The 141,976-nt window shown below is 48.8% G+C and overlaps 2 protein-coding genes and 1 pseudogene across 9 annotated transcripts in view; 1 reads left to right on the top strand and 2 right to left on the bottom strand.

Annotated features, from left to right (window-relative positions):
* LOC126950956 (transcription factor NF-E4-like) overlaps positions 1–4,356 on the bottom strand; it is a 7,818-nt pseudogene extending 3,462 nt beyond the window's left edge.
* Positions 4,357–52,648: 48,292 nt separating this feature from the next.
* On the top strand, positions 52,649–121,696 carry PKNOX1 (PBX/knotted 1 homeobox 1). 4 transcript variants are annotated; one of them, XM_050784449.1, is made up of 12 exons: positions 74,025–74,696; positions 79,638–79,755; positions 89,657–89,763; positions 91,905–92,032; positions 94,304–94,475; positions 97,312–97,482; positions 100,692–100,791; positions 101,907–102,004; positions 105,456–105,584; positions 109,226–109,302; positions 113,848–114,020; positions 118,050–121,696. In XM_050784449.1, exons 3-12 carry the CDS (start codon positions 89,713–89,715, stop codon positions 118,259–118,261), a joined length of 1,311 nt encoding a protein of 436 aa, XP_050640406.1. In that variant the 5' UTR covers positions 74,025–74,696; positions 79,638–79,755; positions 89,657–89,712; the 3' UTR covers positions 118,262–121,696. The 4 variants fall into 4 exon arrangements, with proteins under 4 accessions (XP_050640405.1, XP_050640408.1, XP_050640406.1 ...); XM_050784448.1 differs by lacking the exons at positions 74,025–74,696; positions 79,638–79,755 and adding an exon at positions 52,649–52,803; XM_050784451.1 differs by lacking the exons at positions 74,025–74,696; positions 79,638–79,755 and adding an exon at positions 52,679–52,803 and having other exon boundaries at positions 100,695–100,791.
* An 18,916-nt stretch (positions 121,697–140,612) lies between these two features.
* Positions 140,613–141,976, bottom strand: part of CBS (cystathionine beta-synthase) — a 28,199-nt gene continuing 26,835 nt past the window's right edge. For all 5 annotated transcript variants that reach the window (XM_050784440.1, XM_050784439.1, XM_050784443.1 and 2 more), the window contains one exon: positions 140,613–141,418. In XM_050784440.1, coding sequence (XP_050640397.1) covers positions 141,315–141,418 — 104 coding nt within the window. In that variant the 3' untranslated portion in view covers positions 140,613–141,314. The remainder of the gene's footprint in view (positions 141,419–141,976) is intronic.

Below are 141,976 nucleotides of genomic sequence, written 5' to 3'. Positions count from 1 at the left end.
TCCAGCCAGCTCTCTTCCTGCCTCTGCTATCTTGCTACTGGCGCAGGTTTGTGCTTTAGGACTGGCCTGAGGAGGAGCAGTTATTCATTCCCTCAAGCTTTCAGGCCCCAGGGAGAATCTTTCAATCAGGACTTCCTGAGGCAATGTTCCGGGAGCGTGCTGACCTTGGCAAAATAAACTTGTCACGGGTGCGTGCCCAACCTTGGCAAAATAAACTTTCTAAATGTAACAGAGACCTGTCTCAGATTTTCCAGGTTCACACCCAAAATGATCTCAAACTTCTGGCCTCAAGTAATCTATCTGCCTTGGCCTCCCAAAGTGCTGGGATTACAGGTGTGGGCCATTGTGCCTGGCCTCAAGTGGGATTTTTTTTTTTTTTTTAAATTCTGAGAGTCTAACTCTATTGCCCAGGCTGGAGTGCAGTGGTGAAATCTTGGCTCAGTGCAACCTCCATCTCCCGGGTTCAAGTACCTGGGCCTCCCAAGTGCCTGGGACTACATGTGCACACCATTACGCCTAGCTAATTATTATTATTTTTTTTTTGTAGAGATGGGGTTTCGCCATGTTGGCCAGGCTGGTCTCAAACTCCTGACCTCAAATGACCTCAAATGATCCGGCCTGCCTTGGCCTCCCAAAGTGCTGGGATTATAGGCATGAGCCACCACGCCCGCCCGCCCACAAGTGGGTTTGTAAAGGAAAAAAGAGGCACTTACTAAATTGCTCGCCAACAATTTACATTAAAATACAAAAGCGATTTATTGGCTTGTTCTTTGTATCACAAAGTCTACAAATTTAGAAACATGATTGTAATGAGTGAAGCAGGTATTCAGGGATTAAATGACTAAACAATTGCGCTAGGCATGGGTGGAGGGCACGAGTGAAGTCCCCAGATGAGGTCTCTCTGTGCAAGCCTAGCAGAGCACAGAACGTTCTGGGCTATCTTTTCACCCAGGGAATACAGGGGGCAGGACAAATCTAGGGGCATAGACAAGCTGGGGACGGCTGCACCTCGTCGAGTGACTGACACAGGCAGCCAGTGTGTGAGCCCAAAGCATCCCAGACACCTCTCAGCCAATGTGGAAAGTTTATTTTGCCAAGTTTACAGATGAACCTGTGACAGCCTCAGGAGGACCTGAGGACATGTGCCCAAGGTGGTCGGACACTTGCTTTCATACATGTTAGGGAGACATGAGACATCAATTAATATGTGTGAGGGCAGCCATGGTGGCTCACGCCTGTAATCCCAGCACTTTGGGAGGCCGAGGTAGGCGGATCACCTGAGGTCAGGAGTTTGAGACCAGCCTGGCCAACATAGTGAAACCCCATCTCTACTAAAAATAAAAAATTAGCCAGGTGTAGTGTCGGGTGCCTGTAGTCCCAGCTACTTGGGAGGCCAAGGCAGGAGAATCGCTTGAACCCGGGAGGTGGAGGTTGCGGTGAGCCGAGATGGCGCCACTGCACTCCAGCCTGGACAACAGAATGAGACTCCATCTCAAAAAAAAAAAAAAAAAAAAAAGACAAAAGGTTGCATTCTTTTGAGTCCTTGATCAGCCTTCCACTGAATACACAATTGAGTCTGGTTCAGTGAATCTGCATTTTTACATAAACAATAGGGCAGAGGAAGCCATCAGATGTGCATTTGTCTCAGGGGAACCTCAGAGGGATGACTGAGTTGTCTGTCGGTTGTCCACAGGAATTTCCTTATGAGCAAATTGTGAAGGAGATACATATTTTCTTATCTTTGTACCTATTTTATTTAGGAGTAGAATGGAAGGCAGTTTTCCTAACATGGTTCCCAGCTTGACTCTTCCCTTGGCTTAGTGATTTGGGGGTCCCGAGATTTATTTTCCTTTCACAGGTGTCTTGAAACTGCCTTTGAAAAATGGTGACAGTTGGAGAAATCTGACAGAGTAGACTCCACCTTGCTTCTGAATCTCTAGCGGTTCTTGCTCATTCCTGGGTGTAGGCCAAGCTAACCATGGAGGAATTTCTTTTGTAATTCAACTTGAAATCAAGGATGTTAATAGTCCCTTCCTGACACTAACACCCTCCTTGCTCAGGGACCAAAAGTTGCCTTTCAAAGACTAATGAAAGGCCACAAGAATAATATTATGGGACAGGCCTGAATAAATGTAGGTGTAATTTCTTTCTTTCTTTCTTTCTTTTTTTCCTTTTGAGACAAAGTCTCGCTCTGTCACCCAGGCTGGAGCACAGTGGCACTATCTTGGTTCACCACAATCTCCGCCTCCCAGGTTCAAGCTATTCTCCTGCCTCAGCCTCCCAAGTAGCTGGGACTACAGGTGCATGCCACCGTGCCCGGCTAATTTTTGTATTTTTAGTAGTAACGGGGTTTCATTATGTTGGCCAGGCTGGTCTTGAACTCCGGACGTCGTGACTTGCCCGTCTCTGCCTCCCAAAGTACTGGAATTACAGACGTGAGCCACTGTGCCCAGGAATGTAGTTTCTTTCCTTTTCTTTTCTTTTTTTTAAATTTTTTTCAGACAGTGTCTCACTCTGTTGCTTAGGCTGGAGTGCAGTGGTATAAACTTAGCTCACTTGCAACCTCCATCGCCTGAGCTCAGGCGATCCTCCTGCCTCAGCCTCCTAAGTAGCTGGGACCACAGGCGTGTGCCACCACACCCAGCTAAGTTTTTGTATTTTTTATAGGATGGGGATTTCGCCGTGTTGCTCAGGCTGGTCTGGAACTCCTAGGCTCAAAGGATCCTCCCACCTTGGCCTCCCAAAATGTTGGGATTGCAGGCGTGAGCCACTACACTGGGCCTGTAATGCTTTGTTGCCCAGGAACCAGAGGCGGCTGGATTTGTGACTTCCTCAGTTGCTCCAATAGATAACATCACTGTTGTAGAACCTAATGTCATGCACGTCCGTGTGAAGAGACCACCAAACAGGCTTTGTGTGAGCAATAAAGCTTTTTAATCACCTGGGTGCAAGTGGGCTGAGTCCGGAAAGAGAGTCAGCAAAGACAGTCAGGGAAGGGAGATAAGGGTGGGGCCATTTTATAGTATTTGGGTAGGTAAAGGAAAATTACAGTCAAAGGGGGGTTGTTCTCTGGCGGGCAGGAGTGGGGGTCACAAGGTGCTCAGTGGGGGAGCTTTTTGAGCCAGGATGAGCCAGGCACAAGATAATGTCATCGCTTAAGGCAAGGGCCGGCCATTTTCACTTCTTTTGTGGTGGAATGTCATCGGTTAAGGCGGGGCAGGGCATTTTCACTTCTTTTGTGATTATTCAGTTACTTCAGGCCATCTGGTTGTATACGTGCAGTCAGGGGATGCGATGGCTTGGCTTGGGCTCAGAGGCCTGACATTTTTCTTTTTCCCTTTTTTTTTTTTTTTTTTTTTTTTTTTTTTTTTGAGACAGGGGCTGGCTCTGTTCCCCAGGCTGGAGTGCTGGAGTGCAGTGGCACTATCACAGTTCATAGCAGCCTCCAGCTCTGCGGTTCAAGTGATCCTCCCACCTCAGCCTCCCAAGTAGCTAGAACTACAGGCATGTGCCACCATGCCTGGCTAATTGCTTTGTTGTTGTGGTGGTGGTGGTTGTTTTTGAGACGGAGTTTCACTCTTGTTGCCCAGGTTGGAGTGCAGTGGCGTGATCTCGGCTCACTGCAACCTCCACCTCCCGGGTTCAAGCAATTCTCCTGCCTCAGCCTCCCAAATAGCTGGGATTACAGGCATGTGCCACCACACCCGGCTAATTTTGTATTTTAAGTAGAGACAGGGTTTCTCTATGTTGGTCAGCCTGGTCTAGAACTCCCAACCTCAGGTGATCCACCCCGGCCTCCCAAACTGCTGGAATTACAGGTGTGAGCCACTGTGCTCGGCTGTTGTTGTGTTTTTGTTGTTGTTGTTGTTGTTTTTGAGATTGAGTCTCGCTCTGTTGCCCAGGTTGGAGTGCACTGGCATGATCTCGGCTCACTGCAACCTCTGCCTCCTGGGTTCAAGCGATTCTTGTGCCTCAGCACCCCCAGTAGCTGGGATTTACAGGCATGCACCAACATGCCCCGCTAATTTTTATATTTTTAGTAGAGATGGGGTTTCACCATGTTGGCCAGGCTGGTCTCAAACTCTTGACCTCAGTTGATCCACCCACTTCAGCCTCCCAAAGTGCTGGGGTTACAGGCATGAGCCACCATCCTGGCTAATTTTTGTAGACAAGGATTTCACTATGTTGCCCAGACTGGTCTCCAACGCCTGGTCTCAAATGATCCTCCCACCTCAGCCTCCCAAAGAGCTGGGATTGCAAGCATGAGCCACAGTGCCCAGGTGATACCTCTGTCATTTCACCTCCAACCATTTATCTGCACCCATTCCCTAGCTCCATGCCTACCAGATTGTCCATAAAAACGCTAACCTGCAAGCCTTTGGGGAGACTGCTTTGAGTAGGAACTCCACCTCCCATGGGGCTGGCCTCACGTTAGTTAAACTCTTTCCTTACTGCAATACCACAGTCAGTCTCAGTGACCTGATGTTATCTATGCGGCAGGCAGGAAGAACACATCAGGGGATCATAGTCTTGCTGGAAACGTGGGGAGAGTGGCTGACCAGAGGGAAGCGTCTTTGTACTTCTGAGTCAGTCAAGGCCTGACCCGCAGATCCGCATGGCGGGATCCTTCTGGAGGCTCCCCAGGGTCACAGAGCAGCTTCCTGTGCCACCGGGTTGTCTGTTCCCATGATGCCAGCCCAGCGGGGAGCAGGCCCACTGCTCTGAGGGATGAGGGCCTACTGCTCCACACTGGCACCCACTAGTCTTTTTCTTCTATGTTTTTAGAAATGAGGTCTCACCGTGTCGTCCTGGCTGGAGTACAGTCGCAGGATCACAGCTCACTTACAGTCTCAGACTCCTGAGCTCCAGTGATCCTCCTGCCTGTGAAGGGAAGATACATCTTGCCCCTCCCCCCACCCCAAAGCACTAAGCTAAAAGGAAAAGTCAAGCTGGGAACTGCTTAGGGCCAATCTGCCTCCCATTCTATTCAAAGTCACCCCTCTGCTCACTGAGATAGATGCGTATCTGATGGCCTCCTTTGGAAAGGCTAATCAGAAACTCAGAGGAATGCAGCCTCCCCCTCTCACCTACCTGCGACCTGCAAGCCCCCTCCCGCTTCCAGTCTTCCTGCCTTTGCTTCAAGTTGTCCTGCCTTCCAGACCAAACCAGTGTACTTCTTACCTATATTGATTGATGTCTCATGGCCCCCCAAAATGTCTAAAACCAAACTGTGCCCCGACCACCCTGGGCACGTGCCGTCAGGACCTCCTGAAGCTGTGTCGCGGGTGAGTCCTCAACCTTGGAAAAATAAACTTTCTAAATTAACTGAAACCTGCCTCAAATTTTCAGGGTTCACATGCCTTAGCCTCCCGAGTAACTGGGACCATAGGCCCGTGCCATCATGCCCGACTAATTTTGTTGTTGCTGAGACAGAGTCTAGCTGTATTGCCCAGGCTGGTCTCCAACTGCTGGGCTCAAGCAATCTTCCCGCCTCTGCCTCCCGAAGTGCTGGGATTACAATCACGAGCCACCACGCCCGGCCTTCTTTTTCTCTTTCCAGCACTGGCTTTGAAATCTTATGAAATCCAAACGGATGGGAGCCTAGGCTCACAAGTATGTCTTGATGGTTTTAGTTCATCAGAACCCTTGCCAAGACATTTATTTTTAAATGTACGGCTTAAAATATATCATCCTCGGCTCTGAGCCAATGAGAGGAAGCCAAGGTAAAACACTGTCTTCTCTGGGACATATGGAAAGTCGCTGCTGCCAGAGTAAGGGAGAAATTCTGGAAAGGACGTTCTAGTGCAGCAGGCAAAGTTTCATGGCACCAACAGCTATTTTCCAGGAAAAAAATCTTTATGGAGTTTATGGAAAAAAGAAAGGGGGAAAAAACGTTTCTGCAAACTGACCTAAGCCCTGGGAATCTGAAAGTTCCCATCTGAGGAAAGGGAAGGGGGAGTCCAGGGGCCTCTGCAGGACACAAGTGCAATGTTAACCTGCTGCTCTCAGCGAGGCTCCTCTGCATGGAGGAGCCCTTCCTTGGCCTGAGTGGTACTTAGAAGCAGGCCCTTGTCTGTCTTTTTTTTTTTTTTTTTTTTGAGACAGGGTCTCACTCTGTCCCCCAGGCTGGAGTGCAGTGGCATGACCTTGGCTCACTGCAACCTCCACCTCCCAGGTTCAAGCGATTCTCCCACCTCAGCCTCCCAAGTAGATGGGACCACAGGCGTGCACCACCACGCCCAGCTCATTTTTGTATTTGTTGGTAGAGACGGGGTTTCACCATGTTGGCCAGACTGGTCACAAACTCTTGACCACAAGTGATCTTCCCAACTCAGCTTCCCAAAGTGCTGAGATTTCAGGCGTGAGCCACCGCGCCCGGCCAAGGCCCTTGTCTTTCTCATGGCTTTAGTTTCCACCCTTCCTCCCTTTTCCTTGTGCCACCGAGCACTTTAAAAATCCTGATTGTGTCACCAGAGTTGCAAACTAAGGCATCTACTTGCAGAGGTCAGCCTAAGCCAGCTCATGGGGCTTGAAGTTTTTTTGCTTTTTGTTTTTTGTTTTTTGAGACGAAATTTTGCTCTTGTTGCCCAGGTTGGAGTACAATGGCACTCACTGCAACCTCTGCCTCCCGAGTTCAATCAATTCTCCTGCCTCAGCCTCCCGAGTAGCTGGGATTACAGGTATGTGCCACCACGCCCAGCTAATTGTTTTAGTATTTTTAGTAGAGACGGGATTTCTCCATGTTCATCAGGCTGGTGTCGAACTCCCAACCTCAGGTGATCCACCCACCTCGGCCTCCCAAAGTACTGGGATTGCAGGCGTGATCACCGTGCCCGGTCGAAGTATTTTTAAGGTGTATTTTGCAGCATCTTTTGATGCTCTTCATACTTTCTTCAATCTTTCAGTTAGTTAAGTGCATCATTCTCTTTTTTCTTTTTTTTTTTTTTGAGACGGGGTCTCGCTCCATCTCCCAGGCTGGAGTGCAATGCCGCGATCTCGCCTCACTGCAAGCTCCGCCTCCCGGGTTCACGCCATTCTCCTGCCTCAGCCTCCTGAGTAGCTGGGACTACAGGCCCCTGCCACCGTACCTGGCTAATTTTTTGTATTTTTTTTTTTAGTAGAGATGAGATTTCACCATGGTCTGGATCTCCTGATTTCCTAATCTGCCCGCCTCGGCCTCCCAAAGTGCTGGGATTACAGGCGTGAGCCACTGAGCCCAGCCTGGGAAGAGGTTCTTATCCCTGAAGCAGGCAGCCCCTACTGCTGTGTCGTTCCCCTGTTGGCTAGGGTTGGACCTCACCGTCTAAGCGAATTCCAATTGGCTCTTTTAAAGAGAGCAGGGGTACTAGCTGGAGTGGGGGGCTGAGTAGTTTGGCGGGAGGGACGGTTGCAGAACAGGTGACTTAGGATGACTCATGTCAGAGCTGGTGACCAGGGGTGACTCAGGACGGAGCAGGTGATAGAGGATAGGAGGAGATTGTTTACTGAAAGTAGGGGCAAGGAGAGGAAGGGAAAGATGAAGTTAAATTTTAAAATGAAGAACAAAGAATGGGGGAGCTGAACATACTGATACAATGGTTTTTTTTTTTTTTTTTTTTTTTTTTGAGACAGAGTCTCGCTCTATCACCCAGGCTGGAGTGCAGTGGCCGGATCTCAGCTCACTACAAGCTCTGCCTCCCAGGTTTACGCCATTCTCCTGCCTCAGCCTCCCAAATAGCTGGGACTACAGGCGCCCGCCACCTGGCCCGGCTAGTTTTTTGTATTTTTAGTAGAGACGGGGTTTCACCGTGTTAGCCAGGCTGGTCTCGATCTCCTGACCTCGTGATCCGCCCGTCTTGGCCTCCCAAAGTGCTGGGATTACAGGCTTGAGCCACCGTGCCCGGCCACAATGGTTCTTTAGAGAGGGTCTCAGAACTCATTGTACTTAACAACTTACAGGCTAACACCTTTGAAGAGGAATTCATTATATACTATGTTTTGTTTTTGTTTTTGAGACAAGGTCTTGCCCTGTTGCCCAGGCTGGAGTGCAGTAGTGCAATCATGGCTCACTGCAAGTTCCGCCTCCTGGACTCGGTCGATTCTCCCACCTCAGCCTCCAGAGTAGCTGGAATTACAGGCAGGCACCACCATGCCTGGTTAATTTTTAAATTTTTGTAGAGATGGGGTCTCACCATGTTGTACAGGCTGGTCTCAAATGCCTGGGCTCAACGGATCCTCCTGCCTCGACCTTCCACAGTGCTAGGATTATAAGCATGAGCCACCGTGCCTGTGCCTGTCTGGTGCCAGTGTTTACCTGTGACAAAGCCACACCCAGACCCTCTACCTTCTCGCTCTTTGTCTCATGAATGAGTAGTGAAACCATCCAGGCACAGAGATAAACCTCCTGTTTGGCAGACCCGCTGAGATGCCCTGATTGCAAAACAACCATACCTGGAAATTGTCCTACCTATAACTCTGTGTGTGTGTGTGTCTGTGTGTGATGGAGTTTCGCTCTTGATGCCCAGGCTAGAGTGCAATGGTGGGACCTCGGCCCACCACAACCTCCACCTCCTGGGGTCAAGTGATTCTCCTGCTTCAGTCTCCCGAGTAGCTGGGACTACAGGCATGTGCCACCACATTCGGCTAATTTTGTATTTTTTAGTACAGATGGGGTTTCTCCATGTTGGTCAGGCTGGTCTCGAACTCCTGACCTCAGATGATCCGCCTGCCTCGGCCTCCCAAAGTGCTGGGATTACAGGCATGAGCCACCGCGCCCAGCCTTAGCTGGCTTCTTTACTGCAACCTGTTTTATCAGCAAGGTCTTTATGACCTATATCTTGTGCCAGCCTCCTATCTTATCTTGTGACTTAGAATGCCTTAACCGTCTGGGAATGCAGCCCCGGGAAGTCTCAGCCTCACTTTACCCAGCCCCTGTTCAAGATTGAGGTGCTCTGGTTCACACGCCTCTGACACTCAAACACTCTCACACGAGCAGGTGAGCGGCTTTATGACACCCTGGCTGGAGAATTCCCTCTCCAAATCACAGTTCTGTTCTCAGCCTTTTGTGCATAGGCCACTCTGATTTGCTCCCCGACCCCCAACCCCCACCAAGGAAAACAGACTTTGGGCTGGGTGCGGTGGCTCACACATGTCATATCAGCACCTTGGGAGGCCAAGGCAGGTGGATCATCTCAGGTCAGGAGCTTGAGACCAGCCTGGCCAACATGGTGAAATCCTATCTCTACTAAAGGTTGTAGTGGGCACCTGTAATCCCAGCTACTCGGGAGGCTGAGGCAGGAGAATCCCTTGAACCTGGGAGGTGGAAGCTGCAGTGAGCAGGGATCATGCCACTGTACTCCAGCCTGGGTGACAGAGGGAGACTCCGTGTCAAAAAACAAAAACAGGGTTGGGCGTGGCAGCTCACGCCCGTAATCCCAGCACTTTGGGAGGCCAAGGCTGGCAGATCGCCTGAGGTCGGGAGTTCGAGACCAGCCTGACCAACATGGAGAAACCCCATCTCTACTAAAAATACAAAATTAGCCAGGTGTAGTGGCGCACGCCTGTAATCTCAGCTACTCGGGAGCCTGAGGCAGGAGAATCACTTGAAGCCGGGAGGCGGAGGTTGTGGTGAGCCAAGATGGTGCCATTGCACTCCAGCCTGGGCGACAGAATGAAACTCCATCTCAAACAAAAACAAAAACAAGACTTTGTAAATAGAAAGATTTAAAGAAAGGTAAGAATTTTGAGGCCGATAGATTTCACGTGCCCAGGGCCCAGTCTTCTTTCTTCCTGGACTCCTTCCCAATCCGCCTGGATCCTCTTGTCACCATCGCCCCTGCTCACAATGAACGATTTCCTCACTGGGAATATCACAAGGACTGTAGACGCTGCCAGAATTCCTTGGCACAAAACTCCTCTCTGAGTCAGAGCCTAACGCCGTTAGCGAGGGAAGAACAGCTGCAAGGGCCGCACATCTGCGAGTCATTTGAAAATTTTATGATGAATAAAAACTATCCATTACACAGACTCATACATTATATATTAACCTAACATGTCTGCAACTGCACTGCTAACCGTCTCTTTTGGTATTTTTTTCTAATGATACCCCAACTCCAACAATAAATTCAAAAATCTGAAACTTTGACTATCTAGTAGCACTACGTGCCATTTCCTAGTCCTATTCCTTTTTTTTTTTTTTTTTTTTTTTGAGACGGAGTCTCGCTCTGTCACCCAGGCTGGAGTGCTGTGGCCGGATCTCAGCTCACTGCAAGCTCCACCTCCCGGGTTCCCGCCATTCTCCTGCCTCAGCCTCCCGAGTAGCCGGGACTACAGGCGCCCGCCACCTCGCCCGGCTAGTTTTTTTTTGTATTTTTTAGTAGAGACGGGGTTTCACCGTGTTAGCCAGGATGGTCTCGATCTCCTGACCTCGTGATCCGCCCGTCTCGGCCTCCCAAAGTGCTGGGATTACAGGCTTGAGCCACCACGCCCGGCTCCTAGTCCTATTCCTATTCCATCTTTGGAGTAGCCATTCATTCCCTTATTCCTTCACTTTCTTAATAAACTTGGTTTCACTTTACTGACTGGCCCTGAATTTTTTGCGCGAGATCTAAGAACCCTTTCTTGGGGTCTGGATCTGGACCCCTTTCCTGTAATATAAGGGTCCCTTCACCACCCTTGTGGCGTCCCAGGATCACCCTGACCTCTAGGCAGTGTGGCTCAAGCTGGACTGAGTGGAAGAGCCACCCAAGGTGTTCAGTTTTACAAGAAGAATCATCAATAGAGCATTCACCGAAGGGACAGAAGAGAAGTGGAAACCCTCAGGGTGCTGAGAGTGTGAGAGAACGATGCTGCCGGGCGCGGTGGCTGACGCCTGTAATCCCAGCACTTTGGGAGGCCAAGGCGAGCGGATCACGAGGTCAGGAGATCGAGACCATCCTGGCTAACACGGTGAAACCCCGTTATCTTCAGGTTATCTTCAGGCCAGGTCAGGAAATAGGGAACCGCCTGGCTTCTCTCCAATGCTTGCCATGATGTCCCATCACAAAGGTGATTTTTTCTTTTTTTTTTTTTTTAAGACAAGGTCTCATTCTGTTGCCCGGGCTGCGGTGCAGTGGCAAGATCATGACTCACTGCAACCTCTGCCTCCTGGGCTCAAATGATCTGCCCACATCAGCCTCCAGAGTAGCTGGGACCACAGGCATGCGCCATTACGCCCGGCTAATTTTTTTTATTTTTCTATTTTTTTATTTTTATTTTTATTTATTTATTTTTTGAGACGGAGTCTCGCTCTGTCGCCCAGCCTGGAGTGCGGCGGCCGGATCTCAGCTCACTGCAAGCTCCGCCTCCCGGGTTTACACCATTCTTCTGCCTCAGCCTCCCGAGCAGCTGGGACTACAGGCGCCCACCACCTCGCCCGGCTAGTTTTTTTTTTTTTTTGTATTTTTAGTAGAGACAGGGTTTCACCATGTTAGCCAGGATGGTCTCAATCTCTTGACCTCGTGATCCACCCATCTCGGCCTCCCAAAGTGCTGGGATAACAGGCTTGAGCCACCGCACCCAGCCTATTTTTTTATTTTTTCTAGAGACAGGGTTTCGCTATGTTGCCCAGGCTGGTCTTGAACTCCTGGACTCACACAATCTGCCCACCTCAGCCTCCCAAAGTGCTCTCGTTACAGGCATGAGCCACCGCACATGGTTCAGGAGGTTGATTTATTATTTATTATCATTATTATTATTATTATTATACTTTAAGTTCTGGGCTACATGTGCAGAACGTGCAGGTTTGTTACATAGGTATACACGTGCCATGGTGGTCCGCTGCACCCACCAAAAATTAGATATTTCTCCTAATGCTATCCCTCTTCTTGCCCCCCAACCCTGATAGGACCCAGTGTATGATGTTCCCCTGCCTGTGCCCATATGTTCTCGTTGTTCAGCTCCCACTTATGAGTGAGAACATGCGGTGTTTGGTTTTCTGTTCCTGTGTTAGTTTGCTGAGAATGATGGTTTCCAGCTTCATCCATGTCCCTGCAAAGGACATGAACTCATTGTTTTTTATGGCTGCATAGTATTCTACGGTGTATGTATGCCACATTTTCTTTATCCAGTCTATCATTGATGGGCATTTGGGTTGGTTCCAAGTCTTTGCTATTGTGACTAGTGTTGCAATAAACATATGTGTTCATGTGTCTTTATAGTAAAATGATTTATGTATAATCCTTTGGGTATAAGGTTGATATATATATATATATATTTTTTTTTTTTTTTTTTTTTTGAGACAGAGTTTCGCTCTTGTTGCCCAGGCTGGAGTGCAGTGGCGCGATCTCGGCTCATTGCAATCTCTACCTCCCAAGTTCAAGCGATTTTCCTGCCTCAGCCTCCTGAGTAGCTGGGATTACAGGCTTGTGCCACCACACCTGGGTAAGTTTTGCATTTTTAGTAGAGATAGGGGTTCTCCATGTTGGTCAGGCTGGTCTCGAACACCTGACCTCAGGTGATCCACCTGCCTGGGCCTCCCAAAAGTGCTGGGATTACAGGCGTGAGCCATCATGCCTGGCAAGATTGATTTTTAAACTTTGGAGACCTCGGGCCTCTGTGTTCCCCAGGATGTACGTCATGCCAAGGGCCCATGGCGCAGATGGCCTGCCTGGCCAAGGGAACCTCGCCTCTGCCTTCTCTCCTAGGAGACTTCCACTCGCCCTGTCCCCATCCACCTGGCATTAGTCATCTCTGTGACAAGTGTCAATGCTGGGCAGGGGTGGGGCTGCCTCCTGCCCCCTCCCCATTACTGTGGGTTGAGGGGCCAATGGGATACTGAATGTACCTGCAGACCGGTCCCTCGGAGGGCACTTTAGCAAGGCACTGTCTCCAAGCCAGGGCCAAGGGATCTTGCCGGGTCCCTGGGGTTAGCAGCAGCTGGGAGCCCACAAAATGCAGGACCGGGGGAGCAGTTACCCCAACCCAGGATGGTAGGTGAATGGAGGGAGCTGCACCCAGGTAGGCCCAGCATAAATCCCTGGCCTCACTTTCCTGGGAGCCTCCGCCAGGAGGCAGGAGGGGGAGGCAGACATAGAAAGCACCGGCATTGCTTCAGCTTCTCTGGGAACCAGGACAGCTCTGTGAACTCCTCCACAAAACAGGGGCTCTTCTCTAAGAAGTGGGCAGAGGCAGGTGCGGTGGCTCATACTTGTAATCCCAAACTTTGGGAGGCTGAGGCAGGCGGATCATTTGAGGTCGGGAGTTCAAGACCTGCCTGACCAACATGGCAAAACCTGTCTCTATTAAAAATACAGAAAAATTAGCTGGGTGTGGTGACACATGTCTGTAGTTCCAGCTACTTGGGATGCTGAGGCAGTAGAATCACTTGAACTGGGAGGCAGAGGTTGCAGTGAGCCAAGATCATGCTACTTCACTCCAGCCTGCATGACTGAGTGAGACTCCATCTTAAAAAAAAGAGAGTGGACTGCACCCCCTTTCTAGGGGCAGCTGTTGTGTTGCCTCTGAGGACACTAAGGGTATTTTCATTTATTAGCTTCTCTGTTTTTTTGTGTGTGTGTTTTTTTTTTTGAGAGGGAGTCTCACTCTGTTGCCCAGGCTGGAGTACAGTGGTGTATTCTCAGCTCACCGCAACATCTGCCTCCGGGTTCAAGCAGTTCTCCTGCCTCAGCCTCCCGAGTAGCTGGGATTACAAGCATGTATCACCACACCTGGCTAATTTTTTTGTATTTTTAGTAGAGATGGGGTTTCACCATATTGGCCAGGCTGGTCTCGAACTCCTGACCTCAGGTGATCCACCTGCCTTGGCCTCCCAAAGTGCTGGGTTTATAGACATGAGCCACCATTCCCGGCTGCTTCTTTGTTTTTTCTTTATTTGCTTTGTTAAATTAGGTTTAACCTAATGCTGCATTCTTTTTTTTTCTTTTTTTTTTTTGAGACTGAGTTTTGCTCTTGTTGCCCAGGCTGGAGTGCAATGGTGCAATCTCGGCTCACTGCAACCTCCACCTCCCAGGTTCAAGCGATTCTCCTGCCTCAGCCTCCAGAGCAGCTGGGATTACAGGCATGTGCCACCACACCTGGCTAATTTTTTTGAGCCATGGCGCCCAGTCTAATTTTGTATTTTTAGTAGAGATGGGATTTCTCCATGTTGGTCAGGCTGATAATCCACCTGCCTCAGCCTCCGAAAGTGCTGGCATTACAGGCATGAGCCACCACGTCCAGCCAGCTGCATTCTTACATATTTTAAGTTCTCTTTCTTTTTTTTTTTTTTTTTTTTGAGATGGAGTCTCGCCCTGTCACCCAGGCTGAAATGCAGTGGTGTGATCTCGGCTCACTGCAACCTCCGCCTCCCAGGTTCAAGCGATGCTCCTGCCCCAGCCTCCCAAGTAGCTGGGATTACAGGCGCCTGCCACCACACCCAGCTAATGTTTGTATTTTTAATAGAGATGTGGTTTCACTATGTTGGTCAGGCTGGTTTCGAACTCTTGACCTCCTGATCCGCCTGCCTCAGCCTCGCAAAGTCCTGGGATTACAGGCATGAGCCACCATGCCCAGCTACATATTTTTAGTTCTAACTAAAGGTTTCTCCACACACAGTGAACCGTTACCTACCTGATGAGTGTGCAGACTACAACCTACTCTTGCACTGATTACCAAGCCTCAGCCCTCAGCCCTCAGCTGTTCAGCCCTCAGCCCTCAGCTGTTCAAACCGTATTTCAATAAGGCAGATGCCAGTTGTAGCTGTAACCAATTTGGCTCTTTTTTTTTTTTTTTTTTTTTTTTTTTGAGACGGAGTCTCGCTCTGTCGCCCAGGCTGGAGTGCAGTGGCCGGATCTCAGCTCACTGCAAGCTCCGCCTCCCGGGTTTACGCCATTCTCCTGCCTCAGCCTCCCGAGTAGCTGGGACTACAGGCGCCCACCACCTCGCCCGGCTAGTTTTTTGTATTTTTAGTAGAGACGGGGTTTCACCATGTTAGCCAGGATGGTCTCGATCTCCTGACCTTGTGATCTGCCCGTCTCGGCCTCCCAAAGTGCTGGGATTACAGGCTTGAGCCACCGCGCCCAGCCTCTCTTTTTTTTTTTTCTAAGAGGTGGGGGTCTCACTGTGTTGTCCAGGCTCAGCCTCCCATAGTGTTGGGATTCCAGGCATGAGCCACCGCGCCTGGCCTACTGGCTGGTTCTGTGCCTCACTTCTGTTTCCTGTGTGCCACTTTCCTTCCACTTTCCTTCTCTCGTCCACAAATCTTGCCTGACCACACGGCAGCCCTGGAGTCACTCTGAACATGTCCAGTTCTGGGTGCCCCCGATTCTTAACTCAAACTAAATTCTGTTACATTTAACTTTTTTTTTTTTTTTTTTTTTTTTGAGACAGGGTCTCACTCTGTCACCCAGGCTGGAGTGCAGTGGCGCGATCTCAGCTCACTGCAACATCTGCCCCCAGGTTCAACTGATTCTTCTATATCAGCCTCCCAAGTAGCTGGGACTACAAGCGTATGCCACCACGCCCCGTCTTTTTTTTTTTTTTTTTGGCGACAGAATTTCACTCTTTTTGCCCAGGCTGGAGTGAATGGCGCAATCTCGGCTGACCGCAACTCCTGCCTCCTGGGTTCAAGTGATTCTCCTGCCTCAGCCCTCCGAGTAGTTGGGGTTACAGGCATGCACCACCATGCCCAGCTAATTTTGTATTTCTTAGTAGAGACAGGGCTTCTCCATGTTGGCCAAACTGGTCTCAAACTCCCGACCTCAGGTGATCCACCTGCCTTGGCCTCTCAAAGTGCTGGGATTTCAGGTGTGAGTCACTGCGCCTGGCCATTTTTTTTTTTTTTCTTTTTTTTTGTATTTTTAGTAGAGACAGAGTTTCACCATGTTGGCTGTGCTGGTCTTGAACTCAGGACCACAAATGATCCAACCACCTTGGCCTCCCAAGTTACTGGAATTACAGGCATGAGCCACCGAGTCTGGCCTAAGGATTTTATTTTAACAGCTTCTATAGCTGAACTTTTAACAGTGTGTGTTATTTAATAAAATGTAGTACGACTGTTTTAAACATAAATCAATAACAGTGCTAACACAAGGAGATACACTTGGGCTAACAGCCCATCCCTGGCACAGGGACGAGCCTCCTGTCTCTGCTTAAAGACTGGCTTGGGAATTCACACAGCCTGTGTGGCCACAGAGAGAGGACCCGAGGACCCCTGGACACCGTGATGGGAGCTGAGGGTGGCTGTAGGAGTAACAGTCACTGATATGGTTTAGCTGTGACCTCACCCAAATCTCATCTTAAATTGTAACTCCCATGTATTGTGGGAGGGACCTTGAATCCCACAATACATGGGAGTTACAATTTAATACCTCCCATGTATTGTGGGAGGTAATTGAATCGTGGGAGTGGTTCTTTCCCATGTTATTTTCTTGATAATGAATAAGTCTCATAAGATCTGAAGGTTTTGTAAAGGGGAGTTTCCCTGTACAAGCTCTCTTCTCTTGTTTGCCGCCCTGTGGGACATGTCTTCCCCCTTCCACCATGATTGTGAGGCCTCTCAGCCATGTGGAACTGTGAGTCCATTAAACTGTGAGTCAGCATCATGAAAACCTTTTTGTTTTGTAATCCCAGCACTTTGCTCGGTCAGGAGATTGGGTGAAATGTCTTAATACAAAAAACTAGCCGGGCGAGCTGGCGGGCGCCTGTAGTCCCAGCATGCAGGAGAAAACAGGCGGACTGAGAATAGCAGTCGTCCAAAAAAAAAAAAAAAAAAAAAATACAGTCACCAACCAGGAAGCTCATCTATGAGCTGTAGTTTATCGGGGCTCATACCACAACATGATGAATGGAATCACTGGCCACCTGGGTGAACTCAGTCTCCAGCCCCTCCTCTCCTGGGAGGTCAGGAAGTCCGCTGATGTCTTGCGGCTGAAAACATCAGTCCTCCACTGACATAGTGGTTCTTTCCTGCATGACGGGCCCATCATGAACCCCGGAACCGAGGGTCCACCATGAGTCACCTCCTTAGCATCAATGCTGAGTAACAAGGACACTGATCACACCACAGATTCCAAGTATTTAGAGGCTTCCTTCCAGGAACCAGGACAAAGACCAGCGAAATGCTTTGTTATACAGCAGCTTGCCAGTAGCACTACAGAGGACCCAAGACACCCCCAAATCAGTCTTGTCTCCTCTAGGAGCCACTCGGAAAGCCTCACCCCTGAGGGAGCCTGAGGGTGCTGAGGTATCTCCCAATACTCCCCCAACTGCCCAAGGTGCCCCACGCGCAGGCTTGTCGGGAGAAAACCCCAGACATCCAAGGTGTCTTCGTGGGAGACGGTGTTTGCTAAAAATTCTCCTCACAGGAATGTTAGTATTGCCAACAGAATAGCAGCAATGACAAAATGTGTTTTCAGAGTTGCGGCTGACCCAATGTCATGAAACTGACTTTGTAAAAATGAGGAGGTTGAAGAAAGTCTAGCATGGCTAACTCCATCTTGCTTCCTGCCTCATGGGCTGGCTGGCTGTCCTCCCTCATTCCTGGACCAGGCTAACCATGGGAGGAATGTACAGTTTAACTTTGAAGCAAGGACGATAATAGTCCTTCCTTAAATTTAAACCACTCCTTGTTTGGGGCTGAATCCGCCTTTGTAAGACTAATAAAAGGCCACGATGCAGCCATAAAAAAGAACAAGGTGACGGGGCGCAATGACTCACACCCGTAATCCCAGCACTTTGGGAGGCCGAGGCAGGCAGATCACGAGGTCAGGAAATCAAGACCAGCCTGGCCAACATGGTGAAACCTCCTCTCTACTAAAAATACAAAATCAGCCAGTTGTGGCTGGGCGTGGTGGCCCACGCCTGTAATCCGAGCAGGAGGCCGAGACGAGGTCAGGAGATCGAGACCATCCTGGCTAACACAGTGAAACCCCGTCTCTACTAAAAATACAAAGAATTAGCTGGGCATGGTGGCGGGCGCCTATAGTCCCAGCTACTCGGGAGGCCGAGGCAAAAGAATGGCGTGAACCCGGGAGGCGGAGCTTGCAGTGAGCCAAGATCACACCACTGAACTCCAGCCTGAGTGACAGAGCGAGACTCTGTCTCCAAAAAAAAAAAAAAAGAAAGGTGTGTGGCACCTCCCCACTCTCTTGCTTGCTCCCTCTCTCACCATGTGATGTGCCTGCTCCCACTTTATTGCCGTCTGCCATGAGTAAAAACTCCCAGAGGCTTTAACCAGAAGCCGAGCAGGTGCCAGTGCCAAGCTTCCTGTTCAGCCAACAGAACCATGAGCCAATGAAACCTCTGCTCTTTATAAATGACCCAGTCCCAGGTATTCCTTTATGGCAATGCAAGAACACCCAAACACAATGTATATGAAATTTTCCACAATAAAAAGTAAAAGAAATGCCATGCCCTGCCTGCAGTGCAAGAAATGCTGTGACTTTAAGCACTGTCCTTAGGACACCTTTTGCTCCCTGCAGAAGGGTACTGCATCAATATGAGACGCAGTTATTCCTCTGTGGCCCTGAAGTATTGCATCATACCTTGAGGCATTGTTGACAAGGAGCCCGGAAATAGATGAGAACCCAGGGGAAGAATGGCTGTGAAAGATGAAGATAAACCTTCCAAAGCCTGGGATGCTACCTGGAGGATTCATTCTTAGTATGAAAAATGGGAAGCCCATCGATCAAATTGGAGACATAGGAAATACGTTTCCAATATATCAAAAATATGTTGCCCGGTAGCTGGCAATTTATTTGCGGAGTTCCATAGGTGTAACATTTCCAGTCTCATAAATGATAAATAATAAATTCATATTTATAAATCATTGGTTCCCAGAGGCAGATGAGCACACTGAATACAAAGAAGCTCATGCAGAAGCTGGTTAATTTCCACCAGACTGACTCATGTTAACCTATTGTGGTTTGTTGAGTTTAGGGAATTAGTGAGCCAAGAAGAGAATCCAATAAATGTAGGAGACTGTGCTTCCACAGCTCGGACTGTGTGTTGTGAAAAGTGCAGTGTGAGCTATATAGAAGGGTAGAGCATTGAAATATGTTTTGTAATGGAGTGCATGCTATTAAATATTAGAAACAATGCCCAGGCGCGCTGGCTCACGCCTGTAATCCCAGCAGTTTTGTAGGCCAAGGCAGGTGGATCACCAGAGATCAGGAGTTCGAGACTAGCCTGGCCAACTTGGTGAAACCCCGTCTCTACTAAAATTACAAAAATTAGCCGGTTGTAGTGGTGCACGTCTGTCATCCCAGCTATTTGGGAGGCTGAGACAAGAGAATCACTTGAACCCAGGAGACAGAGGGTGCAGTAGCTGAGGTCACGCCACTGCACTCAACCTGGGCGACAGAGCAAGACCCTCTCTCAAAAAAAAAAAAAAAAAAAAAAACAGAAACAACAACCTTGTTCCTACTTTCAAGAAGTATGTTAAAGAATAAATTATTGCTGGCTTCTTTGAATCCCCTGATCTCTCTATAATAGTATAAAGAGAATTATCTGAAGAGTAGTAATGCAGTGCCAGGCTCAGTGGCTCACGCTTGTAATCCTAGCATTTTGGGAGGCTGAGGCCGGGGGATCACAAGGTCAGGAGTTGAAGACCAGCCTGGCCAACATAGTGAAAGCTGGTCTCTACTAAAAATACAAAAATTAGCAGGGTGTGGTGGTGGGCGTCTGTAGTCCCAGCTACTCAGGAGGCTGAGGTGGGAGGATCACATGGTCAGGAGGTGGAGACCAGCCTGGCCAACATAGTGAAACCTCATCTCTACTAAAAATACACAAATTAGCTGGGCATGGTAGCGGGTGCCTGTAGTCCCAAGTCTGAGTGTTTTACAGTAGATACATTACTAGTCTTTTTTTTTTTTTTTTTTTTTTTTTTGAGACAGAGTCTCGCTCTGTTGCCCAGGCTGGAGTGCAATGGCACGATCTCAGCTCACTGCAACCTCCGCCTCCTGGGTTCAAGTAATTCTCCTGTCTCAGCCTCCCAAGTAACTGGGATTACAAGCATGTGCCACGATGCCCAGCTAACATACTGGGATAGGCCAGACCTGGTGGCTCAAGCCTATAATCCCAGCATTTTGGGAGGCCAAGGCAGGCAGATCACCTGAGGTCAAGAGTTGGAGCCGGGCGCGGTGGCTCAAGCCTGTAATCCCAGCACTTTGGGAGGCCGAGACGGGTGGATCACGAGGTCAGGAGATCGAGACCATCCTGGATAACACAGTGAAACCCCATCTCTACTAAGAAATACAAAAAACTAGCCGGGCGAGGTGGCGGGCGCCTGTAGTCCCAGCTACTCGGGAGGCTCAGGCCGGAGAATGGCGTGAACCCGGGAGGCGGAGCTTGCAGTGAGCTGAGATCCGGCCACTGCACTCCAGCCTGGACTACAGAGCGAGACTCCGTCTCAAAAAAAAAAAAAAAAAAAAAAAAAAAAAAAAAAAGAGTTGGAGACCAGCCTGGTCAACATGGTAAAACCCCGTCTCTACTAAAAATACAAAAATTAGCTGGGCGTGGTGGTGCATGCCTATAATCCCAGCTTCTTGGGAGGCTGAGGCAAGAAAATCACCTGAACCCAGGAGGTGGAGGTTGCAGTGAGCTGAGATGGAGCCACTGCCCTCCAGCCCAGGCAAAGAGAGAGACTCTGTCTTTAAAAACAATAAATAAGGCTGGGTGCAGTGGCTCATGACTGTAATCATAGCACTTTGGGAGGCCGAGGTGGGCAGATCACCTGAGGTCAGGAGTTCGAGACCAGCCTGGCCAACATGGCGAAACCCCATCTCTACTAAAATTACAAAAATTAGAAGGGTATGGCGGCAGGGGCCTGTAATCCCAACTACTCAGGAAGCTGAGGCAGAAGAATTGCTTGAACCTGGGAGGTGGAGCTTGCAGTGAGCCGAGATTGAGCCACTGCACTCCAGCCTGGGCAACAAGAGTGAGACTCTGTTTAAAAAAAACAAAAAAGAAACCTTGTCTTTACTAATCACTTGAACCTGGGAGGTGGAGGTTGCAGTGAGCCGAGATTGCGCCACTGCACTCCAGCCTGGGTGACAATGAGGTGCACGCCTGTGATCCCAGCTACTTGGGAGGCTGAGGTAGGAGAATCACTTGAACCTGGGAGGTGGAGGTTGCAGTGAACCAAGATCGTGCCACTGAGCTCTGACCTGGGCAAAAAGAGCAAGACTCCACTTAAAAAATAAATAAATAAATAATAAATAAAGTATGGAATCGTCTTGTAGCAGGACGAGTCGCAGACAAAATCCCTCAGGCACTGAGATAGTGAAGGGAGTGGCTTTAATCAGCTGGGAGCATCGGCACGCTAGCGTCTTCAAATTCCAGCTCATCAGGTGCTTAACTTCTGTCCCTTTTAAGGTCTCACAACTCTAAGGGGGTCCGCGTGAGAGGGTTGTGATCGATTGAGCAAGCAGGGGGTACGTGACAGGGGCTGCGAGCACCGGTGGTCAGAGTGAAACAGAAGAGAACGGGAGGTTTCACAATGTCCTTCCATACAATGTCTGGAATCTATAGATAACATAACCGGTTAGGTCAGGGGTCGATCTTTAACTACCAGGCTTAGATCAGGCAGGCCCAGGCCTGGTTTCAGGTCCGGTTCCTAGGTGCTGGGCTACCTACCTTTTGTTTTGCTTTCCTTTCCTTTATTGGGTATAAAACAATATGAGAGGGTCTGCCTCTCTTCTCTCATTTCCCCCCTTTGAGACTCTCAGTTTTTATTAGTGGGAGTTCTCACTCATATTTTCGCTACTTATGTCTTCTTGTGCAATAGATTGATAGTGATTCATCTAGTACACTTGTGCTGAAGCTTTTGGTGAGCTAATGTAACGATTAAGTTTTTTATCATTTGAAGAAGTACAGGTAGCAAACAAGGGAGCCGTAAGCAGGTTCCTATTACTTTTATAACTCCTAGGATAAGAGTTTTAAAGCCTCCTGGCCGGGCGCGGTGGCTCAAGCCTGTAATCCCAGCACTTTGGGAGGCTGAGACGGGCAGATCACGAGGTCAGGAGATCAATCATCCGCTAACACGGGAAACCCCATCTCTACTAAAAAATACAAAAAACTAGCCAGGAGGTGGTGGGCAACCTGTAGTCCCAGCTATGAGGCAGGAGAATGGCGTGAACCCGGGAGGTGGAGCTTGCAGTGACTGAGATCCGGCCACTGCACTCCAGCCCGACACAGTGAGACTCCACTCAAAAAAAAAAAAAAAAAAAAAAAAGCCGGGCGCAGTGGCTCACGCCTGTAATCCCAGCACTTTGGGTGGCCGAGGCGGGCGGATCACCTGTCAGGAGATCGAGACCAGAAACCCCGTCTCTACTAAAAATACAAAAAATTAGCCGGGCGCGGTTGTGGGCGCCTGTAGTCCCAGCTACTCGGGAGGCTGAGGCAGGAGAATGGTGTGAACCCGGGAGGTGGAGCTTGCAGTGAGCTGAGATCCGGCCACTGCACTCCAGCCTGGGCGACAGAGTGAGACTCCATCTCAAAAAAAAAAAAAAAAGCCTCCTAGTGCTGGGAACCAGCTTCTAAACATGGCTTCAGGGTCGAATTTGTGCTACACTTGTACGGGCACATGTACCAGTATTGTCATATTTCTAACTATGTCTTTAACTATCTATGTGTAGACAGTAATTAGTGAGGTTAAATTTCTTAACACCTCTCTTTCAGCTGCTAGCAAGTAGTCGAGAGCCAATCTATTTTGATAGATAGCATTTCTTGTCTGAGTTTCTTGCCAGGCCAGAATAGTCAAGGCTTGACCGGTTTTATTAGTGATTATTTCTAAAACAGCTTGCAACTGTATGATTCGGTTGAGCATGTACATGGGGGTCCAGTATTCTCATGAACCATCTTGTGCCTAAGTAGCAGGCCTATAATATTGTATGATTCTCTTAGGGGGCCATTCATTATTTTTCAAATTTTTTATAGCTATGCTTTTCTTTTTGCAGGAAGCATAGACAGGGAAGCCCAGGAGCTAGCCTGTCTTTATGGGCAGTAGGAAAAAAGACAGTTTAATCGTGCTAATAACACAACTACCTTTCCGCTGGCCAGGCAGCTTAGCATCATTTCTATGTCCACATATCCAGTATAGCCTAGAGGGGGCCATCCAGTCCCAGTGGGATTCTGGGTGGGCTTAAACGGTCTGCAACTTTGGAAATTTACTGAATGGATTTTTATCTGTGTGGTTTGAACTTCACCATGTAACTGTTTTTGTGGTACCATTATACAGTTTTTGTCCTAGGCAACTAAGTCATCCTACAGAATCAGTGGATTCTTTTCTTTTTCTAGCTATGCAATATTGTCCAATAATTGAGACTTTTAGAACCTAGAAATGATCAGGGTGCTTCTTTAGGGCCAGGAATTCATCAGGAACTGGGTCTGTAGGCACTAATTCTTGGACTTCTTATGGCCATTGATCTCCTATTACAGTTCCTCCACAAACATAACATTTAGAGACTGGGCTATATACCTTGGATAGAATAGAATTATTTTTTTTTTTTTTTTTTAGAGTCCTGGTACACTTATGTCGCCCAGCTATAAAATGCATAGGACTGCTTGCAATCCGCCTTTGCCTACCTCTGCCTGACTTGGTGTAGCTGGGATACAGGGAACAGCCCCTAATTTTTTGTCTGAGGAAGGTTTCACTGTGGTCTCGAAGACCTTACTGCACAAGTCCAAATTTTAAGGAAAATGAGCGCCCTGCAATAGGAATTTACAAACAAGTTTTTTTTTTTTTTTTTTTTGCCGGGACGGAGTCTCGCCTGTCGCCCAGCACTTTGGAGTGCAGACGGCCGGATCACGAGCTCACTGCGAGAGCTCCGCTAACTGAAACCCCGGGTCTTTAAAACGTCAAAAAACTAGCCGGCCTGGCAGCCTCCCGAGTAGGAGGCTGAGGCAGGAGAATGGCGGGAACCCGGGAGGCGGAGCTTGCAGTGAGCTGAGATCGGCCACCGCACTCCAGCCTGGGTGACAGAGCATTTTTTCCGTCTCAAAAAAAAAAAAAAAAAAACGGGAGTTTACACTTATAATAGCTATAAAATAATAGGACTGTTGCAATCTTTTGTCCTGAACTAGTGACTTGACGCCCGTACTGGAAACAGTCCTCAAAGTGCTGAGGAAGGTTACAGGTCCTTACTGCACAAGTCCGAGCCCTGCAATGGGTTTTCTCATGCTTCGGCCATGCATGGACCAGTCAGCCTCCAGGTATGACTGGAGCAGAGCTTGTCGTCTTTTTCAGAGTCACTTTGCAGGCGAAGCTGCTCCCATGTATGTACAGCTCCCAGTCTACTGATGTTTAAGGACGGTCTCGGAGGTTGGGCCCACTAGAATACACTGAGTCCAACACCTCTACACAGTTATGTTTAACTGGGCTCTCTGATACCAGGAGTAAGGTGGCAGAGTTTAGAGTGTTGCAAACTTTAATGGTTATGCGGTGATTTTCACAGAACAAGCTTTGGTATCTAGTTAGTCTAGCATTCATTAGCTAATGGTGTCCTTTGGTATTTATTAAAGTCACCACAGCATGGGGGTACTTTATGTTTAGGTTTTGCCTAAGAGTTAGCTTATCTGCTTCTTGTGCTAATAGGGCCATTGCTGCCAGGGTGTTAGACATGGGGGCCAGCCTTTGGAAACACTGTCTAGTTGTTTTGAGAGACAGGCCACTGGCCTTGGCCTATCTTGGGTTAAAACTCCAACTGCCATTTTTTCTCTTTCTGACACATAGGGTGTAAAGGGTTTTGTCAGGTCAGGTAGCCCCAGGGCTGGGACCAACATGAGTTTTTCTTTTAACTCATGAAAAGCTTGCTGTTGTTGGTTGTAATAGATGTAGTTTATCCAATCTACATTTTTATTAACTGTCACCTATTAAAATATTGACTGAAATCCTGTAACTATTTGATTTTAAGCTTTAAATTGATCTGGTATTCCTTGCAGGGCTCCAATTGCATCTAAATAGATGTGAGAGTTGAAAGACCCATAAGGGGCTTCTCTCGCTTTATGATGTCGTATTTTTTCTCCTTCTGGTTGATGAAATGCCAGGGTGAAAGGGATAGCCAATTGGACTAAAGCAGAAGTGCCCCTCCAGTTATTCGGCAGAGTGCCCAGTAAAGGTCCACCACAACACCACCACACATCCGCTCGGGGATGAACAAGGACTGACTGATTGATAAGCTCTTGAAAATTCTTAAGCTCGGCCAGGCATGGTGGCTCACGCCTGTAATCCCAGCACTTTGGGAGGCCGAGGCGGGCGGATCACAAGGTCAGGAGATCGAGACCACGGTGAAACCCCGTCTCTACTAAAAATACAAAAAATTAGGCCGGGCGTGGTGGCTCAAGCCTGTAATCCCAGCACTTTGGGAGGCCGAGACGGGCGGATCACGAGGTCAGGAGATCGAGACCATCCTGGCTAACACGGTGAAACCCCATCTCTACTAAAAAAATACAAAAAATTAGCTGGGCGAGGTGGCGGGCGCCTGTTGTCCCAGCTACTCGGGAGGCTGAGGCAGGAGAATGGCGTAAATCCGGGAGGCGGAGCTTGCAGTGAGCTGAGATCCGGCCACTGCACTCCAGCCTGGGTGACAGAGCGAGACTCCGTCTCAAAAAAAAAAAAAAAAAAAAAAAATACAAAAAATTAGCCAGGCGCGGTTGTGGGCGCCTGTAGTCCCAGCTACTCGGGAGGCTGAGGCAGGAGAATGGCGTGAACCCAGGAGGCGGAGCTTGCAGTGAGCCGAGATCGCGCCACTGCACTCCAGCCTGGGCGACAGAGCGAGACTCCATCTCAAAAAAAAAAAAAAAAGAAAATTCTTAAGCTCACTGCATCCCTTCAGGTCTCCAAGGAATGCTAAGTTTCCTCCCTGTTCTGAGAGACACAAAGTGAATTTAGTGTTGGGAGACGGAAGCTGGATGGCCCTCGGGGGCTGACCCACAGGGTGCCGGACTTTGGGATATAGCAGAGAGAACCTGGCACGACTTATTACTCCAGACTGTAGAATCCTGGAAAAGAGCTACCATGGAGCCCACGCTTGGTCGACTGGAGGACTACCTTCGTGGAAGGGGGACAATCAGGGCCTCTGGCCTGCCATGTGCACAAGCATAATAAGTGCTTTTGTTTAACGTACAGATGGAACATTTGATCCATTCCAACCAGGCATTTGCATCTTGGTATGCTGTTTTAATTGCCAAAGTTTGTTTTAAGTATTTAACTTCTATGATCCTCTAGTAGAATGAATGTTTCCTTTAGCACCTATTTTTATTAGTTTTTAGACCAAAGAAAGCTAAACACTATTTTATATGTAATAATGATTCTTGTATGATTTTTATAACAGATAAGCTAAATTTCACCTATTAGTGTGCTATTAAGGTTAATCTTAGTTTTTTTTTTTTTTTTTTTTTTTTTTTTTTTTTTTTGAGACGGAGTCTCACGCTGTTGCCCAGGCTGGAGTGCAGTGGCGCGATCTCGGCTCACTGCAAGCTCCGCCTCCCGGGTTCCCGCCATTCTCCTGCCTCAGCCTCCTGAGTAGCTGGGACTACAGGCGCCCGCCACCGCGCCCGGCTAATTTTTTTTTGTATTTTTAGTAGGGATGGGGTTTCACTGTGGTCTCGATCTCCTGACCTTGTGATCCGCCCGCCTCGGCCTCCCAAAGTGCTGGGATTACAGGCTTGAGCCACCGCGCGCGGCCTAATCTTGGTTTTAATAAAACTTTGTATACATATTTATTCAATTTTTAATGTTGGAGTATAAGGTAAGATTTTCATAGACACTTTTTAACCTTTTATAATCTTTGTTAAAGAGCAGGTTAGTGCTTTAAGAAAAACCTGCTGTATTTTTACTTTAATGTCCAGTTCACAGAAAAACTGGATGATACCTTTTTAACTTTAGCTAATATGTTTATACACAGAATTTTTTTTTTACAATTAATGTATTAAAACTTGCTTAAACTTTTAAAACAATAATTCTTTTAAACTTTTAATGTAGGTAAAAATCCACATTCTTATGCCTCTTTATAATCCTTTTACCAAAGATATATTTTACTTTTCTTATACACCTTGCACATAAACTGTTTCTTCGATAGTACCCAGGAGACCTTATTTTATTTTTTTTTTTGAGACAGAGTCTCACTCTGTCGCCCAGGCTGGAGTGCAGTGGCCGGATCTCAGCTCACTGCAAGCTCCGCCTCCTGGGTTTACGCCATTCTCCTGCCTCAGCCTCCCAAGTAGCTGGGACTACAGGTGCCCGCCACCTCGCCCAGCTAATTTTTTGTATTTTTTTAGTAGAGATGGGGTTTCACCGTGTTAGCCAGGATGGTCTCGATCTCCTGACCTCGTGATCCACCCGTCTCGGCCTCCCAAAGTGCTGGGATTACAGGCTTGAGCCACCACAGCCGGTCAAGGAGGCCTTATTACTTTTAAATTGTATAATATTTTTTGCATAAAATTTTTTTATAACATTTTTTCTTTCACGACTTTCACAGACAATTCTTTGACATGTCTTAATTTTCTGACTTATTACAAACATTTCTTTCTTTTTTTTTTTTTTTTTTTTTTTTTTTTGAGATGGAGTCTGCTCTGTCGCCCAGGCTGGAGTGCAGTGGCGTGATCTCGGCTCACTGCAAGCTCCGCCTCCCGGGTTCATGCCATTCTCCTGCCTCAGCCTCCCGAGTAGCTGGGACTACAGGCGCCCCCGCCACCACGCCCCGCTAATTTTTTGTATTTTTTTTTTAGTAGAGACGGGGTTTCACGGTGTTAGCCAGGATGGTCTCGATCTCCTGACCTTGTGATCCGCCCGTCTCGGCCTCCCAAAGTGCTGGGATTACAGGCTTGAGCCACCGCGCCCGGCCAAAACATTTCTTTCTTTAAACAACCAGTTATTTTTTTTCTTTTTTTTTTGAAGACAATCATTTTTTTTTTAAAGTGAACTTTCTTTATGTCTGTGGACTAGACTGTCTAAGACCACAAGATTAGAAGTTACTATAATACATGTTATACTGTTAACTTTTAGCAAACTTTACTTTTGTTGAAAACCTTGTAAGTTTGAGATTTCAATTATCCTTTGCTATTAATAAGACCTTGTGCCGGGCGCGGTGGCTCAAGCCTGTAATCCCAGTACTTTGGGAGGCCGAGACGGGCGGATCACGAGGTCAGGAGATCGAGACCATCCTGGCTGACACAGTGAAACCCCGTCTCTTTTTTGGCGGGCGCCTGTAATCCCAGCTACTCGGGAGGCTGAGGCAGGAGAATGGCGTGAACCCGGGAGGCAGAGCTTGCAGTGAGCCAAGATCACACGCCACTGCACTCCAGCCTGGGCGGCAGAGCAGACTCTGTCTCAAAAAAAAAAAAAAAAAAAAAAAAAAAAAAAAAAAAAAAAAAAAAAAAAAAGACCTTGTTTAGTCTAAATTAACTTAGAATTGGTATAGATGGCCTTTTTTTTTTTTTTTTTTTTTTCTGTTAGCAAAGCAGCTGCCGCTACAGATTGAATGCGTCTGGGCCATCCACGGGTTACTGGGTTAAGGATTTTTAATAGGAAGACCTCAGTGCTTTTGGGATACGCCCTTGTTTACACTGACAACAAAGTGGTATTAGAATGTTACAGGGTTACAGAGAATACCTTTAATTATCAATTATAGGTTTTTAAATTTACCTTGGCTGTTAAAGGAATAGAGTATACTGTTTTTTTCTTAACTACTTGTATATTTCTCTCTTTCTTTTCCTTTCTCTCTTTGACTTTCCTTTTGCCTCTGTCTCTTCCTGTCTTTCTCTCTGTTGGTCTTTCCTTGCCTCTGCCAGCCGCTTATGCTGCTCTTCTCTTAACTACTGTGCAGGGGAAGGCATTCTAAAACCAGCTGTAACTAAGTTTCTATGTATGGAAACTGTTCTGGGTGCCCTGGCTTACAGGTTACCTTGTGCCATACCTTTGAAACAAGGGACCTGTCCAGGCTTCCTTCTGATGGCCAACCCACGTCTAACGCTGGCCAGTCTATTTCACACAAAGTTCTAAGTTCTCCTGGTGTCATAGTAACACCACAATCTCCCTTAAATCCTTTCTTGAAAATTTTCGACATAGTTCCTAGTGGGGTGGGCTTACTTTGTGCCTGACCCATGTCTCCTTGAGACAAAACACCATGCTTACACCACACGCACACCACAAAACAAAGAACGGGTGAAAAGGGTACACACACACACTTTTACAGTTTACGCCAAACCAGAATCAAAACCAAAATCAGAGTATCAAGAAATCCAAGCCAGGTCAAAACCAAAACCAAAGTATCAAGCAATCCAAGTCAAGTCAAAAACAAAAACCAAAGTGCCGGTACAGGCACACTGGGTGATCAGGCCACGCTTCCACTCAAGTGGAATAGGCAAGTTCCCAAGACCAGTCCTGTCAAGCAATTCAAACCAAGTCAAAACCAAAACCAAAGTGCCAATAAAGGCACGCCGTGGCATGCCGTGGGTGATCAGGCCACGCTTCCACTCAAATGGAGTGGGCAAGTTACAAAGACTAGTCTTACCAAGTTTTAGATGTCTGGACTGTAAGTGCAAGTTCCTTGCCAGTGTTCAGCCACTGCGTTGATCCTCCACGGGGGCCTGCCACACACTGCTCTGGGGAGGCGTCCCACCGGGACAAATGCCTACCCAGGAGCGCTCTCAGGATCCGCGTCGCTCGGGCTGGTTGCAGTCCCCCGCAGGGATGTTCCAAAGGGCAGGCTAAAGCCGCCTAAGGAGCTGCCTCGACTGTCTGTTCATCACCTCGCTTCCCGATCAGGGAACCAAGAAATGTAGCAGGACCAGCCGCAGACAAAACCCCTCAGACACCGAGATAGTGAAGGGAGTGGCTTTAATCCGCTGGGAGCATCGGCCTGCTAGCGTCTTCAAATCCGAGCTCGTCAGGTGCTTAACTTCTGTCCCTTTTAAGGGCTCACAACTCTAAGGGGGTCCGCATGAGAGGGTCCTGATCGATTGAGCAAGCCAGGGGGTACGTGACGGGGGCTGCGAGCACTGGTGGTCAGAGTGAAACACAACAGAACGGGAGGTTTCACAATGTCCTTCCATACAATGTCTGGAATCTATAGATAACATAACCGGTTAGGTCAGGGGTCGATCTTTAACTACCAGGCTTAGATCAAGCAGGCCCAGGCCTGGTTTCCAGTCTGGTTCCTTGGCTTCAGGTCTGGTTCCTAGGTGCCCAGCTACCTGCCTTTTGTTTTGCTTTCCTTTCCTTTTTTGAGTATAAAACAATATAAAACAACATGAGAGGGTCTGTCTCTCTTCTCTCAGTCTGGTCCTCTCTTTTTTAAACAACATAAAACATGGGTATACAGAAGTCTTTGGTAATTCAGGAGCACTGATGTTTAAAACAAGAGCGCAGCTGAAGCTTATCTTTGTTTAAAAAACCATTCGGTCTTGGGATAACAAGATGATGTAAGTATGGCTTAAAGGAGAATCATTTCAAAAACAAAGCAAAACAAGGAAATGAAAAATAAAATGTATGGCTGGGTGCGGTGGCTCACGCCTGCAGTCCCAGCATTTTGGGAGGCCAAGGCAGACGGATCACGAGGTCAGGAGTTTGAGAACAGCCTGGCCACCACAGTGAAACCACGTCTCTACTAAAAAAAAAAATGCAGGCTGGGTGTGGTGCCTCATGCCTGTAATTCCAGCACTTTGGGAGGCCAAGGCTGGCAGATCACGAGGTCAGGAGATTTAGATCAGCCTGACCAACATGATGAAACCCCATCTCTGCTAAAAATACAAAAATTAGCCGGGTATGATGGCAGGCCCCTGTAATCCCAGGTACTCGGGAGCCTGAGGCAGGAGAATTGCTTGTACCCGGGAGGCAGAGGTTGCAGTGAGATGAGATTTCTCCACTGCACTCCAGCCTGGGCGACAGACTGAGACTCCATCTCAAAAAAGAAAAAGAACATTTAAAAAATACTTCCGTGTGATGAACTTCAAAAACAGAAAAAGGGTAGAAAATTTAAAAAGAATCTTTGTATAAACAGAAAAAATGATTTTCAGAGGACTTTGAAAACTTTTTTCTAAATTTTATCTTGCTTTTAGAATTATCTTTCCTCATTGAAATTTTTTTTTTTTTAATATAACTAGTGAAACTGTCCCCCAGGGTTAACAAGAATTCACACCTGGTTCTGGACAGAAATATAGTTATAACTGTGAAAAGAAAGTCCATCTCAGGACCCCACGCTGCCTCCGGCAAACCTGCCTCCCCCTTTATTCCTAAGCAAGATTGCTAGGAAGATAACCGGAAGCTACTTACCTTCCTCACCATTTCCCCCACAGGGATGTTCCTTGGGGACCTCAAGATGTTTACTTTAAAATGGTTCTTTTGAATTTTACCTGGCGAGGTAAGTTGGTAGCTCATCTTCACAGGTGTGGGACAAAGGACAGAATTCAAAGTCAGCCCTCTGGTGACCTGTGACAAACATCTATCTGATTGCTTCCTCTGCCCGATTGTTTGTTTATTTATTTATTATTTATTATTTTTGGCTTATCTCTCCAACACAAATGCCCTATTGTTTATGCAAAAATGTAGATTCACTGAGCCAGACTAAGGCACAAGCGACTATTCCTCTACCCACCTCTCACATGTAAATTGTGTATTCAGGGAAAGGCCGATCAAGGACTGAAGAAAATGCAAACTTTTGACCAGGCACAGTAGTTCCTGTCTGCAATCCCAGCAATTTGGGAGGCCCAGGTGGGTGGATCCCTTCAGGCCAGGAGGTCAAGACCAGCCTGGCCAACACGGTGAAACCCTGTCTCTACTAAAAATGCAAAATTAGCCGGGTGTGGTGGCGGCGCCTGTAATCCCAGCCACTGGGGAGACTGAGGCAGGAAAATCCCTTGAACCCAGGAGGCCGAGGTTACAGTGAGCCAAGGTGGTGCCACTGCACTCCAGCCTGGGCAACAGAGAGACTCCATCTTAAAAAAAAAAAAAAAAAAAAGAATACAACCTTGTGTCTCGTTTCCTATGACCTGGAAGCCCCCACTTCGAGTTGTCCTGCCTTTCTAGACCCAACCAATGTACATCTTACACACATTGATTGACGTTTCACGTCTTTCTTTTTCTTTTTTGTTTCTTTTCTATTGTTTCTAACCCTCAGTATTCATATCATGTCTCTCTAAAATGTAAACACCAACCTATGCCATGATCGCGTGGGGCACATATACTCAGGACCTCGTGAGGCCGGGTCTCAGGCATGTCCTTGAATCTTGGCAAAACATCCAGCCTGGACAACATGGTGAAACCTCGTCTCTACTAAAAATACAAACATACAAACATTAGCTGGGCGTGGTGGTGCACACCTGTAATCCTGCCTACTCAGGAGGCTGAGGCCGGAGAATCGCTTGAACTCGAGAGAAGGAGTTTGCAGTGAGCTGAGACGGTGCCACTGCACTCCAGCCTGGGCGACAGAGAGACGCTCCATCTTAAAAATACAAAACAGCAAACCTTGGCAAAATAAACTTTCTAAATTAGTTGAGACCTGACTCAGATACTTTCGGGTTCTTGTAACTAAGCATTAATCAGGCTGCACTTTAGCCCACTTCCTTGTAGCTGAAAGTCCTGTAGCCATAGATACTGACCATTTGCACCCCCATTGTTCCCATAGATAGGATCTCTGACGTTAGAATCATAAAGCTTTGTTTAAGAATTGCTTAAGATGTAGGCCGGGCGTGGTGGCTCATGCCTGTAATCCCAGCACTTTGGGAGAATGAGGCAGGCAGGTCACTTGAGGTGGAGTTTGAGACCAGCCTGGCCAATATGGTGAAAGCTTGTCTCTACTAAAAATGCAAGGTCGGGCGCAGTTGCTCACGCCGGTAATCCCAGCATTTTGAGAGGCTGAGGTGGGCGGATCGCCTGAGGTCAGGAGTTCAAGACCAGCTGACCAACATGGAGAAACCCTGTCTCTACTGAAAATACAAAATTAGCCGGGCGTGGTGGTGCGTGCACGTAATCCTAGCTACTCTGGAGGCTGAGGCAGGAGAATCGATTGAACCTGGGAGGCAGAGGTTGCAGTGAGCTGAGATTGCACCACTGCACTCCAGCCTGGGCAACAAGAGCAAAACCCGTCTCAAAAAAAAAAAAAAAAAAAAAAAGAATTGCTTAAGAAGATGTTTTTCAGATTCTGAATTCCAGCAGAATGGCTGACACTAACTAACCGGTTTAAAGCCCTTCACAGAGGAACCAAGTCAACGTGAGAATCCAGGTGTCTCTCCGTCTCCAACCTGCATTTCTCAACCAATCAGTGATGTCCACACCTTGGTCCACTTCAAACCGCTTAAGATCCCCAGCCCCAGACTTCTGAGGGAAGCAGCTTTAAGGTGTCCTCTCCTGTCTGCATTCCACAGCCTTAGGACCACGCCTTTCTCTCTCTGCTGCAACCCTCGATCGGTGTTTGGACTTGGGCATCAGGCAACAGACCTGTTAAGGTCACACCAGCAAAAGTTGAGCTAATGGTGTTATTTCTTTTTTTTTTTTTTTTTTTTTTTTTTTTGAGACGGAGTCTCACGCTGTTGCCCAGGCTGGAGTGCAGTGGCGCGATCTCGGCTCACTGCAAGCTCCGCCTCCTGGGTTCACGCCATTCTCCTGCCTCAGCCTCCTGAGTAGCTGGGACTACAGGCGCCCACCCCGCGCCCGGCTAATTTTTTGTATTTTTAGTAGAGACGGGGTTTCACTGTGGTCTCGATCTCCTGACCTTGTGATCCGCCCGCCTCGGCCTCCCAAAGTGCTGGGATTACAGGCTTGAGCCACCGCGCCCGGCTAATGGTGTTATTTCTGTCAAGCTATTAAGCCTCTAAATATCTTTATCAGGCAAGACTTCGTTGTCCTGGTTCATACCGAAAGTAGTGCAAGGGTACACCCCTCTGTAGCCGGCCAGAATATGCACTTCAAATGCACCTCTTGGCATAGGATTATTATTATTTATTTATTTATTTATTTTTTGAGATAGAGTCTTGCTCTGTGTGCCTAGGCTGGAGTGCACGCACGATCTCGGCTCACCACAATCTCCACCTCCTGGGTTCAAGTGATTCTCCTGTCTCAGCCTCCCCAGTAGCTGGGATTATAGGCATGCACCACCACGCCTGGCTATTTTGCATTTTTAGTAGAGACAGGGTTTCTCCATGTTGATCAGGCTGGTCTCGAACTCCTGATCTCAGGTGATCCACCTGCCTCTGCCTCCCAAAGTGTTGGGATTACAGGTGTGAGCCACCGCGCCTGGCCTTTTTTTTTTTTTTTTTTTTTTTGAGACAAGAGTCTCATTCTGTCCCTGAGGCTGGAGTGCAGTGGCGTGATCTCGGCTCACTGCAACCTCCGCCATCCAGCTTCAAGCGATCCTCCTGCCTCAGCCTCCCGAGTAGTTGGGATTACAGGTGCCCACCACCATGCCCAGCTAATTTTTGTATTTTTAGTAGACACAGAGTTTCGCCATGTTAGACAGGCTGATAATTTTTGTATTTTTAGTTGAGACGGGGTTTCACCATGTTGGCCAGGCTAGTCTTGAACTCCTGACCTCAAGTGATCTACCCACCTCGGCCTCCCAAAGTGTTGGGATTACAGGCGTGAGCCACTGCGCCTGGCTGGGGATCAGAGTTTTTAAGGATAATTTGGTGGGTAGGGAGCCATGGGTCAGGAGTGCTGATTTGTCGGGTCAGAGATGAAATTACAGGAAGTTGAGGCTTCCTCTTGGGCTGAGTTGGTTCCTGGGAGGAGGTCAGAAGACCCCATGAGGCAGTTTTTTGGTATGAGTGGTGCCAGCTAACCCATTGAGTGCAGGGTCTGCAAAATATCTCAAGCACTGACCTTAGGTTTGACAGTAGTGATATTATTCCCAGGAGCAATCTGGGAGATTTAGAATCTTGCAGCCTCCAGCTGCAAGACTCCTGAACAATAATTTATAATCTTGTGGCTAATTTGTTAGTCCTGCAAAGGCAATCTAGTCCCCAGGTAGGAAGGGGGTTTGTTTTGGGAAAGGGTTCTATCCTCTTTTTTTTTTTTTTTTTTTTTGTTTCAAAGCGAAACCATAAACTAAGTTCCTCCCAGAGTTAGCCTTCGGACCAGGCGCCCGCCACCCTGCCCCGGCTAGTTTTTTGAACAAACAAGGACAGCTTGACCTAGGAGGTTAGAAGCTTGAGCCAGACGGAAACTTAGCCAGAGTTAGTCTTTCACTGTAATGATTGACTCACTTACAATTTTTGCAAAGGTGTTTTCAAAAGGGCTGGGATGACAGGTGTGAGCCAACACTTCCAGCAGAAGCCCAAATTCTATGTCATCTCTTTAAATTGACTCATCCCCGAGTTTCTCCACATATGCCTGAAAGATACATGTTAGTAAACATCCATCTTTCCCCGTTAATTTGTCTTTTTGTTGTTGTTGTTTTTGAGATGGAGTCTTGCTCAGTTACCCAGGCTGGAGTGCAGTGGCGCGATCCCGGCTCACTGCAAGCTCCGCCTCCCAGTTTCACGCCATTCTCCTGCCTCAGCCTCCCGAGTAGCTGGGACTACAGGCGCCCACCAACACGCTCGGCTAATTTTTTTTTTGTATTTTTAGTAGAGATGGGGTTTCACTGTGTTAACCAGGATGGTCTTGATTTCCTGACCTTGTGATCCACCCGCCTCGGCCTCCCAAAGTGCTGGGATTACAGGCGTGAGCCACCGCGTCCGACTAATTTGTCTTTTGTAGCAGGGTCCCCAGTGAGAACCCGGAAGGTAGAAGAAAATGAGCGATTTTCCCTCCCCTACACAGTTAAAAGAGAAGAGCTCTGGCAGGATGAAGACCCGGGCCTGGAGCCCGTCTTCAACATGCCCAGTGGTTTTCTCCCATGTAAAAGGAGCTGGAGAGATTTCTCCCATCTCTAGAATTCTGTGAACACATTCTGTTCCTTTTCCACTGATCCTGACTGATAATTACACATACACAAAAATGTACTTGTAGATGCTACGATATGTGGAGGTAGGGACAGTATTACTCGTATATGTAAGAAAGGTGCAGTCTAGTTACACAGGCGGGAAACAAGAGGGCCCCGTCCAGACCAAGCCCACAAGCTTGCTTTCTTTCTCCTTCCTTCCTTTCTTCCTTCCTTCTTTCCTTCCTTCCTTTTTTTTTTTTTTTTTTTTTTCCGATGGAGTCTCACTCTCCCAGGCTGGAGTACAGTGGCATGATCTCGGCTCACTGCAGCCTCCGCCTCCAGGTTTCAAGCAATTCTCAGCCTCAGCCTCCCGAGTAGCTGGGATTACTGGTGCTCGCCACCACGCCCAACTAATTTTTGTATTTTTAGTAGAGACGGGGTTTTACCATCTTGGCCAGGCTGGTCTCGAACTCCTGACCTCATGATCTGCCTGCCTCGGCCTCCCAAGGTGCTGGGATTACAGGTGTGAGCCACCGTGCTTGGCCCTGCAAGCTTCTTTCTATCCTCATTGAAAATACGTTGTAGGCCGGGCGCGGTGGCTCAAGCCTGTAATCCCAGCACTTTGGGAGGCCGAGGCGGGCGGATCACAAGGTCAGGAGATCGAGACCACAGTGAAACCCCGTCTCTACTAAAAATACAAAAAATTAGCCGGGCGCGGTGGCGGGCGCCTGTAGTCCTAGCTACTCAGGAGGCTGAGGCAGGAGAATGGCGTGAACCCAGGAGGCGGAGCTTGCAGTGAGCCGAGATCGCACCACTGCACTCCAGCCTGGGCAACAGCGTGAGACTCCGTCTCAAAAAAAAAAAAAAAAAAGAAAATACGTTGTAAGAGGGCTGTTTGCAATGGCTCACACCTGTAATCCCAGCACTTTGGGAGGCCGAGGTGGGCGGATCACCTTAGGTCAGGAGTTCAAGAACAGCCTGGCGGCCGGGCGCGGTGGCTCAAGCCTGTAATCCCAGCACTTTGGGAGGCTGAGACGGGCGGATCACGAGGTCAGGAGTTCAAGACCATCCGGGCTAACACGGTGAAACCCCGTCTCTACTAAAAATACAAAAAAAATTAGCCGGGCGTGGTGGCGGGCGCCTGTAGTCCCAGCTACTCGGGAGGCTGAGGCAGGAGAATGGCGTAAACCCAGGAGGCGGAGCTTGCAGTGAGCTGAGATCCGGCCACTGTACTCCAGCCTGGGTGACAGAGCGAGACTCCGTCTCAAAAAAAAAAAAAAAAAAAAAAAAAAAAAAAGAACAGCCTGGCCAACATGGTGAAACCCCGTCTCTACTAAAAATACAAAAATTAGCCAGGTGTGATGGTGCATGCCTGTAATCCTAGCTCTTTGGGATGCTACAGCAGGAGATTGGCTTGAACCCGGGAGGTGGAGGTTGTAGTGAGCAGAGATCAGGACACTGCCTTCCTCCCTGGGTTACACGATCAAAACTCCGTCTTAAAAAAAGAAAAAAAAGAAAGAAAGAAAAGAAAATATGTAGTAGAAACACCAACCGTGTTGGCTCGACACAGTGGCACACACCTGTAATCCTAGCACTTTGGGAGGCTGAGGCAGGCCGATTGCCTGAGCTCAGGAGTTAGAGACTAGCCTGGGCAACATGGCAGAAACTGTCTCTTTTGAAAATAGAAAGGAAAGACCAGCCTAAGCAACATGGTGAAACCCCATCTCTATTAAAAATACAAAAATTGGCCGGGCGCAGTGGCTCAAGCCTGTAATCCCAGCACTTTGGGAGGCCGAGATGGGTGGATCGCGAGGTCAGGAGATCGAGACCATCCTGGCTAACATGGTGAAACCCCGTCTCTACTAAAAAATACGAAAAACTAGCCGGGCGAGGTGGCGGGCGCCTGTAGTCCCAGCTACTCGGGAGGCTGAGACAGGAGAATGGCGTGAACCCAGGAGGCGGAGCTTGCAGTGAGCTGAGATCTGGCCACTGCACTCCAGCCTGGGCGACAGAGCAAGACTCCGTCTCAAAAAAAAAAAAAAAAAATACAAAAATTATCTGGGTGTGGTGGCATGTACCTGTAATCCCAGCTACTCAGGAGGCTGAGACAGAAGAATCGCTTGAACCCAGGAGGCGGAGGTTGCAGTGAGCTGAGACCACGCCCTGTACTCCAACCTGGGTGACTAAGGGAGATTCCATCTCAAAAAAAAAAAAAAGAAAAGAAAGAAAAAAAAGGAACAGTAACTGTGTTCTCAAATACATCACAAGATGGTAAACGTTCGTTTCGCACGATTAGGAAAACAGCCAAGAATGAGAGGGCAAGAAGAGAAAGGAATATTTTCAGCTTGATGCTCCTTTTTGTGCTAACTGTGCGCTGCCCGGGCACAGGATACAGGGCACCAACTCGCCTCCCTTCCCTCTGGGCATTTGTCTGTAGCCTGGAGAGGGGCCCACCATCCCTCCAGTCCCTCCCTCTTCTCTCCCCTACCCCACTCCTCATCCAGGCTGAGATGGGGCACATTCCCTCCAGTGAGTGTCCAGGCCCAGGGGCCTGTGCAGGCAGGAAGGCAACCTGCCCACATAGAACGGCTGTGGGCAGGTAGGAAGAAGGACCGCGGGGATTAGGAAGCACCTTCTCTGTGCCTGATTTTAGCTGCACAGTCCCGCTAGGAAGGGCCAAGGGTGAGAGGTCATTGGGAGCATGGGCCCTCCACGATCGTCCTACAGCAGCCTTGGTGTCCACAGTGGGAAAGCAGGCAATGGTGCCATGTGTGGGTAAATGTCACTAAATCATATGCCATTGTGAGGGCCCCAAGACAAGAATGCGTCCTGCATTAGTCAGGGTCCTCCAGAGAAACCGAACCGATAGGATGGAGATAGATGTACATAGATAGTGAGAGAGGGAGAGATTTATTTTAAGAATTGAGACTGGCAAGTCTGAAATTTGCAGGGCAGGCTGGAAATTCTAGCAAGAGATGATGTTGCGGCGAGTCTCAATTCAAAGGCAGTCTGGAGGCAGAATTCCTTCCTTCTTAGGAAACCTCAGTCTTTTCTCTGAAGGCCTTAAATGGATGCATGAGGCCCACGCACATTATGGAGGGTAACCTGCTTCACTCAAATCTACTTAGTAAAATGTTAATCCCATCTAAAAACATCTTCACAGAGACATCTAGGGTGCTCTGTGACCACTGAGCCGGGCACCATAGCCTAGCCACATTTTTTTTTATTTTATTTTTTTTGTTATTTTTTTTTTTTTGAGACGGAGTCTCGCTCTGTCGCCCAGGCTGGAGTGCAGTGGCCGGATCTCAGCTCACTGCAAGCTCCGCCTCCCGGGTTCACACCATTCTCCTGCCTCAGCCTCCCGAGTAGTTGGGACTACAGGCGCCCGCCACCACGCCCGGCTAGTTTTCTGTATTTTTTAGTAGAGACGGGGTTTCACCGTGTTAGCCAGGATGGTCTCGATCTCCTGACCTCGTGATCCGCCCGTCTCGGCCTCCCAAAGTGCTGGGATTACAGGCTTGAGCCACCGCGCCCGGCCTAGCCACATTGACACATAAAATTAACCAGCCCAGGTCCCAAAGCTCAGAAAGTATCATCTTGTCCCAGGGCAGGTAACCCCATGTCCAGTGCCACCCGCACACACCATGGTATTGGAGTTCCTGCTCATCGAGCTTCCTCGCCTGTCTGAGCACACCTGGCTCAGGTACAGTCGTTGTCCGTCAGGGACCCAGAGCCTTCTCTTGCTCTCCCCATCCAGGCTCCCCAAGGCTTTGTTCTCTTCCATTGGTCACTTGCCCTGTTGAGCTGGGGCTCATCATATTTCTCCATTAAAAAAATTTTTTTTTTAATTTTTTGAGACGGGGTTTCACTCTTGTTGCCTAGGCTGGAGTGCAATGGTGCGATCTTGGCTCACCACAACCTCCACCTCCTGGGTTCAGGCGATTCTCCTGCCTCAGCCTACCGAGTAGCTGGGATTAGAGGCGCCTGCCACCCCACCCGGCTAATTTTTGTGTTTTTAGTAGAGATAGGGTTTCACTATTTGGTCTCAAACTCCTGACCTCAGGTGATCCACCCATCTTGGCCTCCCGAAGTGCTGGGATTACAGGCATGAGCCACCATGCCTGGCAGCATATTTCTCTATTGTTGCTGTAGTTTTTGTGCATGGAATTTTTTTGTTTTTATTTTTGTAGAGCCAGGTCTTACTATGTTGTCCAGGCTGGTCCCAAACTCCTGGCTTCAAGCAGTCCTCCTGCCTTGGCCTACCGAAGTGCTAGGACTACAGGTGTGAGCCATGGAGCCCAACCAGTTAATTGTGTTTCAACTGTTCATTGACCTCATTGAGAAATTAGATATTTGGGCTGGGTGCGGTGGCTCATGCCTGTAATCCCTACACTTTGGGAGGCCAAGGTAGGAGGGTCCCCTGAACCCAGGAGTTCAAGACCAACCTGGGCAACATGGTGAAATCCTGTCTCTACAAAAAAATACAAAAATTAGCTGGGCATGGTGGCACACACCTGTAGTCCCAGCTACTCTGGAGGCTAAGGTGGGAGGATCACCCGAGCATAGGGAGGATGATGCCACTGCACTGCAGTCTGGGCAACAAAGTGAGACACTGTCTCAAAAAAGAAAAAAATATATAATTTCAATTAAAATAAAATTAAAAAGAAGGCCGGGCTCGATGGCTCATGCTTGTAATCCCAGCACTTTGGGAAGCTGAGGCAGGTGGATCATTTGAGGTCAGGAGTTCAAGACCAGCCTGGCCAACATGGTGAAACCCCATCTCTACTAAAAATACAACAATTAGCCCAGTGTAGTGGCATATGCCTGTAATCCCAGGTGCTCGGGAGGCTGAGGCAGGAGAATCATTTGAGCCTGGGAGGCAGAGGTTGAGGTGAGCTGAGATTATGCCACTACACTCCATTCTGGGTGACAGAGTGAGGCCCTATTTCAAAACAAGAAAAAGAAAAGAAAAGAAAAGTAAATTACATCTTTGGGCCGGGCGTGGTGGCTCAAGCCTGTAATCCCAGCACTTTGGGAGGCCGAGACGGGCGGATCACGAGGTTAGGAGATCGAGACCATCCTGGCTAGCACGGTGAAACCCTGTCTCTACTAAAAAATACAAAAAACTAGCCGGGCGAGGTGGCGGGCGCCTGTAGTCCCAGCTACTCCGGAGGCTGAGGCAGGAGAATGGCGTAAACCTGGGAGGTGGAGCTTGCAGTGAGCTGAGATCTGGCCACTGCACTCCAGCCTGGGCGACAGAGACTCCATCTCAAAAAAAAAAAAAAAAATTACATCTTTGAAGAACTGGCTTTGTTTTTTTTGAGACAGGGTCTCAGTTTTTCAGTCTGTCACCCCGGCAGGAGTGCAGTGATGTGATCTGGGTTCACTATAACCTGTGCCCCCCGAGGCTCAAGCAATCCTCCCATCTTAGCCTCCCAAGTAGCTGAGACCACAGGTATGCACCACTACACCCAGCTATTTTTGTTTGTTTGTTTGTTTGTTTTGAGACGGAGTCTGGCTCTGTTGTACAGGCTGGAGTGCAGTGGCCGGATCTCAGCTCACTGCAAGCTCCGCCTCCCGAGTTTACGCCATTCTCCTGCCTCAGCCTCCCAAGTAGCTGGGACCACAGGTGCCCACCATCACGCCCGGCTAGTTTTTTGTATTTTTTTAGTAGAGACGGGGTTTAACCGTGTTAGCCAGGATGGTCTCGATCTCCTGACCTCGTGATCCGTCCGTCTTGGCCTCCCAAAGTGCTGGGATTACAGGCTTGAGCCACGGCGCCCGGCCTCACCCAGCTTTTTTTTTTTAATTTAATTTTGTTTTGTTTTGAGACAGTGTGTCTCTCTGTAACCCAGGCTGGAGTGCAGTGGTGAGATCTTGGCTCACTGCAACCTCTGCCTCCTGGGTTCAAGTAATTTTTCTGCCTTGGCCTCCCCAGTAGCTGGGAATACAGGCACGTGCTACCATACCTGACTAATTTTTTTTTTTTTTTTTGAGATGGAGTCTTGCTTTGTTGCCCAGGCTGGAGTGCAATGGCATGATCTCGGTTCACTACGACCTCCACCTCCCGGGTTCAAGTGATAGTCCTGCCTCAGCCTTCCAAGTAGCTGGGATTACAGGTGTGCACCAACATGCCCAGCTAATTTTTGTTTTTGTTTTTGTTTTTTTGAGACAGAGTCTCACTCTGTTGCCCAGGCTAGAGTGCAGTGGCATGATCTTGGCTCACTGCAGCCTCTGTCTCCCGGGGTCAAGCGATTCTCCTGCCTCAGCCTCCTGAGTAGCGGGGATTACAGGCACGTGCCACCACGCCCAACTAATTTTTATATTTTTACAAACATGGGGTTTCACTCCTGACCTCATGATCTGCCCGCCTCAGCTTCCCAAAGTGCTGGGATTACAGGTGTCAGCCACCGCACCCGGCCAATTTTTGTATTTTTAGTAGAGATGGGGTTTCAACTTGTTGGCCAGGCTGGTCTCGAACTTCCAACCTCAGGTGATCCACCTACCTCAGCCTCCCAAAGTGCTGGGATTACAGGAGTGAGCCACCGTGCCCGGGCCACACCAACTACTTTTTGTAATTTTAGTAAAGACAGGGTTTCACCATGTTGGCCAGGCTGGTCTCAAACGCATCTTCTCAGGTGATCCACCTGGCTCAGCCTCCCAAAGTGCTAGGATTACAGGAGTGAGCCACTGGCCCCAGCCCTAGAATTGGCTTTTATCAGTTAATAAACTGGAGTGATTTGGAGACTAATTAGAGTGCACACTAATATAATATTTGAACAGTTCCGGCTGGGCATGGTGGCTTATGCGTATTTGGGAGGCTGAGGTGGGCGGATCACCTGAGGTCGGGAGTTCAAGACCAGCCTGACCAACATGGAAAACTCCCGTCTCTACTAAAAATACAAGATTACCAGAGTGTAGTAGCACACGCTTGTATTCCCAGCTACTCGGGAGGCTGAGGCAGGAGAATCGCTTGAACCCAGGAGGTGGAGGTTGTGGTGAGCTAAGATGGCGACATTGCACTCCAGCCTGGACAATAAGAGGGAAACTCCGTTTCAAAAAAGAAAAAAGAAATTGAACAGCTCCTGGCATGCGACGTATGAGACATTGGAGCAGTATGTGAGAATGAACTCCATGCAAAATCAAAAGCAGGTGAGGGCCGGGCATGGTGGCTCAGGCCTGTAATCCCCGCAATTTGGGAGGCCGAAGCAGGTGGATCACCTGAGGTCAGTCAGGAGTTCAAGATCAGCCAGGCTAACACGGCGAAACCCCGTCTCTACTAAAAATGCAAAAATTAGCTGGGTGTGGTGGTGAGCATCTGTAATCCCAGCTACTCGGGAGGCGGAGTCAGGAGAATTGCTTGAAGCAGAAGGCAGAGGCTACAGTGAGCTGAGATCAGCTCCCTAGTTTTCAGTAGCTTCTGGTTCATTTTTCTCAGTGAAGCCTCTCAGATCCTAACCATCCTTTAAGAACAACCCGAGCCCTGCCTTCTCCACTTCCTCCAGTGTCATTTTCCAATTCTTGCCCATGTGCCATAGCTCTGGCATGTGCTGTGCCCCACCTGGGTTACTGCCTGCTTTCTTTCCTATACTCCACCAGCCTGGGCCCAAGCCAGGCGCACAGTGAGTGCTGGTCAGTCTGGCTGGCACCATAGCTCCCCTCAGAGTGCCCTGCCCCGCCCACCCACCTCCCCCTGCTGCTCCTTGTCCCCACTGAGTCCAGGCCACACGAAATGTTCATGGCCATCCCTCACTCACCTTCTCTGTGTCACCTGCGGGGTTCATGTGCTGTGTTTTTGTGAGTGCAAAAAGCATTTACTGTGTTTTCCCTCTCCTCTTTTTTTCTTTTCTTTTTTTTTTTTTTTTTTTTTTTTGTTTTTTTTTTTGAGACAGGGTCTCGTTCTGTCACCCAGGCTGGAGTGCAGTGGTGTGATCTCAGCTCACTGCAGCCTCTGCCTCCCAGGTTTAAGTGATTCTCCTGCCTCAGCCTCCCGAGTAGCTGGGATTACTACAGGCACACGCCACCACGTGTGGCTAATTTTTCTATTTTTTTAGTAGAGTTGAGGTGATCTGCCTGCCTCAGCCTTCCAAAGTGTTGGGATTACAGGTGTGAGCCACCACCCCTGGCCTCCTCTCACACCACAACAGTGAACACAGAAAACTTCTGTAGGTTCAAGACGTTCTGTGACCAAATGTTGAGGGCATTTCTCCCCTCCACCAAGCACGTGGTCAGTTCTGCAGTGGCAGACACCAAGTGGGGTCCTCCAGCTTAATTCTGTCACGTCTCCCTGGGGATGGTGTCAGATTCTATATGTGGAGGACTCAGTCCCCAAAACTGCCTCCCCGAACTAATCACAAGTCCAGGCCTCCGGAGTTTCTGACCAGCCAGCTATCAACCCGAGTTCCCAGGCCCCACACTGTGGATCCCATACATTTGCTGGAGCAGGTCACAGAACTCAGGAAAACACGTTCACCAGTTTATTACAAATGCTATTACAGAGGCCGGGTGTGGTGGCTCACCCCTGTGATCCCAGCACTTTGGGAGGCTGAGGCGGGCAGATCACCTGAGGTTGGGAGTTTGAGACCAGCCTGGCCAACATGGCGAAACCCCATCTCTACTAAAAATACAAAAATTAGCTGGGTGTGGTGGGGTATGCCTGTAATCCCAGCTGCTTGGGAGGCTGAGGTAGGAGAATCACTTGAACCCAGGAGATAGAGGCTGCAGTGAGCCGAGATCGCGCCATTTCATTCCAGGCTGGGCAACAAGAGGGAGACTCCGTCTCAAAAATAAAAGAAAAAAACATTAGCTGGGTGTGGTGGCACATGCCTGTAATGATACTTGAAAGGCGGAGGCATGAGAATTGCTTGAACCCAGGAGGCAGAAGATGCAGTGAGCTAAGATTGTGCCACTGCACTCTAGCCTGGGTAATGGAGTGACACTCTGTCTCAAAAAAAAAAAAAAAAAAAAAAAAAAAAAGGTATTACGAAGGATACAGAGAAACTCGAATGGGAAGCCATGTGAGAAGGGGCGCGCGGCTTCACGGCCCTCTCCCAGGATCCTCCACGTGTTCACCTATCCAGAAGCTCTTCAAACCCTTTATTTCTGGGGTTTTATGGGGGCTTTGTTACCTAGGCATGATTAGTTAAACCACTGACCATCGGTGATCAATTTTACTCTCTCTCCCCACTCCCTGGGGACAGAGGCGGTACTGAAAGTCCAAACCGTCTATATCCTGCCTTGCTTTTTTTTTTTTTTTTTGTTAGACAGAGTCTTGCTCTGTTGCCCAAGCTGGAGTGCAGTGGTGCAATCTCAGCTCACTGCAATCTATGCTTCCCAGGTTCAACTGATTTTCCTGCTTCAGCCTCCCTAGTAGCTGGGATTATAGGCACACGCCACCAACCGGTTAATTTTTTTTTTTTTTTTTTTTTTTGAGACAGAGTTTCACTCTTGTTGCATAGGCTGGAGTGCAATGGCGCGATCTTGGCTCACCGCAACCTCCACCTCCCGGGTTCAAGCGATTTTCCTGCCTCAGTCTCCCAAGTAGCTGGGATTACAGGGATGGACCACCATGCCCGGCTAATTTTGTATTTTTAGTAGACACAGAGTTTCTCTATGTTGGTCAGGCTGGTCTCGAACTCCTGACCTCAGGTGATCTGCCCACCTCAGCCTCCCAAAGTGCTGGGATTACAGATGTGAGTCACTGCGCCTAGCCTGCCCAGTTAATTTTTGTATGTTTTGTAGAGACAGGGTTTTGCCAAGCTGGTCTCCAACTCCTGACCTCAGGTGATCTGCCAGCCTCAGCCTCCCAAAGTGCTGGGATTGCAGGCATGAGTCACCGCGCCCAGCATGGTTATTTCTTTTTTTTTTTTTTTTTTTTTTTTTTTGAGACGGAGTCTCGCTCTGCCGCCCAGGCTGGAGTGCAGTGGCCGGATCTCAGCTCACTGCAAGCTCCGCCTCCCGGGTTCACGCCATTCTCCTGCCTCAGCCTCCCGAGTAGCTGGGACTACAGACGTCCGCCACCTCACCCGGCTAGTTTTTTGTATTTTTTTTTTTTTTAGTAGAGACGGGGTTTCACCGTGTTAGCCAGGATGGTCTCGATCTCCTGACCTCATGATCCACCCGTCTCGGCCTCCCAAAGTGCTGGGATTACAGGCTTGAGCCACCGCACCCGGCCGGTTATTTCTTGATGATATGCTAAACAAGGGGTGGATTATTCATGCTCCCCCTTTTAGACCATATAGGGTAATTTCCTGATGTTGCTATGGGATTAGGTGGGAGTGTAGCAGTGAGGACGACCAGTGGTCACTCACGTCGCCATCTGGTTTTGGTGGGTTTTAACCTGCAACCTGTTTATTTATTTATTTATTTTTTTGAGATGGAGTCCCGCTCTGTCACCCAGGCTGGAGTGCAGTGGCGCGATCTCGGCTCACTACAACCTCCGTCCCTCCAGGTTTAAGCAGTTCTCTGCCTCAGCCTTCTGAGTAGCTGGGATTACAGGCATGTGCCACCACCCCCAGCTAATTTTTTGTATTTTTAGTAGAGATGGGGTTTCACCATCTTGGCCAGGCTGGTCTTGAACTCCTGACCTTGTGATCCACCTGCCTCTGCCTCCCAAAGTGCTGGGATTACAGGCGTGAGCCACTGCACCCAGCCTACTGCAACCTCTTTTATCAGCAAGGTCCTTACGACCTGTATCTCGCCCTGACCTCCTATCTCATCCTGTTACTTAGAAGGCCTTAACCGTCTGGGAATGCAGCCCAGTAGGTTTCAGCCTCATTTCACCCAGCTCCAATTCAAGATGGAGTTGCTATTCTTCATACGCCTCAAATATTTCTCCTTTTTTTTTTCTTGAGACAGGGTCTTACTCTGTTGCCCAGGCTACAGTGCAGTGGCATGGTCTCAGCCTACTGCAGCCTCGAATTCCTGGGTTCAAGCGATCCTCCCACTTCAGCCTTCCAAGTAGCTGGGACTACTGGTGTGCACCATCACACCTGACTAGTTAAAAAAATTTTTTTTCCCCCGGGCACAGTGGCTCACGCCTGTAATCCCAGCACTTTGGGAGGCCGAGGCGGGCAGATCACGAAGTCAGGAGATAGAGACCATCCTGGCTAACACGGTGAAACCCCATCTCTATTAAAAATACAAAAAATTAGCTGGGCGTGGTGGCGGGCGCCTGTAGTCCCAGCTACCCGGGAGGCTGAGGCAGGAGAATCGCTTGAACACAGGAGGCGGAGGTTGCAGTGAGACAAGACTGCGCCACTGCACTCCAGCCTGGGCGATAGAGCAAGACTCCATCTCAAAAAAAAAAAAATTTTTTTTCTTCTTTTGTAGAGACTGGGGTAGGGATGTGCAGGGGGCAGTCGGGGGTCTCAGTATAATGCCCACACTGGTCTCAAACTCCTGGCCTTAAGCCTCCCGAAGTGCTGGGATTGCAGAAATGAGCCACCACACTCAGTCTAGTCATGTCTTTCTTTTTCTTTTTTTGAGGCAGAGTCTTGCTCTATACCCCGGGCTGAGTGCAGCTGCATGATCTCGGCTCACTGCAATCTCTGCCTCCTGGGTTCAAGCAATTCTTCTGCCTCAGTCTCCCAAGTAGCTGGGATTACAGGCGCCTGCCACCACACCCAGCTAATTTTTTAAATTTTTTTTTTTTTTGAGACGGAGTTTTGCTCTTGTTGCCCAGGCTGGAGTGCAATGGCACAATCTCAGCTCACTGCAACCTCCACCTTCTGGTTTCAAGCAATTCTCCTGCCTCAGCCTCCCAAGTAGCTGGGATTACAGGTACCCGCCACCACGCCCAGCTAATTTTTTTGTATTTTTAGTAGAGACGGTGTTTCACCATGTGGTCTTGAATTGCTGACCTGGTGATCCACCCGCCTCAGCCTCCCAAAGTGTTGGGATTACAGGCGTGAGCCACTGCACCTGGCAATTTTTGTATTTTTAGTAGAGTCAGGGTTTCACCATGTTGCCCAGGCTGGTCTTGAACTCCTGACCTCAGATGATTTGCCCGCCTTGGCCTCCCAACATGCTGGGATTACAGGTGTGAGCCACTGCGCCCAGCCTAGTCATGTATTTCTATAAACAATTATATGTGCCTTTTTACTTCATATATCTATTTTCCCAAGAAAATTATTAATAAATCTGGCTGGGTATGGTGGCTCATGCCTGTAATCCCAGCACTTTGAGAGGCCAAAGCGGGCAGGTCACCTGAGGTCAGGACTTTGAGACTAGCCTGGCCAGCAAGGAGAAATCCCGTCTGTACTAAAAATACAAAAATTAGCTAGGCATGGTGGCGGGCACCTGTAATCTGAGCTACTTGGGAGGCTGAGGTAGAAGAATCGCTTGAACCCAGGAGGCAGAGGCTGCAGTGAGCCAAGATCATGCCAGTGCACTTCAGCCTGTGCAATAAAGACTCCATCTCAAAAAAAAAAAAAATTAACAAATATATTGAAAACTTGTTGTAAAGAGAATAGACAGAATGGCTGGTTGTTTGAATTAAAATGTACCTGTTTTTTTTCTTTTCTTTTTTTTTTTTTTGAGACGGAGTCTTGCTCTTTTGCCCAGGCTGGAGTGCAGTGGCATGATCTCTGCTCACTGCAAGCCCTGCCTCCCGGGTTCACTCCATTCTCCTGCCTCAGCCTCCCGAGTAGCTGGGACTACAGGCGTCCGCCACCACGCCCCGCTAATTTTTTGTATTTTTAGTATAGAGAAGGGGTTTCACACTGTTAGCCAGGATGGTCTCGATCTCCTGACCTCGTGATCCACCCACCTCGGCTTCCCAAAGTGCTGGGATTACAGGTGTGAGCCACTGAGCCCAGTCTGTTTTTTTTTCTTTAGAAGCCGCTTTGGTCTCAACACCTGGAGGAGGCCCCCTGTGGCCTCACAGGTGTGGATGGAGGCAAAGGTGGATTCACAGGGAAGCAAATGAGTCTTCGCCCCCTCTAAAGCCCCACACCTACTTAACTTTGAATTATTTTCCTAAGGACTCCCTACAGTATGCAAGTTTCAGGGCCCAGAAACCCTGGCCCATCCCCGGAGGAGGAGACTACTGATGGTGCATCTGTCAGAGGCATTTGAACCAAAGCAACTCCATCTTGAATACGGACTGGGTAAAATAAGACTGAGACCTAAGGGCTGCATTTGCGGGAGGTTAAGGCATTCTTAGTCACAGGGTGAGGTAGGAGGTCAGCACAAAACACAGGTCACAAAGACCTTGCTCATAAAACAGGTAAATGAGCTGGCCAAATCCCACCAAAGCAGCCGGCCAAATCCCACCAAAACCAAGATGGTGATGGAAGTGACTGCTGGTGGTCCTCACTGCTCATTATACACTAATTATAATGCATTAATTATAATGTATTAGCATGCTAAAAGACATTCCCACCAGTGCTAGGACAGTTTACAAATGCCATGGCAATGGCAGGAAGTTACCCTATGTGGTCTAAAAAGGGGAGGAACCCTCAGTTCCCACCCCTGTTCAGGAAACCTCATGAATAACCCACCCTGTGTTTAGCATATAATCAAGAGCTAACAATACGTATAAGGTGCTTGGCGAGGAAGGCAGGGCAGGAAAGAAAAACAAACAAACAAACAAAAGAGTATAAGCATCTGAGCAGCCACACCACTGGTCTGCCTATGGAGTAGCCGTTCTTTTATTCCTTCGCTTTCTTAATAAACTTGCTTTCGGCCAGGCGCGGTGGCTCAAGCCTGTAATCCCAGCACTTTGGGAGGCCGAGACGGGCGGATCACAAGGTCAGGAGATCGAGACCATCCTGGCTAACACGGCGAAACCCCGTCTCTACTAAAAAAAAACACAAAAAATTAGCCGGGCAAAGTGGCGGCGCCTGTGGTCCCAGCTACTCGGGAGGCTGAGGCAGGAGAATGGCGGGAACCCGGGAGGCGGAGCTTGCAGTGAGCTGAGATCTGGCCACTGCACTCCAGCCTGGGCGACAGAGCGAGACTCCGTCTCCAAAAAAAAATAAATAAATAAATAAAATAAACTTGCTTTCACTTTATGGACTCGCCCTGAGTTCTTTCTTGCTCAAGATCCAAGAACCCCTTCTTGGGGTTTGGATCAGGACCCCCTTTCTGGCAACACATCCCATCCTTTCCCCTTTTTCTGAAGACAGACTTCAGAAATGAAAAAAAAAAGAAGGGCGGCTGCTCATGGTGGGTGAAAGGGCAAAGCAGCTGGCAGAGAAGGCACCTAGCTGATGACCCCAGAGCCTTCTGGGCCCAGAGGCGGGTGGCAGGGCCTGGGCTTCTGTCTGCCCTAAACTTGCTGCAGCTGCTTCCCGGGTCCTCTTGTGGAGCTCCTGCTGTCTCACAGGCTGGATGCAGAGAAATGAAAGCTTCAGACCGGGGGCAGGTCTAGGTGTATCCAGTGAGCCCAGGGCTGCTTCCTGGGGCCTGAACAGCATGTCACAGGGCCCCTGCCCCTGCTGAGAAGGGCCCAGGCTTGGGGTAAGGTTCTGCTGTCACTGCCTTGAAATTCTTCACTGTAATATCTGATCCAGGGACCTTGTCTTACCGGAATGCGGGTCTCAATCCAGATCCCAAGGGAGGGTTCTTGGCGCTCACACAAGAAAGAATTCAGGGAGAACCCACAGAGTGAAGTGAAAGTGAGTTTATTACAGAAGTAAATAAACAAAAGAATGGCTACTCCATAGACAGAGCAGCCCCAAGGGCTGCTAGTGGCTATTTTTATGGTCCTTTTTTTTTTTTCCCCTAGAATCCGTTCCTGAATTACATTGGTTATTTCCCGATCATGTGCTAAACAAGGGGTGGATTATTCATGAGTTTTCTGGGAAAGTGGTGGGGAATTCCCAGAACTTAGGATTCCTCTTCCATTTATTTATTTATTTATTTATTTATTTATTTATTTATTTATTTGAGATGGAGTCTCGCTCTGTCACCCAGGCTGGAGTGCAATGACATGATCTCGGCTCACTGCAACCTCTCCTTCCCGGGTTCAAGCGATTCTTCTGCCTCAGCCACCCAAGTAGCTGGGACTACAGGCGTACACTACCACGCCTGCCTAGCGTTTTGGTATTTTTAGTAGAGATGGGGTTTCACCATATTGGCCAGGCTGGTCTCGACTGCTGACCTCAAGTGATCCGCCTGCCTTGGCCTCCCCAAAGTGCTGGGATTACTGGCATGAGCCACTGTGCCCGGCCCCTTTTAGACCATTTAGGGTATCTTCCAAACGTTGCCAGGGCATTTGTCAACGGTCATGGCGCTGGCGGGAGTGTGTTTTACCAAGCTAATATATGATAATTAGTGTATAATCAGCAGTGAGAAAGGCCACAGGTTAATTTCCCCGCCATCTTGGTTTTGGTGCTATTTGGCCGGCTTCTTTACTGCATCCTGTTTTACCCGCAGGATCCTTGTGACCTGTGTCTTGTTCCGACCTCCTATCTCATCCTATTAGTAAGAATGCCTTAACCTCCTGGGGGTGCAGCCCAGCAGGTCTCAGCTTCAGTTTACCCAGCCCCTATGGAGTCTCTGCTCCAACACCTCTTGACACTTGCATCTGCATCTTGCACTAGGCTCTGCAGATTATGCTCAGTCTTCAATACTGAGCTTTTTCTGTCCCCTTTAACTTCCCTCCTGAGGCAAGTATCTTAGAGCCTCCCTCTTGCCCACCCTGCTGCCCTCCATCTTTCTGAAAGAGACGGCTCTGCAGCTGCACAGCACTTGGCCAAGGGCTCTTGGCGGTGTGGAGCTCTGAAGACACAGGAGGGATGTCCTCCGAGCTGTTCATGCCTAGACCTACCCCTGGCTCCCTCCAGCAATCAGCTTCTGTCCTGGGCCTGCCTTCCTTCCGGGAGGAGTGGGGGCCCACAGAGCTGCCCTTCCCCCGCTGTGTATGGACTCAAGGCACTGACGGCACTAGGTGGGCCACTGCATAAATGGATGTTTATGACTATTGAAGGCTGGTCAGGCAAACCGTGTGCTTTCCTACGCACTGGGGAATGTGTCGCCCTTTCCTTACATCTTGGAGACCAAAGCCACCATCGGCACTTGTGGGTTCATTGTGGCAGTGATCAGTTAAGGTGGTCTTTCAAAGCACAGTTTGAAATGCAGACACTTGTGGGCATCCCCTAAGGCAGGTGCCCTTTATCTGGTGGCTGCCTTGGTCACCTAGACCAGCAAGGCTCGCCTGGGCCGGAAGGTGTGTTCAAGTGAGGACAAGCAGCCCAGAGGCCACCCCGAAGCACCTGTGGACATCATGAGTCCTTGCTGGGGTCCTTACACCGAGGGAAGCCAGCGCCCAGGGTAAAGCTTCAGGTGCTAAGCACTCGCGCTGCCGCAGGCTGGGAGGCAGGTGAACATCCACTGTGCCGCCCAGGCCCTTGCCCACCCGGGCTCTGGAGCCTGAGGAGAAAGGCTGCGAGGCTCCCGCGGGCTTACATTCAAACGGGGCACACACAGAATGGGGGCCTTCGGCGCCGGGACGCCCGGGGCTACGGATGGTACAGCCCTCCCTCCCCGTCTGCTCGAGGCAGATGGTTTCGCCCGGCTCCACACACCTCTTCTGGGCAGCAACCAAACGCGCGGAGGCGGCGTGACGCGCGCTGAGGCCACGCCCCTACTGCATAGTCATAAGGCGGGAGGCTCTGCCTTCGGGGCGGGGCAGACAGCTCCTCGCGCTCGGGCGCGGCAGGTTGGGGGCAGGGCCTAGCTCCGGGTGCGGGCGGGGATGGAGGCGGGGCCGGCCACGACCCGGTCCCCGCCCTCGCTCTCCTCCCCCAGGACTTAGGCCCCGCCCCGCGCCCGCCGCCGCGCAGGGAGGGGCGGGGCCCGTCTCCGGCGGGCCCCGCCCCCTCTCTGAATATTGATGCGGCGCGCGTCGGCGTCGCCCTCCTCCCATTGAGCGAGGCTGTATCGCGTGGCCCAGCGTCGGCGTGACGGTTGGACGCGGGCGCGGCACTGCGGGTCCCGATTGCTGCAGCCGCTTGTCAGTGTGATGAAGATTGGCACCCAGGTAAGCTGTCACTCAACCGCTCCGCCGCCGCCGCCGCCGCTCTCGCCGCCGCCGTCCCTATCAATCACACCGGCCCGCGGCCGCCGCCCGCCGCCGCCGCTGCCGCCCGGGTCTGGAGGGCCGGCGCTGCCCCGGAGGGCCCGCACTTGACCCGCCGTCCGGGGCAGGGGGCGGGGAGGGGGCGCGGGTGGGGGAGGGGAGCGGGCACCCGCGGGGGAGGGGGCGCCTTCCGCCCAACCGGCGCGGGGACGCGCCCAGTTGGTTTTTCAGTGTGGGTTGAGGGACGCGGAAATTTCTGGAAGGCGCCGCCGCCGCCGCGCTGGGCCCGATCGAAGCGCGCGCTCCTAACCGTCCCTTTCGGAGTGCGGCGCGCGCCCCGGCGCGGGGCGGGGGCGGGGGCGCGCGGAGCCCGGCGCGGGCGGGGGGGCGGCGGGCGTGAGGGCCGGGGGCGCGCGGCGGGGCGGGGCCGGGGCGGGCGGCGCGCGTGGGGCCGGTCGGGTCCGCGGCCTCGCGGGGTCTTCCGGGCCGGCGGGGCTGCTCGAAGGGTGTGGGGTGCGCGGCGGCGCAGGCGGGAAGATGGCGGCCGCGACCCCGGCCCTGGCCTCAGCTGTGGCGAACGTGTGGGTCGGGGTCCTGGGGGCTGTGGGCGCGATGGGGCTCGCGCCCTCAGCGGGGCACCGGCGCGGGAGCAGCCCAGGTCCGCGCGCTGACGGCCGTGTTTGGGGCCGGGTGCTGGGCAAGCGGTTCTGGCATCCCGGGAATCGGTGGGAAGAGCCGCTTCTGTCACACGGGTCGTGGAAATAGATGACAGAAAGTGCCCGGCAGGGGCTGGGCGCCCTGTGGGTTTGCACCTTCCTTGTGAGGGAAATCGTGTCACTGAACGAAGAATGAAGAAATGCGGAGTCTGCTTTATGTCATCCTAGTGGCTCTCGAAATGCCTTATTTGGACAGCGGCTCTGCGACCGGACCAGTTAGGGCCTCCGTTCCGATGGCGGATTCCTGACGGGAGGCCCGAGGGTCCGGGAATGGCGGCCCCCTGAGGTCGGGCCGGGGCAGGCCGGGCTGAGTGCGACGGGGGGGCTGCAGCCCTGGGGGGTGCTCCACCTGTGTGAGGGGTTCTCCTCCAACTCTTTAGAAAGAGTTTGCTTTTCAAAACAGTAGATGCTTTTTCCCTAGGAAGTGGGTACTTTCCTCTTCAGGATGAAAGAAGCTCCCAGCTTTAGTTAGGTCTACTTTCATGATTTTTCCTGGCATAGTGAACAATAGGCTTTCTCTAAACAGAAAGAAGAATCGAGGTGAAATGTGAACCTCTTTGCCAGTGTAGTTATTGGTGATGCTCTTGCATTTAGTCATAGATTAATTTGGAAGATGGCAGGCTGACGGAAATGAGGCTTTCATCACTCTGCTTAATTTACTTAGAGTGATTTGGGAATCCTCTCTTTGTACACAGGCATACCTCAGATAATTCGAGTTCTAATCCAGACCACCGCAGTAAAGCAAGTATTGCGGTAAAGCAAGTGACACAACACAGTTTTAAGTTTTTCAGTGCATATAAAAGTTGTAATTATGCTATACTATTTAAAGCGTGCAATAGCAAGCATTATATCTATAAAAATGTGCTTACCTTAATTAAAAAATACTTTAGTACTAAAAATACTAATGATCATCTGAGCCTTCAGTGAGTCCTGCTCGTTTTGTACTTGGACAATCTTGCCTCATTGTGGATGGCTGCTGACTGATCAGGGTGGTGGTGGCTGTGTCAGTTACTTAAAATAAGGCAGCAGTGAAGCTTGCTGCATTGATGGACTCTTCCTTTCATGAAAGACTTCTTTGTAGCATGTGATGCTGTTTTGATAGCTTTTTAACCACAGTGGAAATTCTTTCAAAGTTGGAGGCTATTGTCAGACTCTGCCACTGCTATCCACTAAGTTGATGTGATATTCCACGTTTTGTTGTCATTTCCACAATGTGCACAGCATCTTCACTAGAAATAGCTTCCATCTCAAGAAACCACTTTCTTTGCTCATCCATAAGAAGCAACTCTTCATTATTTCTACCACATCTGCAGTTCCTTCCTCCACTGAAGTCTTGAACTCCTCCAAGTCATTACAAGGGTTAGAATCAGCTTCTTCCAAACTCCTGTTAGTGTTGATATTTAACCTCCTTCCATGAATCTTGAATGGCATCTAGAATGGCGGATTCTTTCCAGAAGGTTTTCAATTTACTTTGCCCAGATTCATCAGAGGAATCACTACCACAGCTATAGCCTTAGAAAATGTGTTTCTTAAATAATTAAGACTTGAAAGTCGAGATTACTCCTTGGATCCATAGCTGCAGAATGGATGTGGTGTTAGCAGACATGAAGACAGCGTTCATTTCCTTGCGTACATCTCCATCAGAGCCCTTGGGTGACTAGGTACATTGTCAGTGAGCAGTAATATTTTGAAAGAAATCTTTTTCTGAGCAGTGGATCTCAACAGTGGGCTTAAAATATTCAGTAATGTGTTATTCCATTTCTAGAGCACAGGCAAGAGTAGATTTAACATAATTCTTCAGGACCCTAGGATTTTCAGAATGGTCAAAGACCGTTGGCTTCAGCTTAAAGTCACCAGTGACATTTGCCCCTAACAAGAGAACCAGTTTGCCCTTTGAAGCTAAGCATTGAGTTCTCTCTAGGTATGAAAGTCCTAGGTGTCATCTTCTTCCAACGGAAGACTGTTTTGTCTCTATTGAAAATCTGCTTTTCTGTCTAGCTGCGTTCATCAGTGATCTTAGCTAGACCTGGATAACCTGGTGTTGCTTTTCTGTTAGCACTTGCTGCTTTACCTGGTACATTTGTGTTATAGGGACAACTTCTTTCCTTAAACCTCATGAACCAGCCTCTGCTGCTTCCAAGTTTTCTTTTCTTTTCTTTTCTTTTTTGAGATGGAGTTTTACTCTTGTAGCCCAAGCTGGAGTGCAGTGGTGTCATCTTGGCTCACTGCAACCTCCGCCTTCCGGGTTCAAGCGATTCTCCTGCCTCGCCTCAGCCTCTGTAGTAGTTGGGAGTACAGGCGGCCACCACCACATCCAGCTAATTTTTTGTATTTTTAGTAGAGATGGGGTTTCACTATGTTAGGCTAGGTTCGAACTCCTGACCTCAGGTGATCCACCTGCCTCAGCCTTCCAAAGTGCTAGGATTACAGGGGTGAGCCACGGTGCCTGGCTCCAACTTTTCTTCTGCATCTTCCTCACCTCTGTCAGCCTTCATAAAATTGAAGAAAATTTGGGCTTGGTTCTGGATTAGGCTTCAGTTTAAGGGAATGTTGTGGCTGGTTTGATCTATCCAGACCACTCATACTTTCCCCATATCACCAATAAGGCTGTTTCACTTTCTTTCCCTCCCTCCCTCTCTTTCTTTCTTTGAGGCTGTTGCCCAGGTTGGAGTGCAGTGGTATGATCATGGCTCACTGCAACCTCTGCCTCCTGGGTGCAAGCAATTCTGCTGCCTCAGCCTCCTGAGTAGCTGGGATAACAGGTGTGCAGCATGTGTCCAGCTGATGTTTGTGTTATTAGTAGAGGTACGGTTTCACCATGTGGCCAGGCTGGGCTCAAACTCCTAACCTCAAGTGATCCGCCCGCCTTGGCCTCCCAAAGTGTTGGGATTACAGGTGTGAGCCACTGGACCCAACCGTTTTCTTATTCATGTGTTCACTGGAGTAGCACTTTTAATGGCCTTTAAGAACTTTTCCTTTGTTCTGAGAAGTGATTTAAAATTTCAGAAATTTGTGTATATATATTTTTTTTAATTTCAAAAATTGAAAAGAAACTTGTACTTTGCATTTACAGCGTGGCTAGCCTTTGTTTTTCTTCTCTTTTCTTTCCTTTTTTTTTTTTTTTTTTTTTTTTTTTGAGATGGAGTCTTGCTCTGTCACCCAGGCTGGAGTGCAGTGGCGCGATACTGGCTCACTGCAACCTCTGCCTCCTTGGTTCAAGAGATTCCTCTGCCTTAGTCTACCAAGTAGTTGGGACTACAGGTGTGAGCCACCACGCCTGGCTAATTTTTGTATTTTTAGTAGAGACAGGGTTTCACTGTATTGGCCAGGCTGGCCTTGAACTTCTGACCTCAAATGTTCCACCTGCCTTGGCCTCCCAGAGTGCTGGGATTACAGGCATGAGCCACCGCACCCAGCCCTTTTTTGTTTTTTTTAAAGAGATGAAATCTCCCTAGGTTGTCCAGGCGGGTCTCAAACTCCTGGCCTCAAGTGGTCCTTCTGCCTCAGCCTCAGGCATGATCCACTGTGCCTGGCCTTGGCTAACTATGGTTTTGAGAGATAGGGTCTCATTCTGTTGCTCAGGCTGGGATGCAGTGGTGAGATCATAACTCACTGCACTCTTGACCTCTTGGGCTAAAATGGTTCTCCCACCTCAGCCTCCTGAATAACTGGGACTGCAGGGATGTGCCACCATGCCCAGCTAATTTTGAAAAATTTCTGTAGAAGTGAGGTCTCATTATGTTGTCTCGGGTATCTCTTAAGTTCCTTTCCAGAATGGTGAATCCTTTCAAGCAGCCTTCCTGCCTTGTCCTTCCAGAGTGTTGGGATTACCCATATGAACCACTGTTCCTGACCTGGCTAACTTTTTGATTCAAGAGGCCTAGCTTTTGGCCCATCTTGGTTTTTGGCATGACTTTTCTTTTTTTTTTCTAGATGAAGTTTTGCTCTTGCTGCCCAGGCTGGAGTTCAATGGCATGATCTCAGCTCACCGTAACCTCTGTCTCCCGGGTTCAAACGATTCTCCTGCCTCAGCCTCCCGAGTACCTGGGATTATAGGCATGTGCCACCATGCCAGACTAATTTTTTTGTATTTTTAGTAGAGCGGGATTTCTCCATGTTGGTCAGGCTGGTCTCAAACACCGGACCTCAGGTGATCCGCCTGCCTCAGCCTCCCAAAGTGCTGGGATTACAGGTGTGAGCCACTGTGTCCGGCAACATGACTGACCCTTTTTTTTTTTTTTTTTTTTGAGTGAGAGTCTCACTCTGTCGCCCAGGCTGGAGTGGAGTTGCATGATCTCGGCTCACTGCAACCTTCGCCTCCCAGGTTCAAGCGATTCTCCTGCCTCAGCCTCCTGAGTAGCTGGGACTATAGGCACGCGCCACCATGCCCAGCTAACTTTTGGATTTTTTTTTTAATAGAGACAGGGTTTCACCATGTTGACCTGGCTGGTCTCGATCTCCTGATATTACGTGATCCACCCGCCTCGACCTCCCAAAGTCCTGGGATTACAGGCATGAGCCACCGCACCCTGCCTGGCGACATGACTTTCTAAACCAAGCTGGGTTTTAATTTTAAGTGGGAGATGGTGTTTCTCTTCCTTTCACCTGAACACTTAGAGGCCATTGTAAGGTTATTAATTGGCCTAATTTCAGTATTGTGGTGTCTGACAGAATGGGGGGCCCACAGAGAGGGAGAGAGATGGGCAGAACAGCTGGTCAGCAGAGCAGTCAGAACACAGCATTTGGCCGGGCGCGGTGGCTCAAGCCTGTAATCCCAGCACTTTGGGAGGCCGAGATGGGCGGATCACGAGGTCAGGAGATCGAGACCATCCTGGCTAACACGGTGAAACCCCGTCTCTACTAAGAAATACAAAAAATAGCCGGGCGAGGTGGCAGCGCCTGTAGTCCCAGCTACTCAGGAGGCTGAGGCCGGAGAATGGCGTGAACCCGGGAGGCAGAGCTTGCAGTGAGCTGAGGTCCGGCCACTGCACTCCAGCCTGGGCTACAGAGCGAGACTCCGTCTCAAAAAAAAAAAAAAAAAAAAAAAAAAAAAAAGAACACAGCATTTATCCATTAAGTTTGCTGTCTAATAGGGGTTCGTGACACACCAATAAAATTACAGTGGGAACATCAAAGATCACTGATCACAGATCCCCGTAACACACATGAAAATGACAAAGTTTGAAATACTGAAGAATTACCAAAATGTAACACAGACACAAAGTGAGCTCCTGTTTTTGGAAAATTGGCACCATTAGGCTTGCTTTCTCCATACAGGGTTGCCACACTTCAGCTTGTGAAAAACATAATGTCTGCTGAGTGCAATAAAGCAAAACACAATAAAATGTAAAACGAGGTGCTTATAGTCTGTTGAATCTAAAATACAGCAGTGTGTTATACCGCTAAAGATGCTCCCGATGCCTCCTGGCACGGTGCTTTCTTACCCCATCAGTGAAGGATGCTTTTCACTTCAGACATTTAAAAGTGTGCCTTAGAATTGATGAAACATGGTCAGTGAAGTAGGATTTGTTTCAAAGATTAACATTCTGTGCTTATGATCTGAGTGTCAGCAGGTTCTGTGGTAATGATACTGAGTACAACGCATTTTGTTAGGATTCCTGTACTCTAGTTTAGATGTAGTTAACGTTTCTCTGGTGGTAACTTTAGAAAAGCACTACTTGTAAGGCCAGGTGCGGTGGCTCACACCTGTAATCCTAGTACTTTGGGAGGCTGAGGTGGGTGGATTGCTTGAAGTCAGGAGTTCGAGACCAGCCTGGCCAGCATGGTGCAACCCCTGTCTCCACTAAAAATACAGAATTAGCTGGGTGTGATGGCGGGTGCCTGTATTCCCAGCTACTCGGGAGGCTGAGGCAGGAGAATCGCTTGAACCCAGGAGGTGGAGGTTACAGTGAGCTGAGATCACGCCAGTGCACTTCAGGCTGGGCGACAGAGCAAGACTCCATGTCCGAAAAAAGAAAAAAAAATTACTACTTGTAAATAGCTGAAATAGAAAGGTGCTACTTATGAGAAGTAACATTCTATTTGCAGTTTACACTTTTGTTGCAAATTGTTAAAACTGTCTGAAACTGTTTAGAAGGACAGCCTGAAACTGCTAAAGTGATGCAAAGTGTAGACTCTGGTGGGGGGAGGGGGTGTCTTAAATTTTCATGTCTGCTTGGCCTCTGGGGGCCTCTTAACAGCATTTTAAAGGAAATAAATAGATTAAGAAGAGAACAAATCATTTTGAAATACAGTTATCAAAATATTGTATTGAACCAAATTGGTGATAGTCCCATTTATTAGTTAAGTAACCGGATTGAGCAGTGGCTCTGGTAATTCCTTTGGGAGTAGTGATGAGATTTCTGTGACACTCTAATGCTTTGGAAAATACCTGTTGCTGTTTCTTTTTTTCTTTTTTTTTTTTTTTGAGACGGAGTCTTGCTCTGTCGCCCAAGCTGGAGTGCAGTGGCGCAATCTCGGCTCACTGCAAGCTCCGCCTCCCGGGTTCACACCATTCTCCTGCCTCAGCCTCCCGAGTAGCTGGGACTACAGGCGCCCGCCACTGCGCCCGGCTAATTTTTTCTATTTTTAGTAGAGACGGGGTTTCACCATGGTCTCGATCTCCTGACCTTGTGATCCGCCCGCCTTGGCCTTCCAAAGTGCTGGGATTACAGGCGTGAGCCACCGCGCCCGGCCACCTGTTGCTGTTTCTGTTAAAACTCCAGGGCTTATTGTCTGCCTTTATAATTGAAGGAGAGCTAAATTTCAGCTAGAAGTTTTTGCCTTTTATCATTCATGTTCACAAATACCAAGTTGATTTACTCTCAGCCTATCCATTTGTAGGAATATATGTGTATCCTTTCTTTACTTCCTCAAATGGTTATATTGATGACAAAAGAGACAAGGAAATAAAAACAGCAGAGAGAGGGGAACCCAAAGCCTAACAGTGTGCGTCCTTAGGGGTGAGGGTGAAGGAAGTGGCCGCAAGCCCTGGGAAGTTGCATCTTGCATCCATGTGCAGCACTGAGTGGATACCTGATGGTTCTGTCTTGTGTACACTGTTCAGGAGGACATGTAGAGTGGACATATCACATAGAAAAAGGTCAGTCTGGAAATTGTTAGCAGAAGCACTCAAGGGCTGAGAAGCACTGTCCTTGGTGGAAAGAGCCAGCAGGCCCGCTGCTGGCGGTGCCCTGCTCATGAGAGTGTGCAAGTCTGGAGTCTGGCCTGTTCCTGGCCTTGGCAGATGGTAGCTCCTTGTTTTGGATTGTTAGCCCCTGCCAGTTTAGTTACTGTTTCTGGAAAATTCACATCGAAGGCAGTGTGGTAATTCAGTCAGTGTGTTGTCTGGCATGTGGTATAAAACTCCTGTTGAAAGCTCTGGTTCTGAGGCTATGCCTCAGGGACTCGAGAAGAGGACAGAACAGCTTACTTTATTTTATTATTTATTTTATTTAATATTTTATTTTATTTTGAGATAGAGCCTCACTTTTTCACCCAGGCTGGAGTGCAGTGGCGCGATCTCTGCTCACTGCAGCCGGGAGCTTCTGGGCTCAAGTGATCTTCCCGCCACAGCCCCCAAAATAGCTGGGACTACAGGCACGTGCCACCACACCCAGCTAACTGTACTGTTTGCCATCTGTGATTGACACTGGAGTGATTGGCTGTTTTAGTCGAATTCTCAGGGCGGCAGGGAGCAGGCTGACTTCAAGTTGGGTGGGCGGTGGAATAGGTGGTTCAGGATCATGCAGGCATAAAGAAAACAGGAATCTGTGGGATCCTTGGGATCACTGTATTGTTGCGGGGCCCCTGGGCAAATGGAACCATGGTTTGCACTCTGGCAGGATCCAGTTGTGCACCAGGGCTCTTGGCCTTCCACTTCAATTAGGTGGTTGCCCTCCACTGTCTGTTCCGTCTGTACACTCCCCTACAGTGGAGGCCCACCCAGTCTTACCTGCCCTGTACTCTCCCTTTCCCAGCACCCACCTCAGAGAGAGTGCCTGAGCTCTTTCCCTTCACACCACCTCCCAGACACTGACCTTTGGGCTGGGGGCTGGCCTTGGGTGTTGCGGGGCTGCCTGGTCCAGGGAGTGGTGCTTGGGAGGAGTGAGCTTCTGCCACCTGCACAAGGAAGGCCCCCTTTGAGCAGGGCCTGCCGGTGGGGTTGGATCACTCAGAAGGGGCTGTGGATTGGTAGGTACTATGATCGCAGTTTCCAAAACATAATGCCTGAGTGAGAGCATGTGTTTTGTTACATGTTCTCTCAGACATTTTATGAAGGTTTGTACATTTTTTTGTATTAAAAATGTTAGGAATTTAACTTGACAAGAAAAAGGAGTATAAGGCCAGGTGTGGTGGCTCATGCCTGTAATCCCAACACTTTGGGAGGCCGAGGTGGGTGGATCACCTGAGGTCAGGAGTTTGAGTACAGCCTGAACAGCATGGAGAAACCCTGTCTCTACTAAAAATTTAAAAAATTAGCTGGGCGTGGTGGCGCATGCCTGTAATCCCAGCTATTTGGGAGGCTGACGCAGGAGAAGCACTTGAACCTGGGAGGTGGAGGTTACAGTGAGCTGAGATTGCACCATTGCACTCCAGCCTGGGCAACAAGAGCAAAACTCCATCTCAGGGGGAAAAAAAAAAGTATAATAAGCATTAAATTGCTAAACTTTACATTCTTCTACTTTTTGTTACGTATTTGAGCATATGTACTATTTTTTCCCTCCAAAACAGGGGCTTGCTGTGTCACTCAGGCAGGAGTACAGTGGCACAATCTCAGCTCCCTGCAACCTCTGCCTCCTGGGTTCAAGCAATTCTCCTGCCTTAGCCTACTGAGTAGCTGGGATTACAGGTGCCCACCACCACGCCCGGCTAATTTTTGTATTTTTAGTAGAGATGGAATTTTAACCATGTTGGCCAGGCTGGTCTTGAACTCCTGACCTCAGATGATCTGCCCACCTTTGCCTTTCAAAGTTCTGGGATTACAGGCATGAACCACTGTGCCTGGCCCTTTTTTCCCAATTTTTGTTATGGTAAAATACACAAACATAACAAAATTTACCATCTTAACCATTTTCAGTGTGCAGTTCAGTGGTGGTAAGTTCATTCATACTGTTGTACAGCCATCACCACCATCTGTCTCCAGAACCCTTCATCTTGTAAAACTGAAATTCTATACCCTTTAAACACTGCCTCCCCATTTCCCCTCCCTAAAGCCCCTGGCAAGCACCATTGTATTTCCTGTCTCAGAATTTCACTACTGTAGGGACTTCATATAAGTGGAATTATGTAGTATTTGTGTTTTTGTGACCAGCTTAGCTCATTTAGCTAATGTCCTTAAGGTTCATCCATGTTGTAGCATATGTCAATTTCCTTCCTTTTTAAGGCTGAATAATACTCCGTTGTATGGATATACTGAATTTTGTTTATCTATCCACCCCTCAATGGACACTTGAGTTCCTTCCACCTTTTGGCTATTTTGAATAATAAAACTGTGAACAGGAATGTGTAAATACTTCTTTGAGATCCTACTTTCAATTTTTTTGGATATAGATCTAGAAGTGGGATTGCTGGATCATACTAGAATTCTGTTTTTAATTTTTTAGGGAACCTCCATCTGATTTTTCGCAACAGCTGTACTGTTTTCTGTTCCTTTTAATTTAATTTATTTTTTATTTTTCTAAGGACCCAGTAAGGAAGGAATATCAGTTTGCATTCCTACCAACAGTACAAAGGTTCCAGTTTCTCCACATCTTTGCCAACACTTATTTTCTTATTTGTTGTTGCGTTTTTTTTTAATAGTAGTCATCCTAGTGGATATGAGGTGGTATCTTACTGTCGTTTTGATTTGCCTTTCCCTAATAATTAGTGATGTTGAGCATCTTTTCACATGTTCGTGAGCCATTTATGTGTCTTTGGAGAAATATCTCTTCAAGTCCTTTGCCCATTTTTGAATTGGGTTTCTCACATGCATACGCTTGTGTGTGTGTGTGTGTGTATGTATGTGTGTTTTAAAGAGACAGTCTCACTATGTTGTCCAGGCTGATCTCCAACTCCTGGGCTCAAGTAAGTAATCCAGTAATCCTCCTGCCTCAGCCTCCCAAGGAGCTGGACTTAAAGACATGTGCCCCTGTGCCTGGCTCTGTTCATACATTTTTACATATTTATTAAGCTATTTTGTGTTATGTTTTTAGTTGGCATTTTAATGAATTTTTAAAACATTTATATAATCCACACATTTCTTGTTTTAAAAATTTAAGATCTCATACACTTTTTTGATTCCAGTTTTTTGTTTGTTTGTTTTTTGTTTTTGAGACGGAGTTTCGCTCTTGTTGCTCAGGCTGGAGTGCAATGGCACAATCTTGGCTCACCACAACCTCCACCTCCTGGGTTCAAGCGATTCTCCTGCCTCAGCTTCCCAAGTAGCTGGGATTACAGGCATATGCCACCCCGCCTGGCTAATTTTGTATTTTTAGTAGAGACAGGGTCTCTCCATGTTGGTCAGGCTGGTCTCGAACTCCTGACCTCGGGTGATCTGTCTGCCTCAGCCTCCCAAAGTGCTGGGATTATAGGCGTGAGCCACCGCACCCGGCCAATTTCAGTTTTTTGTATTATTTTACGGCCATGCCTGATGTTGTGGAGCCTTTTGAGTATTTAGGTTTTGATGCTTTCTGTGTTTTGCCATCTGAAAGCTGGAGTCCCTCTGACCCACCAAGCTTAGTGCTGACGGAGAGTGGAGGAAAGGGGTGGCTGCTGTGCAGGGAGTGCAGGTGCATTTCCACAGTGCTGTGTGCCCAGTGCAGGCAGTGCCTGAGAGAGAGGCTGTCTGTGGAAAAGGGGTCCTTGCCTCCAGGGTTAGGGTTCCTCATTTTCTTTTTCTTTCTTTCTTTCTTTTTGAGATGGAGTCTTGCTCGCTCTATCACCCAGGCTGGAGTGCAATGGTGCGATCTCGGCTAACTGCAACCTCTGCCTCCCGGGTTCGAGCAATTCTCCTGCCTAAGCTTCCTGAGTAGCTGGGATTACAGGCATGCACCACCATGCCCGGCTGATTTTTGTACTTTCAGTAGAGACGGGTTTCACCATGTTGGCCAGGCTGATCTCAAACTCCTCACCTCAGGTGATCCACCCGCCTCAGCCTCCCAAAGTGCTGGGATTACAGGTGTGAGCCACTGGGCCCGGCCCCTTATTTTCTTTTCTTTTCTTTTTCTTTTTTCTTTTTTTTGAGATGGAGTCTCACTCTGTCGCCCAGGTTGGAGTGCACGGGTGTGATCTCGGCTCACTGCAATCTCCACCTCCTGGGTTCAAGTGATTCTCCAACCTCAGCCTCCAGAGTAGCTGGGATTACAGGTGCAAGGCACCACACCCGGCTCATTTTTGTATTTTTAGTAGAGACGGGGTTTTGCCATGTTGGCCAGGCTGGTCTTGAACTCCTGATCTGCTGCCTACCTCGGCTTCCCACAATGCTGGGATTACAGGCGTGAGCCACTGTGTCCGGCTGGGGTCTTAAAGCTTTGATGTGAATTTAAATTTACCAGTTGTGACAGACCATCCGGCTCAGAGTCTATTAAAACAAATTGCAGGCTGGCCGTGGTGGCTCACGCCTGTAATCCTAGCACTTTGGGAGACTGAGGCAGGCGGATGACTTGAGACCAGGAGTTTGAGACCAGCCTGGTCAACATGGCAAAACCCCATCTCTCCTAAAAATACAAAAAATTAGCCGGGCGTGGTGGCGGGTGCCTGTAATTCCAGCTACTCAGGAGACTGAGGCAGGAGAATTGCTTGAACCTGGGAGGTGGAGATTGCAGTGAGCCGAAATCGTGCCATTGCAGTCCTGCCTGGGCAACAGGTGAGGCTCTGTCTCAGGGGAAAAAAAAAAAATTTACAAAACCATTAAAATGTAAAATGCCTTTGATACTAGAATTTTGTCATGTCTTTAGGGGACATATGTGGACCTTTGGGTTAGAAATACTTTTTGATACAAATTTTAACAGGATTTATGATCTATGATTGTATTTGACTATTACACTTCAAATGATACCTCCTCAAACCTTCTTTGTGCCAGGTGCGGTGGCTCATGCCTGTAATCCCAGCACTTTGGGAGGCTGAGGTGGGTGGATCACAAAGTCAGGAGTTCAAGACATTCCTGGTTAAGATGGTGAAACTCCGTCTACTAAAAATACAAAAAATAGCCAGGCACAGTGGCAGGCGCCTGTAATCCCAGCTACTTGGGAGGCTGAGGTAGGAGAATCCCTTGAGCCTGGGGGGCGAAGATTGCAGTGAGCTGAGATTGTGCCACTGCACTCCAGCCTGGGCAACAGAGTGAGACTCCATCTCAAAAAAAAAAAAAAAAAGATTTCTTCACAAATGTTTTCCTCAGAATGAGTCATTTATTGACTGAACACCTCTTTGGAATAGGAGCTGTGGAAGCCAGGGTGGAAGACAGATGGACAACTGGCTTGTGGTTTCTGAACCACAGGTGCCTAAAACTTCTCACACACAAAATGAAAACTCACTCAACTGTCATGATGTATAGTTAGTGTCCTAAAAGGTGTCCTGGAGAAGGTATTTTGGGAGGACTGGTAACAAACACAGCACCTAGAAATGCAGTCTCTGGATCTGACTGTTGTGTTGTCTTCAGTCGTTTTCTGGTTTTATAAATGCCTCAGTGTTACTGTTTGCTAGAACTGGAATTACCCTAGAATTTCCAGTGGAATTGTGGCTGCTCATTAGTCAACACTGCTCTGGGTAGCAGCTAGGAGGTGGCACTGGGGGAGATGGTCCTCTGCTAGGCGTGGCACCTGGCAAGGGGGATGGGGCTGTGTGGACTCCTCCAGCATGGCAGTGTCTAGTATATTACATTACACAGGATAGTGTCACCAAACTGAGTTAGAGAGCACATTTTAGATGGATTTAAAGAAGTATGGGCCGGGCATGGTGGCTCACGCCTGTAATCCCAGCACTATGGGAGGCTGAGGCGGGTGGATCACGAGGTCAGGAGATCGAGACCATCCTGGCTAACAAGGTGAAACTCTGTCTCCACTAAAAATACAAAAAATTAGCCAGGCGAGGTGGCGGGCGCCTGTAGTCCCAGCTACTCGGGAGGCCGAGGCAGGAGAATGGCGTGAACCTGGGAGGCGGAGCTTGCAATGAGCTGAGATCGCACCACTGCACTCCAGCCTGGGCGACAGAGTCAGACTCCGGAAAAAAAAAAAAAAGAAGTATACTCGGGCCAGGTGCGGTGGCTCATGCCTGCAATCCCAGCGCTTTGGGAGGCCAAAGTGGGCGGATCACCTGAGGTCGGGAGTTCAAGACCAGCCTGACCAACATAGAGAAACCCTGTCTCTACTAAAAATACAAAATCAGCTGGGTGTGGTGGCGCATACCTGTAATTCCAGCTGAGGCAGGAGAATCACTTGAACCTGGGAGGTTGGAGTGTTGCAGTGAGCCTAGATTGTAGCATTACACTCCAGCCTGGGCAACAAAAGCTAAACTCCATCTCAAAAAAAAGTATACTCAGATTTTCTGACTCCTCTGGGTACTAGAGAGAGGAAAAGAAAGTGTAGTCAGATTTTTAAAAAAGTATCACATCTCTTTGAACAGCTATAATTTTGGTCAGGGATTGGCAAACCACAGGCCTATGGGCCAGATCCCACTAACCTTGTTTTGTATGGCCCTAGGACTGAGAATGGTTTCTACATTTTTAAAGAGCTGTAAAGAAAGCATATGTAATACAGACAGTATGTGACCCACAAACCTGAAATATTTACCTTCTGGCCCTTTACAGAAAATTTTTGCTGGTCACACCTGCCACCCCTTCAGTTCTTTTTTTTTTGAGATGGAGTCTCACTCTGTCACCCAGGCTGGAGTGCAATGGCCTAGTCTCAGCTCACTGCAACCTTTGCCTCCCAGGTTCAAGTGATTCTCCTGCCTCAGCCTCTTAAGTAGCTGAGACTACAGGCACCTGCCACCACACCCAGCTAATTTTTGTATTTTTAGTAGAGACAGGGTTTCACTATGTTAGCTAGGCTGGTCTCAATCTCCTGACCTCGTGATCCGCCCGCCTCAGCCTCCCAAAGTGCTGGGATTACAGGCGTGAACCATGGTGCCCGACCAGCCTTCAGTTCTTACTTGAACCAAATCAAAGTTGGTCTGGATCTAAATAGAATCAAATAGCAAAACTGTTGGGAGATACGAAAAACACGTGGGGATTTGGTGAGCTACTCTCCTGCAGCTGACTCATGCCTCGCTGTGATTGGCATACAGTGTTGTCTGTGTAAAAGTCGAGCCTAAAGAAATAGCTCTTAACTCACCATGAGAATTAGAAAGGAATCTATGTGAGTAGTTCTAACAGCTGAAGTCTAGAACTCTGCTTCAGGGGCTAGTTCCCATTGAGCACTGGGACATGGTTTGCTGAGTGTCACCATGGAAGGTCAGATTCTTTCCGGTGGCTCCCGTGCTTCACTGAGAGCAATTGTGCTGAGCCCCCCCGGCCGCTGGGACAGCAGGGCAGGCTCCTTGGTCAGGGCTGGCCCAGGAGCAGAGTGGGTTGATGAGAGGGGGCCTGGTCTCTGGGACACTGGTCAGGGTCTACAGGCTGGGGACCCTGCGGGCTGGATGAGAACCCCCTCACTGGTCTTTAGCTTCTCAGGACTTCTTTGTAGATCTCCCTCATCTCTTCCTTTTTCTGTTTGATGTTTCTTTCCTCATTTCCTCTGTAAATGGAATAAAAAAAGGGACTGAATAATTTCCAAATTTTGTTTTTTTGTTTTCTTTTTTTTTGATAAAGAGTCTCACTATTTTGCTGGTTTTGAACTCCTGGACTCAAGCAGTATTCCCACCTTGGGCTTCCAAAGTGCTGGGCTTACAGGTGTAGGCCACTGGGCCCGGCCTATCCCCAACCTCTTTTTTTCAGTGCTTTTGTGACAGTTTTCTCATGGACCTTTTGACTGGTCAGGATAACATTGCCTGGGGATGTATTTACTTGATTACTTAAATTTATGTTTCTGTTTCAGTTTTTTTTTTTTTTTTTTTTTTTTTTTTTTTTGAGTCAGTCTCGCTCTGTCACCCTGGCTGGAGTGCAATGGTGTGATCTTGATGCACTGTGACCTCCACCTCCCGCGTTCAAGCGATTCTCTCAAGCCTCAGCCTCCTGAGTAGCTGGGATTACAGGCGCATGCCATGACGCCTGGCTAATTTTTTTTTTTTTTTTTTGAGACGGAGTCTCTCTCTGTCGCCCAGGCTGGAGTGCAGTGGCGCAATCTTGGCTCACTGCAGGCTCCGCCTCCCGGGTTCACGCCATTCTCCGGCCTCAGCCTCCCGAGTAGCTGGGACTACAGGCGCCCGCCACTGCGCCCGGCTAATTTTTTCTATTTTTAGTAGAGACGGGGTTTCACCATGGTCTCGATCTGCTGACCTTGTGATCCGCCCGCCTCGGCCTTCCAAAGTGCTGGGATTACAGGCGTGAGCCACCGCGCCCGGCCTGCCTGGCTAATTTTTGCGTTTTTAGTAGAGATGGGGTTTCACCACATTGGCCAGACTGGTCTCGAACTCCTGAACTCAAGTAATCTGCCTGCCTTAGCCTCCCAAAATGCTAGGATTATAGTCGTGAGCCACTGCCCCTGGCCAAAAGGGAGATTTAAAATGTTAGACAAGGCAGAAGCATTAGATAGAGGGATATTAACATATCATTTACAGGTATAGTTAATAATCATGGGTAGGCATGGTGGCTCACACCTGTAATCCTAGCACTTTGGGAGGCCGAGGAGGGCAGATTGCTTGAGCTCAGGAGTTTGAGGCTAGCCTGGGCAACATGGCAAAACCCTGTCTCTACAAAAAATACAAAAATAAGCTGGGTGTGGTGTTGTGTGCCTGTGGTTCCAGCTACTCTGGGGCTGAGGTGGGAGAATCGCTTGAATGAGGGACGTTGAGGCTGCAGTGAGCCAGATGGTGCCACTGCACTCCAGCCTGGGCGACAGAGCCAGACCCTGTCTCAAAAAAACAAAACAAAACAAAACAAAACCAAAAAAAACCTATATGGCTGTTTTAATACAGTTTTAAAATAAAATGAGGTCAAAAGTTGGGGAGAAGTAGTCTCTAAAAATTGAAAGCAGCCGGGTACTGTGACTCACACCTGTAATCCCAGCATTTTGGGAGGCCAAGGTGGGAGGATTGCTTGAAGCCAAGAGTTCGAGACCAGCCTGGGAAACAGCCAGACCCCGTCTCTACAAAAAAAAGAAAAAAAGAAAGAAAAAAACAAAAAACTGAAAGCAAAATGAATAAAAATAATCAAACCACAAATTGAGTTGGTGGCTTAACTATACAGAAAGGAATTATTTCAGGTGACTTCAAATTGTATTGGCCGGGCGCGGTGGCTCACGCCTGTAATCCCAGCACTTTGGGAGATCGCGGCAGGCGGATCACGAGGTCAGGAGATTGAGACCATCCTGGCTAACACGGTGAAACCCTGTCTCCACTAAAAATACAAAAAAAATTAGCCGGGCCTGGTGGCAGGCGCCTGTAGTCCCAGCTACTCGGGAGGCTGAGGCAGGAGGCGGAGCTTGCAGTGAGCCGAGATGGTGCCACTGCACTCCAGCCTGGGCGACAGAGCAAGACTCCGTCTCACAAAAAAAACCCCAAAAAACCAAATTGTATTGTACATCCTAGCAGGGTAAATCCTAAAGACAAAATAACTAAAAAGAAACCCTGGGCAGTTTTTAGTGCGTGAATTGTTAGTAATAACATTTTTACTTATTTATGTATTTACTGACTTACACTTCCTTTTTGAGATGGGATCTTGCTCTGTCCCCCAAGCTGGATCATGCCACTGCACTCAGCTTCCAAACCGTCGCTATTGCTGGGAGATGCACTACACAAGTAAGCCACAGGACATTGCTTTCTTCAGACCCTGGTTAATGTTTGCAGAGCATGTGACACATGTGTGGCTTTGGAAGCTGCATCCTGGTCATAGCTGAGCGTCTTTCATGGTGCTTGCCTCATGGACCGCCTGCTTCCTCAGCTCACTCTGTGTTTCCCATTTTGAATAATGCCATAATTCATAGGTTGAATTGATGTAATTCACTGTTGCAGGCACCAGAGTTGTACAGATTGTTGACAAGTGTCCCGTGCTTGTGAGTTCGACCTTATCTTAGAAGCACAATTATTTTATCATCAGAGGTCAGGTTGTGTAGAAGAAATGTCAGGGCTTTGAGCTGGACAGACTGAAGTTCCCCAGCCTGTGATCCATCTGTCTCCTCACCAGCGAAACAAGGACAGTGAACCTATCTGCGCCTTCTGGAGTAGTCTGGTTATGACTAGTGTGAACCCCCGGTCACACTATTAGTAGCAAAAAACCATTTTATTATGTGGACAAATTCTGTGAACCAGGAATATGGAGAGGGAACAGGAAGTGGCCGTCTCTCCTCCAGGAGGTCTGTGTCCTCAGCTGGGACGACTCAGCGGCTGGGGGTGATGTCATGACTGAGGAATGGTGTCTTCTGGAGGCGCTTTCTGAAATCTGTCAGCTGGAACACGAGCTGGAGATGTTGACCAGAGCACCCGTGTGCAGCCATCATAGGACCTGGGCTTCCTCACAGATAGAGGAGGTCTTCACAGCACTGGGGGTTCCTCACAGCACTGAGGGGGTCCCTCACAGCACTGGGGGTTCCTCACAGCACTGAGGGGGTCCCTCACAGCACTGGGGGTTCCTCACAGCACTGGGGGTTCCTCACAGCACTGGGGGTCCCTCACAGCACTGAGGGGGTCCCTCACAGCACTGGGGGTTCCTCACAGCACTGAGGGGGTCCTTCACAGCACTGGGGGTTCCTCACAGCACTGGGGGTTCCTCAGAGCACTGAGGGGGTCCCTCACAGCACTGAGGGGGTCCCTCACAGCACTGGGGGTTCCTCACAGCACTGGGGGGGTCACTCACAGCACTGGGAGTTCCTCACAGCACTGGGGGGGTCACTCACAGCACTGGGAGTTCCTCACAGCACTGGGGGTTCCTCACAGCACTGGGGGGGTCACTCACAGCACTGGGAGTTCCTCACAGCACTGGGGGGGTCACTCACAGCACTGGGAGTTCCTCACAGCACTGGGGGGGGTCACTCACAGCACTGGGAGTTCCTCACAGCACTAGGGGGGTCACTCACAGCACTGGGAGTTCCTCACAGCACTGTGGGGGTCACTCACAGCACTGGGAGTTCCTCACAGCACTGGGGGTTCCTCACAGCACTGGGGGGGTCACTCACAGCACTGGGGGGGTCACTCACAGCACTGGGAGGTTCCTCACAGCACTGGGGGTTCCTCACAGCACTGGGGGTCCTCACAGCACTGGGAGGTTCCTCACAACACTTGGGGTTCCTCACAGCACTGGGGGTCCCTCAGCACTGGGGAGTCTCTCACAGCTCTGGGAGGGTTCCTCACAGCACTGGGGGTTCCTCACAGCACTGGGGGCGTCACTCACAGCCCTGGGGGCTCATCACAGCACTGGGGGGTTCCTCATAGCACTGGGGCTTCCTTTATGTCATTGGGGAGGGCTTCCTCAAGCATTGAGGGGCTTCCTTTATATCACAGGGGGGCTCCCTCACAGTATTGGGGGTTCCCGAATAGCACTGGGGGCTTCCTCACAGCATTCAGGACTTTCTCATAACAGTGGCTTCCTCACAGCGTTGGGGGCTCCTTTGTATCATGAGGGGGCTTCCTCACTGCCTGGGGCTTCCTGGTAGTCGGACTTCTCACATGGGTGCTCAGGGCTCCAGAAGGGAGTGTCACTATGAACAAGATGGAAGCCTCCTCGCCTTTTCTGACCCAGCTCTCCTGGAGTCGCACAGCATCATTTCCACTGCGTTCTCTTGTTCTCAGATGAGTCACTCAGGTCAGCCTAGATTGTAGAGGAAGGGACAAAGACCTCGTGTCTCGATGGGAGAAATGCCAGAGAGTTGGGGGACACACTGGCCTTGGCGTGTAGTGGATGCGGCTCTGTCTGCCCTCACTGCCCCTTTCCTCCCCTCACGAAGCCCCATTCTTCTCCTGACACTCAAAACGCTGACTGAGCGAATGTGCGTCTCGCCTCTGCATGGCCTTGGTCAACAGGACTCACAGGCCGAGCTTCCAGGCACCTTGAGTGGCTGTGCCGGGCCTCCACGCGGCCCTGCTGCGGGGTTAGGCGGGAGGAAGCGAGACTGGCCCCACTCCTGTTGACTATTCCACCAGCACCTTTGGTTTGTGGAAGTGGTTGTGTTCAAAGAGATTTTTGTAAAAACATCACAATTCTAAAACTTTATGCATTTTTGGCATTTAAAAAGCCCTGGCAAGTCTACTGCCTTAATTCTCCTGCTCCCTTGGCCTGTAGGTCCATACCTGTGTGGATACCCACTTTTTTTTTTTGCTGTTACTGTGGCCTTGTAGTATATTTTAAAATTTGGTATTCGTTAACTCTTTTTTTTTTTCCTTTTTGAGATGGAGTCTTGTTCTGTTGCCCAGGCTGGAGTGCAATGGTGCAATCTGGGCTCACTGCAGTGTCCGCTTCCTGGGTTCAAGTGATTCTCCTGCCTCAGCCTCCAGAGTAGCTGGGATTACAGGTGCGCGCCACCATGCCTGGCTAATTTTTGTATTTTTAGTAGACACGGGGTTTCACCATGTTGGCCAGGCTGGTCTCAGACTCCTGACCTCAGGTGATCTGCCCGACTCAGCCACTCAAAGTGCTGGGATTACAGGCGAGAGCCACCGCGCCCAGCCTTTTTTTTTTTTTTTTTTTTTTAAAGGTAAGGCAGGGTCTCCCTTTGTCTCCCAGGCTGGAGTACAGTGGTATGATCATGGCTCACTTCAGTCTCGACCTCCTGGACTCAAGTGATCCCCCTGCCTCAGCCTCTCAAGCAGCTGGGACTATAGACACGTGCCACCACGCCCAGCTAAATTTTTTGATTTTTAGTAGAGATAAGGTCTCACTATGTTGCCCAGGTTGGTCTTGAACTCCTGAACTCAAACAATCCTCCCACCGTGCTAGGATTACAGTCGGGAGCCACTGCATCCGGCCTCTTAGCTCTTTCAAGGGTAACCTAGCTACTCACAGACCTTTATTTCTCTATTTACATTTGAGAGCAGTTTTGTTTTGTTTTATTTTATTTTATTTTATTTTATTTATTTTTGAGGAAGTTTGATTGAGATTATATCTGCAGCCGGGCGCGGTGGCTCAAGCCTGTAATCCCAGCACTTTGGGAGGCTGAGACGGGCGGATCACAAGGTCAGGAGATCGAGACCATCCTGGCTAACACGGTGAAACCCCGTCTCTACTAAAAAATACAAAAAACTAGCCGGGCGAGGTGATGGGCGCCTGTGGTCCCAGCTACTCCGGAGGCTGAGGCAGGAGAATGGCATAAACCCGGGAGGCGGAGCTTGCAGTGAGCTGAGATCCGGCCACTGCACTCCAGCCTGGGCGACAGAGCCAGACTCAGTCTCAAAAAAAAAAAAAAAAAAAAAAGAGATTATATCTGCCTTGTTTATTATTTATTTATTTATTTGAGACAGAGTCTTGTTCTGTCGCCCAGACTGGAAGGCAGTGGCATGATCTTGGCTCACTGCAACCTCCACCTCCCAGATTCACGCCATTCTCCTGCCTCAGCCTCCCGAGTAGCTGTGATTGCAGGCATGCGCCTCCACGCCCGGCTAATTTTTTTGTATTTTTTAGTAGAGATGGGGTTTCGCTATGTTGGCCAGGCTGGTTTCAAATTCCGGACCTCAAGTGATCCACCTGCCTCAGCCTCCCAAAGTGTTAGGATTACAGGTGTGAGCCACTGCGCCCGACCATATCTGCGTGATTTATAGATGATAACGTTTACTGAGAAAACCAGTGGAATCTCCGTAAACTGTTAGAACCACAGGAGGATCCAGAACAGTTGCCAGATACAAGGTCAGTCTACACAAACCAGTGATACTTCTACTGGCAACCCACCAGAAACTGTAACTGCTCTTGAGACAGTAACCAGAAAACCCATAAAGTGTTTAGGAATTAATCTAAGAAGACCTCCAGAAAGAAGACCATCAGATTTAATCATGGACGAAGGTACGGGTCTCAGTAAATGAAGAAGATCCATGCTCAGAGAAGGGATGATCTGTTATTATAATGATGGCTCTTTTCCCCAGGTGAGTCCATAAATACATATAAAAAGTTGTTATAAAGTTGGTCAAGCATGGCGGCTCATGCCTGTGATCCCAGCACTTTGGGAAGCCGAGGCATGAGGATCACTTGAGCCCAGGAGTTTGAGGCCAGCCTGGGCAACATAGTGAGACACTGTCTCTGTAAAAAATACAAAAATTAGCTGGGCTTGGTGACACATGCCTGTAGTCCTAGCTACTAAGGAGGCTGAGGTGGGAGGATCACTTGAGCCTGGGAGGTTGTGGCCACAGTGAGCCATGAATGTGCCACTCCATTCCTGCATGGGTGACAGAGTGAGACTCTGTCTCAGAATAAAATAAATTGTTTCTTGATAGCAGAGACATTGTTTTGTTTGCTGCTCTATCCTCAGCAGTTAGAACAGCCAGGCATAAAGAAGACATTCAGTAAATATTTGTGAAATGAGTGAAGGGCTCTGTGAAGCATGTGTAGAGTTGCGTGCTCTGCCTTCTCACTGGACGGTGACCTCAGACTCTTTCCCACTCTGCCTCGTGTCTTGTGATCGCACGATGGATGAGTGCAGTTGACTTCCCTGTTCCCTGTCGATGGATGGGTAGTTTTGTTTCCATTTTTTGTTATTGTGAATTTGAAAAATCTTTAGCATCTAGATTTTCTTGCTAAAAGTTTTTAATGCCCTTTAAAATAAGGCTTTGACACAGAAAAGATTATTTAAGGTTATTTTAAAATCAACATTTATTAATGTAGAGAGTTACAGGCTTGGTTTTCCTCTATTTTATATGGAAGTTGCTAATTTTATTCTCTTTATAAAGTTTAGAAAAGCTTTTTTGAGGCAGAGCCTTTCTCTGTCACCCACACTGGTGTGCAGTGGCCTGATCTCAGCTCACCGCAACTTCCGCCTCCCTGGCTCAAGCCTTCCTCCCTCCTCAGCCCCCCAAGTAGCTGGGACGACAGGCACAATACCACACCTGGCTAATTTTTGTATTTTAATAGCAATGGGGTCTCACCGTGGTGGCCAGGCTGGTCTCAAACTCCTGGCCCCAAGTGATCTGCCTGCCTCAGCCTCCCAAAATGCTGGATTACATGTGTGAGCCACCGTGCCCAGCCAAATTTAGTAAGTTTTAACTTTCACCTTTAAGACAGTCTTTGAACAACTTAAATTGATCAGACCAAATATATCTTTATATTTATTTATTTATTTTTTTTTTTTATTGAGACGGAGTCTTGCTCTGTTGCCTAGGCTGGAGTGCAGTGACGCAATCTCAGCTCACTGCAGCCTCCGCCTCCAGGGTTGAAGCAATTCTCTTGCCTCAGCCTCCTAAGTAGCTGGGATTACAGACCCAAACCACCATCCCCTGCTGATTTTTGTATTTTTTTTTTTTTTTAGTAGAGACAGGGTTTCACCACGTTGGCCAGGTTGGTCTCTAACTCCTGACCTTGTGATCCGCCCACCTCAGCTTCCCAAAGTGTTGGGATTACAGGCGTGAGCCACTGCGCCCAGCCAGTTTTTGTATTTTTAGTAGAGACGGAGTTTCACCATGTTGGCCAGGCTGGTCTCGAACTCCTGACCTCAAGTGATCCACCTGCCTTGGCCTCCCAAAGTGCCGGGATTATAGGCGTGAGCCACCACGCCCAGCCCAAATATAAAATTTTTAATGATACTTCCATTTACAACTTAAATACCTTTATACATTATAAGCACTGTATGTATCTGACCATACAAGTAAAACCTTCCTTTTTTTTTTTTTTTTTTTTTTTTTTAAGATGGAGTCTTGCTGTCTCCCAGGCTGAAGTGCAGTGGCACAATCTTGGCTCACTACAACCTCTGCCTCCTGGGTTCCCGCCATTCTCCTGCCTCAGCCTCCCAAGTAGCTGGGACTACAGGTGCCCGCCACCACGTCTGGCTAACTTTTTGTATTTTTAGTAGAGACGGGGTTTCACCGTGTCAGCCAAGATGGTCTCGATTTCCTGACCTCGTGATCTGCCCACCTTGGCCTCCCAAAGTGCTGGGATACAGGCGTGAGCCACTGCGCCCGGCCTAAATAAAACCAAGTAAATATGATGATTTAAGATTATTGGCCAGGAGCAGTGGCTCACGCCTGTCATCCTAGCACTTTGGGAGACTGAGGTGGGCGGATCACTTTAGGTCAGGAGTTTGAGACCAGCCTGGCCAATATGATGAAACCCCAGCTCTACTAAAAACACAAAAATTAGGCCGGGCGTGGTGGCTCACACCTGTAATCCCAGCACTTTGGGAGGCCGAGGCAGGTGGGTCACGAGGTCAGGAGTTCAAGACCAGCCTGGCCAGCATGGTGAAACCCCATCTCTACTAAAAATACAAAAATTAGCTGGGCGTGGTGGCAGGCGCCTGTAATCCCAGCTACTCGGGAAGCTGAGGCAGGAGAATTGCTTGAACCCAGGAGGCGGAGGTTGCAGTGAGCCAAGATCACGCCGTTGCACTCCAGCATGGGGAACAGAGTGAGACTGTCTCAAACAAACAAAAAAACACCCACAAAAATTAGCCAGGCGTAGTGGTGAGTGCCAGTAACCCCAGCTACTCAGGAGGCTGAGGCAGGAGAATCACTTGAACCCAGGAGGCGGAGGTTGCAGTGAGCTGAGATCATGTTACTGTACTCCAGTCTGGGTGACAGAATGAGACTCTGCCTCAAAACAAAAAAACAAAACAAAAAAAAGTATTTACATAGTGCATCTCAAGTTCTCAGACTTTGCTCTCAGACCTGGGGACACTACCTGGTTCTTGTCACTGCTGTGTTCCCAGAGTGCTAAGAAGTTTGCAATCTGTAAACTCGAATACATGAGGGAGTATTCACCATCTTAGTACATTTCTCTCTGGTACTTTTTAACTAAAAAAGAAATGTCTATAATTAGTAACTTAATTACACATAAATTGCAATCAAGGTCAGAATCTAAGATTAATTGGCCATTTTCTTAAATACTGCCAACACCTCTAAATGCCAAATACGTAGATTATTTTGAAGCTAAACACTAAAATATTAAAACCTAAACCATTCATAGGGGCTAAAGACACTAAAGCAATAATGAAATTGTCTCTGATGAGTAGGGGTTCCTTTCTGGGGCCTCCGCCAGCCCTTCTACTGTACCTCCTTTCTTAGTCTCCCTGGACTGCTTGGCCGCTGACTTCCCTTCGCGCTCATTCCTCTGATCTGAGCAAAGGAAAACACCACCACCTGGTGGGATTCTGCCAGTCTGTTAACATCAGCTTCCTTTCCGAAAAACTTGCCCTGTTCCTCCAGAATACTTAAAAGTATTAAGATGCCAGCTTGTTAAGTTCTGTCCATTTTTCATGTTTTTGTTGGCCTTTAAAGTCACAACACTAAAGCTTATATTCTTCGGGTGGTTTTGAGATGAGCATAAGTTTTTTTATGGCTGAGGCGCATATGGTCAGACTGCTTTCCAAAGCTGTTACACCGCCATGTGACTCATAGCACTGACTCCTGTGGAGTTCCAGATTTGACTTCATCTTTGCTAGCAAAGAGCATTGCTTTTGTTTTAAATTTAATAATTGCTACATGGAAAAGGATATATTATTTTAATTTTTTAATTTCTGGAATTACTAGCGAGTTCTATTTCTGTACGTGAAGGTTGGAGAGTTGTGTCTTCCTCATTTTAGTATGGACAGAGCTCTTAAGGTGACAAGGAACTTTAATAAATAATGTGTCTTTTTTTAATTGGGTGGAACTGTAGAAATAAAGTAAACAAACTATTGAAATAAACTGTAGAAATAAAATAACTGTGTCTGATGCTTAAACACTGTGGTATTATAGTACATTGGATTGGTAATTCTTTGGGAATTTAGAATCCCATTTTATGTTAAGAAGTTAAGACACTGTTGTTTGAGTTTGAAGATCAGAGAAACTTATTTTTTGTGTGGAAGCGGGGAAAGAAATAGAGATCAATCGATTTTCTCTAAATCTCAGGTCAGCCTTTGGTTTTTATGTAATGCTGAGAGAAGCGGTTTTTGATCAAGATGAACCTGCTGAGCCCTCATCCTTCAGTTGGATGTTTCTAGTTCTTTCCCCATGAACGACAGTTTTCACTTAGTCAGATGCTGTCCTGGGCCTGCTTGTATCTGAGCTGGTTGACAGAGGTCCTGCCCTCAGCACAAGATTGTCACCCGGAGCCTCAGGCGTTGTGCTAGGATGAACCTTGTAAATTCTGCTGGAAACCATTTGCCTGATTGCAGGAACCAGTTGGTTTTACTACCAAAATGTGGTTTATCCTTTTGCTGGAGAGTGGAATTTAGCAAGGAGCTCCACAAATTATAGGAATGAATTTACCGATGGCTCTTCCACGTGAACAGTGCCTTCTGGAGCAGGCAGAGCCATCTATGGCAGCTCCTCTCCAGCCTCCGGTGTCTGGTAGGAGGGCTGGCCACCTATTTTTACTCAACAACATACGTTAGTCCTAAAGAGTTGCCTTTTTCTCTTTTAATTCCCTGCTTAGAATTTCTCTGATCTGTTGAAGGGAAAACACGTTTTCAAAGCTTTTGAGGCAAATGTGAAGGTTTTTCTTTAGAGTGATTATACCTATATATCAGATATAGAAGTTTTTTATTTTTTTTTATTTTTTTTTATTTATTTATTTTTTGAGGCGGAGTCTTCACTCTGTCGCCCAGGCTGGAGTGCAGTGGCACCATCTCGGCTCACTGCAAGCTCTGCCTCCCGGGTTCGCGCCATTCTTCTGCCTCAGCCTCCCAAGTAGCTGGGACTACAGGCGCCCGCCACTGCGCCCGGCTAATTTTTTGTATTTTAGTAGAGACGGGGTTTCACCGTGTTAGCCAGGATGGTCTCGATCTACTGACTTCGTGATCCGCCCGCCTCGGCCTCCCAAAGTGCAGGGATTACAGGCGTGAGCCACCGCGCCCGGCCAGAAGTTTTTATTTTTTAATTTTATTTATTTTTTTGAGACAGAGTCTTGCTGTGTTGCCTAGCCTGGAGTGCAGTGCTGTGATCTCGGCTCACTGCAGCCCCCGCCTCCCGGGTTCAAGCTACACTCCTGCTTCAGCCTCCTGAGTAGCTGGGATTACAGGTACACACCACCTCGCCCAGCTAATTTTTTTTGTATTTTTAATAGAGACGGGGTTTCACCATGTTGGCCAGACTGGTCTTGAACTCCTGGCCTGAAGCGATCCACCCGCATTGGCTTCCCAAAATGCTAGGATTACAGGCGTGTACCATTGTACCTGACCATTTTAACCAGTTTTGTTAGAGAGAAAGACTACCAATCTATACATTTTGAAATTCTGACTTTTTCCTCATATTATGAACATTTTGAAAGACAATCTAAGAGTAGAATCGTAATTATCTGCCACCTAGATTCAACAGTTGTTGATATCTGGACCTGGTTTATTTAGGTTTGTATTTTTGTTGACCCATTTGAAATTAAGTTTTGGATATCATGGTCATGCAACTAAACATTGTAGCACGTACTTCTCAAAATGATGATATTTATGCTATAAGCGTATAGCTTTATCACACCATCAAAATAACAATCTCTAATAATATCTAATACTATATATTCACATCTCAAATTTCCTTAAGTTGTCTTTTACAGCATTTGTTTTTGAAACCAAGATCACATACCACATTTGGTTGTTGTTTCTTTTCTTTTCTTTCTTTTTTTTTTTTTTTTTTGAGACGGAGTCTTGCTCTGTTGCCCAGGCTGGAGTGCAGTGGTGCGATCTTGACTCACTGCAACCTCAGCCTCTCGGGTTCAAGCAATTCTTCTGCCTCAGCCTCCCCAGTAGCTGGGATTACAGGTGCTTGCCACCACAGCCGGCTGATTTTTGTATTTTTAGTAGAGACGGGGTTTCATCATGTTGACCAGGCTGGTCTCGAACTCCTGACCTCAGGTCATCCACCTGCCTCAGCCTCCCAAAGTGCTGGGATTACAGGTGTGAACCACTGTACCTGGCCGTTTACTTTTATTTTTGACAGTTTCTTTATAGAGTGCCTCTCAGTTTGGGTTCGTGGGTGTGTCCTGAGGATTGGACTCACAGCTTTCATTTCAGGAAGGACTGCACAGAAGTCAGTACAGTGTATCTTTTTCAGTGCATCATTGTTTTCCCTTTGTAATTAATAAGTATCTTGAGACTGGTGCTGTGGCGCTTCCCTGTAATGCCAGCACTTTGGGAGGCAGAGGTGGGAGGACGGCTTAAGCCCAGGAGTTAAAGACCAGCCTGGGCAACACAGTGAGACCCCTGTCTACAAAAAAATGTAAAAATTAGCCAGGTATGGTGGTGTGTGCCTGTAGTTCTAGCTACTCAGGAGACTGAAGTATGAGGTTCGCTTGAACCCGGGAGGTCGAGGTTGCAGTGAGCCAGAGTCTTGCCACTGCATTCCAGTCTGGGAAATAGAGCAAGAATCCATCTCAAAAAAATAAAAAATGAAATGTATCTTGTGGCAGGTACTTTGAGATTATGTACATTTCCTGTTTCTCATACTTCCACAAACTAGTGTTAGCATCCATTGATGATTCCTGTCTGAAATGGCTTACTGTGCTGGTTGCCAGATGGTGATGTTTGAAAGCTGTCGTCATCCTCTACTCACTAGATAACTCTTGTATTTTAGAGCTTTTTCTTCTCTCCATCTATTCATTTATGTGTTTATATTTTTAAAGGAAAACTTATTCTGAACCTTATTAAAGATGTCAAGGCACTTAGTGCTTTGGAAGGGAAGGCAGAATGATAGCTTGAGGCCAGGAGCTTGAGACCAGCCTGGGCAACATAGCGAAACCTCATGTCTACAGAAAATTTTAAAAATTAGCCAAGTGTGGTGGTGTGAGCCTGTAGTCCTAGCTCCGTGGGAGGCTGAGGCAGGAGGATCACTTGAGTCCAGGGGTTCGAGGCTGCAGTCAGTGCACCATGATTGCACCACTGAACTCCAGCCTAGGTGACAGAGCAAGACCTTGTCTCAGAAAAGCAAAACAAAGGGCAGGCTGTTCAGGATGATCATGATAGGTGTAGGGCCTGCTGCAATGGAATTGTGTAGTGGGGGAGACCTAGGAGCAGGGGTGGGGGCCATGGACGGAAAATTACTAAGAGGAAACATCAGGGTGAAGGGGGCTCCCGCTGAACTGACCTAACAGGATTCTTGTGGAAGGCAGGCCAGGGAAGGCCCATAGCATCCCTCCTCTGGACCATAAACACTTGGGGAGTCCCGATCTCTCCTGAACAGTGCACTGGCGCCAGCTTTCCAGATGTGTGTGTAAGTCCATCATCCTTTAACCAAGTTTGCTTAGAAAGCCTAGATGGTGAGACTTAAAATTGTCATGGAGAATTGTCTCCCAACAAAGTGGCTGACTGTGTTGTGGCTATATTGTTATAGCCCTTCCCACATGTGTATGCTGCAAATTTTGTTTAGTTGGAACTCTGTGGAAGCTAGTGCAACTACATAGAAAGCCATATAAGTTAGCTACCATGCCCAGCTAATTTTTAAAAAAATGTTTTTGTAGAGATGGGGTCTCGTTCTGTTGCCCAGGCTGGTCTTGAACTTCTGGGCCCAAGTGATCCTCCCACCTCGGCCTCCCAAAGTACTAGAATTATAGGTGTGAGCCTCCATACTCAGCTAATTTAGCTAGTTTTTGTATTTGATTTTTTTTTTTTTTTTTTTTTTTTTTTTTTTTTTTTGAGACGGAGTCTCGCTCTGTCACCCAGGCTGGAGTGCAGTGGCCGGATCTCAGCTCACTGCAAGCTTCACCTCCCGGGTTTATGCCATTCTCCTGCGTCAGCCTCCAGAGTAGCTGGGACTACAGGTACCCGCCACCTCGCTTGGCTAGTTTTTTGGTAGAGACAGGGTTTCACCATGTTAGCCAGGATGGTCTCGATCTCCTGACCTCGTGATCCACCCGTCTCGGCCTTCCAAAGTGCTGGGATTACAGGCTTCAGCCACTGCACCCGGTCCTTTTTTTTTTTTTTTTAAGAGACAGAATCTCTGTCATCCCAGCTGGAGTGCAGTGGCGTGATCTTGGCTCTCTGCAACCATTGCCTGCTGGGTTCAAGCGATTTTCTTGCCTCAGCCTCCCAAGTAGCTGGGACTACAGGCATGCGCCACCATGCCCAGCTAATTTTTGTATTTTTAGTAGAGATGGGGTTTTGCCATTTTGGTCAGGCTGGTCTCGAATTCCTGACCTCAAGTGATCCTCCTGCCTCAGCCTCCCAAAGTGCTGGGATTACAGGCATGAGTCATAACGCCTGGCCCCATATGCTGTTTATTTCATTTTTCCCAAGCAAACTAGGACTTAGAGATGGTTTCCCAAAGCCCTGCTGACTCATTTTCAGCATCTCTCCACAGGACTAGTGCTGTCTTCCAGCAGACACCACCTCTGTGGGGATGGAGGTTGACTCAGACACAGAGCCTGGCCTCGGGAGCCTTATGTTCCAGCAACCACTTGACTAACAATCATAAAAATTAAAATTGCAAAATATTTTGTCAACTGTGCATCAACCAAACAAAAATAAATTAAAATTGCCTTAAGTGGAACAAGGAGGTACAGGCACAATGAAGTCAAGCAAATTATATGTCCAAAAACGTGTCATGTCAGTGATTAGCTTCAGGAAGCATTTTTATTTAGTGTGTATTGACATCAGAGACAGTGCTGGTAGTTGGGGATGCAACACGACGGGCCCATGGCCCTTAAGGAACCTGTAGTCCAAATAAACAACTGAGATACAGCGGGGCTGAGCAGAGGGTGCTGTGTGAGGACCCAGCAGGGACAAACTTAACCCCAGTGTGGGCGAGATTCATCAGGAAGGCTTTCTAGAGAAGGTGATGTGGGTGATGCATGTTCCCCACCTAGCCATGCTGAGAGGGGAGTGTGTCTGGGCAGAGCTGTCAGGCTGGGGAGGACCCAGGGGCAGGGTAGAACCTGGCATGCTGGGGAAACTAAATGTGGTGATTGGTTTGTTTATGCAACTTGGAGTGTGGAAGGGGGTCAGTGAGGGGATGCTGATGCCTGAGGGTGAGGGTTGGGCAGAGGCAGTTTTAAGCATGTGAGTCACATGATCAGATTTCCATTTTAGAAAGCTTGGAGAATGGGCCTACTCGGGTGGCTGACACCTTGTGTTAGTCTGTTTTCACACCGCTGATAAAGACGTACCCAAGACTGGGCAATTTACAAAAGAAAGAGGTTTAATTGGACTTACAGTTCCACATGGCTGGGGAAGCCTCACAATCACGGTGAAAGGCAAGGAAGAGCAAGTCATGTCTTACATGGATGGCAGCAGGTAAAGAGAGGAGCATGTGTGCAGGGGAACTCCTCTTTTTAAAACCATCAGATCTCGTGAGACTTATTCACTGTCATGAGAACAGCACAGAAAAGACTTACCCCCATGATTCAACTACCTCCCACCAGCTCCCTCCTATAACACGAGGGAATTCAAGATGAGATTTGGGTGGGGACACAGCCAACCATATCATTGCACCCCTGCCCCCTCCCAAATCTCACAATCACATTTCAAAACCAATCATGCCTTCCCAACAGTCCCCCAAAGTCTTAACTCATTTCAGCATTAACTCAAAAGTCTACAGTCCAAAGTCTCATCTGAGACTAGGCAAGCCCCTTCCACATATGAGCATCTAAAATCAAAAGCAGACTAGTTACTTCCTAAATACAGTGGGGGTACAGGCATTGGGTAAATACAGCCATTTCAAATCAGAGAAATTGGCCAAAACAAAGGGGCTACAGCCCCCATGCAAGTCTGAAATCCAGCAGGGCAGTCAAATCTTAAAGCTCCAAAATGATTTCCTTTGGCTCCATGTCTCACATCCAGGTCACGCTGATGCAAGAGATGGGTTCCCATGGTCCTGGGCATCTCTGCCCCTGTGGCTTTGCAGGGTACAGCCTCCCTCCCAGCTGTTCACGGGCTGACATTTAGTGTCTGCAGCTTTTCCAGGTGCATGGTGCAAGCTGTCAGTGGATCTACCATTCTGGAGTCTGGAGGAGAGTGACCCTCTTCTCACAGCTCCACTAGGCAGTGCCCCAGTAGGGACTCAGTGTGGGGGCTCCAGTGCCACATTTCCCTTTCATACTGTCCTAGCAGAGGTTCTCCGTGAGAGCCCTGCCCTTGCAGCCAATGTCTGCCTGGACATCCAGGCATTTCTGTCCATTTTCTGAAATCTAGGCGGAGGTTCCCAAACCCTAATTCTTGATTTCTGTGCACTCACAGGCCCAATACTACATGGAAGCTGCCAAGGCTTGAGGCTTGCATCGTCTGAAGCCATGGCCCAAGCTCTACATTGGCCACTTTCAGCCACAGCCGGAGCGGCTGGGATGCAGGGCACCAAGTCCCTAGGCTGCACACAGTAGCAGGACCCTGGGTCTGGCCCACAAACCCAGTTTTTCCTTCTAGGCCTCTGGACCTGTGATGGGAGGGGCTGCCATGAGGACTTCTGACATGCCCTGGAGACATTTTCTCCATTGTCTTGGGGATTAATGTTAGGCTCTTCGTTACTTATGCAAATTTCTGCAGCCAGCTTGAATTTTTCCTCAGAAAATGGGATTTTCTTTTCTTTTTCTTCTCTTTTTTTTTGAAACGAGTCTCACTCTATTGCCCAGGCTGGAGTACAGTGGCACGATCTTGGCTTACTGCAACCTCTGCCTCCCAGGTTCAAACAATTCTCCTGCCTCAGCCTCCTGAGTAGCTGGGATTACAGGCGTACACCACCTTGCCTGGCTACTTTTGTATTTTTAGTAGAGTTGAGGTTTCTCCATGTTGGTCAGGCTGGTCTCAAACTCCTGACCTCGTGATCCTCCTGCCTCAGACTCCCAAAGTGATGGGATTTACAGGCGTGATCCACCACTCCTAGCTGAGACTTTCTTTTCTATCACATTGTCAGCCTGCAAATTTTCCAGACTTTCATGCTCTGCTTCCTTTATAAAACCGAATGCTTTCAGCAGCACCCAAGTCACCTCTTGAATGCTTTGCTGCTTAGAAATTTCTTCCACCAGATACCCTAAATCATCTCTCAAGTTCAGAGTTCCACAAATCTCTAGGGCAGGGGCAAAATGCTGCCAGTCTCTTTGCTAAAACATAACAAGAGTCACCTTTGCTCCAGTTCCCAACAAGTTCCTTATCTCCATCTGAGATCTCCTCAGCCTGGACTTTACGGCTCTTATCATTATCAGCATTTTTGTCAAAGCCATTCAACAAGTCTCTAGGAAGTTCCAAACTTTCCCACATTTTCCTGTCTTCTTCTGAGCCCTCCAAACTGTTCCACCCTCTGCCTGTTACCCAGTTCCAAAGTCACTTCTACATTTTTGGGTATCTTTTCAGCAACACCCCACTCCTGGTATCAATTTACAGTGTTAGTCCATTTTCATGTTGCTGATAAAGACATACCTAAGACTGGGCAATTTTCAAAAGAAAGAGATTTAATGGAGTTACAGTTCCATATGGCTGGGGAAGCCTCACAATCATGGCAGAAGGCAAGGAAGAGCAAATTATGTCTTACAGGGATGGCAGCAGGCAAAGAGAGGAGCACACGTACAGAGGAATTCTTCTTTTTAAAATCATCAGATCTCATGTGAGACTATCACGAGAACAACATGGGAAAGAACTGCCCCCATAATTACCTCCCACTGGGTGCCTCCCACAACACGTGGGAATTCAAGATGAGATTTGGGTGGGGACACAGCTAAACTATATCACGCCTGTAATCCAGCATTTTGGGAGGCTGAGGCAGGAGAATTGCTTGAGCCCAGGAATTCAAGACCAGCCTGAGCAACATAGCGAGACTTCATCTCTACAAAAAATTAAAGTTAGCCAGCATGGTGGTGTGGGCCTGCAGTTACTGCTACTTGGGGGGCTGTGGTGGGAGCATCTCTTGAGTTCAGGAAGTCGGTGCCACAGTGAGCTATGATTGCACCACTGCAGTCCAGCCTAGGTGACAGAACAAGACCCTGTTTCTAAAAAAGGGAGAAAAAAAGAAAGCTTGGAGAATGAACTGGAAGAGGGCAAGACTAGAGGCTCATACAACCAGGTAGGGGCCTACTACCACCATCAAGGTGCGAGGTGATGGCGCTGAATTGGAGCCACTGCACTGGGGTGCAGGGGAGCAGATGGAAGTGAAATTGGAGAGAAAGCAGAGATTTGAAGGAGAGCCAGGTTATGGTCAAGGCAGAGACCTGTTAGGAGAGGCTCAGTGACAAGTTTGCAGATGTGTAGGGTCTCTGTAGAACAGGGGTCTTGGGGAAGAGTTTGTGAAGTGTTTTCCTCATATTTAATTGCACATATTCCATTTCATGGGTGGCTGTTACCCGTTATACCAGGCTTCTGTTGAAAGTGGTTTCCAACCTTTTCTGTTACCAGTGGCTCCCGTGCCTGGTACCTGTGTGGATAGGCTTGCCCTGGGCTGTGAGATTGCTCAGTCAGCCTTCTCCCTGCAGGCTCTCCTGCTCGTCGGAAGCACCCTCCGCCCTGCTCTTCCTTGGCACTCAGCTGCCCTTGCCGTGGCTAGCACTCCTACATCCTTGGTCCTCCTTCTCCATGTGGCTTTGGGGACACCACCTGGTTCTTTTGTTGTCCCATGGCAGCTCTTCATCCTGTGCTGTGTCCTCCTGTCTCCCTGAACTCCAGACTGGCTTCTAGCACAGGCCATCCTCTCTCTTCCTGGATGGTCTCATAGATATTTAAACACATTAAATATCTAAAAATAAAGTTTTAGCCACCCACCCTGGCAAATTTATTTTTATTATTGTAGGGACAGGATCTTGCTATGTTGCCCAGGCTGGTCTTGAACTCCTGGACTCAAGCGGTCTTCCCACATCAGCCTCTCAAAGGGCTGGGATTACAGGCGTGAACCACTGTGTCCAGTTAGACATATCTTTTTGGAGGACACAGTTACCCACTACATGTACTAACTATACTTTGATGATGGCCAAATCTGTGTTTCTAGGCCAGACTCCCTTGCTCAGAGTTTTAATGTGGGTGTCTGAGAAGCATCTCAAACCTAAAATGTCCCAACATGCCCTCCCCTCCCAGGCCACAGAAGCTGCTGCCGTTGACTGTGGCCCCACTCTTGTACCCATTGACTGTGCCCCCTCCCTTTTACCCCATTGATTGTGCCTCCTGTGCCCTTTGACTATACCCCTTTAATGGCTCCAGAATGTTGCTGCTGAGGGTGAGTCCCAGCTCATCCTCTGGCCATCTCGGTGGCTGAGGCCACATTGCTCAGGTTTCTTAGGTGGAAGTGGCATCACAGCAGTGCCTCCCCCGGGTGTTGTGAGGGCAGGTTGCACTAAGATGGCTCAATGTGCTCAGGAGGTGACCTGGCTGCTGCCACTGCTGCTGCTGTTAACACCAGACTCCTTGTTCCTTTTTCTTTCATTTGTTTGTTTTTTGAAACGGAGTCTCGCTCTGTCACCCATGCTGGAGTGCAGTGGCATGATCTTGGCTCACTGCAACCTCTGCCTCCCGGGTTCACGTGATTCTACTACCTCAGCCTCCCGAGTAGCTGGGACTGTAGGTGCATGCCACCATGCCCAGCTAATTTTTGTATTTTTAGCAGAGACAGAGTTTCACAGTGTTGACTAGGCTGGTCTCAAACTCTTGACCTTGTGATCCACCTGCCTCAGCCTCCCAAAGTGCTGGGATTACAGGTGTGAGCCGCCGCTCGGCTCCTTGTTCCTTTGAACTGTCTCGCTCAGGACAAGATGGTAGTCCTTCCGCATCCTGCAAGGCCTGGACAGGATTTCTTTCCATTTAACACTGTCTCCTAAAGTGCTGCTTTCCCTGGGGAACTTTGGTGTTCTTGCTAGTGCAGAACAAGTGGCACGACTGCCCTTGACCTCCACATGACCTTCTCAGGGCAGCCCAGACTCTGAATGTCTGTGAGCCGCACCAGCAGTGGCGAGGCTGTGACGGCCGTGGTCCAGCCCGGCTGCTCTCCCCGACTCTGCAGTGCTTTTCCACACCCACACTGCAGGTGCCGGTCGCGTTCCTGCTCCAGCCTTCCAGCACAGAGGTGGCATTTTGCGGTTTTCTGTTATGAAGCAAGTGCACCACTACGTACCTGTCTTATGTGCGTGTGTTTACAAGCATGCACATCTCAGTCCACTCTTTTCCACCCCGTCTTAGGCCTCTCTGTTAGCCGTTCCCTCTCCTTGAAACACCAGACTCCCTGATCTCAGCATGTCTCTGCGGTCTTGGTGTAACAGCATCTTCCCAGCAAGGCCTGCTCCAACCACACGGCCCGGGAGAGCAGCCCAGGCCCCTCTCACTTCACTCTGGGCCCATTCTTGACCCTGTGTGTTGTGTCTCCCCCTTGCCTGGTTTGTGCCGGGAAGGCAGAGGCCCTGCCTGTCCTGCTCACTGTCGTACCCCAGGCCCAGCACGCTGCTTGGCATGGGCAGGCATTGACTTGACATTAGCTGGGCAATGAGTGGCAGTGTCTGAAAATGTAATAGCAAGTCAGGGCCCAGCACAGGAAAATAAGAGATTGCTACTTAAGTGAAGGGTTTCTTAGTAGGATTTGGGTCATAACATACTATTAAGGATAATTTTTTTTTCTCTCCATGTAAAAATATGTATTTTTAAAAATTGGATGTTATGGGCCGGGTGCGGGTAGCTCATGCCTGTAATCCTAGCACTTCGGGAGGCCGAGGCAGGCAGATCACCTGAGGTCGGGAGTTGGAGACCAGCCTGACCAACATGGAGAAACCCCGTCTCTACTAAAAATACAAAATTAGCTGGGTGTGGTGGTGCATGCCTGTAATCCCAGCTACTAGGGAGGCTGAGGCAGGAGAATTGCTCGAACCCTGGGAGGCAGAGGTTGTAGTGAGCCAAGATCACGCCATTGCACTCCAGCCTGGGCAATGAGAGCGAAACTCAGTCTCAAAAAAAAAAAAAAAAAAAATTGGATGTTACAGAATGAGGGAGACAAAAAAATGCTCTATGACTATTAACTGATGCTTTTCTGGTTTTGTTCTCCAGACACCATTTGCTTTTCACTCAAGATGATTTGATGTCTTATAAAACTCTGATGAACCATGATGGCTACACAGACATTAAGTATAGACAGCTATCAAGATGGGCAACAGGTGAGCTTGAACTTGATTCTGCATTCGAATTACAAATAACCTGGCACTCAAGCATGGACATTGCTTTGTATGCTTACAATTCAATTGCCATGAGGTTGCATGCTCAATGTAAGTGTATTATGCATTTATTGTACATTTGTGTTCAGAAAAATAAGCCATAGAATAATATTATTTCCTTAACGGATACCAAGACTGCCAGGAATCTTGACTTTCCTAAGTCATATGAAGTTTCTTGGGAATTTACCTTTTTAATGTCAGTGTTCATTAGCACTGTTACTTTGAAAGAAAACCCGGTTGATTTTCATGATGACAGATTCCCATGTTGACTGGTGGCTCTTCTGAGTGTCTCACTGTATCAGCTTTTGAATGGGAATCTTGTGGCCTCATCTCCCCAGTTGTAGGCATGAGAGGGGCTGTCCCAGTAATGAATTTGCAGGGCCCCAGTGCTCCATCTTTGTACCTTGCTCGTGCTTGGATAGTTGTGCCATCCTTGGGCAGCTCTCCATTGCCCTACCACCATAGATGAGACTTTGTTTTCCTGGAAGCTGTGGTGTTTTGTGCTTTTGAGTACCTGAGTGTTTTGTGTTCTGTGACCTGAATGAATTGAGGAGCAGGAGGATCGAGGCTTGGCGGAGGCCCTTGCCGTCTTTCTTGGCCTGCGATCTTGTTAAACACTGTGTTCTGAACCCACTGGCATTTGGCTCGTCATCCTGCTGACTCTGGAGTCAGTGAAGGGATTTGGCCCTGCCCTTTACTTTCCTCCCCAGCAGTCAGGGGCAGTGCAGTGGCCCCCCTCGGCTCTCCTCCCCACCTCGAGTACTTCGGTGGCAAGGGTCAGGCTCCAGATGACTCACTGGAGCCATGCTGGTGAGGTGTGAGGAGGGGTTAGGAGCTGATAAAACACTTCCCAGGCCCTGGGAAGCACTCAGGTATGAACGGGGCAGCGCTCCAGGTGTCATCTGCACCTGGCACAGCTGTCTGGGAGGAGGTGGCTGGTAGCAAGCACTGCTGTCCCAGGCTGTGTCGGAGGTGGTCACTGTGCTGGGATTACAGGCGTGAGCCACCACGCCCGGCCTTTTTAAGGCTTTTTATACATGCTGGCAGATGGCCTTACAGAAGTACTGTGTCCACTTAGGCTTTATTGCTTTTTTTTTTTTAAGAGAAACAAAAACAGTTTTCCTAATATGTTGTGTACCATTTAAAGGCAGCAGAACAGAAGTCATCTTATTCCAAAAACAAGACGTTGGAGGGAAGAGAGCACAGGGCTGGAGGATGTGAGAGGCATCCTGTGGGGGTGGGCATTCATGGCTGGCCCCCAGGCTGTCTGGCCAGTGGGGATGGCCCCGCCCCCATGAGATCTCCCCACCCCCGCTGCCCCAAGCTGCTTCCTCAAGGAACAGAAGCATGGCCAAACCCACCGAGGGAGAGATAGCCGGTCCTGGTCCTGAGGAAGCTGAGGTCAGGACAGTCTAATCTGCTCATGGATAACTGGAAGTTTACTGTCGCAACATTTTGTTTTTGTAAACTGATTTCTTTTTTAGTGATTTACATATTTTTTCCCTAAATGACAAAGACACCGCTTATTTAAAGCAGTTTAAATGGTAGTATCTTTTAGGGCTTTAAGTAAACACAGCTGGCCTTTTCCTTCTGAATGCAATGACATTTTTATGGCTATGTATTGCTGAGGTTTGAGGGTAGATATGGGAGAAGTTCAGCCCTGCCACAAATATGTAGCGTATGGGGTTAGGTTGTGTCTGTGACATGGTAAGAAGACCTTGGACTATTTGTTTTTGCTTCTCTGACTGCAATATTACTACATATTAGGAGATATAGCAATAGACAGAGGAGGAAGATTGCATGTGCGCTGTTCTCTTCAGTAGGGCATCGCCAGTGTTATTTTAAAATCACGAGCATTTCACAGACATTGGTTATTTCAGTTCTTAAGCAGTTTGAAAATTTTACCTTTATCTGTTTTAAAGCACGTTAAATTCAAAGCTGTTTTGTTGGTAGTATTCCTTACATATGATTGCAGTCATACCGCTGTCTGGCAATTCCCCACTCCAACTGCATTCCTGTTGCAGCATGGAATACCTAGTAGTGGTTTGTGTTTGCTAATAAGAATTGTTTTCCTCCTTTTACAGATGCAAGTAGTAACAGAGTTAAAGACAGAACAAGATCCAAACTGCTCTGAACCCGATGCAGAAGGAGTGAGCCCTCCCCCTGTGGAGTCTCAGACCCCAATGGATGTGGACAAGCAGGCCATTTATAGGTAGTGCCGGGGGTGCCGGCTGTGGGGGCACTCAGAGGAGTGAGGAGCGTCGACAAGTTTGTTAAAAGGAACACTAGAACTAGTAGCGAGGCAGAGTTGTGAGGTGCCATTATGATGTGATAACTGCTCAGCTGAAAATTGTCTCAGATTAAGATGTTATTTCTGGCCAGGCATGGTGGCTCATGCCTGTAATCCCAGCACTTTGGGAGGCGGAGGCCGGCAGATCACTTGAGGTTAAGAGTTCGAGACCAGCCTGGCCAACATGGTGAAACCCTGTCTCTACTAAATACAAAAATTAGCCAGACATGGTGACATATGTCTGTAATCTCAGCTACTTGGGAGGCTGAGGCAGGAGAATCGCTTGAACCGGGGAGGCGGAGATTGCTTTGAGCTGAGATCGTGCCATTTCACTCCAGCCTGGGCAACAAGAATGAAACTCTGTCTCACACATACACATACAAAGATGTTATTTCTAATACCTAAAAAAGTTTTAGAAAATAAATCTATAAATTTATTGACATCACTCTGACACTAAGACCAAAGACAATACCAGGAAAATACAGGCCAGTATCCTTCACGAACTTCGATGTAAAAATCATCAATGCAATATTAACAAATCAATTCTAGCAATATGTGAAAAGAATAATACATAGCGACCAAGTCAAGTTTTTCCTGGGAACGCCAGACTGGTTTAGTATTTAAAAGTCGATCAGGCCGGGCGCGGTGGTTCACCCCTGTAATCCCAGCACTTTGGGAGGCCGAGGTGGGTGGATCACCTGAGGTCAGGAGTTCTAGACCAGACTGGCCAACATGGCGAAACCCTGTCTTTACCAAAAAATATAAATATTAGCCGGGTGTGGTGGCGCATTCCTGTAGTCCCAGCTACTCTGGAGGCCGAGGTGGAAGAATCACTTGAACCTGGTAGGCTGCGGTTGCAGTCAGCTGAGATCGTGCCACTACACTCCAGTCTGGGTGACAGAGAGTGAGACCCTATCTCAAAAAAAAAAAAAAAAATTTTTTTTTTAAAGTTCAGCGTAGAATTACATACAAGTCAGCAGTTCTACTTCTATGCATATATATACCTAAGACAAATGAAAAAAGTCCACACAAAAACGTGTACATGAATCTTCATAGCAGCACTGCCTGTCATGGCCAAAAGCTGGAAACAGTGCCTGTGCCCATCAACTAATGAATGAACAGACATATTATGGCATCTCCATGCAATGCAATAATATTTAGCAGTAAAAGGAATGAAGTGGCAGGTGCAGTGGCTCATGCCTGTAATCCCAGGACTCTGGGAGGCCGAGTCGGGCAGATCACTTTAGGTCAGGAGTTCGAGACCAGCCTGGCCAAAAATGGCGAAATCTTATCTGTACTAAAAATACAAAAATTAGGCCAGGTGCGGTGGCTCACGCCTGTAATCCTGGCACTTTGGGAGGCTGAGGTGGGCAGATCATCTGAGGTCAGGAGTTTGAGACCAGCCTGACCAACATGGAGAAACCCCATCTCTACTAAAAGTACAAAATTAGCTGAGTCCTGGTGGTGCGTGCCTGTAGTCCCAGCTACTCGGGAGGCTGTGGCAGGGGAATCACTTGAACCCAGGAGGCAGAAGTTGCGGTGAACTGAGATCACGCCATTGCACTCCAGCCTGGGCAACAAGAGCGAAACTCTGTCTCAAAAAATAAAACAAATTAGCCAGGCGTCATGGCAGGTGCCTGTAGTCCCAGCTACTTGAGGGGCTAAGTAGAAGAATCGCTTAAACCCGGGAGGCAGAGGTTGTAGTGACCCGAGATCTGGCCACTGCACTCCAGCTTGGGCCACAGAGCAAGACTCCGTCTAAAAAAAAAAAAAAAAAGGACTGATACCTGTTACAACACTGGTGAGCCTTGGACACATTATGCTGAGGGAAACAAGCCAGACACCACGGTCACATGTTATAAGATTCCCATTCATACGAAATGTCTAGAAGAGGCAAATGTATAGAGATAGCAAATAGGTTCTAGTCGGCTGGGGTTTGGGAAACAATGGAGAATGACTGCTATTAGATACAGGGTTTCTTTGCAGGGATGATGGAAATGTTCTAAAGTTGACGGTGGCAATGACTGTGCAACTCTAAAAACCGTTGAATTGCATACTTTAAATGGATGAACTGTGTGGTATGTGAATTTTCAACCAGCAGAGGTGTTAGGTGAAATAGTGCAGGCGTACGTGCAAAGACATTCTCATGGAGATGTAGAACGTAAATGGATTATTTTTTTCTTTTCTCCTCAGGCATCCACTATTTCCATTATTAGCTTTGTTGTTTGAAAAATGTGAACAATCTACACAGGGCTCCGAAGGCACAACTTCTGCCAGTTTTGATGTAGACATCGAAAATTTTGTAAGGAAGCAAGAGAAGGAAGGGAAACCTTTCTTTTGTGAAGATCCAGAAACTGACAATTTGGTAAGTGAAATAAATTTTATTTTTCAAAATGTGAAATATGTTTATGAAATTTTACGCTTCTAAGTAGAACTGTAGACTGCTTGTAGTTCTGCTAAAGGAGAGACTCATACAGCTCTAAAAGAACTAATTTTTATGGTGTGTGTAATGTGGATATGCCCGTCTTCCAGCCTTCTCTAGGTATCTTTTATTTAGTTAGTTTTTATTTTTAATTTATTTTATTTGTGTAGACACATCTTACTGTGTTCCCCAGGATGGCCTCAAACTCCTGGCCTCAAGCAATCCTCCCTCCTTGGCCTCCCAAGGCCAAACCTACCCTTTCCTTTAAAAATCAAATAAAGACTGGGTGCAGTGGCTCACGCCTGTAATCCCAGCACTTTGGGAGGCCAAGGCGGGCAGATCACGAAGTCAGGGGATTGAGACCATCCTGGCTAACACGGTGAAACCCTGACTCTACTAAAAATTCAAAAAATTAGCCGGGCGTGGTTGCGGGCACCTGTAGTCCCAGCTACTCAGGAGGCTGAGGCAGGAGAATGGCATGAACCTGGGAGGCGGAGCTTGCAGTGAGCCGAGATCACGCCACTACACGCCACTACACTCCATCCTGGGCGACAGAGCGAGACTCCATCTCAAAAAAAAAAAAAAAATCAAATAAAACAGGCCGGGTGGGGTGGCTCACACTTGTAATCCCAGCACTTTGGGAGGCCAAAATGGGCGGATCACAAGGTCAGGAGTTTGAGACCAGCTTGGCCAACATGGCAAATCCCCGTCCCTACTAAAAATACAAAATTAGCTGGGCGTGGTGGCACACGCCTATAGTCCCAGTTACTCAGGAGACTGAGGCAGGAGAAGCACTTGAACCCAGGAGGCAGAGGTTGCAGTGAGCCGAGATCGTACCACTGCACTCCAGCCTGGGTGACAGAGTGAGACTCTGTCTCAAAAAAAAAAAAAAAATCAAATCAAATAATTTGAGTCGCCATGCCAGGTGGACACGGGGATTCGGTTCTCTCTGCACAGCGTTTGTAAAGGTCCGTGGGGCTGGGGTGTTCGGGCAACATGTCTGTGACCTGTGTCTGTCCTTGGTTTATCCTGGACATGGACACAGACTTGAGCTGTATTCTCCAAGACAGCTCTGTCTAGAGGCTGACAGTGATTTGTGGTGCCTTCCTCCCAGGGCCAGGGCTCCAAGATCCAGCATTTTCTGTGCCCTCCGGAGGCAATGGAGAACTCCTTGGTTCCGTCCTCACTGGATCGCTCTGAGCGAGCTGCGCCTGAGGCACCTGTGCAGCGCTGCCAGCTTGGTCTGGGCAGGCCACACTCTCTGGGTCTGCTCTCCTGCCAGAGCGTAACCACCGTGTTTGCTTCTCAGAGCTGGGTACATAAAGATCCGGCGTCAGGGAACCTTCACTGGATTCCCTTCGAGCCATCTTGGTCCCATATCAAAACCCTGGTTAGGGCCTTCAACAGAAAAGGTTTTTGGAAAACTAATTTTTCCTGAATAAATTGCAGAGGTCTTAGTTTTTAAGAAAATTCTGATTATATACTCAATGCCTACCACCAAATAGATTTTGTGGGTGAGTTATCTGACTTGGATCTGTCTCCTCCTCTCTGAGATGAGACTAACAGTGCACGCTCTTTGGGGGTGAGGATCCGATGCTCTCTCCACCCCTGAGTCTGTGGTCTGCATCCATCTTCCCATTGGCCCACACCTGGCTTGGCCCAGTGAGCAGAGCACAGGTGTCCTCTGCACCTCACCAGGCTGGCAGGGACCAAGGTTCTCCTGACCGGTGAGTGTTTAGCACAGGGCCTAGCAGAGCTTGGCACTCCATCATTTTTGTTAATTGATTCATTTATTCACTGCATAGATACCTGTGAATTACTACCACCAGATTTACTGGTGAAGGACATGGGCTTCGGAGTTGCTGATTCATAGGCAACGGGTACTTATGATAATGACTGCATTATTGTATTAGTTATCTATTGCTGTGGGACAAATTACCCCAGAATGTAGTTACTTAAGATAAAACTATACAACTTTGGCCAGGCTCGGCGGCTCACACCTGTAATCCCAGCACTTTGGGAGGCCGAGGCAGGTGGATCACCTGAGGTCAGGAGTTCATGAACAGCCTGACCAACATGGTGAAACCCCTTCCCTACTAAAAATACAAAAATTAGCCAGGCACGGTGGTGCATGCCTGTAATCCCAGCTACTCAGGAGGCTGAGGCAGGAGAATCACTTGAACCCAGGAGGCGGAGGTTGTAGTGAGCTGAGATCGCACCATTGCACTCCAGCCTCCAGCCTGGGCAACAAGAGTGAAACTCTGTCTCCAAACAAAAACAAAAACAAAAAAATGATATAACTTTTAGAAAAATCACAAGAGAAAATCTTGAGGATCTAGGACTAGGCAAAGAGTTCTTAGACTTGACACCAAAATGGAACTTTATGAAAATGTCGCACCACCTAGGGTGAGTATGGATGTGTCCCTCTTTGTGGATGCAGAAACAGAAGTAGATGAGGGTGAGTCACTTGTCCTGCCTGCCACAGAGCGAGTCAGTGGAAGGGCTTCGGCTCACAACGCACACACCTAGCACTGGGATGCGCCGAGGTCACCACCGTGCGCCTTTGTCTTCCCTGCACACCAGATGCAGCCAGATACCAAAGCCCAGGGCAGTGGCACTGGAACAACTCATCAGTTTAGAGGATTTCTGATGTCATTCCACTTTGGTTATTGGCAGTAGAGATGGTTCCATCTAATAACTAAGAACTGGTATGTAGGATCATGATAACTTACAGTAATGCCACCTTTTTCTCTGAAAGTCTTCATTTTCTCTGCTCTAGATGGTAAAAGCAATCCAGGTTTTGCGCATCCATCTTCTTGAGCTGGAAAAGGTTAACGAACTCTGCAAAGACTTCTGCAGTCGATACATTGCTTGTCTGAAAACGAAAATGAACAGTGAAACCCTATTGAGTGGAGAGCCTGGAAGCCCGTACTCACCGGTGCAGTCCCAGGTACTTATGTTTGGGGGTCTCGCTTTCCCTCTCTGCCACTGTGAACATCTGCCTTGAGTCATGAGACCAGCAGCTCTTTCAGAATTCACTGGGTCATTTTAATGACTTGCTACAAGAAGGACCCTCTAGCTCTCTGACCCTAGCCTGGTTTGGGAATGAACTCCCTCAGGGTATGAAGTGAGTCCTCAATCTGCATAATGGGCCACCGGTGCCATGTTTATGGAAGGCACAATTCCATTTCATTTCTTTCTTTTATTTCTTCTTAAAATATTTTATTTTTTCTTTTAAAAAAATTGTGTAAAATATACATAATATAAAATTTACCATGTTAGCTATTTTAAAATGTACAGTTCAATGGTGGTGTTTATTCACATTGTTGGGCAGCCATCAACACCATCCATCTCCAGAACTTTCTCATCTTCTCAAACTCCAACTCTGACCCTATTAAACACTCATTCCAGATTCCCCCTCCCCTAGCCCCTGGCACCCACCATTCTGCTGTCTGTCTCTGTGAATTCCACGACTCCGGGTCTCTCATGTTAAGCGGAATCATACAGTGTTTGTCCTTCTGGGTCCTTTGCTTGTTTCATTGTGCAGAATGCCTGTAAGGTTCATCCATGAGGAAGCACTACTGTGTTTTAGCCTTTCTGATGATCCGTAGTGATATTAATATTTCTTTGTGGTTTTAATTTTCATTTCCCTGATGACTAATGATGTTGAACATTATTATGCCCTCTGTGTATTTTCTTTGATAAAATGTCTGCTGCTTATGTCTTTTGCCCATTTTTTAATTGGATTTTTTTTTTTTAACTTCTGAGTGTTTAGAGTTCTTTGCTTACTGTAGATACTGGTTCTCTGTTGGATATATGGTTTGCAAACATTTTCTCCAAGTCTATAGTAGCTAAGTATTTTTTTTTCAACCTCTTAACAGGCTTTTTTCAGAGCCAACCTTTTTAATATTAATAAAGTTCAATTTATTAGGTTTTCCTTTTATGGATCTTTCTTTTGGTGTCAAGTCTAAGAACTCTTTGCCTAACCCTAGGTCCCAAAGATTTTGTCTTAAGTTTTTTTCTAGAAGTTTTTAGAGACAAGGTCTCTATGTTGCCCAGGCTGGTCCCAAACTCCTGGGCTCAAGCGTGAACCACCATGCCCGGCCTCAAAAGTTTTATAGTTTTACATTTTACATTTAAATCCATGATCCATTTTGAGTTGATTTTTGTATAGAATAAGTCTCAAAACTGTGTAGATTGTTTCCTCCCACCCTGTTATTCCGTTTCAAAATTGTTTTAGCTATTCTGGTTCCTTTGCCTGTCCACATAAATTTTAGAATGCTCTTGTCTAGAGCTACGAAAAAATCTTACTGAGATTTTGATAGGAATTGCATTATACCTGTATATCAATCTGGGAAGAATTGAGATCTTTTTTTTTTTTTTTTTTTTGAGACTGAGTCTGGCTCTGTCGCCCAGGCTGGAGTGCAGTGGCCGGATCTCAGCTCACTGCAAGCTCCGCCTCCCAGGTTCATGCCATTCTCCTGCCTCAGGCCTCCCAAGTAGCTGGGACTATAGGCGCCCACCACCACGCCCGGCTAATTTTTTTGTATTTTTTTTTTTTTTTTTTTTTGAGACGGAGTCTCGCTCTGCCGCCCAGGCTGGAGTGCAGTGGCCAGATCTCAGCTCACTGCAAGCTCCGCCTCCCGGGTTCACACCATTCTCCTGCCTCAGCCTCCCGAGTAGTTGGGACTACAGGCGCCCACCACCTCGCCCGGCTAGTTTTTTGTATTTTTAGTAGAGACGGGGTTTCACCAGGTTAGCCAGGATGGTCTCGATCCCCTGACTTCGTGATCCGCCCGTCTCGGCCTCCCAAAGTGCTGGGATTACAGGCTTGAGCCACCGCGCCCGGCCTTTTTTGTATTTTTTAGTAGAGACGGGGTTTCACTGTGTTAGCCAGGATGGTCTTGATCTCCTGACCTCATGATCCGCCCGTCTCGGCCTCCCAAAGTGCTGGGATTACAGGCTTGAGCCACCGTGCCCAGCCTCTTCATAGCCTTTTGGTGTTAGCAGGGTCTGTAGTGATCTCTCCTGGTTTTATTTCTGATATTGGTCTTTTGTGTCTCTCTTTTTTTTTTTTTTTGGTCTTTCTAGAGGTTTGTGTAATTTTCAAAGAACAGTATTTTGTTTTAATGATTTTTTTTTTTTTTTGGTTGTTTTTCTGTTTTCAGTTTCATTGATTTCACTTTGATCTTTATTATTTCCTTTCTTCTGCTTTGGGTTTGTGATGTTCCTGTTTTTCTAAGATCTTAAGGTGGGAGCTGGGATGATTGATTTGACTAGCTTAACTTTTATTACAACCAAATTAATGTGGCAGGCTTGAAGCGTAGCCGCTAAGCTTACACGTTCCGCTCAGTGGTGGCCCACAGAGTCAACGCTTTGGGGTGGTGTCCCCTTATGCTATTTAACTGCTCACATGTCGGGGCATGTGAGTGTGCCGGGCCCGGCACCGTAGGCTCCTCTCCCCTGCCAGCTGCCCACCCAGGCTTCACAGTCAGTGGATAAAGTGGCCCATGTGGATCTAACCCCAGATGCCTAGAGTCCTCCATGGCGCATGGACGAACATTTGCATGGAGCTCGCTGTGGGCCGGGCACAGTTCCAAGCACTGTACAAGCAAGAGCACCGGGGAAAGCCATGATCACACTTGTGTTGGGGTCAAGAGTCAAGAAGGGTGCCAGAGGCTGACTCCTCAGCACAACTTGGAATACCTCAGCCCTGCTCACTTCCAGTGCCTCCCAGGCCCGTGCTATAATCTCTTGAATGTTCTTATCGGTCAGGGAGAGCTTGGTTCATGGAACACTCAAGAGTCCACCAAGCCAAGTCTATCGAAAAAGGTGTGTGATCAGAATGCAGGGCCTTCCTCGTCATCCTCCTGGGCTGTAAGGCACGTGGAATATGGCAGTGAGATGACGGTAATCTTTTGGGAGTCACAGTGCGGGCTGACGTTGCAGGCTGGCTTGTTGTGTTTAATACACCGTTGTGCATCTCTTGCTTTCCGTGTGTGGTGCGTGCGTTCCGAAGCCGCGTCATCTGAGGGTATTCTTTCCCTCAAGCTTCTCCTTCCCTTTTTAATGGTGTCATTATGCTACTTATTTTAAAGTTTTAAACATGGGTTTTCCGTTTTCTAGTAATTCTTTCAACGTGTGTGTTCTGACTTGCAGCAGATTCAAAGTGCCATTACAGGCACCATCAGCCCTCAAGGAATTGTGGTGCCGGCGTCTGCGCTGCAGCAGGGAAACGTAGCCATGGCGACCGTGGCAGGTACGATGACGGAAAAATGGACACGCTCTCCATGAGGTTTTGCAGAAAATGGTCCTGTGTGTTAGATTGACAGTATAAATATAATTTTAAGTTAATGCCATTTTCTAATATAGCAATGTTAGAAGCTAGAGGTCTCTGAATGCCTCTTTCTTGTTAATACTCAATAACAAATATTTTATGTAGATTATGTTTCTTTATTTCTCTACCAAAAATATATTGGAAAGAAAAAAGGTTTTATATAGGAGTTGAAAATAACACCAAAAACCAGTTGTCATTTTCAAATAACATAGTTTTTTGTTGTGCTTTTAATAGCACCCTGAAAATCTTAAGTTTTATCATTAATTGATGATAATCAAATAAAAATGCAGTCTTAGCGTTAGTATTACTTGTAGAACAAAAACTGTTACAGGAAGGGGACAGACTCCAGAGTTTCCTGGTGCGTAGAGAACATTGAAAACACAAAGCATCATGGAAATGGGACAGGCAGGGAGGGAGGGGTAGAAACTTACACCAAAGACCTCACATAATAGCACAAAGGGAAACCTCAGTGGGAAAAAGAAAGCACCATTTATCCAAAAATATAACTAGAATAAAATAGTTATCATTTAGTACCCTTGCCCAAATCCTTAACATGTGCTAATTTTAGGAAAAAGTAGACAACAGAGGCTTGCAGAAGGAAGGGAGCCCTCACACCCCAGGTCGGTTGGTGGTGTGTGAGGCGGACTGTGTGGGCTGCCGGGCACCTAGTGCTCACCCACCTGCCCACCCACTGCTGCAGGTGCCCAAGTAGCCTACCCAGGGAGTTTGTGATACTTTATAGTGACAAGTCAACTGGCAAAGGATTGTTGATCATTTGAAATGATTAAAAAGCTCATCAAACTAGGGATTTTATTCCTTTTGTAAGTATATCAAGAAGAGGGCTGGTTACAGTGCCTCACATCTGTAATCCTAGCACTTTGGGAGGCCAAGGCGAGAGGATGAGTTGAGACCAGGGGTTAGAGACCATCCTGGGCAACAAAGCAAGATCCCTGTCTCTACAGAAACAGAAAAAAGAAGAATGGCTTAAATCATTGAGACTTAAAAGCAGCCTCATATTTTTTATTCTCCCTTTTGAGGTGGCACAGTGTATCAGCCTGTCACGGTCGTCACTCCCCAAGGCCAAGTGGTCACACAGACATTGTCGCCCGGGACAATTAGGATCCAGAACTCCCAGGTGCGTGCACCATTTTATGGAAGGCTTTGGGGGCGAGTGCTGCCCACACAGGGAGGGGCACAGGTAGAACAAGCATGAGCTCTTCCCTCTGCCTGAAGAGCCTTTCTCTTGTGTAGCAATTTCTGGTTTCTCTGAATGTCAGTGTTTTGTTTCTTTGTACTCTTATCTCTCTCATTGTAGAGAATTTGCAAAGTTCAGAAAATTCTGAAGGAACAGGAAAAAAGTCACTCATAACCACCACCCCCCAGCCCCCGCCCCCCCCCCCCCGCACAGTTATCCAGTGCTAGCGTTGGATCATGTGTGTGTCCACCAGGGGCAGAGGTCTTGTAGGCACACACTCCCTCGCGGTCCCCACAGAGGGCACAGCAGAACTGCCAGGCAAACTTTTCAGACCAGAGAGCCTGGCCCACACCTCCATCATGACAGTGTCGTCGGGTCCGGGCTTTCAGGCCTCTCTGTCACCCAGGCTGGAGCGCAGTGACGCGATCTCTGTGGCTGCCGAACCTTGCCAGTCTTTGGTGTGTGTTATCAGTTCTTACTTTAAGAACATTGATTCTGGACCGGGCACGGTGACGCCTGAATTCCCAGTAAAGGCCAAGGCGGGCAGGTCACGAGGTCAGGAGTTTGAGATTAGCCTGGCCAATATGGTGAAAGCCCATCCCTAAAAATACAAAAATTAGCTGGGCGCAGTGGTGCATGCCTGTAATCCCAGCTACTTGGGAGGCTGAGGCAGGAGAATTGCTTGAACCCAGGAAGCAGAGGTTGCAGTGAGCCGATATCGTGCTACTGCACTCCTGCCTGGGCGACAGAGTGAGACTCCATCTCAAAAAAAAAAACAAAACAAACAAACAAACAAAAACATTGATTCTGGCCGGGTACGGTGGCCCACGCCTATAATCCCAGCACTTTGGGAGGCCAAGATGGTTGGATCTCTTGAGGTTAGGAGTTTGAGACTAGCTTGTCCAACGTAGTGAAACCCCGTCTCTACTAAAAATGCAAAAATTAGCTGGACGTCGGGTGCATGTCTATAATCCCAGCTACTCGAGAGGCTGAGGCAGGAGAATCACTTGACCTGGGAGGCGGAGGTTGCAGTGAGCCAAAATCATGCCACTGCACTTCAGCCTGGGCAACAAGAGAAAAACTCCATCTCAAATAAAGTAAAATAAAATAAACAAAAAACCCACATTTTTTTTGAGACTTTGCAAACCTAAAAATGAGTTTATTTTGATCTCATATTTGATATGCTCTGTTTACTTGTAGAATTCCGGGTTGAAAATCCTTTCTAACCCACATTGAGAAAGCATTACTTTTGTGTTTTGTTTTTCTGAGATGAAGTCTCACTCTGTCGCCCAAGCTGGGGTGTAGTGGTGTGATCTCGGCTCACTGCAACCTCCACCTCCCAAATTCAAGTGATTCTCCTGCCTCAGCCTCCTGAGTAGCTGGGATTACATGTGTGTGTCACTATGCCCAGCTAATTTTGTATTTTTAGTAGAAATGGGTTTCACCATGTTGGCCAGTCTGGTCTCGAAATCCTGGGCTCAAGCAATCCGCCTGCCTCGGCCTCCCAAAGTGCTGGGATTACAGGTGTGAGCTGCCGCACCCGGGTCTCAAGAAGGTTGGTGTTGTTTTTTCCAATCTTTTGTGTTTTTCTCATCTTTTAGAGGCTTCTCTTTTTTTGCAGGTGCTCTGATTTTTTTTTTTTTTTTAATGTGGGTATCTCTCTGTTCTTTTTTCGTTTTTTTTTTTTTCCCAAGAGACAAGGTCTCGCTCTGTTACCCAGGCTGGAGTACAGTGGCACAAACACAGCTCCCTGTAGCCTTGACCTCCCAGGCTCAAGCAATCCTCCCGCCTCCGCCTCCTGAGTAGCTGGGACTACAGGCATGTGCCACCTTGCCCAGTTAATTTTTAAATATTTTTGTAAAGACAAGGTCTCCCTATGTTGCCCAGGCTGGTCTTGAACTCCTGGGCTCAAATAGTCCTCCTGCCTTGGCCTCCCAAAGTGCCGGGATTACAGGTGTGAGCCACCGTGCCCGGACTGAAGTTAGGTTTATATGTGAGTTCTTTATTTATTTATTTATTTATTTATTTATTTATTTATTTATTTTTTTGAGACGGAGTCTGGCTCTGTCGCCCGGGCTGGAGTGCAGTGGCCGGATCTCAGCTCACTGCAAGCTCCGCCCCCCGGGTTTACGCCATTCTCCTGCCTCAGCCTCCCGAGTAGCTGGGACTACAGGCGCCCGCCACCTCGCCCGGCTAGTTTTTTGTATTTTTTAGTAGAGACGGGGTTTCACCGTGTTCGCCAGGATGGTCTCGATCTCCTGACCTAGTGATCCGCCCGTCTCGGCCTCCCAAAGTGCTGGGATTACAGGCTTGAGCCACCGCGCCCGGCCCTATATGTGAGTTCTTAAATAGGCTGACCTATCCATGCTGCGGACCCTACAGAGTGATTTTGCCTTCTTCCTTCCCTGGTCTGTGCAGTGCGCAGTGGCAGCGTCATCTCAGCAGGCACCTGGGGAGGGAGATGACATGTGAGGGAGGCCGTGCCAGGGCCTGGAGCACGGCCTTGTAACGAGCAGATCTTCTCTCGTGTTTTGTGAGAAAGAATTTAACAAAGAAATGCCATTCACATCTTTTTCTTTTAAAATCGAGTTGGCAGAGTAGCCTACTCTTTCCTGGGTGACAGGAGGGAAGGTCCGTGTCTCCAGTGCCTGCAGAGGCATTTGGAACAAGGAGTCAGCCTGTGCTCTCCTGTTCTGCGGCCCCTCTTTCTGCCTTTGTGCTGTTTCTGTTTCTTTCCCCTCTGCTCCCCTGGCGTATCCTACTCTTGAGAGTTGGATTTTCTGGTGTCCCTGTTCATTCTCATTGGTTCTTGACATCCCTTTTTGGCTAGGAAGTCACATGTTCTCACTGACCTCACTGCAGGAGACACAGGTGGGAACAGGTGGTGGGTGAGAGGAGCACGGCATTCCTGCCTACAGAGGATAGGCTCTGAGCCTCCCTGCCTGAGAGGCCTCTGCAGAGCCAAGTCACTAGTGCAAAGACTTATCACGTGCCAGCCTGGGCAAGAGGGCGAGACCCTGCCTCTACAAAAAGTAGACGAAATTAGATGGGTGTGGTGACATGTGAGTCTGGTCCCAGCTACCCAGGAGGCTGAGCTGGAAGAATCGCTTGAGCCCAGGAGTTCAAGGCTGCAGTGAGCCGTGATGGCACCACTGCACTCCAGCCTGAGCGACAGAGCAAGATCCTGTCAAAAAAAAAAAAAAAAAGCCCAGTAATGTGGAGGGAACCACGTCCTGAAACATCAGTCCACACAGGGTTCCTGTGCATGGGCCTTGACTACTAGTCCTTTCCCTGTCCGATCCTTCGCTGTTTTCTCCACCTGCAGTTGTAAGTACTTCGATATGTGAGAATTTCCTATGCTTTCTAATGTTATTTTTCAACTGTTTAAAAGCTTCAGTTACAGTTAAACCAAGATCTCAGCATCTTGCATCAAGATGATGGTTCATCTAAGAACAAGAGGGGCGTCCTGCCGAAGCACGCCACGAACGTGATGCGGTCCTGGCTCTTCCAGCACATCGGGGTAAGGACAGCTGGGCCGGCTCTTGCCTTGCAGCTCTCTGCGACACTTGCTCTCTGGCTTATGTGTCATGGAAAAGGGTTACTTCTCTGGGCTCAGAAAGTCAAAGGCCTGACTTTCAGGACTTCGTGGCATGTCCATAATGGGGGGAGCGTGGGGCACTGCTGCAGGAAACTTGAAGGGCAGTGAGGGCCGCCGTGAAGGAGCACCCGGGCGCATGTGAGCTGTGCACGTGTGTGCGAGACAGCCCACCACGAAGGGCGATGGGATCAGGTGAGCCAGAAAAGTGGGCAGAGAAGGGGTGTTCTGGGGCCGCACAGGGGAAGTTGCTGTGTTTCTGTGTGTTGGGTTGACAAGGAAGCCGAGACCGGTTAGAGACATCTCAGCGCCGGGTGCACCTACGGGCGGGCCACCGGGTGGGTGCCTTTTGCTGGAAGCGAGTCTGTCCCAGGGGGAGCGTCGGTTTACCCAGCGCATGTGCACCTGGCTTCCTCCGCTAGGGCATGGCCGCGGGTTCTCCTCGTCCCCAGGACATCTTAGGAAGTGCGGTGGTGGGCCTGCTTGCTGAGTTGCTTGGGGGGACCTGCTCCGCAGGCTGTGTGTCACCATTGCTGCCGGCCTGCTGATCCAGGGCAGAAGAGAGCAGGCGGGGCTCTCCTGGGGCAAGCACAGGGAGGCCGAGGCAGGAAGGCAGACGCCAGTTTGGCTTGGCCCTAAGTGTTTGCCCTTCTCTCCCGCTGTCACCGCTGATTGGTGTGAGACTGTGGCCATATCCGCCCGTCTTCTCAGCCTCCTCCTCCTCGGCCTTCTGCGCGGCATCTGCCCTTCCCTCCTGCTGTCTCCTCTCCAGGGCACCTCCACTGGGGCTGAGGCCTGTTTCTCCTCAGCACTCTGTCCTTATCCTCCCCTGACCATGGGACCCTGAGCCCATGGTCATCTCGCCATCTCGTGGCCCACTTTTCTCTGGCTGCCTCGGGCTCCTCGGTTGAGGAAGGGGTCCATGGGAGTGACTGGCCCGAGGGCTTGAAACTGACAGGTGGTGTTACTGGGTGGTCCCGGGAGGGGAAGGGCCCTCCCCTGGGCGGAAGGCCTGGCAGGAGCCTTGGCTGTGCCTCTTCCGCTTGCCTGCCCTGGCCTCTTGGTCTCCACCGAGCTGCTTCCACGGACGTAAGGTAGTGAGCAGCACATGTCAGGAGAAAGAAGTGCCACCTGTGAGCAGCCGGGCCGCTCTGAGAAATTGGCCCAAAGAGATCAGTCACAAGGAAACGGAAAGATTTGTGTAAGAATGTTAGTGTTGTTCAGTATAATAATGGAAAGCGGGCCGGCATGTAGATGAGGACGTACCGGTTTGATGGAGTATCACACGGATAGTTAACATAAGGAATGAGGGCTCTAAGCAGTCGGGAGGTTTAGTGAAGGATAGGAAGTCACAAGGCAGCATGTCGCTATATTTACACACATCGTGATTATTACAGCCAATCATTATATGTATAATATAATCATAGAACAACACCAAGTGGTGGGATTGGGTGAGTACTCTCCTTTCAGCTTTCCTTGAATGTTTTAATAATTTCTGAAACAATAAACCCGCTCATCATGTCCAGTGAAGATGCTGCTTTTCTTCCCGTGAGGCGTCCTCAGTCCCTCCTTGCCCTCGTTTCTTGGCAGCGCCGTCCCCCTGTGCTTCCCGCACACTCTGGGGCAGCATCTCTGGCCGTTTGGTGTTTTCTGCTTGTGTGCTGGTGTTTCCTGCTCTGTTTCGATTTTATGAGCTTTTTAAAGGGGGAGAACAGTATTTCTGTTTCCATGACTTTGAGCTCAGAGCCACACGCTCATTGATGGAATCAAGTTGAGTCACACTGCCAGTTAGTTTGAGGAAACAAGCGCATCACTGCTGAGGCACATCCGAGGCTGCTCCATCCGCCTGCGATAAGCAGGGGTGTCTCCACGCCACTCTCAACGTCCCTTTCACATCAAAGCCGAGTAAACTCCCTCTGCTGACTCAGTTGGTGCCGTTCATTCTCCTGCATCCCTGTTGATCCAAAATCAGGGACTTCAGTGCATTCAGGTTTTAGAGTAAATGTCGCGTTGGTTTCCACATATAGACAGTCATCAGTCTTGGAGAAATTATTTAGCATAGCTAGAAATCATTTACGGTTGGTACTTCTGTGAGTTTTGCTATTTAGTTCTGGTTGGATTTTTTTTTTTTTTTCCTGCACTCCCAGGCTGGAGTGCTGTGGCGCGATCTCGGCTCACTGCAACCTCTGTTTCCTGGGTTCAAGCAATTCTCCTGCCTCAGCCTCCCAAGTAGCTGGGACTACAGGTGCGTACCACCAGGCCCGGCTAATTTTTTGTATTTTTAGTAGAGACGCAGTTTCACCATGTTAGCCAGGATGGTCTTGATCTCCTGACTTCGTGATCCACCCACCTTGGCCTCCCAAAATACTGGGATTACAGGCGTGAGCCACTGCACCCTGCCAGATTTTTTTTTTTTTTTAGATGGAGTTTTGCTCTTGTTGCCCAGGCTGGAGTGCAGTGGGGTGATCTCAGCTCACTACAGCCTCCGCCTCCCAGGTTCAAGCAATTCTCCTGCCTCAGCCTCCCAAGTAGCTGGGCATACAGGCACCCGCCTCCACACCCAGCTCATTTTTTGTATTTTTAGTAGAGATGGGGTTTCACCATATTGGCCAGGCTGGTCTCAAACTCCTGACCTCAAGTGATCCACCTGCCTTGGCCTCCCAAAGTGCTGAGATTACAGCGTGAGGCACCCTGCCCAGCCCTCTGGTTGGATTTTTTGTATGTGAAATGTTTCAATCATCCATAAAAGAATAGCATAGCGGGCACTCCTGGTGCCAGCCCTGGGTTCAGTTCCTTACTGACAGCACAGGTGAATCCAGCAGAGATCTCATCCCAGGAAAGCCGTCGATGGCATCAGCTCATCCCAGTGTCAGTTGATTCTTGTGGTACCCATGATGGCAATGTGTCCCCCAGCCTGCCTGGCCATTTCCTACTCCACCCGTTTCACCAGCTGTGGGATGGGGGCAGTTTGTAAACACTTCATGCCTCAGTCTCCTTTTCTGTAAAATAAAGACAGTGACAGTGACCATCTCAGCAGGTGCTTCTGAGGAATTAGTGAATTATTATAGAATGGACAAGGTAATTGAAATGTGCTGCGTGTTGCTTGTGGCAGAGGCTCCTGGGCCAGAATCCATCCATCCATCCATCCTGTTTACATGGATGTAGTTTATTGTTTGTAAGTTAAAGTTCAATAAAGTTGATACAAAGTCTGTAGATTGTATCAAGCCTGACGTAGACTCACCGCTGGACGGCATAGCTGCTCCTGGTGATATCACTGCTGTTATTGTCACCGCTGAACCGTTAGACATGGGGGCAGCCAAGCGCTGAACCTAGACATGGGGGCGGCCCACCTTGACCTGTGCACTAACCAGCCACTGAGGCACTAGGACGTTCCTGGTACTAGGAGAAACACTTTGTTCTGTGAGACTCCAGTTAGGTTTTGGCTAGAAGCACTGTTGATGTTACCATTATTTTCTGATGATTATGTAATGCTCACATTTTGCCTAGATCATCTTGATTTCCTTTGTAAACTCGAAGGCCGTGGTAACCCTCCTTTTTATTTTCAGCATCCCTACCCAACAGAGGATGAGAAAAAACAGATTGCTGCTCAGACAAATTTGACACTACTCCAAGTCAACAACTGGTAAGGTGCCCTGCTTCCCGAAATCATGCCTGTGAGCACGGTAGAGCACTTGGAAATGCTGGCACCAATATATAGTGAAATCTTGCTGAAAATAGGAGATCCCTCGTTTTCTTTTTTCCCAACTGAGACAGGTCTTGCTGTGTTGCCCAGGCTGGTCTCAAACTCCTGGCCTCAAGTGATCCTCCCACCTTAGCCTCTCAAAGTCCTGGGATCATGGGTGTGAGTCACTGCGCCTGACTAAAAATATGAGTTCTTTTAATGGGCAGTGGGAGCAGGAGACTTAAGAATAAACCAGATTCAACCTAAGTTTTCATATCAATACCTCATTATGGACTGCATCCTGCCTGCCTCTTTAGAGCTGTTTTTCGGTCAGGCGTGGTAGCTCACACCTGTAATCCCAGCACTTTGGGAGGCCGAGGCAGGTAGATCACAAGGTCAGGAGATCGAGACCATCCTGGCTAACACAGTGAAACCCCGTCTCTACTAAAAATACAAAAAATTAGCTGGGCGTGGTGATGGGCGCCTGTAGTCCCAGCTACTTGGGAGGCCGAGGCAGGAGAACAGCGTGAACCCAGGAGGTAGACCTTGCAGTGAGCTGAGATGGTGCTGCTGCACTCCAGCCTGGGCAACAGAGCAAGACTCCGTCTTAAAAGAAGAAAAAAAAAATAACTATTTCTCTAGGGTGCTGCTGTCCCCTAACCCCTAAGCCCCACACTCATACAAAACGGTGATGTGAGGCCGGGTGCGGTGGCTCACGCCTGTAATCCCAGCTCTCGGGGAGGCAGAGGTGGGAGATAGCTTAAGACCAGGAGTTCGAGACCTGCCTGAGCAATATAGCGAGACCTCATTCTCCACAAAAAGGAAGAAGAAAAAAAGGTATAACAGAACTGTGATGTGTTGTTAGTGGATGAACCTTGGGATGGTGGGAGGCCAAAAGTGAGAGGTCCTGCCCCATGGGGGAACCCTCTGCTGCTTTTTCTTGTGGAGGTCCTGCTCCATGGCAGAGGCTGGGAGCCATTCCTAGGAGAGAAACGCCCAGGAGGACATTTCATAAAACGTCCCCTTCTAGTCCTGCTGTCAAACGTTGCTGTGGACACTTAGACTGTGGCCACAAGCCCGTGTTCCTAAGTGGCACTGAAGTGGGGGGTGGTCTTCCATTTTGGTTATTAGTCACTTGTCTCATTTTTTAAATTTACTTATTGTTCAGATGTAGGAAACAATTTCAGCTTAATAAAACTGGCATGCATAAAAGAAGCAAGCACAAATTCTTCCAGTTGTAAACATTATTATCTTTATCTTAACTGTGCTAAAATGTGAACTTGTTGAAGTTCCAGCAAGAAAGTCTTCGTCTTTGTGCAGTGGTGCGTGCGGGAGGCGCGCCTCGGGGTTGCGTGAGCACTTCCGCGATCCTGCACTCTTGCCATTCTTTTAGATTTGGGTAGTCACAACACACTGTACTGTTTGCGTTATTTCCTGTTAAACCTTTTAAATAGAATATTAACAAAACTTTAAAGATTCTGAGTATGTTGTTGCTGCGATGGTTGTTACCTACTGCTCGTGTTCTTGGTGGTTTTCCTGGAGTCTATGTGGAAACCACATGCTTTGGCTGGGGCACACCCGTGGTGGGTGGGCTGAAGGGGGAGGGATGCTTCTCTGGATGTGCTGGTGCCCCTTCACTGCTCAGCACCCTCCCGCTTTCCTCCGTTCATGATTTCCCAGTGTTCCCTGACTTGCTACTATGTTGCATTAACAAATTGTCTTATCTAGGTTTAGTATCAACTTTTGATTTTTAGTATTATTAACAGTTTAATAATGTAACTTTTAAAAATTCTAAATTTCTGAACTCTGTAATATTTGTAGCTATTTTTACTTTTTCTGACTTTCTTTTCTTTTATATTTACAAACATTGCATCTTGGAGTGAGATGTACACACCCATCATTAGCTCATGCCTCTGCTGGTAGCAGCTTTGAATAAGAAGGATTTAAAAACACATTACAGGCTGGGCGCGGTGGCTCACGCCTATAATCCCAGCACTTTGGGAGGCCGAGGGTGGATCATGAGGTCAGGAGATCGAGACCATACTGGCTAACACAGTGAAACCCCGTCTCTATTAAAAATACAAAAAATTAGCCGGGCGTGGTAGTGGGCGCCTGTAGTCCCAGCTACCTGGGAGGCTGAAGCAGGAGAATGGCGTGAACCCGGGAGGTGGAGCTTGCAGCGAGCTGAGATCGCACCACTGCACTCCAACCTAGGCGACAGAGCGAGACTCCATCTCAAAAAAAAATAAATAAATAAAAATAAATAACACATTACAGGCCAGGCACAGTGGCTCACACCTATAATCCCAGCACTTTGGGAGGCCGAGGCAGGCACATCATGAGGTAAGGAATTCGAGACCAGCCTGACCAACATGGTGAAACCCTGTCTCTACTAAAAATAGAAAAATCAGCTGGGTGTGGTGGCATGCACCTGTAATCCCAGCTACTCAGGAGGCTGAGGTAGGAGAATGGCTTGAACCTGGGAGGCAGAGGTTGCAGTGAGCCAAGATCGCACCATTGCACTCCAGCCTGGGCGACAGGGTGAGACTCCATCTCAAAAAAAAAAAAAACCAACACATTCCAATAGCAGTGGGACCTTCCCTCCTAGGTCTTGTTGGGGTTGTGGGTAGCCATGGAGCCTGTGCTGCAGGGATCACCAGGTTCCTCTAAATGAAGCATGGTGGGATCCGATCTGCTTCATTATTATTAAGACCGTGTCCTAATATGATTGTAGATATTTTAAAAACCGTGGACTTTTAAAATTAGGCAACATTAGAGCTGATCCAGTTCTAGTTCTGTTGTTTTGCAGAGGGGGGCACTAAAAAAAGAGAGAAGTTGTCACAGTGACACACCAGAGTAGAATCTGAGTCTAAAAGTAATGCTTTTATTTCCCTGATACCGTGAATGTGGCTACTCAGCTATCCAGACAGAGAAGTCTGGCTTTTACTAGACGAGCAATGTGTGACTCTAATAGGAGGTCAACGACTTTATCACTCGTGTTACTGAACAAAGAAGACAGAAATGAGGCCTTAAGCATGGTTGGTATTGCCACTTCTGCATTAGGTTGGGGTAATGCGTGAATCTGGACGGGTTCTGGTTTCACAGGTACTTTCATGGGACGGATGTTGTTTTTCTTTCCGTTTCTTTCCATTGCAGCTTCTTTTGTAGCAAAGTGGCCCAGTCGGTGGCATAGGGTGGCAGGTGCAGCAGAACGCATGTCTGGGTCGCTATCTTTGTCCTCCAGTCACTGCAGGAGGAAGAGCCGGCCTGGGAATTTGCGTCTCCTTGCACTTGCTCAGATTTAAAGGCAACAGCTCAGAGCATAAGAATGGGAACTGAAGACAGCAGCCCTTAATCTTAATGTATTTTGAGATTGCTGTCATAGTCATTTGATATGAAACAATGTCTACCCTGCCTTGCCAACCTGTGACTGTTGGGCCGGATGCGGTGGCCCACGCCTGTAATTCCAGCACTTTGGGAGACCAAGGCGGTCAGATCACAAGGTCAAGAGATCGAGACCATCCTGGCCAACATGGTGAAACCCCCTGTCTACTATAAAAGTACAAAAATTAGCTGGGCATGGTGGCGGGCGCCTGTAGTCCCAGCTACTCGGGAGGCTGAGGCAGGAGAATCACTTGAACCCGGGAGGCAGAGGTTGCAGTGAGCTGAGATCGTGCCACTGCACTCCAGCCTGTGCAACAGGGAGAGACTCCATCTCAAAAAAACAAAAACAGTGTCCAGCCTGCCTTGCCAACCTGTGATTGTTGCTGGTCTCGTTCTCTATGGGGTCTTATCACAGGTGTGAGTTCCTAGTTTGACAGAGCCGCTAACGTCTGTTGGGGATTTCATCACTGCTGGTGCATATGTGCCGTGCTAGCCACATGTCTAGGGCTACTGGATGACTTACGCCTTCAATCATCTAAGAAACAGCTCATCATTGGGAATAGTTTTTGAAAAGATGCAGCTCTTGCCTTAGATCGTGCTTTGTGGTGAAACAAGAGGAGGTGGCAGTCCCATTCCCTGATGGCTCAGACATGTTGCCACCCAGAGGCTCTGCCACGTTGGTCATCTGGTGACGTCCAGACGAGTGCAGACTGCCCGATCGCCTCAGGCATGATGACACTACAGAAAGTCTTGCTTCTTTAACATTTTTCTTCCTTAGGGAAAATAGTGTCAGATTCACAAATTCAACAGTATCATTTATGTTGCTATGAGTATCTAGTTCACAAACGCGCACTAAAGGAGTTAAGGCAAAAAAAAAAAAAAAAGTGCCATGGACAAGTTGGTCCTTATTTACATGATTTTTAAAACAACAGGCTCTGTGTTTCTGGGCATTTAGATAATTTAGAATAGTGTTGAGTCCTCTTAAGTAGTTCTCATAGTGGAGAACGTGAGTTATTCTTTGTAGCGTGGTTCATAGAGCAGCGTGTTTGTTGGGATTTGTTAATCCTGTATAGGGTCTTTATGAAGTCTGTTTTCATGGAAGCTTCTCTTTGTCGACCCCAGGTTCATCAATGCCAGAAGACGAATTCTTCAGCCAATGTTGGATTCAAGTTGTTCAGAGACCCCCAAAACAAAGAAAAAGACAGCTCAGAACCGGCCAGTTCAGAGGTTTTGGCCTGACTCTATTGCATCAGGAGTTGCACAGCCACCGCCGAGCGAGCTCACCATGTCAGAAGGTATAGGTGGCTGGCCAAGGCCAGACATAGTGGCCCGTGGGGTGGGGATTTTGAACAAGAGGCCTGGATTGGGCCTGTTAGCTGTGAGCCTCAGGTCATGCGGTGAACGAAAGTACATGTGGTTCTCTTTCTCTGCAACTAAAACATGAGGAAGCTGCATTCTGGGTGCATGGGAGCTCTCAGTGAGAGTTAGGAGCACCAGTAGTAGAGAATGTAAAACACATGATAGAGATAATGAAATCATTAATTCTGCCTCCAAGACACGGTCATGGACAGTGGGATCTGCTCCTTTGCTTCTGTGTTTGTTCTCCTTTTCCCTCCGACTCCAGGTGCGGAGGAGGGACTTACCCCATTCTCAGCATGTGTCTTCTTTCTCTTCATCCTCCATGCCCTTCTCTTGTTTTTGCTTATTCCCTGTGGCCTCTGCGCTCCATCCCCTGACACAGGCAGCCATTCTGATGTGTTTTATAGGCATCTGTCTGTTCGTGTGAGGTCTTCATATTTTTGATGGTTTTGTGTGCATGCGTTTTTTTTTTTTTTTTTTTTTTTGAGACGGAGTCTCACTCTGTCGCCCAGGCTGGAGTTCAGTGGCGCGATCTCGGCTCACTGCAACCCCTGCCTACCAGGTTCTCGCCATTCTCCTACCTCAGCCTCCCGAGTAGCTGGGATTATAGGTGCCCACCACCACACCTGGCTAATTTTTTGTATTTTAGTAGAGACAGGGTTTCACCATGTTGGCCAGGATGGTCTCGATCTCCTGACCTCATGATCCGCCTGCCTCGGCCTCCCAAAGTGCTGGGATTACAGGCGTGAGCCACCGCGCCCGGCCTGTGTGCATGGGTTTTTAAGTATATGTAAATGGTGGTATTTCCTCTTCTTTCTTTTTTCTGGCAGCGATAGAACCTTATTCAGTTAGGAAAGTTTGGGGCCATTATTTCTTCAACCGTATTTTCTCACCTTCCTCCTGCAGCCCTTTTTAGGGACTTGAGTGCCTGTGTATTAGGTGGTGAAAAGTTTCACACAGTTCCTGATGTTCCTTCCAGTTTATTAGATTCTCTGTGTTTAATTTTGGGTGATTTCTGTGACTCTCCTTCCGCTGCACTCATCTTTTCTTCTGTACGGTTCATCGTACGCTCATCCCATCCAGCGTGGTTTTCATCTGAGACCTTGTAGTTTCCATCTCTCCAGAAGTTCTGTTGGAGTCTTTCCTGTCTTTCCTGAGTCTACTTAAATTTTGAACACACAGAATACAGTTGCTGCCACTGTTTTGATGTCCTTCTCTGCGAATTCTAACACCTGTCAGCTCTGGGTCAGTTTCAGCTGATTGATTTTCCTCCTTATGACAGGTTTTCCTGCCTCTTTTCATGCCTAGTCATCTCACTGGATGCCAGGCATTGGGAATTTGGCCTTTTGAGGTGCTGGATGTTTTTGTATTCCCGTAAGTCTTCTTGAGCTTTGCTCTGAAGCGCAGTTAGGTCACTTGGGAGCAGTGTGATCCTTGTGGGTGGTCCCCAGCAGTGCTCAGGCTAGCGCAGATTATCCCAGCTGAGGCCAGACCTTCCTGAGTTCTCCATCCAGTGCCTGAAGACAATGAGTTTTCCAGGCTACCTGTGTGAGCACTGGGCTGTGTTCTCTGTGGTCTTTTCAGACGGTTCTTCCCTCGACCTCAAGTCAGTTCCCTGTGGCAGGCGCTGATGGGTTCTCCACTGAATGCGCAGGTGACTTTGCGCGGGGGGTGCTGGCCCCCTGGTTAGGATGGGCTGTGAATCACACTTATTTTGTCTCCATTTAGCCTTTCTTGAGTTGTGTTATATGCATTTAAACCAGAGTGTCCTCAAGTACTGCTGTGACTGCATCCTTTAGGTTTGGATGTGTGGTGGTCTTCTCTTTAAAGAATGTACAGCTAGAAAGTTACTCTGTTTCTTTCTCCCTCTTTCTCTGTCTCCCTCTGTCAGAAAAGGCAATACCTATCTATTGAGGAAAGACATTCAAACAAGAACATTCAGTGAAAAGTAAATCTGTCTTCCATCCTGGCTTCTGCTTCTCCAGGGACAACCATTGTTACCAGTTTCCTGTACAAGCTCCAGTGCATACATGATATAATATTGTATGCACAGACATGAATGAATGAAAGTGTATCTTTAAAAAAAAATTTTTTTTTTTTTTTTGACAGAGTCTCTGGCTGTCACCAGGCTGGAGTGCAGTGGTGCAATCTCAGCTCACTGCAACTTCCGCTTCCTGGGTTCAAGCAATTCTCCTGCCTCAGCCTCCCGAGTAGCTGGGACTACAGGCACACACCACTACACCCAGCTAATTTTTGTATCTTTTGTAGAGACGGGGTTTCACCATATTGGCCAGGCTGGTCTCAAACTCCTGACCTCATGATCCACCCACCTTGGCCTCCCAAAGTGCTGGGATTACAGGCGTGAGCCACTGCTCCTGGGCCTCTTTTAAAATTTTACCCAGATGTTAGCATATCACATAACACTGTCTCTACTTTCTTTCATTACTTATTAATACATCTTGCAGAGTTTTACAGATGAGTAAATGTTGGTCCACTGTATTGTTTAGTAGCACCATAGCATTCCATTGTTCAGTGTTTTGTTTTATTTTATTTTTTTGAGACAGGGTCTTGCTCTGTCACCCAGGTTGGAGTGCAGTGGGGCAAGCTTGGTTCACTGCAGCCTGAACCTCCTGGGCTCAAGTGATCCTCCCACCTCAGCCTCCTGAATAGCTAGGACTACAGGCATGCACCACCATGCCCAGCTAATTTTTAAACTTTTTGTAGAGATAGGGTCTGCTGGCCAGGCGCAGTGGCTCACACCTGTAATCCCAGCACTTTGGGAGGCTGAGGCGGGCGGATCACAAGGTCAGGAGATCGAGACCATCCTGGCTAACACGGTGAAACCCCGTCTCTACTAAAAATACAAAAAATTAGCCGGGTGCAGTGGCGGGCACCTGTGGTCCCAGCTACTTGGGAGGCTGAGGCAGGAGAATGGCGTGGGCTCGGGAGGCGGAGCTTGCAGTGAGCTGAGATCGCGCCACTGCACTCCAGCCTGGGTGACAGAGCGAGACTCCGTCTCAAAAAAAAAAAAAAAAAAGATAGGGTCTGCCTATGTTGTCCAGGCCGGCTGGTCTGGAACTCCTGGGCTCAAGGGATCCTCCCTCCTTGGCCTCCCACAGTGCTGGGATTACAGTTGTGAGCCACTGTGCCCGTCCTCTCCATTGTTGAGTTTTTAATTTGGGCCTTGCTCGTGGATATTTGGGCCGTTTCCATCTTCTGCTGTTAGGTTTTACAACAGGCTCTGGCATGTGACAAGGTTTCTCTTCTTTCACACGAATCTTCCTTCCTCTTTCTGTCTTCTCCTCTTTACTTTGTTTCTCCACTATATTCTTCTTGTGTCTTTCTTCGGTGTTTTTGGGTTTTTTGTTTCTACAGTACTTTTTGCTCCATGAATCTGTGTTCTGTATAGTCCTGATCTCCACTGAGGCTGTTCTTAGGCCAAGGCCTTATGAGCTAAGCATGGTCTGAGGCTGATTTCAGAAAGAGTTTCCTTTTTGGTTGTTGTTGTTTTTCTGAGGCGGAGTCTCGCCCTGTTGCCCAGGCTGGAGTGCAGTGGTGTGATCTCCGCTCACCGTGAGCTCCGCCTCCCGGGTTCACACCATTCTCCTGCCTCAGCCTCCCAAGTAGCTGGGACTACAGGCGCCACCACCATGCCCAGTTCATTTTTGTATTTTTAGTAGAGACGGGGTTTCACCGTGTTAGCCAGGATGGTCTCGATCTCCTGACCTCGTGATCTGCCCGCCTCAGCCTCCCAAAGTGCTGAAATTACAGCCGTGAGCCACCGCGCCCGGCCCAGAAACAGTTTCTTAAATCCCTATTGAACATTCCCTAAACATATATAGGTTTTGTTTTTTTGTTTTTTTTTTTAACTTTAGGTCAAACAAGCAAACAGTACCCAATTGAGCAATAAAGTGTTTTTCTGAGAGTACTAATTTAAATAATGACACACCTTCATCCTGCTGCAGGAGCTGTTGTCACCATCACCACGCCCGTGAACATGAACGTGGACAGCCTTCAGTCTCTGTCCTCGGACGGGGCCACCCTGGCGGTGCAGCAGGTCATGATGGCAGGGCAGAGCGAGGACGAGTCTGTGGACAGCACAGAGGAGGACGCGGGTGCTCTGGCCCCTGCCCACATCAGTGGGCTTGTCTTGGAGAACAGTGACTCCCTACAGTAGGGGCAGGAGCAGATGCACCTGACTTTTTAGAGTTTGCACAGCAAACATTTTACACAGTTTTATTTCTAATATGTTTTATATGTAGATATAGAAGAGTGCACTTTTGTATTTCATAGTAAGCTTAAAGCGCGTCTTTGCCGGTGCAGCGACTTCTTTCAAGAGTGTGTGTGCGTGTGTGTGTGTGTTTTTAAAGAAATTCTTTAAAGGTTTAACGCTAGATTGTGAGGAATGACACACCACTCCCTCCCCACCTTGAATCCCTAATTAGATTAAGAAATAGCGCTGCCATTTTCTAAACCGTGATGCAGTTTTCACTTGGTTCTGTGGTTCCAGCAGATCTCAGTGGGCTGGCTTATTTGTGTGGCCCATGGATTTGAAAGAAGCTGCTGCACCCGAAACTGCCAGTGTGCGGTGACAACGGCACACGCCTAGACTGAGTGTGGTTTCATCGTGAGTGGATGGATGGCAAGCTTAGCAAGCCTAAGTCCCCTCATGTTCAGTGAGCCTGTTTCATTTGCTATATATAAAAAGAAACTCCTATTTTTACCTTGCTGGAATTATTGGATAAAAAAGCTATTTTTATAAATTCGTTATGAATTGGATGATGACTATATTGAGGATAAAATTTCTAGAGAAAGAAACAATACATGCTTGCTATTAATATTTCAATTTGGAATGTTCTGAATTGACCAAATTTAATGAACCTGCCCAAAGTTAGCTACTGTTCCATGGTTCTTTGCTCTCCCAGGGTAGTGATGAGCATTTACTACTATAAAAGAAACAGCTATTTAATGAAATTTTGATATCTGCAGATTTTTGTTGATATGTAATGCTCGGATTGCATTTTACACTTGATCTAAACATGTATCGAAATGTATTTGCTAAGTAGGACTTCAGGTAAGTGAGGCGAAATGGTAGCCAGTGATCCGTTAGGAGCTCTTACCATACATACTCCAGTCTAATTTAAATCTGACCACAGTTGCATGGTTGCTTTACCATGTTAGCTGTGTATTGTTTTAGAAGTTTTAAATTCAAAATATGTTATGCACAGAATGTTTATTATAAACTAATATAAAATGTGCTCTACCCCATTGGCTCAGAGCTAGGGCAAGCAGCAGATATTCAGACTTTATTACTTAACTAGCCGACATCCCTGGAGTCCCAGCAGCGAGTTGGTCTGGCGAGGGCGCAGTGGCAGCCCCCACGGGTTGGCTCCCACGTTTGCATTTGTGGCTGGTCTCCTGGTGTCAGTGTTCTCTTGTTGTACGTTGTTGCTTTTGACTTTCCAGAGCCCTCCTGCTCACTTGACCGTATGAGATTTGGAGTAACTGTAGGACTAATGTTTCCTGGTAACAAGATGAACTGAAAGAGTGGGCTGGGTTCTGTTTTCTTCGGTTTTGATTTGTTTTCATTTGTTTACTTAGGAGTGGTGCTTTTTCTCAGAAAACAGGCCACAGTGTTTCATACAGAATGTCTTTATATCATCTGAAATGGTATGGCCCAAGTTCATTTGTTTATAGGGTCAGGAATGTCTTTAATTCTTGAGATTCAACAGTAATGATTGGTTGTAAGCCAAGGGACATTTTAAGCGAGTGAAGTGTTTTTTCTGGAACTGATTTTTCCCAAAAGAATATATTAATTGAAGTTAATCATAGGGGAGTACTTCTAGATAACTTAGAAGTCAGCGGGAAACATACAGAAATGTATTTTAAAATCTTTCAGGAGCTTTAACTGAAAGACTTGATTATCAGCTCTTTTGGGGAGAGAATGACTTTTTTTTTTTTTTTTTTTGAGGCAGAGTTTTGCTCTTGTTGCCCAGGCTGGAGGGCAATGGTGCGATCTCAGCTCACTGCAACCTCTACCTCCCTGGTTCAAACGATTCTCCTTCCTCAGCCTCCCGAGTTGCTAGGATTACAGACATGCGCCACCACACCTGGCTAATTTTGTATTTTTAGTAGAGATGGGTTTCTCCATGTTGGTCAGTCTGGTCTCAAACTCCCGACCTCAGGTGATCCACCTGCCTCGGCCTCCCAAAGTGCTGGGATTACAGGCGTGAGCCACCATGCCTGGCCGAGAATGAAGCCACCATTGCATTCCTCATTTGTGAACTGTTTTCTCATATTTTAAGTCAAGTCTACAAGATCATTTTAACCTAAGTTCCAACTTTGTTGACTTTTTAAAATAAGCACCCATGAAAGCCAGCCAGCCCTTCCTCCTTCCCTCACCACCCTCCGTCTCTTGGGCTGCCTGCTCTTTAGTGTAGATTGGTGGAAGCCATTCACAGAATGTAGACTCATGTATAGGTCACGGTTTCTTTCCCACATTAGAAATCACATTCACTGAGCAGTGGATGGAATTTAAACACTGCCCTTGCCCAGCACAGTAGAGCGTGCCTCTCGTTCCAGCTACTTGGGAGTCTGAGGCAGAGGATGGCATGTGCCAGGAGTTTGAGGCTGCAGTGCACTGTGCCTGCACCTGTGAATAGCCACTGCACTCCATCTTGGGCAACACAGTGAGACCCCATCTATAAAAAGAGGGCACTGTGTGAACCTCGGTGGCACTGGGAAGCTCTGGCCTGAGAGTTAAATACCCATGCTGAATGGTACAGTGTGCATTCTCCAGCTGAAAACTTTCAACTTTCCTAAATTCTTACTAAATTCAGAGGAATAGGATAAAGATCATGTAGAGAGAGGGTGCTTATGGACATAGCCTGAGTTTCCTTTAACCTCTCTCCACTGGGTGCTTTTAACTAGCTTCTACATGGCAAGCCGTTTCAGTTTGTAAAATCACTGCCCAGCATGTTTGAGGTCAGTTGGCACCTTAAAACACCTGTTCCCCAGCCCTCGGACAGTGGAAAGAATCTGTAAAAGTGTGACCCCTTTAAGATTTCATTTTAAATGATCAGATTTGATCCCAGTTTTATTCTTGTTGAATTTTTCCCTATGAAGGCTCCCTTTGAATGTGTCTTGAGACCCAAATTGAGCATGTTGCTGTTGTTGCTGCCCTGCACCTGTTGAGGAGTGGCAGGGCTGGCTGTGCTGGGTTCCTGCACGCTCCTGCGAGGGACTAGCTTGGCCTTTGCGCTTTGATTCCAGATAGTAAGATGAGTGGAAGTGTTTATCCAGTATGCAAAGGAAACCCTCACGGCTAAGGGCTCCGGGAGTTGTGTCTGCGTGACCTGAGAGTGATCCGTCTCCTGCCTGTGTGAGGAATCAGGGTGCCCAGCTGGGGTTCTGCCCCCTGCGAAAGCCCATTCCTGGCACTTAGAAAGAACTCAGCAATCTTCTTTCGTTCTAGTTATGTTCGGTCTTTGAAACTGACAATCTTTGAAATGTGAATACTGTAACAATATGTTTTCTTGGATTGTTGTCTTTAAAAAGGATTTTTGTGAAGCAATTGATTTATCAAAGCAAAAAAATTAAAAATAGAAACTTGCTTTATGAATGTTTTATTTTATAAAGCTCATGTCACCGAAAGCTGCTTTTCCATTTTAGGTAAAACATTGAGTGTGTTTTCATGTTTTCTGGTGACATGTAGGGTCTGTAGTGACCCCTGCATATTGGGAAACCAGGACCACACTGCATCGGACTCTTCAGGTCCATTCACATGTCCAAGAATCTTTTCTTCAATTACTTACTTTGTTCATTCATTGGCTGTCCAGGCAGAAAATGGAAACAGGTAGCTTTTATGTTTTTTCTTATAGTTTTCCATAAATCTAATTATTCTGATAGTTCATATTATAAATTTTCATGACAAGAAAGTTCCTGAAGATTTAAAAAGTACATTAAAACAATTTCAGAGGGTTTTTAATCTTTGTTATCCAAAGTGTTATAACTCCCAACAACTGTTCATGCTTAGAGGGTAAAGTCAGCAGACTTATGTATTTTAAAAACCACATCCAAAATTGTGAGTCTTGTTGGTGATTAGTAGTGACAGCTGACTGTATTGTTTCAGGAAATGTTTTTCATTGATTTACAGAAAACCGAGGCACTGTGTTGTGTCTCAAGTTCCCTCAGGTCGGAGGTGAGAGGACGGACATGAGCTTGATTAGTGTGGGGTCTCAGGCAGTCCCGGCGTCTCTAGACTTTCAGGGCTTCCTTTGTGAAAAGGAAGAACTGGGCCGGGCGTAGTGGCTCCAGCCTGTAATCCCAGCACTTTTGGAGGCCGAGATGGGCAGATCATGAGGTCAGGAGATCGAGACCATCCTCGCTAACACAGTGAAACCCCCGTCTCTACTAAAAAAAAAAAAAAAAAAAAAAAAAAAAACTATCCAGGCGAGGTGGCGGGCGCCTGTAGTCCCAGCTACTCGGGAGGCTGAGGCAGGAGAATGGCATAAACCCGGGAGGCGGAGCTTGCAGTGAGCTGAGATCCGGCCACTGCACTCCAGCCTGGGCAACAGAGCAAGACTCCGCCTCAAAAAAAAAAAAAAAAAAGAACTGGCTTATAAGGTTTATTCTGGCCGGGCGCGGTGGCTCAAGCCTGTAATCCCAGCACTTTGGGAGGCCGAGGCGGGTGGATCACGAGGTCAGGAGATCGAGACTATCCTGGCTAACATGGTGAAACCCCGTCTCTACTAAAAATACAAAAAACTAGCCGGGCGTGGTGGCGGGCGCCTGTAGTCTCAGCTACTTGGGAGGCTGAGGCGGGAGAATGGCGTGAACCCGGGCTTGCAGTGAGCTGAGATCACGCCACTGCACTCCAGCCTGGGTGACACAGCGAGACTCCGTCTCAAAAAAAAAAAAAAAAGGTTTATTCTAGCTCTACAATGATGTTTATGACTAATATAGACTCTCTCTCTCCATCTAAAGAGAGATGAGGAAGTGAGTAATGGTCTAGCAAATCCAGAAAATAAGAAATATTTGTATTAAATATTTAGTGTTGCACACTTTCTGAATTATACGAATGTCATAAATAATGTCTACTGTTTTTAGCTTTCATCCCATTCTATTATATATACTCTCAGAAGAAATTCTTAGTACAAGGCCAGGCTTGGTGGCTCACGCCTGTAATCCCAGCACTTAGTGAGGCCAAGCTGGGTGGACCACCTGAGGTCAGGAGTTTGAGATCAGCCTGGCTGGCCAACATGATGAAACCCCGTCTCTACTAAAAACGCAAAAATTAGCCAGGTGTGGTGGCTCATGCCTGTAATCCCAGCTACTCGGGAAACTGAGGCAGGAGAATCTCTTGAATCTGGGAGGCGGAGGTTGCAGTGAGCTGAGATTGCCCCACTGCTCTACAGCCTGGGGCATAAAGTGAGACTCTGTCTCAAAAAAAAAAAAAAAAAAAACTTAGTACAAATTATTTTTGCCCTTGTACAGTAAGATCTTTTTACCTTCACTAAGACCTAGGATCACTGTTTAACTATCGTTGTTCATAAAATCTGCGAGACGAGTGACTATATAGCATCTAAGCACGTGCGACTGAAAGCAGTGAATGCTGCTCCCGGTGTGGCATCTGGGCCTGGGCCAGCTTTCCCCAATGCCACATCCTCACCACGCGGCCCAGCTCGAGTTGGCACCTGCAGGCTCCTCTCTGCCAGGCCTCCTCGGGTCTGGCTTTTGTAGTCTATAAAGGACTAGTTAGGGTTGCTTACTTGGATAATTTGTAAATATTCTGTATAAAAATAGTATTTAGAAGGTATCGTCTTATACAGATGTTTCCATTCTTTATCTTGTTATGTGAATCAGGATTTCAACCCTGTAAAAAGCAAGAATGGTTTTAATATAAATCAGGAATTCTAGGCCGGGCGCGGTGGCTCACACCTTTAATCCCAGCACTTTGGGAGGCCGAGGCGGGCGGATCACCTGAGGTCAGGAGTTTGAGACCAGCCTGGCTGACGTGGAGAAACCTGGTCTGTACTAAAAATACAAAAATTAGTCGGGCATGGTGGTGGGTGCCTGAAATCCCAGCTACTCGGGAAGCTGAGGCAGGAGAATCGCTTGAACCCGGGAGGCAGAGGTTGTAGTGAGCCGAGACCATGCCACTGCAGTGCAGCCTGGGTAACAGAGCGAGACTCTGTCCCCCCTCCACACCCCCCAAAAAAATCAGGAATTCTTTTATTCCAGAATCTTTCAAAAGAAACATTTTAGGCTGGGCACAGTGGCTCATGCCTATAATCCCAGCACTTTGGGAGGCCAAGGCGAGTGGGTCACAAGGTCAGGAGTTCCAGACCAGCCTGGCCAGTATGGTGAAACCCTGTCTCTACTGAAAATATAAAAAATTAGCCAGGCATGGTGGCGTGTGCCTGTAGTCCCAGCTACTTGGGAGGCTGAAGCAAGAGAATTCCATGAACCCAGGAGAGGGAGGTTGCGGTGAGCTGAGATTGCGCCACTGCACTCTAGCCTGGGCGACAGAGTGAGACTCCTTCTCCAAAAATAAAAAAAAGAAAAAACATTTTAATGATGGCTTTAGTTGCTTAGACATTTTTAGAAAATGGCCTGTAGAAAAATAAGGTATATTTAAAAATATTTCACTTTATATTCACTGTTTTCTTTCACATTATCTTAACACAGCAATCCATGTCAGAAATAAGTTGTGAAGCCCTTGACAGTTTACATTGTCTTGTGTGCGAGTGTCAACTGAGTTGTAGAGACCGTGGAGCTAGAGGAGAGCAGCCAGCGAAGGTGGAGAAATGCTCAGCTGAACTGTGCCAGGGAGTCCCAGGAAGGAGCGCTTCCCGCAGCAGAAGCTGTGCGAGTGTGGGTTGCTGTGGGAGGGTAGATGGGAGAAGGACAGGGGGCTGGGCAGCCAGGAGGGACTGGTGGCCTGGGAGACAGCAGTGCAGAGGAGAGGGGAGGGCAGAGGCAGGCGCCGTGGGTTCTGGGCATGGCCGTGAGCCACTGGAAGATGATATGGGAGCTTGTCTTTGCTCTGTTGGGGAAGAAGCCCTTATTTTGAGACCCCAAAGGCATACATCCGAGGGCAAAACATGGGTGATCTGGCCAGATCAAAATTCAGTTTTTCTGTGCAGTGGAGGACACAGAGGACTGTTAACAGGTGGTGACTGACAGCAGCACTTTCCTTGTTCCTTCTTTTCAATGCATAAAGCCAGCAAGGAGCCAGTGTTTAGGGGGATTCTAGAAGTCTCTAGAACCATGACAGCGAATGTTAATAGTTCATTGAAAGGAGACCAGAGGACCAAGCAGCACGTGAAGACTGCAGGCCTCACCACGCCCAGGGAGTGTGAGCTGGAGCCCAGGGGCGTGCCGCCTTGTCGGCGGGCTGCAGTGAGGAAGCTGGGATTGGGGATCTGCAGAAACGGGAACTTGTGTGGTGCTAGCAGGAATATCACAGGGCTAGCCATTTTGGAATGAACCTGACAGTACAGTCACATGTCATGTAACAACAGGCTGTGCTCTGAGAAACGCCTCTTTAGGGGACTCTGTCACCGTAGGAACACCACAGTGCGCTCACACAGCTCACGACACATCCACCCTGTGTGGCTTAGCCCGTTGCTCCTGGCCAAAGACCAGCGCGGCACGTGACCCTGCTGTATACCCGGGGCAGTCCTAACATATCGTAAGGATTTGTGTGTCTAAACAGCTAAATTGGCCGGGTACCGTGGCTCACGCATGTAATCCCAGCACTCTGGGAGGCTGGGGCAGGCAGATCACTTGCACTGAGCTGCTCGAGAGCAGCCTGGGCGATAGAGCAAGACTTCATCTCTACAAAAAAATGTAAAAATTAGCCTAGCACGGTGGCTGACGCCTGTAGCCCAGCTCCTCGGAGGCTGAGGTGGGAAGATGTCTCGGACTCAGGAGGGAAAGGTTTCGGTGAGCTGTGATGACACCACTGCATGCCAGCCTGGGTGACAGAGCCAGACCCCGTCTGAAAAAAAATGTGCTAAACAAAGAAAGATACAGTAAAAATACAGTCTAAAGTGTTAAAAATAGCACAGGGCACTTACCAGGAGCTGTCAGTGCGTCAGGGAGTATGAGTGAGCACGGAAGCCTAGGATGTTACTGTGTGTACTTATGTGCGCTGGCAGCACCAGACACGGGAGATACGCTGTGCTCCACGTTCTGACGACAGGGACTTCTCCACTCCGCTGTAACCTCACGGGACCTCCTTGGTCTGCTAGGTCTGTTGTTGGCCGAAACATCGTGGGTGGCACAGACCTGCGCAGAGACGCTCACTGCAGCCTCGCCTGTGGCGGCAGGGGTTACAGAGGCAGCGTGGACACCCACATGGAGGGGAGCGGGGTGTGCTGCTGGGCGTGTCGTGGGGGTGTGGCTGTGTGACAGTTGGCGCCGGACATTCTTGGGTCTGCTTCTGTCAGTAGCTTTATTTCGTGGCCGTGGATTGTCTGGTGTTTATCTCATAGTTTACTGAATGCCGGGGGTCTTTTTGTAGAACAGTGGAGACCCAGATGAATAGTCCTCACGCCCAGAAACAGGCACTCCCCTTCGGACAGGACCTGGGTGGGTGTGGTCACCAGGTGAGCTGGCTGTGGGCTTGGGGCTGCCTTTGTCCCTGCGGGCACCACAGGCTTCCAATTCTTCCAGCAGTGGCCACGGCCACCCTGCGCATGGTGTGGGTGCCAGAGTGGCCCTGCCCCTCCTTAGGTGCCAGCAGGCCTTGGATGCTGCGCTGTGCCTGGTGTCTGTTCCTGCCCTCCCTCGCAGAGGGCTGCTGCTGCCTGCTCCTGGCTCCACCGTCGCAGGTGGGTCCTATACCCTTGGGGTACAGGGCTCATGCCCACTCCTGCCTCTGCTGCCAAACTCTGCCTTATCTCTGGACAGTGGCTTGGGCGGGAGAGTGTCTGAGCCAGGGGAGACCTTGAGTTGAAAATGTTTCCTGCCTCTCCCCGGTGGCTGTTTACCTGGTGGAAGGAGGGAAGGGGCTGCAGGTTCCCCGTCCCCTCACTGTTTTCTCCTTTCCTGCCCTCTGGCAGCTGCCAATCGGGGCGGGCAGGGAGGCCTTTGCCCTGCGCTCCAGAGTGCACACAGAGCTCTGTGCACAGTCAGAGTTCAACAGAAATGGGAATGAGGAAGGGGGAACATTCGGCTTTGGAAATGGTTTTCACTCAGAGCTGAAGGCATTGCCTTTTACCTTGAGCAACGTAAAGCCGTTCTGATTCCCGATTCTCTGTACGGAAGGATTCTCTCAGGCAGTGTCCAGGGTCTGATGGCAGGAATGACATCTCCAGTCCCCTGTGCTCCTCTGGAAGGGAGTTCCCCGCTCTTGATCCTGGGGAGGTTTCTGCGGCCTGCTGGGGAGGTAGCTGCCATGTGACTGACAGGTTGAGGGGGCTCAGGCTTGGCCCGGGTGCCATGTTGGAAGGAAGCCCAGGCCGTGGGGACAGGCCATGCATGTGTCCTGTCTGCCAGCCCGCGCTGACCAGCTACACACAGGTGAGCCTACAGGCACCTCAAGCCACTCCAGCTGATGAGCAGAGCAGAGCCCAGCCGCCCGTGAGCCCCGCTCCAGATACAGATGTGTGAGCAAAATAAATGTTGCCACTGTCTGAAGCCACTTTTCTGGTTGTTGTTAAACTGGCTTAGTGCCTGAGGCGGGACTCTGTGGCCGCTTCTCTGTCATGTCACGTGGGGCCTTGGCATGGGCCGTGCCCGTCGTGTGCCAGGCATGCGCTGGGCCATGTCAGCCGTGCACCAGCCTTCCTGGGGCCTGCTGTGGACCCACGCTGCCTGCCGGTGATGCCGGCTCTGGATCCAGTCACTGAGCGGGGGTGTTAGATCCATAAAGCAGCAAAGTTTGGGGGAGCTTGGAAGGGAGTGGGCCATCCCGGGTGTCTTCACCTGATGCTGACGCCACCTGGGTGTGAGCCAGCGGAGAGGGCTGTGCCCAGGTGTGGCACTGTGGGCAGGAGCTGCCCACTCAGGCTCTCTGAGGCCTTTGAGTCGTTCTCTCCCAGTTCAGACTTCCCTCCGACAGCTTCCCAAAGCTTTGATGGAGCTGTCCTGAGTCATGTGCACATCCTTGCTAGCTGCAGCCTGAGGAGACACTGAGCACGTGGTTCACATTTTTTAAATGATGCTTTAATCAAATACGTTAAGTTAAATCTTTTTTTTTTTTTTTTTGAAACAGAGTCTTGCTCTGTCACCCAGGCTGAAGTATAGTGGCACGATCTCAGTTCACTGCAACCTCCGCCTCCTGGGTTCAAGCAGTTCTCCTGCCTCAGCCTCCCAAGTAGCTGGGATTACACCCGTGTGCTACCACACCCAGCTAAGTTTTATATTTTTAGTAGAGATGGGGTTTCACCATATTGGCCAGGCTGGTCTCGAACTCCTGACCTCAAGTGATCCGCCCGCCTCGGCCTCCCAAAGTGCTGGGATTACAGGTGTGAGCCACTGTTCCTGGCCAAACTAAATCTTAAGAGAACACTTTTAAAATATTATTTCAGTGCCAGTAGTTGCTTCAGTTAAGCACTCATTGGTTAAAAAGAATGTCACTGATACTACCTCTGCCCACCGCCTGACAGTGGGTTCTGGCCTGGGCTCTTTGAGGTCCACCTCCAGCTGAGCCCCACCGAGGCCTCATTGCCCCTACTGGCAGGAGAAGCCAGCTGATATGCCCCTGAGCTGAGGGCTGTTGAGGATTTGGTGGTCCAAGGCGTCCCTGGACTCACTGCCTGCCAGGCAGGGACAGCCCCTGCAGAGGAAGAGGCTGAATACTGGACAGGGGTGCCTGCCACTCCACAGGGCCTGTCCAGTGCCTGTCCTGGTGGGTAAGCAGCAGGCTCACCACCTACTCAGGGCCCAGCACCACCAGGGCTGTGCTACAGGTTGCAAAAGGCCCAGCGGTGCCTGAGCCACTCTCCTGGTGAGGAAGACGCCCAGACACAGGGCAGCTATCTGCACGGGAAAGGAAAAGCCTGACCTTTGGGCCACATCACAGACACTTGGTTGATTTAATAAGACTGAATCGTGGCCGGGCGCAGTGGCTCACTCCTGTAATCCCAGCACTTTGGGAGGCCAAGGCAGGTGGATCACCAGCCTGGCCAACATGGCAAAACTCCATCTCTAGCAAAAATACAGAAATTAGCTGAGCATGGTGGTGCACACCTGTAGTCCCAGATACTTGGGAGGCCGAGATGGGAGGATCACTCAAGCCCAGGAGGTGGAGGCTGCAGTGACCCAAGATGGTGCCACTGTACCCCAGCCTGGGCGACAGAGCCAGACTTTATCGCACAAAACCCCACAAAATCCTGAATTATAAAGCACACTAATAGACTGATTCTGTCATTAAAGTACTAAAAGAAAGGATTATAAACCCAGCGTTCCTCAAATGCAGTCTTTAGGACTTGAACAGTGGCTGGTAATTAGCTGCATCTGTGTCCCTGTGCGGGCACCTGCCAAGCCTTGGAAGCCATGTGTTGTCTTAGGCGGGTGGCATGTCTTCTTGCACTGCTCTTTTTGCTAGACATTTGCTCACATCCTTTTTTATATTTTTAAACAAATAGCACAAATATGAACTTGGGCTTGGACCAAGACAGTAGTTCCGAGCTTAGTGAAACTCACAGCACTAGGGTGAAGTCACTGGGCACGGCAGTCCCTTGCTGACAGCCTGTGCTTCTATTTGACATCATCTTTCGTCTGGCTCCTGCTGTCACTCCCTTGCTGGTGGGTTTTGTAAGCATTGGTACTTTTCAATGATCCCTTCTGGAAACCAGCCCCTGCCTGAGCTTTCAGGAATGTATCTGTTTCCACCACTTTTCAGCGATTCTTCCTGCTCCCTTTGCCAAGGTGTGCTTCTCCAAGATTGGAGGGGGTCGTTTGAATCAGCCCAGATGCTTTCGGCAGCGAACAAGAGGCCCCAGCACCCGGCTTCCGCCCCAGGAGGGTGTTGGTTCTCTGGCATCTCTGTGGCCATGGGGTGCCACCGTAGCAGCCAGGGCCACACACTGCTTATCGGGGCCCCACCAGGGGATGCTGTTGCTCCCGGCCCTCTCAGCAGAGCCCCGGGACCCATGCTGTGTGGACTGCTGAGGTCACAGGCCCACCCAGACTAGTGACTGGCAGGGAATGGCATGTACCCGTTGGCTACTGTCTACTGAGGCCAGTCCCTAGTCCCCATTCCCGCCCTCCCATCATCATGGCTGTGGGAAGAGGCAAGGAGACCTGAACTGTCAGGAATGAGGAAGGGGATGGATGCTGAATAGATTGACATCCATGACCCTGGGTTTCCTCCTTCCCCTACCTCGAGGGCTTTGGCAAGATTAGGCAAGTATGTGAGGAGGAGGAGTGGGCCTGGCTTCCCTGAAGCTGAGCAGTCAGGGCCTGAATGATTTGAATGGGATCCAGGTAAACCCCATGGCCCCACATGGCAGAGACTCTGCACGGAATCCAGCCTGGGCTCACAACCCTGCGGCCTCACAGGCCTGGCACAGCGGTACCTGCTAATTCCTTGCCTCTGGTGGGTAGGGGACTGATTGGTCCTGCTGATGGCAGCAGCAGGCCATCTTTGGAGCAAAGTTGGAGCTGAGTTCAGGTGCTGTCACAGCCTGACTGGGTGTGCACACACTTGGGGCAATGCTGATATGCCAGCCTCTTGCCACCTCGGCCCCCTCTGGACTTTGGGCACTGATAAGCATAGGAGGAAAGCCAAGTGGGGACTGAGGTCAGCTTGGTGCTGGCCTGAAGGCACCCTTGGCACCATGAATGGCAGCAGGAGGCAGACCGGTTCCTGGGTGGAAGGGGGCAGGTCCTTGGTGAGGCGCCCCCTTCAGGCCAGGAAGGGCTTGAAGGCTGGGGGCAAGGCTGCCAGTCCTGTGAACTGGAGTGGGAACTTACGGTGCCTTTTTCAGGCCTGCCCATGGCCTCCCTTGGACCAATTGGCACAGCATGCACTTCCTCCCCATTGAGGCCCATAAAAGCCCCAGGCTCAGCCAGAGCTGAGCAAATGTTGGGACGACCACCTGCAGACAGGAGCAACCTACTCCAGGACCCCCTCTTTGCTGAGAGCTGCAGAGACGATGGAGCGATGACAGGGAGACGATGGGACGACCAGCTGCAGAGAAGCGCTACCCTCTCTGCTGACAGCTGAGCACTGGTTGGGATGACTTGCCTCACAGAGAGGAGCTACCCTTTCTGCTCGGAGCTGAACAGACGCTGGGACACCCTGGCTGCAGAAAGCAGCTGCCCCCCTGTGGGTTTCCTCAGAGCTGTTCTATCTATCACTCAATAAAGCTTCTCTTCATCTTGCTCACTCTCCACTTGTCTGCGTGCCTCGTTCTTGGATGCAGGACAAGAACTCAGGACCTGCCAAATGGCAAGGCTAAAAGAGCTGTAGCACAAACAGGGCTGAGATGTGCCCTTTGCTTGCCACATTACAGGTGAAGCAAAGGAGAGAGGAGCTGCGGCCCTTTGGGGAACCCAGACCTGGGAGCTCCCCAAGCCAGGGCTGTGATTCCCTCTTTGGGACCCTGTGGTTCCTGGTGTGTCTAAACTTTTGGGCACCACTGTGTTCCCCAGTGCCACGCTGTGGAAGCTGCTTGCCGTGTGCTCGCTCTGGCTGACGCCTCACAGGGAGCCAGCACCTAGAGCTGCTCGCCTGGCTGAAGCAGCTGGCATGTCTGCCAGTGCACCGTGGCCAGACCCCACGCGCTCACACACGCCTCACCATTCCATGCCTGACTCGCCCTTGGCAGGCATGGGACCCAGGCCTGTAGTGTGAGCCGAGGGCAGCCTGCCAGCCCAAGTGGGTGAAATGAGCCCAGCAAGCCTGAGCAAAACTCGGGCAAAGGCCCCCCAGCCACAGAGGTTTTGGCCGGAAAAACGACACCCTGAAGATCCCATAACACGACTCTCCCAGTTTGCAGCGCTTCCCCTCTCTCGGTGCTGTGATGTCTGCTTGCAGCTCAGCGTCTGTTCGAGCCTGTCTGTTGTCTGTTCACACGCTCCCATCATCCTCCTGTGTCTGTGAAGTCTTAAACCTTTAGTTAAGTCAATACATGTCTGGTGGGATGCAATTCTCTATTGTGTTCACTAAATTAAGACTAGCTGACATGTCTGTTGTTATTCCACATTACATACATTCTACATATTTCTAAACCAAAAAAAATGATGTAGCTGGGCACGGTGGCTCACGCCTGTAATCCCAGCACTTTGGGAGGCTGAGGCAGGCGGATCACAAGGTCTGGGGTTCGAGACCAGCCTGGCCAGCATGGTGAAACCCCATCTTTACTAAAAATACAAAATTAGCCAGGCCTGGTGGTGAGCGCCTGTAGTCCCAGCTATTCAGGAGGCTGAGGCAGGAGAATCGCCTGAACCCAGGAGGTGGAGGTTGCAGTGAGCTGAGATCACGCCACTGCACTCCAGCCTGGGTGACAGCAAGACTGTCTGAAAATAATAATAATGTTAAATAAATTTTTAAAATGTAGGGAACCTTTAAAAATCCTGAGGAGACAGCCCACACACCACTCCTGGTCCATCTTGACCACTGATGCTGGCCTTATGAGGGCCAGGTGTGCACTCCTGGGCGGGGACCCAGGGAGCCTGCGATTTTGACCCTAACGGGGACCGATCTGCACACCCGAGCCAGCCTCTCTGCAGTCCCTGTCCCATCCACGGCAAACCCCCCAGACTTTCTTATGGTCAAGGGTTTGGTGACGCAGCTCTGAGCAACTCCTCCTGGCCTGGAAGGCTCCTCTGTCCTCACGATGTTGTGGCCTCTGCTGTAAGAACACCTGTCAGGAGACAGTGAAGACCTCCACAACTGTGGGCTCACTGGGTCAAGAGCATTAGCGCCCCGACCCAGGGGCTGACCGAGACCCTATGTCATGGGCATGTGTGCCCAGCTAGGAAGTCCTGAGCCAGCCAGGTTCTCCTGCAGGAGACAGCACCAGCTGAACCACAGCTTGGCCTCCGGGGAGCACTCACAGGCCACGAGGTGGTGGCGCTTGTGGCTGCTGTGAGCGTCCGCCCCGGAGAGGGGCTGTGTCTGGGTGCTCACCAGCGGCTCCAGAGCCTGCCAGGCTCAGCAGACAGACGTTATAGTGCCCCTGATGGGTGCGCGGCGCCAGGCACAGGTGTGCACCTGCTGACTGTGTGGAATTGTGACTCTTAGGACACTTCCATAACAATGACTATTTTGACTGCATCGAGAATGACTAGCCTCGGCCACTTCCCCTGCATTTTGCGTAGAGCCCAGGGCCCGGCTCACTCCCGTTGTGACTGTGTGAGATCCTCGCAGAGAGCCAGGGGAGGGGGCAGCTTGAGATTGCTGCAGTGGGGACAGTTGGCATTTAACGTCACTCTTGAAGATCGTTTGTGAGAATTTGGGTGTTTGGGGTTTTTAGTATGGCCTCAAATAGATTGTCAGTGCTACAGCTCCAGAGCTGAGAAGTTTTGTGTGCCACCCCACACGGGTGGATAGGCCTGTGCCCTGCCCTCCCCGAAACTCACTCACTGTGCCCCTCTCCTGGCTTCTCTCCTGCCTCCCTGCTCAACAAGCTCCTAGAGGCTCCCCGAATATTGTCACTCCCTGGAGCCGCAGAGACTCCGACAGCTCCCTGCTTAGCGCTCTCCTGTGCATCCCGCACGAGCTCCCCCTTCTCCAGTTCCTGATGCACACCCCTGCCCTCTGTAGGTGCTATGTACAGGGCCCTGCCAGCCTCCGAGGCCCACAGGGGCTTCTGGTTCAGGAAGGCTCTGTGATTACCTCAACTCCAAGCCCTCCCTCCCCCAGCCCCAGGCAGCATGCTGGCCCCCTAGCATCCCAAGAACACCAAGTGCCGTTTCCTGGAAGAGTGAGTGCCATTTTCTGTCAAGAGAAGTTTCCACATCTCTGGCCTGTGATTGACTGACTCGCTTTTGAAGTCCGTTCAGGAGAGGTCATGCCCATCCCCTTCCTCTACCCGCTGGCCTGCCCTGTTCACTTGGCTGCATAGTGGGAAAAGGGAACTTTTCCACCGGCCCTAAGCAGAGCCTGCTCTCCAGAGACTGGCAGAAAATCAAGTGCCTGGGGAGAGCTGGGTGGAGGGAAAGCCGGAGGCTCCCCTGAGGCCCCGTAGAAGGAGTGCCTTCCGGTCGCTCTGGGAAGCCCTGCCCCTTCCTCCTCCCACCTGCCTCCCTGCCAGTGTCCTCGTGCAGCAGACCTGCAGGAACAATGCCGCCATGGGGGCCTGAGTGTCGGGGACCTCCCAGGCCAACACCACAGCCCAACACGGATGCCACCAACCTGCGGAGAAAAGCCCTTATTAGTGTCCACAGCGACTCTCTCTCCATCCTTTAGGTGGCTCGATGCCAGGGCATAATTCAAGCCATTGCTGAGATGCCCACAGACCAAGAACATGAAGCTGGGCACATCATAATTTCCAAAACAATGTTGTAAAAGAACAAAGCTGTAGGACCCATACTTTCAATTTCAAAACTTACTACAGAACTACAGTAATCAAAACAGTGTGGTACCACCATAAGGCCACGCAGATCAATGGAATAACACTGAGTCTAGAAATGAGCCCACGTGGCTGAGCAAGGGTGCCAAGCCATTCCATGGGGGAAGAATTGTCTGTTCGACAAAAGATGCTGAGACAGACAGACATCCACAAACTCCCATGTTAAACCGTCTACAAAAATTGACCAAAAATCGATCAATGAGTTAAATCTATGCAGATCTTAGAAGAAAACATAGGGGTATATTTCCATGAACCTTGGATTTGCCAATGGATATGACACCCAAAGCATGAGCAACTGCAAAAAAATAAATAAATTTAGACTCCACCAAAACTAGAAACAGCTGTGCATCAAAGAACATTAAGAAAGTAAAGAGACCAGGACCAGTGGCTCATGCCTGTAATCCCAGCAATTTGGGAGGCCGAGGTGGGCAGATCACTTGAGGTCGGGAATTTAAGACCAGCCTGGCCAACATAGTGAAACCCTGTCTCTCCTAAAAATATAAAAAATTAGGCCAGGCACAGTGGCTCACACCTGTAATCCCAGCACTTTTGGGAGGCCGAGGCAGGTGGATCACAAGGTCAGCAGTTTGAGACCAGCCTGGCCAACACTGTGAAACCCCATCTCTGCCAAAAATACAAAAATTAGCCGGGTGTGGTGGTGTGCGCCTGTAATCCCAGTTCCTGGGGAGGCTGAGGCAGGAGAACTGCTTGAACCTGGGAGGCGGAGGTTGCAGTGAGCTGAGATCGTGCCACTGCATTCCAGCCTGGGAGACAGAGCAATACTCTGTCTTTAAAAAAAAATTAGCTGGGCGTGGTGTTGGGAACCTGTAATCCCAGCTACTTGGGAAGCTGAGGCAGGAGAATCACTTGAACCCAGGAAGTGAAGGTTGCAGTGAGCCAAGATCGCACCATTGCACTCCAGCCTGGGTGACAGAGTGAGACTCCATCTCAAAAACAAAGAAAAATAAAATAAAATAAAAGATAACCTACAGAATGGGAGAAAATATTTGCAAGTCTTATGATAAGGGTTTAGTATCTTGAACATCTTCTCCCAGAAAATAACCAACAGGAACATGAAAAGATGTTCACTTAACATCACCAATCATTAGAGAAAGGCAAATCAAAACCATAATGATGTAGCAGGACAAGCCACAGACAAAACTCCTCAGACACCGGATTAAAGAAGAGGTTTTTCATTTGGCCGGGAGCGTCAGCAGACTCGCATCTTAAGAGCCAAGCTCCCCGAAGACAGAGTTCCTGGCCCTTTTAAGGGCTTACAACTCTACGGGGTTCCACGTGAAAGGATCCTGCACATGTGGTTAGAGTGGGGGGGTTAATCTTTTAACCTCAGGCCTGGTCATCAGTGGCACCGGCTGGTCTTGCCACTGCATTCCTGTTGTTTTTCAACTTTTACTTCCTCCTCCTCAGAGACAGGAGACAGTAAGAGAAATGGCTTCTCTCCTCATTCCCCACTTTGAGAACCTCACTCACCAGTGGGAGTTCTCACTCTCATCTTCACTACCCAGGTCTTCCTGCCAGTTCAGTTCCACTGACTCCTAGAGTTACATACTCTGTTTTCCAACAGGGGCTAATCTGCGTCTTTTAGGTCCAAACAGGAGAAACAGGTGTCCTCAGCTGGCAGCAACCCCAACAATGTGTCAATAGTCTTTTTGGATAAGCCGGCAACTGGGGCAGTTACTACCAAAAGTTCAGCACCAGGATCGACAAGAAAATACCCCCGACTGTCATCCTGACCATAGGCTCTTTGGGGGCACTTGAGCCCGGTCCCCCTCAGTCCAATAACCCTTCTGCCAGGTTGAGCAGGGCCCCTTCCTCCTTGTCTGGGGCCTCCTGCTCTGAGTCACCTTATTTTTTTTTATTTTTTATTTTTTGAGACAGGGTCTTGCTCTGTCACCCAGGCTGGACTGCAGTGGCGCGATCTCGGCTCACTGCAAGCTCTGCCTCCCGGGTTCACGCCATTCTCCTGCCTCAGCCTCCCTAGTAGCTGGAATTGTGAAACCCCGTCTCTGCTAAAAACACCTTGTTTTCTTTTTAGCTGAGGGCATTTGTTCTTCTAATGTCCTATTTCTTTACAATAAGCACACTGGTTACGCTGCAGACTCTGACAACCAGGCTGAGTTTCTTTCCCAGGGCCCCCCAACTTCACTTCCCTTGCCTCTTTGGGGGGACTCCTCTGCTGGCTGCAGCTAGCAGGTCGGCGTTTCGCCGGGCCTGACGTTCACTCTCTTTGCAGTTTTCCTTATGGCTTACTGCGTCCCTGTTTACAAACACTCGGTGAGCTATTTCTAATAACTGATGTATTCATCCCTGCAAACCCAGCGTGTTTCTGCGGTTTTCTTCTAATGTCTGCTGCGCTTTGACTAACTAAAGCCACGTTGATCATGCGCTGATTTTCAGGGCTATGGGGATCAAAGGGAGTATACATATGATAGGCCTCGCAGTCTCTTGTAGAATTGTGCTGGACGCTCTTTTCCCTGAATGACCTCAGAGACCTTGTTAACGTTTGGGGCCTTCTGGGCTCCCTTTTTAATCCTTCCATGGGAGCTTCCCTGTCTCGGTTCAGCCTTTGCACACCCTCTCTTTCATCTGGGTCCCACTGGGGGTCGGTTCCTGGGAACTGGGTCCTCACATACTCTTGGGGGTTTTGGTAACCAGCCGGAACCTGTTCCTCTAGCCACTCAGGCTGTTATGCCCAGACCGTTTATTCCCCGAAGAAGACCACCAGAGTCCAGAGTCAAAGCTAAGCAGCAAGGATCTTTATTACAGGTTCGAACCTGGAACTCTCCCTCGCTCGTGAAACGAGACGGGCAGGAGAGGTCCCCCACTGAGCTCCGAGCAGTGTTATATAGTCTAAGAAAAGTGGGCATAGAGTTATTATACAAATCAGATATATGATTGGCTAGTGTTTGAACAAGGCGATTTGGCTAACTATGATTGGTTCCCGCCATTTCTGATATTTTGGTTCAAACTTTGAGGCGGGAGAGCAGGTTTATGGCAGCAAGAGTTTATCTTACTTAAACACGTCTTGTGACCTTGCCTCAGAACTTACAAAATCTCTGGTATGTGCAAAACAAAATCTCTGGTACGTGCAGAAAACCAGGTACTCACAGAACTTACGAAATCTCTGGTATGTGCAAAGATTAGAGAGCAGAACAAGGGTGTAGCGGGTGGGGGGCGGGTACACATCTATCTTTGTGTCCTTTCAAGGCGCTGCATGGAGCACTCTCCGCCTTTCATCTGTGTTAGAGAGGAACATGAGCAGCTGGTGGCAATCAGCCCAGGTGGGGCTATGGGTCCGGATAAGTTTGGAGCAAATCAATTAGAGCTTGTGGCTTTTCGCATAGGACGGGGTATTGTTGGTGGGCAGAGGTGAAAGGCTGGTACACAAAAACACGCCTCTCCACCATGTGCCCGTCCTCATCTGTTCCAGGATACCGCTGCTCTCTCAGGGGCATTTGTACCCAGTTTTGGGTCGTAAATGAGCTGCCAAGGGAGGGGTTTCTCCCGAGGCTTCACCTCCTCTCTTGTCTACTCTGGGTAGGGATATGTTTGCGGAGGCGCAAGCATTGTGGGCTCAAGAGGGGGGAGCCTCTCTCCCTGGTAAGGGGAGGGCACCACTGGGATCACTGGTGCCATCTCCTGCAATGGGTCTTCTGGTGTTGGGTTGAACAGAACTTCAGGAGTTGATTTCCCTCAGCGGGTGGAGCGGGATTCTTGGCTGGCTGGCTGGCCCTTTGCTACTAGCACTGCTGCTGCCTGCCTGTTTAGCCACTGTGGAGGGTCTAGCACCAGCTGTAACCAAGTGTCTATGTATGGGAACTAGTCTAGGTATCCCTTACCAGTTACCTTGTGCCACACCTTAGAAACAAGGGACCTGTCCAGGCTTCCTTCTGATGGCCAACCCACTTCTAATGTTGGCCCATCTATTTCACACAAAGTTCTAAGTTTTCCTGGTGTCACAGTAACCCCACAGTCTCCACTAAATCCCTTAAAATTTTTCAACATAGTTCCTAGCGAAGTGGGCTCACTTTGTGTCTGACCCATGTTTCTTCGAAATAAAACACCACGCTCACACCACACACACACCGTAGAACGAAGAATGGGTAAGAAGGGCACACATGCACTTTTTCAGTTTACACCAAACCAGAATAAAAACCAAAATCAGAGTATCCAGAAATCCAAGCCAGGTCAAAACCAAATCCAAAGTATCAGGCAATTCAGGTTAAGTCAAAAACCAAAGTGCCAGTACAGGCACGCCGTGGGTGATCAGGCCACGCTTCTACTCAAATGCAGTGGGCAAGTTCCGAAGACCAGTCTTACCAAGTTTCAGATGTCCGGACTTAAAGTGCCAGTTCCTTCCCGGTGTTCAGCCTCTGCGTGGATTCTCCGCGGGTGTCTGCTGTGCACTGCTCTGACGAGACGTTCCACCGGGGCAAATGCCTACCCGGGAGCGCTCTCAGGATCCGCGTGGCTCCAGCTGGCCTGAGGCCCCACAGGGATGTTCCACAGGGCAGGCCTAAGCGACCTAAGGGGCTGCCTCGACTGTCTGTTAATCACCTCGCTTCCCGGTCAGGGAACCAAGAAATGTAGCAGGACGAGCCGCAGACAAAACTCCTCAGACACCGGATTAAAGAAGGAAGAGGTTTTTCGTTTGGCCGGGAGCGTCAGCAGACTCGCGACTTAAGAACTGAGCTCCCTGAAGAGAGTTCCTGGCCCCTTTAAGGGCTTACAGCTCTAAGAGGTTCCACGTGAAAGGGTGATGCTAGATTGAGAGCACATGTGGTTAGAGTGGGGGTTAACCTTTTAACCTCAGGCCTGGTCATCAGTGGCACCAGCTGGTCTTGCCACGGACTTCATTCCTGTTGTTTTTCAACTTTTACTTCCTCCTCCTCCTCAGAGACAGGGGACAGTAAGAGAAATGGCTTCTCTCCTCAATGAGACACCTCTTGATACACACTAGCATGGCTATAATAATTTAAAACAAGAAAATAACAAGTGTTGATAAGGACCTGGAGAAACTGGAACCCTCATGCACTGTTGGTGAGAATGGAAATGGGTGAGACCGCTGTGGAACACAGCTTGATGGTTCCTCAAAAAAAAACATGGAGGCCGGGCATGGGGGTGCACGCCTGTCATCCCAGCACTTTGGGAGGCCCAGGCAGGCAGATCACCTGAGGTCAGGAGTTCGAGACCAGCTTGGCCAACATGGTGAAACCCCATCTCTACAAAATATAAAAATTAGCCAGGCAGAGTGGTGCATGCCTGTAATACCAGCTACTTGGGAGGCTAAGGCAGGAGAATTGCTTGAACCCAGGAAGCAGAGGTTGCAGTGAGCTGAGATTGTGCCATTGCACTCCAGCCTGGCGACACAGTGAGACTCCATCTCAAAAAATAAATAAATAAATGCAGTGGCTCACGCCTGTCATCCCAGTACTTTGGGAGGCCGAGGCGGGTGGATCACGAGGTCAGGAGATCGAGAGCATCCTGGCCAACATGGTGAAACCCCATATCTACAAAATACAAAAATTAGCCAGGTGTGGTGGCGGGCACCTGTAGTCCCAGCTACTCCGGAGGCTGAGGCAGGAGAATGGCATGAACCTGGGAGGCGGAAGTTGCAGTGAGCCGAGATTGCACCACTGCACTCCAGCCTGGGTGACAGAGCCAGACTCTGTCTCCAAAAATAAAATAAAAAAATAAAAATTAAACGTGGAGTTACCACATTACCCAGTAATGCCACTCCTGGGTACACACCCAAGAAAAATGAAAAGAGGTGTCCAAAATAGCCCTGAATGTGCACAACAGATTACTCACAAGGGCTGAAAAGCAGAAACAACCCAAGTCCGACAAATGAGGAACCAAAATGTGCTCTATCCACGAGATAGCTGCTTATTCGGTCACAAAAAGAAACCAAGTACATGTGTTCTGACATGGGTGAAAATACTATGCAAAGTGAAATAAGACACGAGGCCACGATTGTGTGATTCCATTTATATGAAACGTCCAGAACAGGGAGAACCTATTTTAGACAATAGAGACAGAAAGGCGATTAGCAGTTGCCAGGGGAGGAGGAAGACGGGAGGGGAAATGATTGCTTCCTGCGGTGATGAGAGAATGTTCCGGAACGTGACAGAGGTGGTGTCTACACAACTTTCTGGATGTACTAAATGCCGCTGATCATTTACTTTAAGGTGATTGATTTTTAGGTAAGTTGAATTTCACCTCGATTAAAAAACCCCAAACACACAAACTGCTCCCACCAGCTCAGTCCCGAGCAGACGGCGCTACCCGTGGAGGATGCCCAGCCACCCGGGCTTCTCCCTGCCCGCTTCCCTGTCCCCGTCCTGGACTCTTCTCTCTTTTGCCTTTAATCCACTCTGCCCAGTCATTGCTCGTGTTCTTCCTACCTGGCCGACTTCTCTCTCAGTATTTCCTTAGTGAAACATCCTAAGAGGAAGTTACATTAGAGAAAAGCGCATTTCATCTCACAGGCCGTAAATAGGGCCATTTAGGAAGCCATGTGTTAATGAGAGGAGACGGATGCTCCTTGCCGTCTGCAGGGATAACGGGTACCAGGCGAGGCAGTTACCAATCCCATGTGTGTTTAGGGCTCAGGAAAGCAAAGGAGAAGCGGGCCAGGGTGGTGGGGCCGCTCCACAGTGCCCAGCGCTCCAGACTTCACTTCTGGTCCCGCTCCTGCGCGGCCACGAAGTTCAGCAAGTCAATGGCGGTGACCACCCCGAACACCATCTGCCGCTGACTGGACTTCCCGGTGCTGTGGTCTGAGGGGAGAACGAGGCAGCGCGTCTGCAGGTGCCGCGGGAGGCTGGGCGGGCTGCTGCGGGGCAGGAGGCTCCTGGGGGCCTAGGGGACCTACCTGTGCACCGTGGGGGCCCCAGGGCGGCCTGCTGGAGCCCAGCAGCCAAGGCTGTGGTTTTTTTTTTTTTTTTTTTCCCGAGACAGAGCCTCACTGTCACCCAGGCTGGAGTGCAGTGGTGCAGTCTTGGCTCACTGCAACCTCCACCTCCTGGGTTCAAGTGATTCTCGTGCCTCAGACTCCCAAGGAGCTGGGACTTCAGGTGCACATCACCACACCCAGCTAATTTTTGTATTTTTAGTAGAGATGGGGTTTTGCCATACTGGCCAGGCTGGCCTCGGACTCCTGACCTCAAGTGATCCACCTGCCTCAGCCTCCCAAAGTGCTGGGATCACAGGCTTGAGCCACTGGGCCTGGCCAAGCCTCTTCTGATATGAGCCCCATGGGGTCCCAGGCCAGGCTCTACCCCCACCCCATGAGTCCCATGGGCCCCAGGCCAGGCTCCACCCACCGCATGAGTCCC

Source organism: Macaca thibetana, chromosome 3 (assembly GCF_024542745.1).
Source record: "Macaca thibetana thibetana isolate TM-01 chromosome 3, ASM2454274v1, whole genome shotgun sequence".
Classification (NCBI taxonomy): Eukaryota; Metazoa; Chordata; class Mammalia; order Primates; family Cercopithecidae; genus Macaca; species Macaca thibetana.
The sequence above is the reverse complement of the archived record's forward strand: the minus strand, read 5'-3'. Positions and strand labels throughout refer to the sequence as shown.

What these genes read in the sequence shown, in the direction of transcription:
- PKNOX1 (XM_050784448.1), top strand. Translation starts at nt 89,713, where the DNA reads ATGATGGCTACACAGACATTAAGTATAGACAGCTATCAAGATGGGCAA. An exon ending in ATCCAGAAACTGACAATTTG is followed by an intron (nt 94,476 to 97,311) that starts GTAAGTGAAATA and finishes TCTCTGCTCTAG; the next exon opens with ATGGTAAAAGCAATCCAGGT. An exon ending in CTACTCCAAGTCAACAACTG is followed by an intron (nt 109,303 to 113,847) that starts GTAAGGTGCCCT and finishes TGTCGACCCCAG; the next exon opens with GTTCATCAATGCCAGAAGAC.